The 144,179-nt window shown below is 38.8% G+C and overlaps 2 long non-coding RNA genes across 8 annotated transcripts; one reads left to right on the top strand and one right to left on the bottom strand.

Moving 5' to 3' along the window:
* The first annotated feature begins 5,539 nt into the window (after positions 1-5,539).
* On the top strand, positions 5,540-104,187 carry LOC108407677 (uncharacterized). 7 transcript variants are annotated; one of them, XR_005060708.2, is made up of 5 exons: positions 5,540-5,741; positions 16,544-16,696; positions 17,491-17,607; positions 21,596-21,806; positions 103,121-104,187. It is a non-coding gene; the product is annotated as an uncharacterized lncRNA (long non-coding RNA). The 7 variants fall into 7 exon arrangements; XR_012120511.1 differs by having other exon boundaries at positions 21,596-21,802; XR_012120509.1 differs by lacking the exon at positions 103,121-104,187 and adding an exon at positions 70,432-70,753.
* Positions 11,437-16,347, bottom strand: LOC140843261 (uncharacterized). The gene is made up of 3 exons (XR_012120872.1): positions 16,293-16,347; positions 15,396-15,428; positions 11,437-11,778 (listed from the first exon to the last, which is right to left on the bottom strand). It is a non-coding gene; the product is annotated as an uncharacterized lncRNA (long non-coding RNA).
* Positions 104,188-144,179: the final 39,992 nt, after the last annotated feature.

Below are 144,179 nucleotides of genomic sequence, written 5' to 3' on the forward strand. Positions count from 1 at the left end.
TTCAGCCCCAGGCAAGTTCACTACGGATTCAATGTGACCAAAGAAAATGACAGCAAAACGTTCTCCCGGTGAAAGGGTTATACCCAACTTTATTTCTAGGTGGCAGGTCAGTCACTAGAATCCCATTCACTCAGAGCGAGTCTGCATGCAGCAAGCCGGTCTCTGCCTCTGGGCCCCTCTGTCTGCACAGTCATCCCACACAGCCATCCTCTGGGCCTCTGTCCTTGGCGCTGCCACCACTCCAGCCTCTGCTCTGCTCTCCTGCAGCCTTGCAGCCCTGCCACTGTGTTGCACCCAGAGCACTGGGCAGAGCTCTTTATATAGAATCAACAGCCATGCAGTGCCCACAGGTGTGCAGTGAGCTAGTCAACCAGGGCCAGGTGAGAATTCTGGCCACAGGAGCTCTCATTTTATCCACAGGGTCTTGTTTACTGGGGACATTTACTGAAAACTCCTAAGCCAGTTATTTCATTCTTTGCTGTTCCCATGACATATATATTCTGTATCTCCTTTCAGTCCATTGCAATCTATTATCTATCTAAAATAATACCAAGAAATGTATCTTTAATTCTCAGCTCTAGTGAATATTTTTCTTTTCTTCTTTTAATCCATTTTTACTGTATAATAATATTTCAGAAGAGACAAGAATTGGGAATAATATGATGGCCAGCAGGTGCCTACCACTCAGCTTCATCAGACACCAACATTGTGCTGTATTTGTTTCAGAGTATCTTTAATTTAAGAAATGAAGCTTCACTGATATTAAAAGGCTCCCGGGTACCCCAATTCCAGTTTCTTTCCCTCTTTCTCCTAGAGACCATTATTGTGAATCCAGTGTTTATTACCAAACCTGTTTATACTACATATTTACATTTCCAAAAATACATTTTATTCCTTTTTGGGTTTATAAACTTAGTATACAAGTTGTAACTAGCAATTTTTTTGCCCTTCTTATTGTTTTGCAGCCTTATCCATGTTTATTTCATTTAATGACTGTAAGTTATTCTGCTGTATGAATATTTCACAATTTATTTTTCCATTTCCCTTTGATGGACATTTATGTGCTTTCTAATCCTGTGCTCTTACAAACAAGTATGTGCCTTGCTGTATAAGCCTCCTCACACCTAACTGTAAGAGTTTCTCTAGGGTTTATACCTAATGTAGAATTTCATGGTTTACCAGTGTGACCACTGTCAGCTGTTAAAGTACCCTACAAATTACTCCCATTCATGTTCCTACTGGTAGGGTAGGACGGTTCCTGCTTCTCCACACTCTCACTCGCACTTGTGATCATCAGACTTTAAAAATTTTGTGGATATGGTTGATGTGAAATTGGATCTCATCATTACTTTAATTTGCATTTCTCTCATTTTCAGTAGAGAAGGCTTTTGCTAGACACATGAAATATAAGCATGAAAGATCCATAATATATCCATACATTTGACAGCCCCAAAGTAAAGACTCTACATAACAAAAGATACCATAGAGTTAAAAGACAAGACACAGACAGGAATAATTGCTATGCAATGCGCATAACTCATATGAGATTCATATAGAATATGTCAAAGAACACCTGTAAATTTTGAAGCATGACAACCCAGTAGAAAATGCATGGATGTTATGAACAGGTGATACTCAAAATAAGAAATCTCACACATTCCTGACTCAGTAAACATTTGCTGGTTATTACATGAATAAAACAAGTGTCTAGAGCAGATCTCTGCAGATGTCAATGTCTTCACTGGGTTCCCGGGACACAGACCTTGAGACAGAGATCTGTGTGTGGAAAGTTACAGGGAAAGTGGTCTCAAGGGAGTTAGGAAGGCAGGACTGGGCAGACTGAGAAGTTGATTTGGGAGCTCTGGAGCAGGATGGCCCTTCAGAGGGGTCCTGAACTGAAGCAAGGGGCTGGGCCTTTGTGCTCTTGCATCCATCAGTTACTGCTTGTAGGCTTCCCCAGGGAGGGGAAGTAATCTTTGTGGGGCAGACGCCTTTGGTAGAGGCCACTGCTGAAGGAGAGACTCAGCTGTGAGCCATCAGTGCCTACACTCCTGGCAGCTGGGGAAATGGTGCAGGAGCTGAGTGGGGCACACCACAACATCTACGATTACAGTACAGTAAAATAAAGTATTGTGATCAGGAGTACTGGTGTTGGAGTCAGTAAACCCGGGGATGGGAATTACCACTTATCCAGCGAGGCAACCTTGGGCACATTTACTGTTGTTAATCTCAGTCATGATATTCTTTCAACAAACATCCACTGAGCACCTGAGAGTACCTTGAGATTGTTGTGAGGGTTAGGCATGAAAACTCATAGAGAGCTTGACACAGCATTTGGCATCTGTTTAATGCTTGATAAATAGTGAACTACTATTTACTATTATTAATAATACTTGTGGGCAAAAGCTTGTGCTTCTTTTGCTCCATCAGTGCAGTACAGCAAGAAGCTTTCTCAGATGAATGGATACTCATGAGGCTAGTGGAATTTGCAGCAGGCTTATTCTCTAGTCTAAGCCAGTAAGTTCCTTAGCTGTTTAATAAAACATTTCCTGGATCCATTTTTAAAACTTAACTGACTTCCCACTCAAAGCCAATTGTTATTTTTCTCTTCCTATTTTCCTATGACTGAATTCCTGTAACAAACAGGTAATCTCAGGCAAGAGAAATGATTCAAATATCCCATCTCTACCTTGACTCTATCAGGTGGCTTTGGTAAGTAACTTTGGACATTAGAAGATTCTTTCTTTGGTAGAATTGGGTAGAATCAAATTAATTTTAGAGCCAGAAGGGACTACAGACATTAAAGATTATCCAGAGCAATGGTTTTCATTTTTTTAAGCAACAGGTATCTACCTTCTCTCACCTGCAGCTCTGCCACCTGCCACCATCTTTTTAACAAATGAATCTACCCAGTGGCCCATTATTTGGGGCAAGAAAATGTAGATTAGCTCTGACTGAAGTGGGGAGGAAGAGACCGGAATTTGCCGTGTCTCCCACCTTATAATACAGCTGTCCCTGATGTATCTTGGGGTCATAGTTAAAAGACCCAAACAAACACCAGTGTACTGTAACAAACTCACTGTAAAGATGAAGAAACTGCTGCTTTTCCTCCTAGTTCACTGGCTACTGCTTCTCACCCCTTTGCTGGATCCCCTTTCTCCCAGGGGAGATCCTCAGGGCTCTGCCCGTGGAGTGCTGCTCTTCCTACAGTCATATGTTTGATGATTCTTTACAACTTCATGGCTTTCAATTCCATCTTTATGTTATTGATCCCAAACTTGTATTTCCAACTGGGACCTCTCCCCTAGACTCCAGACATATTCCCAACTGCCTTACTGACATCTTTCTTGGCTATCTAATAGCTCAAAATTAACATGCCCTACAGGGGACAACTGGCCTTCTCCTGGAAAGCCTGCTTTATCTTATTTAGTGGCAATTCTGTCCTTTCAGTTTCTCTGTCCTGAAAATCTTACGAGTGATCTTTAACTCTTCTCTTTGTCTCATGGTCCACATCTAATCCATCAGAAGACCCTGTGGTCTCTACTTTCAAAGTGTATTTCAAATCAGATCACTTCTTCGTTGCTATTAACCTGTCTCATATCATCATCTCTCATCTGGATTTTGCAATAGTATGGCCTCTTAACTAGGATGAGAACATAATTTATCATCTGAACTGGGATACTTTGAATACTTAAAGGGGAGAGGCAGTAATAATTGTACCGAGACACATTGTCCAGGATTGCTCTGGGCAAATAGGAGGTATGGTCACCCTACTTTTAATTTATTTTCCTCTCTGTACTCTTGCTACCTTGAAATCTAATCCTAATACATCAGCCAGAGTGCCCTTGTTCAACTCTAGCTTTAGGTCATATCACACTGTTCTAACCCAGTCAGTGCACTTCATCACACTCAGAGTAAAGGCCCAAATCCTGACCAGGTCCACTACCCTGTTGCCCCCCAGCAATGCTTCCTATGACTCTCCGTCTCCGGTCGGCTCTCCAAGAGCCTCTTTGCTGTTTTTCAGTCATGCCAGCCACGCTCTCACCTCAGGACCTTTGTATTTGCTATATCCTTAATTCCTTCAGTTGTCACCTAGTCATTGAGGCCAAACCTTCCCATGGAATTTTAAATTATGACCACCCTCTTCTACTTCCCATTCTCCTTTCTTTGTTTTCATTTATCTCATGCTGTATCTATAATATTTTATATAATTCAATTATGTTTATTTTCTTTCTCCAGCCAATAGACTGTAAGCTCCATGTGGACAGGGAATTTTTTTTTTGCTTGGTTTCTGCTGGACCTGCTCAGTCTAGAACAGGGCCTAGCACACAGATGGAACTCAAAAGATATTTGTTGATAACTGAGTGAAGAAGCAAGAAGCCTCAGAAGGTTAAAGAGCTTCTTTCAATCACTAGATGAGCTCATGGAAAGTCTGAATCTGAAGCTGGAGTCCTTGACTGCCATTTCAAGGGGCTTTGGTTGGGACTGTAGGGCCGCAATGTGTAGTGAGATACAGATGAACTACTAATTGTTCAGCTGAGCTCTGTGATAACTGGGCACTCTTTCCTGTTCAGATCTGGATGACATTTCTGAAATCTGGGTACTAAAAATCACATTGGACATGGATCAGAAAAATTCGTGAAGAACTAATTCTTAGTAGAAGTAATTCTCGGTCTTAAGAGCAGTGATGTAAAAACAAATGGAATCCTATTCAGAGGATGATCTGAAAAGGATATCTGCTCTAATCCTATGGAACTAGAGATTTAAAATAGCACTTTTTATGGTGACTGTCCAAGGAATCAGAATAGGTCTAAGATACTGGCTATGTTGGGGGCGAGAATGGTAGGCTGGAGGCAGGGCTCTGAATGCTTGGAAATCTGGAAATCCAGGGCTCTCTGTGGTTCTACTTTCATCCTCCTCTATTCTTTGAAAATATTAATCTTGCCTTCCTGCATATAGTGTGATGAATGAGTCAGATTGTCAACATGTGAATTGCTGCTGGTAATGTATGACTTCCTTCTATTTCTTATGTCTGAAATGTCCCCCCCCACACACTTTCCTAAGTTTCTTCCAAATAAGAAACCAAAGTTCAACTATTTTCATTAGTTTGAAATATTTCTATATTGCTTTGTATGGTATATGTTGCTTTCAAAATGTTATTAAACTCTTTTCATGAGAGTCTGTCTCACATCTCCCCAGAAGGCAGAGGCAAATAATAACTCTCATCTGTAAAATGAGAGGAATAATAATAACAAAAAGTCGGTGGGTGGGGCAGATAATCAAGTAAAAAAATATATGTACTCACATCAGTTGGGTTGCCTGTCCTGGACCCTCACTTTTGGGGTAACTTCCCCCTTCCAGGGCCCAGCCATCTCCCATCTGCATGGTTACAATGGCTGGGCTCCTGCAAGCCATAGTTGAGCAACGTGACCCAGCCTCCTTACCCCAGGTGGCTGGCAAAGGGTGCCTGGGCACCTGACCAAGAAAGCCCTTTGGACACTCAGAACTAAGACCAAGATATTCCAGTTTCAACTGGCTGTCCTTTTCAACAGAGAGGGGGCAAACACAGAAGGTTTGGGTTGGTAACATTTTTCCACCATGTGATTGAATCAGAGAGAGACCAGCTCCGCAGTTTAACAGAATAAAATAGAAACAAAAGAAAGAGAGGATTTGGTGGTGTTTCCTGGATGAGAGCATTCCATTTCCTCATTCTTGAGGCCCTGCTGCATTCCTTCACTGAGGTCAGTGAGATACCCTGGTATCCATGTAATCAATTATTATTTGCTTTATTTAGCTTGAGATGATTTCTGTTACATCTAAAAGCATGCCAGCTAACACATTATATGTAAAAATGATTTGTAAATCAGATATGGTATTATTACTGAGTAACTTATTTTTCACTGTGTTCTGTGTTCTCTTCTTATGTTTGATTCCTGGATGGCAGCAGGTATGTGTTAAGATTTCAAAGTGTATCAGCACCTTAACCTCTGCATCCATCCCCGGAGGCATCCTTTGTAACCACCAGTCACCAAATGTCATTTCCTTTGCACTGTATCAAGCTGAACTGCTGTTTCGTGGGCAGGAAAGGAATTGAGACTTTCGTGGCAGCAAGCTAAGATTGAATCATCAAAGTAAGAATGCACAGACCCTGCAAATGGCAGGTCTGACAAAAGCCTTGCAGAGCAATTTTTGGTGGAGGTCGGGGCGGGGGAGGGGGTGCTAGCGCTGGTGGGCTAGGGACCAGTGAAACAAGTGGTGCTATTTCATAGCATGCTTTCAGAATCACTCCAAGCCAAAGGTGACAGGGGTGCAGGACTGTGCCTCATGGCTAACATTCGCATGTGGTCTGTTTGGCTTTGGCTTTATAATGTGGCTCTAAGAGCCAAGATGAAGGAAGACAGACGTGCTACGTGGCTGGGTGCAGGGGTCTCTAAGCTGAACTCTTTCCCTTTAATTTCAGATAGAACTTTTAAATAGATTCTAACACAAAGGACCCATTCAAGTTTTCTACCTTTGTAGGGAAGTTGAAAACAGGCATATGCAAACATCTTGGCTGTTTGCTAGCTGTAGAGGAGGCAGTTAAGAGCACCACTGAGCCTTTCTCCACACCTCCCACGTGTAAAGTCAATAAATGAGGTTAATTACAGGCATTCATATCGGAAATAATTTTGGAGTCAGAACAATGGTGAGCAACCTTGTCCTCCAACAGGAATGTGAGGCTCTGCACGTCAAATGTCGTAGATGGCATGGCACATTGAGGAAAACCACATTTCTCTGTCATTTATTCTTATGCTAAAACTCAAGTGCCTTGCCTACCAGCTGAGCTGGATCTGGGTCCCATCACTGGAAAATGCAAGGAGGGTCTTGAACACCATCACTGTGGTTGATTTTAGAATGTGGCAGGAATGCATATGATGGAAAAATGGGTGACAAAGTAATATGACTTCAGCCATTTTCTGCTGAGAGGTGGTCTTTGGTGAAGCAACAGGGAGGTCAAGCAGAATCCTGGTCAGAGTTCAGCTGAATAACCCAGATGAGACCCACCAGAATTCCCTGACTGCAGTGTTACTCAGAGTTGTACCATCTCTACTGGGCTATGCACGGGGAACTTGCTTACCCCAAATTTACTTTTACTTCTCCCCTACACCCATTGATTTCAATAGCTTTAAAATATCCTGAAAAACAGATGGCCAAATGATTTTTATCTCCCCAGCATCCTCTGCTGTGGCATGTTCTCTTTAAAATTTTTTATTATCAATTCTTATTCTATAAGAGTTTGGTGACATTCCCATTTGGAAACATCAAACAAAAAGACTATGGCATTGCAAATCACACGCAGTTATATTGCAATTCAATGACTTACAGATATTCTAAAGCTAAAAAATACAATTATATTCTTTGGGTGATCTGTATATTAAACAAATAGCAGATGGGGACATAGTGTTAGCCATCCACATTCAGTATCATATCTCATGGCAAGTGATAATGTCTTGTATTGATTTCTTTACAAGTAATGTTTATTACACAGTGAAAGGAGCATACCCTTTAGAATTAAATTTGGGTGTGGATCCCCCACAGCAAGTATATCACTTTTGGGCAATTTAAATAACCTCTTAAAACTTCAGTTTCTTTTTACGCACCACTTTATGACAACCTACTTTACAGAGCTGTGATAAGAATAAAGTGAAATAGTAAGTATAAAGCACCTGGAGCTGCTAAGAGCCAAATGACTATTACTCCTTCCTGCCTTATCCCTACGCCCACTTTTCCTCTAGGTTACATTTGCAACTAGCACCTACTGCATTTTTCTGATGACTTTTCATGTTCCCCTCAAATTATTTAGTTTTAATCGACTTTCTTCTTGGAGGAGGCAGCACAAAACAATGGAACCAGTGGAAAATAATCCCTTAGAAATAAGTTAATCATTTCCTATTATTCTCATTGCTGAGCACACACCTGGGCATTTGGTGAACACGCAAAGTCTTTGATTGGCTGATTGTTCACTGAATGCTTTAGTTTAAAATTTCAAGTTTTACTTTGAAAGTAGCAGCCACAGTTGCCAAGCAAGGACTTAAATGTTTCTTGGAAAAATATCTCCATGTATGAAAGGTATATTGTGGTGTGTTACAGAGAACAGAATTGGGACAGAAGTTAAAAATCCTAGGTAAAGTAATTTCAGCTCAATTTGAAGAAGTATTTAACAATTAGACTTCTCCATTTGTATAGTGGCTATTTTTGTGAGGTATACTGGAAGGCAAAATGATCATAAAAACACTCACTTTCCCTGTAATGTCTCCTTACTTATGCTGTATCCTGTATGGCTGTTATTTTTTATTGATTGAAATCATAAGAGGTTTTATCTACATGTATGAGCCAGATAATGTTAGTGTACTTTAACCAGTCACTATGTACTAGCAACTTGGAACGTCAGAGTAATGTCCCATTCTGGACAAGCATTGTGAGGATCTGACTTTGTCTTTGGTGAATGTGAGGTGTAGGGGATTGTGCTCTACCTCTGCTTGTGACTCAGTCTTAGGAGGGTCAAGTGAGCATTCAGTATTTAGCTACATGTCAAATCACATAGCCAGCATCCACGAAAAGTTTTTTAAAAAAATTGTTCTGCTTACTCCTGTTGAATGTTCTTCAATACCTCCCCCAGACAATTTACTGAGAGCTCTGCTGGGTGACCATTGGGGCATCTAACACTGGTGGCAAGTGAGAGCCAGTTTTTTGTCATTCTCTGTTTGTCCATCAGATGGACTTTATGAACCCCATAGGCTCTCATCCTAGAGATGTCCTTGTCTCTAAGACTGAGAGTTAGAACGTATCTATCTATCTTGATATTGGCTATCTTGAATTGACTTTTCTATTCCTCTTTAATTTTCCACCTTGTTTAAAAGACTAGCTGAAGAAACTGATTTAATCAGTCTGATTTAGGTTGGGAGGGAAATTTGAAATCCTAGTGAATTCTGAGAGTTACGTATCTATGAAGGTAGACTTGCCTAGAACCATCCAGAAAGGTGGTAGAAGCTTTTGCTCTTGTAGGGCCTTTTATGGAGGGCCAGTGCAGTAGGTGTGAGGGTGGTCAGGTCAGTCTTATGTTCTTTTACAATTTGGGGAATCTGTGGAAATTTTTAAGGCAAGATGAAATGAATTCTGGCTTTGGAAGTGAGAAAGTTCTGGGCTAGAAGATTATACCTTGTGATTCTTCTTTTAGAGCCTCTGCTTGCTGTGGCAGCTAGAATTTTAGGGCAGTGGCTGGGTAAAATTTGTGCATTTTCTCTAGTGCTACTTTCACAAAGGGGTTTGACCAGAACTCCTACCTCTCAGTCTAATTTTTAGCTGCTTACAAGGAAGCTGTGGAAACACCTTGGATTAAATCATGGCAAATGATGTGTTTACCTCAGAACATTTTAAGTTAATGAAAAACCTGGAAAATATCAATTTGGTCATAATGCAAAGTCCAGAAAGCAGTAAATAATTCTAGCACCTTTCTGTGTCCATGAAACACAAAACGTGCTTTGTTTTCTTTTTCTATTTTAAGTCTATTTTCTGTTTCAAATCTCAGTGGGATATGTTTTCAGCTTTGAAAGGCTCATTAAATCATAGATCCTTAGATTAGGTTCTTTTCAATGAGTCTGAAAAACATAAACACCTATGAGTTCCACTAATTCATCCTGTCTTGAGTTGTCTAGGTAGACACACTCACATTCAGAGAGAGAAACCTGGTCAATGTACTGAATCACAACATGGAAGAAACATTTTAGTAATCAATATATATTTGAAGGAATTCAGACATATCACATGGGTCTCTTAATCCATGTTCATTATATACTTTCGACTTGATGATTGGCAGATTAAACACTTCATTACGTGCTTTGAAAGGTCTATAAAGAACCGTTCATGCTAAGAGTATTCCTGCTTAGGGCACATGGCTTGGGTAGGAAGTAGTGTTCAGGGGTCAACATGGTGCAATGTTGCCTTCTGAGGGTCTGCGTGCATTCATTCACCCAAAACTTACTGAGCACCTGCTGTGGGCCAAGTGCTCTGTTGGACACTATGGATACCACCATCCACCTCATGGACTTCACAGCTTTGTCTATTGCTCTCTGTCTTTAAGGGTAACTTTATAAGAGCTGTGTGAAAATGACATACAAGAGACATATGCAGTCAAGTTATGGTCCCAGCACAGTCCCAGGGTCCAGCCTAATTTCAGTTTTTCTTTTTAAGAGGGCATCTCTCATATTTATTGATCAAATAGTTGTTAACAACAATAAAGTTCTGTATAGGAGACTCAATGCACAATCATTAATCAACCCCAAGCCTAATTCTTAACAGTCTCCAATCTTCTGAAGCATAACGAACAAGTTCTTACATGATGAACAAGTTCTTACATAGTGAATAAGTTCTTACATGGTGAACAGTGCAAGGGCAGTCATATCACAGAAACTTTCAGTTTTGATCATGCATCATGAACTATAAACAATCAAGTCAGATATGATTATTCATTTGATTTTTATACTTGATTTATATGTGAATCCCACATTTCTCCCTTATTATTATTATTATTTTTTTTAATAAAATGCTGAAGTGGTAGGTAGATGCAAGATAAAGGTAGAAAACATAATTTAGTGCTGTAAGAGGGCAAATGTAGATGATCAGGTCTGTGCCTATAGCCTAAGTATTAATCCAAGCTAGACAAGGGCAACAAAATATCCATGGATACTGAAGATTTCTCTCAAAACAGGGGGAGGGTGAGGTTCTAAGCCTCACCTCTGTTGATCCCCAATTTCTCACCTGATGGCTCCCCTGTGACTGTGCCTGTCTTAGGTTGTTCTTCCCTTGAGGAATCTTACCCGTCTCTGGCTAACCAGTCATCTTCCAGGGCCATACAGGGAAATGTAAAGTTGGTAAGTGAGAGAGAAGCAATATTGTTTGAAAAGGTTAGCTTTTTACTTCTTTGCAGATTTATGCCCTGTGGCTTCTATGCCCAGCATTTGTCTTGAGGTATCTTTACCACTTGGAAGAATTATGATACTCGGTAATTTTCGATATGAGGCATGAATTCTACTAAAGGGTTGTAATTAGGAAGGAAGAAGAAAAGCTATAGAAGTAGCAGACGGAAGAAAACATGGAAAGATTGATTATTTCTTTGACATATCTTCTTGTAGAGTAACATAAGCATGTATAGGTTTTAACAAACTACTAATTAAATTGCATACACACATTAACAGAATAGGAATACAGATACATAACAAAAGCAGACCTACAATTACCAGCCATATCCAGTGAAACCAAGAAAACCAGTTAGGTACCCTAGGCATTTGTGAAAACTTATCAATGATATGATGAATATTGTCTTACTGAATTTGAATAGTTTGAGAAAAATCAGACAAATTAAAACAACACATTCCTGGGAACTGTTCACATCCCATATGTTCTTTTAACAATAGATAGTCTATACTCGCATGATTTTGGAGCACTGCAACTTGTACTTCTCCTAATTCTTGGTTGAGTTCTGACAATATAGATCCAGTCAAATTTGTTGTTTTACTGTATGCACAGGCCAACTTAGATATCTCCTTCTTCATTCCAATGGCAAGTCCAGGAACCGGTAAGATGAATGCAGCTACAACTGCAACAGTGCCAGGATCTTTGTTGAAGTTTTTTGATGATCATCTTTTGGAATGACTCTTCCAGAGGATGTTGATGTCGGAAGTTCTTCTTCATATAGTATCTTAATTCATTTTCTGGATAGCCAAATTGGGCTTTGATCCTCTGTATAAACACAAACAAACCCTTTGCCCACACTTTGATATGACCTTTATACCATTGTGAAGAACCTATTGGAGATCACCACACAGGAACTGCCTTTTTTTTTTTAAGAGAAAGAAATATTATCAGAAAAATGTACTTCCATAGCTGATCATCCGACACAAGGATATGTAAAGCATGCATTAATTGTTGATTTGCAGTTAATTTTATCCTATCAGGGAGTAACCCCCCCCTTTTTTTTCTTTTTTGTTATCATTAATCTACAATTACATGAAGAATATTATGTTTACTAGGCTCTCCCCTACACCAAGTTCCCCCCACAAACCCCATTACAGTCACTGTCCATCAGCATAACAAAATGCAACAGCAGTTTTTATGTGTTAAGGCATAAGTGCCTTAAGCAGAAATTGAGTTCAATATAGTGAAATAAAAATAGAATGTGAATTTTATGAGACCAGAAGAATAAAAAGCATTTTTTTATCCTATTGCTTACTTTGTAAAAAGGAAACAGTAATCTATTTATTCATTATTGAGTTCTTAAAACATAGCAAGGCTGTACCAAGTATCCCATGGACATACTCCCATCTCACTTCAACATCAGCCTTAGGAGCTGCGTGCTTTTATCTCAATTCTACCATTAGAAAATTGAAGCTCAAAGGGGCTAAGTAGCTTGTTCAACATCATGTAGATATTGAATGGGGGTGAAGCAGTGGACTTGAATCCTAATCTCTGACTTCAAAGCTCATGCGTTTCTACCAGTGACTATTGATTTAGCTCCTGGTGTCACAGAAGGTGTGTAGAGAAATGGAAACCCACTGCTCCTTCTGTCTGTTCCAGCCCATTAATGGCCCTGTTGTCTCCCCAAACCTGAAACTAGGGAGTCAGCTTGACCTCTTTTCTTTTTCTCTTGCCCTTACCTCTAACCCATTAGTCTTTAAATCCAGATGATTTTAATTCCTATTATTGCTTGAATTTGCTTGTAGTCATCATTTTTAAAATGAGCAATTGTAGCAATTTCCTAACAAGCATTTCTATCTCTCTTCCTATCCAGTCTTTACAATGCTGCCAGCAGCACTGAACGCCAAAGATGTGACATATCTGTTTAAAAACCCGCTGTGACTTTCTGACTGACCATTGTGATCCACACCCTCTGCTGACTCCTTCCCTCCCGCTGTGCTCCGGGGCCTTGAACTCAGTGCTGTCGGCTCGCTGTGCTGTTGCTTTCAGGCCTCTGTCTGTCCTTCTCTCTGTGACCAGAGAACCTCCTCTGCCCAGTAAATGTCCCCTCAGAGAAGCCTTCCCTGACCTTCCCAGACAAGGCAGGTCCCTGCCTCCCCCTGTTCCTCATCCATGTCCCTGTGATGACGGTCGCCTCTCTGAGCTGCAATTTAATACGTGCCTGTTTCCCCCCACCATGCAGTGAATGTTTCAAGGCAGAGAAATGTAACCTATGAGACAGACATCATGTTTAGGAGCCGTCCACATGGAGAAGAGCACCAATAACAAGCCTGTGGCAGCCACTGAGGTCCTCCCAGGAGTCCTGCCTGGGGTCACCAGCCAAGCAGCTTTCCACATGGGGATCCATAACCCTTGGGTGCCTATTTTGCTGGTGTGGTTGGCACATGTGCCGGCACGGCCCCTTTGAATTTCTGTGCCGGCATGTGCTAGTGTGGGCTTCCCACTCACCCCGTCCACTGTGCTGCCCTTCAGGCTGGCAGCAGGGACAGCTCTGCCAGATCTGGTGTCCTTCTGTACTAACTGGCAATGGTCCCTTGTCCCTGGACACAGAGGCGTCACAGGAACATGGTCTGTTTGTGCCTTTCCTGAATAATATGCCCTTCTCTCCATTTCTTTGTGCTTCATTTTTTTTTTTGGTTTGTTTTTAAAAATAACTATAAGTATGTCACATAAGTTTTCTTTGGGGTAGTTTGTGAAATGGGGCTCTTGCCATTGTAAAAGTGACGTACACCACATTAGGAGCTCAGTTTCTCTTCGAGCTGTTACATGGGCCATTGCCCTCCCTCTGCATACGGCAATCCCGGCATGTGTGCGGCCTCGTCACAGCCCCCTGCCCGTGCTAGGCATGATGGATGGATTACCACATCCTTGTCACCAAGCCTGGACACAGCCTCAGAATCTTGCTTACCCGGCATTTCAGATAGCTCCTTCTAATCATTTGGAGTTGAAGCCTGAGAGGAAATCTACTACTGTCTTTAATCCACAGGGTCAGTTTGACCTGGGTTCTCATGCTGTATGGTCCACCTAGGCCTTGTTGGAGGAAGTGGAACTCTCTTTTCCCAGGGACCACAACATGATCTTTATGATTTCTGTCTTACTCTATTAGGTCCTTGTGGATGAAGTTTAAGAACCTGAAAAATCCCTCATGTTATAGTGTTAAAAGCACATGAAACCCAGACTTACTTGCATTCCCCAGGAACAGGCTCTGTCATTTGTCCCTGAGTTCAGTACTTCTGAGTTCTGCCTGTCCTTTTCTCTGCCTAGCAAACTGGCTCTAATGTCTACCTCCTGAAGCTTGTCACATTCAACTCAAAGGCTTGTCCTGATAAATCTAGTAAAATAATGTGCATGCTGTGTAAAAAGCAGGAAAAAGAATTTGAAATGTTATAGAAATAACATATTTAGACCTTTTAGAAGTAAAGGAACAAAGATGATCACAGATCTGGTGTTATTTGTGTACTGAAACAAACAAAATAATAAAAAAAACTACTGAAGGAAATGAAAATCTAGGTTTCACTTATAATCTAACAAGATTATTCACCAAGGTCAGACAGCTAAATATTATAGTTGTTTTCACTTTATTTTTTGTTTTTGCCTTAAATTTATCCTAAATGACAAGAAAACCTATGTGTCTGTCCTTTGAGGTTGGATTATAAATAGCTGATAAGAGGATGACATTTAGCTTTAAAATAAAAGCATATTAGAGGCCTATGGAGAAAAGATGGGGGTCTATCAGGAAATACTGTATGGTAGGAAAGAGGCCGAACGGGTAGTCAGGGAGATGAGAGTTTCATCTGGTCTCTGCCTATTGCCAGCTGTGTAATGCTAGGCAGATATCTCAGTGTCTCTGAGCCTCACTCTCTGCATGTGTAAAATGGAGATCTTTACAACCCATGTGAACATATAATGCTGTCAGGCACTTCCAAAGCTTGGCATATAATCACTACTATATGTCAAGTGGACATATAACAAATGGAAATGCATTTTATTATTTAAATTGCAATTAGAAAGATTGCCCTTGGTTAAGGTAATCTCTTACTTCTCTAACAGATTTCCACCAAGAGTCCTTTAAACCAACTGAACAGCAGACTTGAACTAAAGGAGAGATTAGCTCTAAACAAACTAATCCAGGTCTGATATGACCTTAAAGTCAGTTTTGATTACATTTGCTGCAGCTGGCCTAGGTCTGCCTTGAGGCCATGAATGCTTCATTTGCTCAGTGTCCAGCCAAGAAGGGGCTGGATCCTCCAGAAGAGTCACTACTTTGGCAAAGTGTGACATGATTAACCCAGCTCCTAGCATGGGGAACCCTTTATTGGTCACAAGATTCAGCCTTTAACACTTGCTCTAGAAGCTATTGTAACTAGACCCAGGGAATTTACCTGTTGTCCTCTTCACATCTGAACCAGCATATACTGTAAAGAGAACAAGTCAGAAATGATTATCTATTGGTCCTCAAACCCAGGGAGTACTTCTTAGGGGCAAATCGAGTTCTGAGTTCAACAGTCCTCACTGCAGTTCCAAGGGAAATCAGCATTGCCATTCTTATTTTATAGGCAGAACTCCCAGGGCACCAAGGGATTAAATAATTTGTACTGGAATGAGATTCTACTAACTCCAAAGAAAACTGACCTAAAACTTAAACATGGATAAACCACATCCTTTATTTAAACAATATTTTACAGTCTATGATGAAAGAATACTTAGAGATGAAATTTCCAGATTGGCTGTTCATGAACTCACAGAAAAATTTTGCAACTTTCCATTCATTCCTCAAACATTTATTCAGTACGTACCACGTGCTAAGTACCATGATAGGTGCTTAAGATTCAAGTTCATATAGGACTATATTACCTGCCCTCAGGGAAGTCAGAAGGAGACACACATGTAAAGAAATGAAATAAAATGGTATAGACACCTTGATAGTGACCAAAGTCTGTACCCAGTTCAGTAGGGATCCAAAGAGGAGGCAAGTCCTGAAAGATCCCTCTGTTTGTTTTACCCTGGGTAGGCCTGGCAACAGAAAGAATGCTACCGAACCCTAAAACAGTTGCAAAACTTGCCAAGTTTAAAGCCACAAATAGGCAAACATAATACATGTCTAAGTGCTAAGAGTCATGAGTTTATGGGCAGAAGGAATGTTATCTTTCATGTTTAGTATCTGAATTGAGATTTTAATTATTTTTCAAATCCTGAAAAACTAGGGTTGGAAGTCTCCTACAATTCGACCTTTAAATAACAATTTATTGCTAAACGCTGTCTCATCAAGGTAGACTTACCACCGGGAGGACCCAGAGGACTGATGGTTGGACGGAGGGTGGAGTTCCAGGTGCTGCCAAAGTTAAACACAGCTTTTAACCCACTTACACACTCACTCTCCTCCTGAAATATTTTCTTGCATTGATTTTGGCAACACCCCATTTTCCTGGTTCCCTTCTAACTTACCAGCACTTCATAGTCTTATTTGCTGACTCATCATCTTCTAGGCTGGAAACTCATGCAAATTTCCCTCAACCTCCCTCCCTGTCAGGTATTTTCTACCCTGGGAATTCTTGACCACCTAATTCAGGTATTCTGTAACCTGACCTCACCTTTGAAACATCTGAGAAGCATTGAAAACATAGGTGTGCCTGAGCCCCCTGCTTACCTGATTACATCAGAATCTTGGGATGAGGGTCTTCAGGTAAGTTTAATGAGCAGCCAGGTTAAGAATCGCTAAGCTAGTTGCTTAAGTTGGAAGTCGTATTTATCTTGACTTCTCCCTTTTCATTATCCTTTCATAGTCAGCCACCTGCTGATATTTTATCTACTAAATAGCTCTTGACTTTATCTACTGTTTTCCATCATCAAAGCCACCACCCTAAACTAAGACATCACCATCTCTTGCCTCAAATAACTTTCTAACTTGTCTCTTTACCTCTATTCTTGTTCTCATTCACACCATTCACAATGCAGCCAGGGTGATTTTTAAAAACCTGATCACATCACTATCTTGCCTAAAATATTGCACTTTCGGCTTGCTCTTAGAATAAGCCCCCAGATACTTATAAAGATGTGGATATAAGGCTACCGCCTTTCTGTTTTGGTCTGAGAAGCAAACCTACCCATCTCCACTCTTCTGATAACACGTCTTCCTGATCACCACCACACAGGGTGGGCTTATGATCAGGAGGCGGTCTCAGTGACCCAAGGCCACCTGGTCACCCATGGTCCTCCCTCCTTACAATTTTGGGGCTAGAGTAGAAGCAGACTTGCCTTGGGTTCATGGTGAAGAGGTATGGATTTGGAATTCTTGGCAGACATCTTTCCTCCTCCCCAACTCACAGAGTCAAGTCCAGTACTTCTGGAAACAAGGGGGAAATCAAATAATTATCTGAGTAATGTTTTGTTTACTGTCTATCTTTCATGCTCAACTGTTAGCTCTTTGAGGGCAAGAGCCATGCCTGTTTGATTCAATGCAGTATCTTCATTTCCCAGCATATAGAAAGTCATCCTTTCTTGGTGGATGAATGACTGAAGGAAGGAATACATGCCTGGTCTTGGAGACATCCACTGAAATAAGGATCAGATCAAGGAAACAAAAGCCACTGGAAGGTTTGTGGATCCATTTTACCATATTTCACTGTGCTGACTCAGTAAAGCAGTCCTAAAGTGGAGGTATGTGTGAATGCCTAGCCACCTACCCTGCTGTAATCAGGAACTTCTTTAGTTTTTTTTGGCCAGGAGATACTCCCTTAGCATTTGTCGGCTCCTTCTCCCGAGTAAGGTAAAATTTCTGTCCCAAAGTATTGCACAATGGGATAGTCACTGTGGGCTGCTTTATTTTATAACCCAACATCAGAATGGAAAAGGAGCATATGCTTTTTATGCTCCTTAAAATGTAGTTCTGTTGAAAATAGCTATTGAGACACATCTATAAAATAAGTTGCTAAGGAATGGTTAGGGAGATGATAGAGTTATAGAAATATGCTGTTCTACCCAGAAATATTGTGCAATATGGGGATAAGTTTATTGCTTAAGAATTCAACCAAACTGTATATAATCCTCTATGATTTTTGCTTCATAATATAACTCACTGGGGTTCTTGATATTTGGATATAGCCATTTGATTCAGTGATATGAAGTGAAAATATTTTGCCATACTGTAAAAAATAAACCCTAAAAGTGTATCTGTTTTAATTACTAATAAAACACGGATCATATTTACCCCATCTTTGAACTTTACTCCATCTCCAGCCTGTGCTTCCTGGGTAGGTATTAGGGATGAGATGAGATCAGGGATGGATTAGTGTCAAGCTTGGGAGAGAGATGGTATGGAAATGTGGTCCCAAATGGTTGGTAAACTACATGGAAAAAGGATACAGTCTTAACACACTTGCTAATCTCAGAAAGGGCTACCCAACATTCTAAGCCAGGAGGATGCCCATTTTCCGAGAATTCAACTTGCATCATCTATATCTCAGTATCTCAGATTCACCTTTGAAAAGACAATTATTCTCATTTGCTTTTAATCAAGAAAACAGATGTGTTCATTTAATTGAAGTACTCATTTTTGTCTTTTCATTTGAAAATCTATAGGATGATCACCATTAGTTTGGCTTGATTCTATAACCCTATTTGATTGGGTATATATTAACCCTTGGGCAAGGTAGAGATGGGAACAAGAAGAGGATTTTTGTAGCACAATAAGATCTCATTCTCCAGAAAACACTCAGTTAAATTTCTAATAGTTTTCTCAGTAGTCCATTGTATATATTGCATTTTACTAATTACTAATCCATACAATAAAATGGATACTGGGGGAACAGGTGATTTGTTTTAGAGTCTAACTTGATTAGTTCCAATAGACTTGAAAAATTTGTGCTGTTTTCCTGATTTTTAAAAGTAAAGCTTATTCACACAGAAGAACATACTTTGTATTCAAATACAGAAATAACATTTTAAAGAGGACCATTCTTCATGATCAAGTTTGAGGTTAGGGATGAGAGTAAAACTCAGGGACTGAAGCAGATTCATGGCAAAATATTGACACATAAACTTCAAGGCCTCTCTCTTGCACGGCACGTTTCAAAGCCCTGGGAGGGCCCGAATAATATGTAGGTATAGTCATTTGCTTTTATAAAATGCATCAAAGAAAATTGTTTGAGCTTAAATTAATGAAGGCTGCTTTCTCTTTCCACTCTCACTTTTGCTTGTCACTTTTTCTCCTGTTGAGTGGCACTGGGGTGGCCCCAGGCCCTTTAGGGAACAGGCTACAGGAAAATGAGTTTGGCGTCCATTTATGTTTAGGTCAAAGGGGTCTGTTTACATTGTTTGCAGTCATGGTGTAGAAGTCACTTCCAGGCCCAATCATACTGTCCATGGCTTCAACACACCAATGTTATGACACAAAAATATAAGGCCAGAAGAGCCTGCATGGTAAAATGTGAGTGAACTGTGGGTAGTGGAGAAGAAATATGACTTGAAATATATGGAGCCAGTTGCCAGTCTGTAGAAAATTCTTCCAACCATTAGGCACACAAAATCATGAGAAAGTCATTCAGTTCTCATCAATGCCTTGTCAAAAAGAAGCTCTTTGCTGCCAGGACTATACTTGATAATGTGTGTGATACATTAGAAATATTCTGGAAATCTCTCCAAAGGGAATTTACCAGAATTACTGATTTAGGACACACACATCTTTGTGAATACACATGTTTTATGCATCCCAACATTTCCCTGAAGTTCGTGGATATATATGGGAAATATATTCATATTTCTGACTGATTTAAAATGAAGTATATCAACAACAATAATGATGTAGAATTATAAGAAGTTCACTGACTAGTTATTAAGTTCATTCAAGGAGTATTTTAGATTGATTACTGTACAGGAAAGCTTGAGATGCCCTGAAACCTTAAGCTCATATATAAAAGAAACCTCATGGAAGTTTTCCAAAATTTGACAGCAATCCTTAGAATGGATGTATATTTACCAGTAACAAATTGTGATGCTGAGTAGCAACTTTCAGCAACTTCTCTAAACTACCAATAATTTAAAACAAATTCTGATCAATGATGCTACAAGAAAGAATTATTTTCTCATTCTCTCTAAGGACTGATATTACAAAATCATTGGCATATGAAAAGATGGTCAAGAAGCATAGGTCAAAAAATTTAGGAAAATGTTCTTTAGAAGATCTGCTGAGGCAGTGAATAAAAGTTGTTATTTTTCTGGGTTTTCTGATATTTGTGTTTTTGCAACTTTTTAAACTTTGGTATTTGCTATGTGTCTTTTCCTCTTTCTAAAAAGATTGTTACCTTCGTACCATATTTTTTCCTTAACCTTCAAATATAAGACTTCGGCCCAGATGACCTGAATCCAGCCCTGGTAGGGAATATCTTTTTTATCTTTTTGAAAAGACAGCGATTTCACATATTGACAAGGTGGTTTGACACCACATGGCTGCATCAAAGTGCTAGGTCAAAACACCCTGCTTTGAACCAGGCCCATCCCAGGGCGGAGGCCGGAGCAAAGCTGGCTCAAACTTCACACTCACAAATAAAGCCTTGACATTATCTATAAGTGAGGTTATACTTACAGTGACCCGAACACACAGAACTTTAAGTAGAAGCAATTCATTGCTCACCTTTATGCATGTGACCTATGATGGGAACCCCATGACCTGGGGTGCACTTTGATTTGATATTTTAAAAAAGGTAATTATCCTATAGCTGGTACAATGATAGTGCATTGAGATTTTTTTCCCCCTGTTAAAGACATTGATTTATTAAATGTACAACATTTAAAATAGGCCACAGTTTCTGTAACCCTGCCTTGACCTTGGGAAGGTTCTGCCACACCTCTGGCCTTGGTCCTTGGGCCATGAAAGCTGTGCCAGGCTTGACTCTTTTCCTTAGTGTCTGGCACAGAGCGGTCCCTTAAATAATTAGTTTTTGTGTTCCTCCTTCCTTTCTTCTTTTTCTGGGGCACACTTTTCTTTTTTTGGTTCTGTCAATTATAAGGACTTTTATGAAAAGAAAACGTATCTAAACACATTCCAGTTGTATTACCGAATGACAGCCTTTATCAAACTCTCTAGAGTGACACAGGTCAGGTCTGTGACAACACAGCATCTAGGGAACTGTCTTCACACCTGGTAAAAATGCAGGACCTCAACTAAACTAATAACCTATGACAAACTAGAATGAAAAATATTTATCAAGATGAAGACTTATGCTTTCCTGAAAGGTGATATACTTGAACTCTAGTCCTTATTCTGAGGACAGAGTAATAGGAACTAATAATAATGCTAAATTATAAATCCTTTTTGGCATATAGGGCCCTTGCACATTCATCACCTCATGAAATACTTTTAAGAATTTTGGAGAGTAGGCGGAACCTCGGTCTTAATTTTAGAGAGAACAGTGCTGTGGGGGGGGTGGATTCGGTGACTGGCAGGAGATACTGGCCAGGGAGTGGAGAGGCCAGAACTGGGACCCAGGACCGTGCGACTCTGTGACTATCGATTTCTATGGCATTATAGTAACAGTATTCGAAGACAGCTTCTGCCTTGTTGACAGCCCCCTTCTTGTCCCCTTAGATTCTACTAAGATGGGAGCCACCGTGGAAAGAACTTGGATGTTGTACAAAATGTTATCACTTCAGGAAGTCTCTGGTGGCCCCTGGGGATAAAAACAGAAGGAAATCAGAGAAAAGCCAAGAAGGAAGTGAAAGGTCCGAAAGCAAGGAAGAGCTCGGCCTTTGGAAGGAAATGAAAGAAAGCAGGAGGGCCGTGACCCACTAGAAAGTAGGTAGGAACAAGTTACTGACGGCTGCACAAAAAGTTTTATCTGTTTACTAAACAGGTATGTAGAGTTCCATATGTGCCAGACACTGTTTTAATCCTCGTGTCAGTTCTGTGGAGTAGAGCTTTTTAATTAATCACCTTTTTCAAATGGCGAAGCTGGGGCATAGGGAGGTGAAGCAGCTGGCTGACTGGAGCTCAGGCCCCGGGCTCCCGAGTCCGCTACTCTCTGGAAGGGTGACGGGGTCCATTTGCGACAGAGCATCCAGGCAATGTCTGGAACAGTTGGATATAAAACCTGAAGTGTAGGGTTGGAGCTGGGATTGAAGATACGGATTTCTCAGTCGTGTAGGCTGCAATTGATGGCCTTGCACTGCTTTTTTGGTTTGTTTTTAGTTGAAGTATAGGTGATACACAATTTTATGTTGATTTCAAGTGTACAACACAGTAGTTCAACACAGTTACCTACATTATTAAATCCTCACCCCAACTAGTGCAGTTACTACCTGTCAACATAGGAAGATGTTACCTTCCCTGCTTTGTTTGGCCTGTTTTACACCAGCAGATTTAAGGATAATACTGTTGCCTTCTGTTCATGTACCCAATTCACATAAACTCTATGCTACAGCCCTTGGCTTTAAGGGCTTTTGGACTTCCATGGACCTCCCTGGGACCAGCTTTACTGAAATCACAGCATCCTTTCACTCATTTGTTTTATTGAAAAACAGTTTTTAATTAAAAAATCCTACTATTTGAATAGTACTACTTACCATAGCAATAATAAAATGGTACTAAAATCCTGCTATTACTAATCATGATGGCTTTAAAAGCATATACAAAATAAACCAAATGCATATATATTATATCTTTAGGAATGATACAATATAATTATCTAAAAAATCCAGTGTAATGTAATATCAAAATTTCTTTATGTAACCCTGGTTTCATTAAGTTTTGAAGAGACTCTCCCTTTCAGATTATCTTGAATTTTAGTATCATATATAAAAATGATTCCCAGATATGTTCCTGATGTTAGTGCACCAAAACGTTGTGGCAGTTTGGGTTTAAAATTTTTGTTTTACGTCACTGGCTAAAAATACCAATTAAAATTAAAAGGGAGACATTTATTTGCTCTTGCCAAGGCTCCTTGTGGTTTAGCCTTGTTGTAGAGCAGATGAATAATAATGAGCAAGAGGTGGTTCTAGCTATGAGAGGTTCACAGTCCACAGAAGCTTCAGCCGTGTAAACTATTGACCATAGTACATATGTACAGGACCCTCAGAGGCACAGATGGAACATGCTGGAATCAATGACCAGAGAGTAAAATACATGCATTTGGGTAGCTCCAAACTAATGCCCAATTCTTAATTTACATAAAATAATACTGTAGTAGTTAGTACAGTCATTTAGGATGATTATATGTTAACTTCTGCCACATCTTAGAATCACTCCTAAGTTTACAAAGCAAATATACTTGGAGCTTGAAGATCTCGATGAGGTATAATTTTGCCACCATGCTGATGTTTTTCCATTTTTCACCCTAGTTATCTGACTTGTTTGTTTAACACCTTTTCCTTTGTATTTTCTGTTGTAGTTAAGTCTTTGTCCTTTAGATTGAAATCAGACATTTCCTGTCATTCAGTTATAGTTAGGCCTTGGATGGAAAGGTTTAGGCAAATGAATGGTTTTTTTCTCTCACTCTTCTCATACTTCATCTAGTTTTATTTGTGTGGCACTTGCAGAGATGCATGGTGTTATGTAATCTACTAATTACTGTGCATGAAGAAAACTAGAAGCAGATACTGTTGAATCAGATGGAATTATAAAATCCTTTTATGGAGAGAGAGACTATTTCTTTGCCTGAGATTATGTAGGGGTTAATTCTTCTTTTTTATTAAAATGGAATTATATGCTTAAATTGTTTTCACTTTTGTCTGTCAGCATGGAGTCTTGATTATGAATGAATTTGAGCATTATGAATTTTGTGCTGGCTATTTTCCCAACGTCCTTAAATATATGCGAAAATAGGGTGTTTGCTAGTAATGACAATTTCAGATAGATTTTCTAACTTTGTCCACTAAACAGCAGATTGAATTAGCTGCCTAATTTAAATTTTGAGGTTAAAATCCTAGACTTTAATGCCTTTTCCTACTGAAAATTGTCCCAAATAAGCCTATTTTGAAATGCTTTGTCCTTTTCTGTTCCCATTCTAATCTTCTTGCCTCTTTTAAAAATGTAGCCTCTCCAACCTCCTGCTCCCCTACAGTTTAGATTAGGGACACATTTTTTTTGCTAACCTTCTGTTCTCAGATTTAATTTTTTTCTGTTTTCCAGAGAATGAGCATGCATGTTCCAGTTTGATTTTCTCCTGATGAATCTCACCTGTATTCTTTTTAGCTTTCTGTAGATTTCTTATTTTTTAAACTCTCTCTCTTTCTAGTAATATTAGCTCTGCTCATAGATTAAGGACCAATCTTTCTTCCCTCATCCCAATTATCTTACTACTCATGCACTATGATCACTAGTGAGTTCACATTAAGTGTAAATTGGTGACAAGATCAATGACCTTTGAGTTACACGTGGCTCTCAATTATTTAGGACTTTTTTTCTAAGTGATGAAAATTCTAATTTAAGCAGGCTTAGGCAAAAAAAAAAAAAGTCATTGTCTTACATATCTGAAAAAAACTAGGAGAGGAAATTTTGGGATGACAGGATACACAGGTGCAAATAGTTCAGCCAGTTTACTCTGTGAGGTGTGGCCTGGAAAATTCAGCTAATCCCTGGCAAATCTAATCCCATAGGAGTCCTTTCCTTTCTTGATATTCCAATGAAAACTCTCAGATCAGCTCTTGATTGGACTAATTTGTACCACTTGCCATCCCTGAGCCAATGATTGTCACGAAAGGCATGGAATATGCTAATTGGACAAGTCTGGGTCATGTGTCCATTCTTGGAGTCTGGGAATGGGGATCAACGCTATTAGAACTCCAAGGACTTAAGTGAGAAGCAGCAGTAGCCAAATGAAAATCAGGGTGCTAGTACAGAATGGGGAATGGATGCAGGGCAGGCAAACACAGCAGCTATCCAGTACGATCTTCTTCCCAGGCGGACTATGATCTGTTCTGGTTTCTGTATTCAGATTTTGAGCCCTACCCACCTGTATCAAGAACACTGTAGAATACAGTGTTTTTGGTAAATACCAGGAGCAAATCATGACCACACAATGGTTTGTGTAACAGAACAATGACAGGACACCAGAACAGAACTATGGTTTGGATTTCCCTACTGTTAGAAACGTAACAGAAAGTAAATATCTGCTATTTTTGTGTCTCTATGGTTACTAATAATAGCTTAGGGCACTAAGGAAAGTTCTTGGCAGAATAGGTGGTAAGAGTCTATTGCTGATCCCACATTCCTGATCCGTGATATGTGTGTGTACCCTTTGGTCTCAGAGCTTGGCTTCACTCTGGGACCCGCCTGCTGCAATCCTGGCTCATCTCTGTCACATGGAGGGCATGGTGGGTGCCTCCGACTATGTTGCCTAATGCTTGCCATGTGATTTACAAGCTGTGTGGCTTTGCTCAGGACACAACCTCACCGACCTTCAGCTAAAACCCTACTAAATTCCAACTTCATAGAGTGATTAAGGGTCTTTTGAGTTAATATGAAAGTGGCCTGGCACACAGACAGTGGTCAGTAAGTGGAGGCTGTCACTGGGAATATGTCCTGAAGGCACCAGCTTTCTGCTTGGACTTCTGACTCTGCCCTGCAAAAATTTTCCTGTCTCATTTTCTCCTTGTGTTGCCTTCACCTATTCACATTTGGTGAATGTTTTTTCTTGTGGAAAGAACACTTATCATGAGATTTAACCTCCTAAAAATTTTTCAGTGTATACTATATTATTATTGGCTATAGTTGGTAAATTCTTCATGAGCTTATTATGATTCCTATTGCTTTTATGCTCACTGTACACATAAGCATCTTAGATTATTTAATCATTTGATCCTCACAATGAGACTAGAGGTAGATAGCATTTACTGTTTTCATTCGACAGATGGGCAAACAGAACCCTAGAGAGGCTGTGCAGAAGGGGGCAACTTATCCCAAAGCTGTGGAGACAGGCCTGGAACTCAGGTCAGAATCAGTCTGTCACTGTTATTCTCATCAAGTGAGTTGTTCAGAAACTTCAGTGTGCAGGAGCATCACAGGCAGTGTGTTCAGTGTGGATCTCTAAAGTTCACCTTGAAAGGCTCTGATGTGATGAGGGCTCTAGAGTAGGTTAGAGAAATATACATTTGTAAGATCTCCGGGTGATTCTCCCACAGGTGGTCCACAAACCACAGGCCTACAGGTGGGCTTCAGATGACTGAATTCCCTTCCTGTGGTTTCTCACCTCTCCTAGCTACTTGGGTGGAAGGAGGGGGCTGTTCTGCTACCTGAAGGTTCTGGCATCTGCCCTGCTGCCAAGCACAGGGTAGCCCTTTCCTGGCTTCCTGCTCTTTCAAACAATTCCTTAACCCTGTTAACACCAAGGTAATCTCATCCCCCTGTGAACCTTTAGCATTTGAACAGATGTTGAGAATGTGTGTATTAGCTTTGTTCATGTGAGTACCTGCTGTGCGCTATCCATACAACAGGAACTCAACGAATGTTTATTGATTACTTTTGTATTGTGTAAATTTCCATTTAGTCCTCCTCAATTTGTATATTTAGTTTTCCTCAAGTAGGTTGTAAGTTGCTTAAGAGAAGGGACTGACTACGCTCTTCCATTGTCTCTGCATTACCCAAGATCTCTCCATATTTCGTAGATGCTCAGCAGACTGGTGACTCATTCAGTTATAATAGAAGATGTGTAATACATGTTTGTTGAGTTAATTAACCGTTCAAAGGTGTTGGTTCCTACTATGCTTTCATAGGTGATGAGATTTTCATGACTGGAAATCTTTTGAACATTTACACTTTGTTTTCCATGTTAAACATTCAGAAGGGAGAAAAAGAAACCCAATGTTAGCCTCAGAGGTAAAATATTTAACTACTCAACATTCCTTGTTTTGCATAAAGAAATGTTTAACCAAGATTCCTCAGGTTACAGTCAGATGGTCAAACTTTTGAAAACAAATGTGTGCACACAAATATGTAGGCAGGGTTTACCTCAAAATGCAATTGCCTATAGATATGTCTCTACTTCTATTTCTTAATAGGATCTCAATTTTTTTCTAACACTTGGATCTGCTCGAATAAATGCTTTGTCCTTTAGCATGGAAATCCACATCAAAGACAATTGTTGAGATCTCTGAAGTTCGTCAGAACACCAGCACTTAGAGGTGGCACCATAAGATAAAATGCCTAATGTATATAACATGGTGACTACAGTTGATTACAACTATAGTTGATACTGTATAATTGAAGTTTGCTAAGAGAGCAGAACTTAAATGTTCTCACCAAACACACACACACATGAAAGAGTAAATATGTGAGGTGATGGATGTGGATGTGTTACTTAATTTGATGGGGTGTATTTATATCACCAGGTATATTTATTTCAAAGCACCACATTGTATGCTTTAAATATCTTACAAGTTTATTTGTTAATTATACCTCAGTAAAGCTGAAAAAATAATAAATAAATAAATAGAAATAAGATACAAATGCCTGCCTTCAAGGAGTTTACAATCTAATTGGAGTGGCAGTAACTGTGGATAATAGATCATTGAGATTAAAGATTGTTGTTTATGTTAGGGATTTCAAGAATCTTAAAGATTATCTAGTTCTAACCTCTTACTTTTCAGATAAAGGTGTTGGAAGAATTTATACAGTGATAAGGCAAGATCACAGAGAATGTTATAGGCAGAGCCCTGATCCCTTTTGTCCTATTCATGGGCCCTTTCAAAACCACATAAAAGCTCAACTTCTCAGAAAAAAAAAGTTTACACTTCACCAGAGCATTAGCAACCTGATGGAGATGGCCAGGACTAAAAGGTTTGTCAGACTACAGGTTTACTCTTTACAATCCAATAGTGACTATCAATGGGATTGCAGCCAGGGAACTAATTAGCACGGGGATGGGTGTGTGAGTCATACAATTTCAAGTGGTGAAGGCAGAGACAAGGGTCTAGAGCAGTCCCGGCCAGTAAAAGTATAATTTGAGCCACAAACGCAAGCCATATGTATAATTTTAAAATTTCTGGTAGCCACAATAAAAAAGGTAAGAGGAAACAGGTGGTGGTAATTTTAATAATATGTTACTTAACCCAGTATCTCTAAAATATTGTTTCAACATGTAATTAATATGAAAAACAAGGTATTTTACATTTGCTTTTGTGTATTAAGTCTTTGAAGTCAATTGTGTGTTTTATACTGACAAGAAATTTCAAATGTTTAAGAGCTACAGAGGCAAATGGCTTTTGTTAGGGATGGTGCAGGTCTAGACGCTCCTCACCATTGAGAAAGATTGGGAATACTAGTAGCATAATGCCAAGTGATTTGACCTGGTCTCAGGATCTCCTAGAGAATGCTTCTCAAACTTGAATATGTCTAGAGCTCACCTGGGGATCTGACTGAAATGCAGATGTTAATTCAATAAGTCAAGAAGGTGACAGGAAGAAGTATCAGATGACATCTACAGGTGTAGTGAATTGTATTACTAGAAAGAGACCCTGATTTTAAGGAACCCAATCTTTTATAACGGGCATTTAAGCATGCCTGTTTTTTGCACTGGAGGGAGACACTATCTCTATCTCCCAAGGCTGCTCAGTAAACAAACACTCTTGAAAAGATAGTTTAGAATAATGGGCAGATAGCAACTTGCTCATAAGATATATAGAAACAAGAAAGATGTGTGTAGAACTATCTCCCGTTTTAAAGGTCAAGTTTCAGCAGCTATCCTTAGAATAAAATTTATGAGTGCTAGCTAACGTCAAATTTTCTTGTTTATTTTACCCTTTGCAACATTCTTAATTTTTTGCTAATAAAATGTTTAGTATAATTGATTCACCATTTTTTTTTGAGAGGGCATCTCTCATATTTATTGATCAAATGGTTGTTAACAACAATAAAATTCAGTATAGGGGGGTCAATGCTCAATGCACAATCATTAATCCATCTCAAGCCTAATTCTTGTCAGCCTCCAATCTTCTGAAGCATAACGAACAAGTTCTTACATGGTGAACGAATTCTTAAATAGTGAATAAATTCTAACATGGTGAACAGTACAAGGGCATTCATCACAGAAACTTTTGGTTTTGATCACACATTATGACCTATAAACAATCAGGTCAAATATGAATATTCGTTTGATTTTTGTACTTGATTTATATGTTGATCCCACATTTCTCCCTTTATTATTATTATTATTTTTATTTTTAATAAAATGCTGAAGTGGTAGGTAGATGCAAGATAAAGGTAGAAAACATAGTTTAGTGCTTTAAGAGGGCAAATGTAGATGATCAGATGATCAGGTATGTGCCTATGGACTAAGTATTAATGCAGGCTAGACAAGGGCAACAAAACATCCACGGATGCAGATTTCTCTCAAAGCAGGGGGAGAGGGGTTCTGAGCCTCACCTCTGTTGATCCCCAAATTCTCACCTGATGGTCCCCCTGCGACTGTGCCTGTCTTAGGTTGTTCCTCCCTTGAGGAATCTTACCCGTCTCTGGCTAACCAGTCATCTTCCGGGGCCATACAGGGAAATGTAAAGTTGGTAAGTGAGAGAGAAGCCATATTGTTTGAAAAGGTTAGCTTTTTACTTCTTCGCAGATTTATGCCCTGTGGCTTCTATGCCCAGCACTTGTCTTGAGGTATCTTTACCACCTGGAGGAATTATGATACTCGGTAAATTCGATATGAGGCACGAATTCTATTTAAGGGTTGTAATTAGGAAGGAAGAAGAAAAGCTATAGAGGTAGCATATGGAAGAAAACATGGGAGGATTGATTATTTCTTTGACATATCTTTTTGTAGAGTACCTTAAGTATGTATAGGTTTTAAACTACTAACTAATTTGTACACACATATTAACATAATAGGAATACGGTGACATAAACAAAGCAAATCTATAATTACCATCCATCCCCAGTGAAGCCAAGAAAACCATTTAGGCACCCTAGGCATTTGTGAAAATTTGTCTATGATATGAAGGATATTGTCCAACTGTACTTGAACAGTCTGAGAGAAATCAGACAAATTAAAGCAGCCCATTTCTGGGATCTGTTCACACCCCATATGTTCTTTTAACTGTAGATAGTCTATAGTCATAAGATTTTGGAGTGCTACAACTTGCACCCCTCCGAACTCCTGATTGAGTTCCAACAGTACAGATGCGGTCAAATTCGTTGTCTCACTGTATGCACATGCCAGACTAGACATCTCCCTCCTCATTCCTATGGCAAGTCCAGGAGATGGTGGGTTGGATGCAGCCACAACCGCAGCATCATCCGGATCCGTGTGGAGGCTTTTTGATGATCATCCCCCGGCACAAGTCCTCCAGAGAGTGCTGATGCCGGAAGCTCCTCCTCATATCGTATCTTAGTTCATTTTCTGGGTATCCAAGCTAGGCCTTGATCTTCTGCATAGAAACGAACAGACCCTTTGCCCACACTTTGACATGTCCTCTATACCACTGTGCAGAACTCATTGGAGGTCAGCACACAGTAACTGCTTTTTTTTTTTTATTAAGAGAAAGGAATATTATCAGAAAAGAGTACCTCCATAGCTGATCATCTGACACCCTTTAAGTGATCAACATTAAGGATATTTAAAGCATGCGTTGATCTTTGATTTACCAATAGTTTTATCCTATCAAGGAGTAATCCCCCTTTTCTTTCTTTCTTTCTTTCTTTTTTTTTTTTAATTTTTAATCTACACTTACATGAAGAATACTATGTTTACTATGCTCTCCCCTGTATCAGGTCCCCTCTAACAACCACATTACAGTTACTGTCCATCAGCTTAGCAAAATGTTGTAGAGTCACTACTTGTCCTCTCTGTGTTGTGCAGCCCACCCTCCCCTTTCTCCCTCCCCCCATGCATGCTAATCTTAATACCCCCCTTCTTCTCCCCCACCCCCTTATCCCTCCCTGCCCACCCATCCTCCCCAGTTCCTTTCCCTTTCGTACCTGTTAGTCCATTTTTGGGTTCTATAATTCCGCTGCTGTTTTGTTCCTTCAGTTTTTCCTTTGTTCCTATACTCCTCAGATGAGTGAAATCATTTGGTATTTCTCTTTCTCTGCTTGGCTTATTTCACTGAGCATAATACTCTCCAGCTCCATCCATGTTGCTGCAAATGGTTGGATTTTTCCACTTCTTATGGCTGAGTAGTATTCCATTGTGTATATGTACCACATCTTCTTTATCCATTCATCTACCGATGGATATTTAGGTTGCTTCCAATTCTTGGCTATTGTAAATAGTGCTGCGATAAACATAGGGGTGCATCTGTCTTTCTCAAACTTGATTGCTGCGTTCTTAGGGTAAATTCCTAGGAGTGGAATTCCTGGGTCACATGGTAGGTCTGTTTTGAGCATTTTGATGAACCTCCATACTGCTTTCCACAATGGTTGAACTAATTTACATTCCCACCAGCAGTGTAGGAGGGTTTCCCTTTCTCCACAGCCTTGCCAACATTAGTTGTTATTTGTCTTTTGGATGGCAGCTATCCTTACTGGTGTGAGGTGATACCTCATTGTAGTTTTAATTTGCATTTCTCTGATAATTAGCGATGTGGAGCATCTTTTCATGTGTCTCTTGGCCATCTGTATTTCTTTTTTAGAGAACTGTCTGTTCAGTTCATCTGCCCATTTTTTAATTGGGTTATTTGTTTTTTGTTTGTTGAGGCGTGTGAGCTCTTTATATATTCTGGACGTCAAGCCTTTATCTCATCTGTCATTTTCAAATATATTCTCCCATACTGTAGGGTTCCTTTTTGTTCTATTGATGGTGTCTTTCGCTGTACAGAAGCTTTTCAGCTTAATGTCGTCCCACTTGCTCATTTTTGCTGTTGTTTTCCTTGCCCGGGGAGATATGTTCAAGAAGCGATCACTCATGTTTATGTCTAAGAGGTTTTTGCCTATGTTTTTTTCCAAGAGTTTAATGGTTTCATGACTTACATTCAGTTCTTTGATCCATTTTGAGTTTACCTTTGTATATGGGGTTAGAGAGTGGTCCAGTTTCATTCTCCTACATGTAGCTGTCCAGTTTTGCCAGCACCATCTGTTGAAGAGACTGTCATTTTGCCATTGTATGTCCATGGCTCCTTTATCAAATATTAATTGACCATATATGTTTGGGTTAATTTCTGGAGTCTCTAATCTGTTCCACTGGTCTGTGGCTCTGTTCTTGTGCCAGTACCAAATTGTCTTGACTACTATGGCTTTGTAGTAGAGCTTGAAGTTGGGGAGTGAGATCCCCCCTACTTTATTCTTCTTTTTCAGGATTGCTTTGGCTATTCAGGGTCTTTGGTGTTTCCATATGAATTTTTGAATTATTTGTTCCAATTCATTGAAGAATGTTGCTGGTAATTTGAGAGGGATTGCATCAAATCTTTATATTACTTTAGGCAGGATGGCCATTTTGACGATATTAATTCTTCCTAGCCATGAGCACGGGATGAGTTTCCATTTATTAGTGTCCCCTTTAATTTCTCTTAAGAGTGACTTGTAGTTTTCAGAGTATAAGTCTTTCACTTCTTTGGTTAGGTTTATTCCTAGGTATTTTATTCTTTTTGATGCAATGGTGAATGGAATTGTTTTCCTGATTTCTCTTTCTATTGATTCATTGGTAGTGTATAGGAAAGCTACAGATTTCTGTGTGTTAATTTTGTATCCTGCAACTTTGCTGTATTCCGATATCAGTTCTAGTAGTTTTGGAGTGGAGTCTTTAGGGTTTTTTTATGTACAGTATCATATCATCTGCAAATAGTGACAGTTTAACTTCTTCTTTACCAATCTGGATTCCTTGTATTTCTTTGTTTTGTCTGATTGCCGTGGCTAGGACCTCCAGTACTATGTTAAATAACAGTGGGGAGAGTGGGCATCCCTGTCTGGTTCCCGATCTCAGAGGAAATGCTTTCAGCTTCTCGCTGTTCAGTATAATGCTGGCTGTGGGTTTATCATATATGGCCTTTATTATGTTGAGGTACATGCCCTCTATTCCCATTTTGCTGAGAGTTTTTATCATGAATGGATGTTGAATTTTGTCAAATGCTTTTTCAGCATCTATGGAGATGATCATGTGGTTTTTGTCTTTCTTTTTGTTGATGTGGTGGATGATGTTGATGGATTTTCGAATGTTGTACCATCCTTGCATCCCTGGGATGAATCCCACTTGGTCATGGTGTATGATCCTTTTGATATACTGTTGAATTCTGTTTGCTAATAATTTATTGAGTATTTTTGCATCTACATTCATCAGGGATATTGGTCTGTAATTTTCTTTTTTGGTGGGGTCTTTGCCTGGTTTTGGCATTAGGGTGATGTTGGCTTCATAGAATGAGTTTAGGAGTATTCCCTCTTCTTCTATTTTTTGGAACACTTCAAGGAGAATGGGTATTATGTCTTCTCTATGTGTCTGATAAAATTCCGAGGTAAATCCGTCCGTCCACGGGGTTTTGTTCTTGGGTAGTTTTTTGATTACCATTTCAATTTCTTTGCTCATAATTGGTTTGTTTCACTTTTGTGTTTCTTCCTTGGTCAATCTTGGGAGGTTGTATTTTTCTAGGAAGTTGTCCATTTCTTCTAGGTTTTCCAGCTTGTTGGCATATAGGTTTTCATAGTAGTCTTTAATAATTCTTTGTATTTCTGTGGAGTCTGTCGTGATTTTTCCATTCTCATTTCTGATTATGTTGATTTGTGTTGATTCTCTTTTTCTCTTAATAAGTTTGGCTAGAGGCTTATCTATTTTGTTTATTTTCTCAAAGAACCAGCTCTTGGTTTTGTTGATTTTTGCTATTGTTTTATTCTTCTCAATTTTGTTTATTTCTTTTCTGATCTTTATTATGTCCCTCCTTCTGCTGACTTTAGGCCTCATTTGTTCTTCTTTTTCCAGTTTTGATAATTGTGATGTTAGACTATTCATTTGGGATTGTTCTTCCTTCTTCAAGTGTGCCTGGATTGCTATATACTTTCCTCTTAAGACTGCTTTCGCTGCGTCCCACAGAAGTTGGGGCTTAGTGTTGTTGTTGTCATTTGTTTCTTTATATTCCTTGATCTCTATTTTGATTTGTTCATTGATCCATTGATTATTTAGTAGCATGTTGTTAAGCCTCCATGTGTTTGTGAGCCTTTTTTTTTTCTTTGTAGAACTTATTTCTACTTTTATACCTTTGTGGTCTGAAAAATTGGTTGGTAGAATTTCAATATTTTGGAATTTACTGAGGCTCTTTTTGTGAGCTAGTATGTGGTCTATTCTGGAGAATGTTCCATGTGCACTTGAGAAGAATGTATATCCTGTTGATTTTGGATGTAGAGTTCTATAGATGTCTATTAGGTCCATCTGTTCTAGTGTGTTGTTCAGTGCCTGTGTGTCCTTACTTATTTTCTGCCCGGTGGATCTATCCTTTGGGGTGAGTGGTGTGTTGAAGTCTCCTAAAATGAATGCATTGCCGTCTATTTCCCTCTTTAGTTCTGTTAGTATTTGCTTCACATATGCTGGTGCTCCTGTATTGGGTGCATATATATTTAGACTGGTTATATCCTCTTGTTGGACTGAGCCCTTTATCATTATGTAGTATCCTTCTTTATCTCTTGTTACTTTCTTTGTTTTGAAGTCTATTTTGTCTGATATTAGTACTGCAACCCCTGCTTTCATCTCACTGTTGTTTGCCTGAAATATGTTTTTCCATCCCTTGACTTTTAGTCTGTGCTTGTCTTTGGGTTTGAGGTAAGTTTCTAGTAAGCAGCATATAGATGGGTCTTGCTTTTTTATCCATTCTATTACTCTGTGTCATTTGATTGGTGCATTAAGTCCATTTACATTTAGGGTGACTATTGAGAGATATGTACTTATTGCCATTGCAGGCTTTAGATTCGTGGTTACCAAAGGTTCAAGGTTAGCTTCTTTAGTACCTTACTGCCTAACTTAGCTCGTTTATTGAGCTGTTATATACACTGTCTGGAGATTCTTTTCTTCTCTCCCTTCTTATTCCTCCTTCTCCATTCTTCATATGTTGTGTGTTTTGTTCTGTGCTCTTTTTAGGAGTGCTCCCATCTAGAGCAGTCCCTGTAGGATGCCCTGTAGAGGTGGTTTGTGGGAAGCAAATTCCCTCAGCTTTTGCTTGTCTAGGAATTGTTTAATCCTGCCATCATATTTAAATGATAGTCGTGCTGGATACAGTATCCTTGGTTCAAGGCCCTTCTGTTTCATTGCATTAAGTATATCATGCCATTCTCTTCTGGCCTGTAGGGTTTCTGTCGAGAAGTCTGATGTTAGCCTGATGGGTTTTCCTTTATAGGTGACCTTTTTCTCTCTAGCTGCCTTTAAAAGTCTTTCCTTGTCCTTGATCCTTGCCATTTTAATCAGTATGTGTCTTGGTGTTGTCTTCCTTGGATCCTTTCTGTTGGGGGTTCTGTGTATTTCTGTGGTCTGTTTGATTATTTCCTCCCCCAGTTTGGAGAAGTTTTCAGCAATTATTTCTTCAAAGAGACTTTCTATCCCTTTTCCTCTTTCTTCTTCTTCTGGTATCCCTATAATATGAATGTTATTCCTTTTGGCTTGGTCACATAGTTCTCTTAGTGTTGTTTCATTCCTGGAGATCCTTTTATCTCTCTCTATGTCAGCTTCTATATGTTCCTGTTCTCTGGTTTCTATTCCTTCAATGGCCTCTTGCATCTTATCAATTCTGCTTATAAATACTTCCAGGGATTGTTTCACTTCTGTGATCTCCTTCCTGACATCTGTGATCTCCCTCTGGACTTCATCCCACTGCTCTTGCATTTTTCTCTGCATCTCATCCCATTGCTCTTGCATTTTTCTCTGCATCTCTGTCAGCATGTTCATGATTTTTATTTTGAATTCTTTTTCAGGAGGACTGGTTAGGTCTGTCTCCTTCTCAGGTGTTGTCTCTGTGATCTTTGTCTGCCTGTAGTTTTGCCTTTTCATGGTGATAGAGATAGTTTGCAGAGCTGGTACAAGTGACCGCTGGAAGAGCTTCCCTTCTTGTTGGTTTGTGGCCTTCCTCTCCTGGGAGAATAGCGACCTCTAGTGGCTTGTGCTGGGCAGCTGTGCGCAGATAGGGCTTCTGCTTCCTCCCTGGTTGCTATGGGGTTTATCTCCGCTTTTGCTGTGGGCGTGGCCTGGCTGGGTCTGCTCCTCCAAAATGGTGGAGCCCTGTTGGAGAGGGAGCGGCCGGGAGGCTATTTATCTCCATAAGGGGCCTCTGTGCTCCCTGTTGCCCAGGGGGTTAGAGTGCCCAGAGATCCCCAGATTCCCTGCCTATGGTCTAAGTGTCCTGTCCTGCCCCTTTAAGACTTCCAAAAAGCACTCTCTGAACCAAATCAACAATAGCAACAATGACAGAGGGAACAGAAAAAAAAAAAAAAAAAGGAAAAAAACACGTGATTGTTTTTTGTCCTCAGACGCCGGTCCCAGGCACCCGCTCACTGGTCCTGCTGCCCTGCCTCCCTAGCACTGGGGTCCCTGTCCCTTCAAGGCTTCCAAAAAGCACCCGCCCACCAGTCCCGCAGGGAAAAACGCATGATATTCTTTGTCCTCAGGTGCCGGTCCCAGGCACCCGCTCACCAGTCCCGCCGCCCTGCCTCCCTAGCACCAGGGTCCCTGTCCCTTTAAGGCTTCCAAAAAGCACTCGCCAAAAAGAGAAAAAAAAAGGGGAAAAACGCGCGATTTCCTCCATCCTCAGGTGCCGGTCTCAGGCACCCGCCCACCGGTCCCATAGGGAAAAACGTGCGATATTCTTTGTCCTCAGGCGCCGGTCCCAGGCACCCACTCACCAGTCCCGCCACCCTGCCTCCCTAGCAATGGGGTCCCTGTCCCTTTAAGGCTTCCAAAAAGCACTCGCCAAAAAAAAAAACCGCTCCGGTTTCTTTCCACCCGCTGGGAGCCGGGGGAGGGGCGCTTGGGTCCCGCTGGGCCGGGGCTTGTATCTTACCCCCTTTGCAAGGTGCTGGGTTCTTGCAGGTGTGGATGTGGTCTGGATGTTGTCCTGTGTCCTGTGGTCTCTATTTTAGGAAGATTTTTCTTTGTTATATTTTCATAGCTCTATGTGTTTTTGGGAGGAGATTTCCACTGCTCTACTCACACCGCCATCCTGGCTTCGCCCCCTCTGATTCACCATTTTTTAAAGCAAACACATGTGTTCAGATTTTTAGTCTATGATACTGCTGTGAATTGAAGTTGCAGAGTTAATTTATAGGACTTAAGAAATAATCTTTAGGTCTTAAAATTTATAGGACTTAAATATTTATACTAAGCTTGTTTCTTACCATAACTATTTAATTGGTCTTCAATATCTGAACTTCAAACATTTCCTTTATATTTTGTTTTCTACATCAGTATTATGAATTACTGCTTTCCATTTAAAAAAAAGAATTTGACATGCAAAGAAAGATTCTGCCCTTGAGTTGTATACAAAAGTGGTTTTCTACATAAGCATTGTAATCTCTTTCTTGATGACAGAACAGAAGAGAAATTCAAATTCCAGTTAAAAATGGCATCTCCATGGATGATAGAGCTAATCTTTACGAATAAAACTGTATTAGATTAATCTCTCATTTAAAATGGTTTTCCTCAGTTGATTGGGAGTGCCTTGGAGTTTCAAATATTGGTAAAATTGTTTTTACTTCTTTTATGTATGTTTTAAACTCTCATGCAGCTTATTTCTCATAACCTTTTTGTTGTGGTCATATGTATGTGGCCTACATGTAGATGTCAGGAAATAGTTAAAAAATCATATTTAAAAAAACCCAGTTTTGTTACATTCCAGTCCCTGGGGTGATTTGTACTTTGTATTTTGCTATCCACAATGGAAGTATTTGGTATTGAGAATTAGAGTACGTACCCTGAAAAGACATTTGTATTAGAATAGAAAATCTTTCAGACAGAACTGATTTTTCTACCCACCCCCTGAAGGTATCTCTTGCCACTGTTGTTGAGGTTAAAGGCTATCTGAGAGGTCACCACAAGGCCTTTACAGATCATTCAGGCTGCAACTGTTAGTCTACTTTCCAGATTTCCATGCTATTTAATTTTGTGCACTAAGGATAGGGCTAATTTCCACATTAAACACCCAGGGCTAGAGCAGTGATTTGTCTTAGTGTCACACTGCTGAAGAATGACGAGCTGGTGGATACCCAAGCTAAGGTCTGGTCTTTTCAAGATTAATGCTTTTGACATAATATAAATTTTTCTTTAGTTATGCCCATGAAATGCTTTTTTCATGGAATGTCAGTATATGTTCCTCTAAATAAGGTTCAAATGATTCGGCAAATGCTAATTTAAATAAAATTTAGAGCATGTTTCCATGTATTTTGGATCTTAACTCTTTATTAGTTGTGTGTTTTGTAAGTATCTTTCCTCATTCTGGGCCTTGTCTTTTTGCTCTTTTACAGTATATTTTGATTAATAGACATTTTTAATTAAACTATAGAATAGTTTGTTAGTCTTTTTGTCATTATTTAAACTCTTGGGTTTGTTTTTTTTGCAATTACTCCCTATTCTCATATATTTTCTACTAGAAATTCAAGGTGCTGTTTCCTACATTTAGGTCTATAATATACCTGAAACTGATAATATAACATATCTGAAACTGATTTTGGGATATGGTGTAAGGTAAGGATCTAATCTAGTTTTTTTCACAGCACCATTTGATAGCTGATCATGAAGGACTACCTCCATCATGTGTGAAATTTCCACATGTGTGTGAATCTGTTTCTGGCCCCTCCATTGTGTTCTAGCCATATACTAATACCAATACGGTCTGTAAAAAAAAGGAAGCAATTTAAATGTTCAACAGACGAATAAATTGGGATATATTCATACAATTGAGTATTATTCAGCAGGGAGAATAAATGAACTAGAACTACATATGTTAAGCTCTCATGAATAGAATATTGAGTCTTTCCTAACAGAATGATCAAAATTATACCTAGAATATTATATCATTTTTAGAAAAGCTAAAAACATAAAAAGCAGAGCTACTCATTGTTTAGGAACATATGAAAATGTAATAAAAATATTAATAAATGCATAGAAACAAACAGTATTCAGAATTCTGTTACTTCTGAGAGATGGAAGGGATAAGATGGGGGAAGGGTACAGCATCTTCAATTGCATTTGTAATATTTCTTAAGCTGCTACGTGGTATTTGGGTTTATTTTATTATTCTTTACACCTTTCGGTGTCTAATTTTTTTCTAATGTTTTTACAAATAACAAAAGAAGATGGCTTTACTGCAATAGTTCTCAGATACTTTAATTTGCTAAAAGTCCTTGTCTTTATCCAAAAAAGGAGGCATTCTGTATTTCCCAAATTTAATTGACCATGGAAGCTTCTTTTCCCAGGAACACCTACTGGTATCTTGGGAATTAGTCTGTTTTATAGATCCCAGATTCAGAATATGTACATTAGCCCATACTGCTTATAAAGATGAGACAAATCCAAGGTCTAGTCTTTCTCCAGTGTGTCATCAAGTTACAAGAAGTGCTTTGAACCCAGCAGGATATAAAGGGAGGTGTTGTGCATGTGGTTTTTACCTTAGTGTCTTTCTTCAAGTTCTTGGATATTCCTATGGCTTTAATTTGTTGGGTATATCCTTCTCCCACTCCACCCTGTGGGGGCAGTTGGAATGTTTGTATCAGAGAAATCAACAAAGTATAATTTCCACGTGGATGGAGTGCAGCTATAACATGGACCTCCTCTTTGTTTCCAAAGAAGAATGCAAATAGCACACAGTGCAGAGAATGTCTGTTGCAGGAATAGGGACCCCCAAAGGCCACTGATCAGGAGTCAATTGTTACAGAGAATTTATTATCACCCTATTAATAGAACATTTGTATGATGGGTCAGCCTCATAGAAAACTTATGTAGAATATATCAATGTAAGTCATTGTAATGATACTTTGTTCTAATTAGTATTCTTTAATATAAAAAAATGAAGCTTATGCTTACTTTTTTTTTTTTGCAACAGGAATGCTTTATTTGGCAGACTTAATACTAAAAAAAAGAATGTATAAATAAAGCAGCTGATCTGACCTGGCAAGCTTTGATTCCAATTCAGCGTACTTTCCCTATTTATAAAGTGCAGTAAAAATGTTGGCCTTTAGAAACTGATATTCCCTGGGTGTGCAAGTGTGGTAAGGCTTTTGTTGTTATTATTGCTTTTTTAAATAACTGTAGCAAAATTCTAATAGAAAAACTCCAAATAAGAGCTAGTGGAGTATCTGTACACATATTTTAAAAAGGAACAAATTATTTTAAAATGACGTTCTAAAGGTTGTGACCACAAATGGTGAGTGCAGGTCTTGGGCAACCTAGTGTGTGTGTTACTATAATCTTGCTTGAGACTCATAAATCTTGCATTATTTGGAGTAAGTGTAGACACTCTAAAATGAATTTAGAAGCAAATGTGAATGTGTTTCTGGGCACAGGCTGGGTGGAGAGAATGCTGTGATCATGTCTCAAAAAATTCTAATCATCTGGCCTTATAATGAATGGATTAGTTCCTTGATTCTGCCAATAGAACATGAGCATATGAAAACTTTGAAGTGCGGGAGGCAACAGCAAAGAAAACAATAAACTGTGCATGTGAGACTGGCTTGATGCTTGGTGATTAAGAGATGAGGACCCTGCGGGTCAGCTCCCCATAGGTACAAACAGATGTTTGCACTGTTTCACAGCTGCTAAATATGATATAAATCCAAAGAATTTTTCTTGTTTTTATAAAGGAAAAAAATACCCAGACAGCAAATTTTTGGTCATTCAGATACTCTTACCAAATGACATCTGGTTTCTGTACTGCTTATTTAAGCAATCCTTAAAAAAAATGTTTGCCAAGGGGAGTAACTCTAAACTTTCAGTCCTTCACCATACATAACAGTACAGTTTAAATTACAGTGTAGCATGCAGAGTTTATTATAAGCAATGCCGTTCTTTATTTCTTAACTAGCCAGTTTTACTTTTAAGAAAATGGAATAGATAGTATGTAATTAGTTAAGGGAAATCTATGATGAAGTTACATTTAGAATATCTGGGATTCTTGTCCTAATGATGGCAAAGAAAATGAATTAATTGCTTCCATATGTTAAGAATGGTGGTGTGCAAAGTTAAACTATACAGTTACCTATATAAAACATCAGCAATATAGCAGGACAGTATTTTGACTTGCATCAAGGTGAGAGAACATGAAAGGCAGAAAGGAGGCAGTGACAGGTTGAAGGTCAAGATGGAAATGAATCTTAGTAAAAGACTTACCCAAATCTTTGGAGAAGAAACAGATTTTGCCATCTCTATCCATTATGCCTTCAAGTTGCTATGCAGGAATTAGCTTGTTATTATGCTCAACAGCAAGTATGCTTATATTGATTATCCTCCTCAAAGACGTCGATTTTGAAGGGTCTAATGCCCAAGTTTACAGGCTTGTTTTCTGAAATTTTTTCTACCACAAAATTTGTGATCTATGATTTGGTTGGAACTTCCATTTGGTGAGTCTCCCAGAGCTCAGCACTGAAACAGAAAATGTGATAATTCCTTAACAAATTTGACAATTAGCAGCATTCCTCCTTGTGAGTTTTACATCATTATTTGGCCTGATACTGTAATTCCAGTCTGATATGAATAAAGAGTAAGTGGTCTGACAAGTCTGGCTTTGTTGGAGATTCCTCACCTGAAGATTTGCTAGGTTGTATAGTATGCAAAAACTAATAGTGCATGGACCTTTCTTTGTCTTCTTTTAAAATCAGTTTGGGTTTTTTTGGGGCTAGGGGATACTAGGTTCTTGCTGTTATGTGATATAGGGTCGACCAGAGCTGAATTTGTAGGAAAATAACAATTTTCTTCTTGTGTTTAAGTTTGTAAAATTGGGTTGTGAATTCAGGCTTGGCATATGTAATGATCTTAGGTTTCGGCATCAATTCTAATTCACTGGTTCATTTACCATTTCTTCTTCAATCTCTAGCAGAAACGTTGCCTTCCTCCAGATGCCATGATGAGTTTTACCCTATGTCTGGCACTTCTGTTTGCTAACTTTGAGAGCCTCTCATGTCATACTTTCTCTGATATACCATCTGTGTATGAAAGTCCCAGGTGGGGGCTCGTAAAGAGGTTTCATGAAAACATGGCTGAGAAGTCCCGTATTCAGGTTGACCATCAACTGTGCACAGCCAAATCCCCCACTCTCAAGACCCTAATACCAAGTTCTCCCTATCACTAACAGCTTCCAACTGACGTCAGCAAGACTAAATATGCAAAGGAAATATGAGGCTCTTCATTCCCTGAGAACCAGGATATTTAGGTTGTGCAAATCCCTGAACCCTAAAATGGATTTAATCAGTCCAATTCACATCATAAATATCATGTTGCAAGGACACACATGTGCTGGAACAGATAGAGAGATTTTATTTTAACTTTTAAATTTGCAAAATTATGCCCTGTAGGCCATCGATTTTTCTTGGACACTCCAGGGACTTCATGCCAAGAGGAATTCTTGAGGGACCTCATGCCAAGAGGAATTCTTACTCACATTGAATAAGTCTATGGTCTTTATGGAAAAGGAAATAGCTTCCCCTCTGTTATCAAAGACACCATGTTTCACCTGCGATTGGAATCTCCTAGGGGTTCTTCCTTGCCTCCATTTCCCCAGAGTATTCCAAACAATGGTCAGCTGATCTTGTGCAGGATCTATTTCTGTTTCCTCTTTTCTCCCTCCTGTCCCTTTCTCTGTCCTCCTTTCCTCTCCTCCTTCCTCCCTCCTTCTTCCCTTCCTCCTTCTTTCTTTCCTCTCTCTCTCCCTCCCCTCTTCTAAATAGCCTGTTCATATTTAATGATTCCCCACTGAACTTCATCTAAGTTTGGGAGAATAACTGAGGCTAGTTTTTTTAAATCAAACTTTTTATTTAGAAAGAATTGTAGATTCATATGCAGTTGTAAGCACCAATACACAGACATCCCCTGTACAATTTGCCCAGTTTCTACGTTGGAAGCAAAACTATTGTACAGTATCACAACGTGGATTTTGACATTATTTCAATGGGGAGACACAGGACATTTTTATCACCACAGGAATCTCTCATTTTGCCATTTTGGAGCTATGACTCACTATCCTCTCACCTCAATTGCCTCCTTAACTAATGATAACCTTAAATTGATTTCTACAGTTTTATCCTTTTGACAATTTATATAAATGGAATTGTGCAGTGTGTAAATTTAGAGGACTAGCTTTTTTCACTTAGCATAAATCTCTGGACATTGATCCAAGTTATTTCGTGTATTAGTAGTCTGTTGCTTTTTATTGCTGAATAATATTCCATGGTATGGATGTACCATAGTTTGTCTAACCATTCACCTGATGAAAGTTACCTGGGCTGTTTCCAGTTTTTGGCCATTATGAGTAAAGCTGCTATTAGCATTTGTGTATAGGTTTTTGTGTGAACATGTTTTCACTTCTCTGGGTAAATGCCCAGAAGTATAATTACCAAGTCATATGGTGGTTGCATGTTTAGTTTTTTAAGAAACTGCCAAGCTGTTTTGCAGAGTAGTTGTACCATTGTCCATTCCCATCAGCAAATGCAACAATTGTCTGCAATTGGTGTTGTCACTACTTCTCATTTTAGCCGTTCTGATAGATGTGTAATCTTATTATGGTTTTCATTTGTGTTTCCTTAATGGCTAATGAAGTTGAATACATTTTCATGTGCTTATTTGCCATCTGTATATTCTCTTCAATAAAATATCTTAATATCTTATGACCATTTTGTAATTGGATTTTTTTGACTCATGAATTTTGAGAGTTCTTTAGATTTTTTAGAAGCTAATCCTTTGTTGCTATGTGATCTGCAAATAGTCTCCCAGTTTGCAGCTTGTCTTTTTCTTCTTTTAACTCAAGCAGAGCAAGAGTTTTTGTTTTTGATGATGTTCAATTTATCTATTTTTCCTTTCAGAGATTATGCTTTTGGTGTCAAGTGTAAGAACTCTGCATAGCCCTATGTTCTGAAGATTTTTCCCATTTTTTCTAAAAGTTAAAAAATTTGTGGAGTTATAGTTTATATAGCTTATAAGTTATACATAAGTTATACATAAGCTTATACATAATTTATATGTATATTTTATCACTGTATGCATACCTTACATAACTTACATAGTCTATAGCTGTTGATATTTTGCAAGTTCAAATAAAGTGTAGAAACATCAGCACACTTTACATTGCTTTATCTTATGCCAGTTATAATGTAATTACCTTAAATATTTCCTCTTATAAAGTTACAACCACATAAGCCATTGTTACAATTTTTGCTTTCATCATCAAACAATTTAGAAAGCTCAAGAGGAAAAGGAAAGTCAATTACATTTATCCATATTTTTGCTTACTATGTTCTTTAGGGTTTCAAGTTTCCTATTTTTTAATCATTTCTTTTTAGTTTAAAGAATTTTCTTCAGGCATTGGTTTAGGTTAGGTGTGCTGGTGACAGATTCTCACAGTTTTCTTTCGTCTGAGAATGTCTTTATTTCTGACCCAGTAACGATCCCTCTTACAAACCACTAGCGTTTATTGATGGGAACAAATTACTCTAGTAGGCAAGTTCCCAGTCTCAGTGCCTACAAAAGCTACTTGCCTACTTGCTTCAGATCAGTTAAACTTGTAGTGAGTAAGCACTAGTAACCTGTAGTTCTGATTATGGAACTGAGGTGACAGATGGCTGGGACACATTTGTGGCTTTATGTAGATTCATACTTTTTATGTAACTGCTCAAGAATGCGTTTTACTTTAGTTCCTACATAGAAAGAATTAGAACAGAGGGTGAGCTACTGGAAAATGAAACCCTGAGCCCCACCATTTGTCATGATTTATTTGAGGCTATGCCTTTTCAGATGATAGTTGATTGCGAATTAAAGGCCTTCCTGACAAATTGATTCTCTTTTCTTTAAAGCCAGTTCTTTCTTTCCTATAGATAGTAAGGTCTGTCTATCTTTCATTCTGGAATTGAATTGCTGGAAATATGAACTTTCAAATATAATCAGAAGATACTCAAAAGGAATGAGTGGTGGTACCATAAATGTTTTTAAGAATAAATTCACATTTATGATACTCTGTAGCAGTCATTATATTAGTTTCCTTACATACATAACTCATTTAACTCTCAAAAAAGACTCCTGAAGTTCTCACAGCTATTAAGAGATGAACTCTAGGTTTGAATCTGGATCTGTGTCACTCAAATAAACATACTTTTTTCCTCCCACCCTCTGGTACCATCTCCAGCATTTTGCCCATTTGCTTGCAAAAGGTTATCTCCCCCATACCCTTTTTTTGGTGATTAACTATCTTCCATAACTTCCAATGCTACTACTGGAGTTGGGGATCCCAAATTTATAACTTCTGGACTAAATTCTAGACCTATTCAAAATGTCTGTGCAAGTACCAATGGCAGCTGAACTCACTATGTCCCAAATCAAACTGTGACTTCCACCCATGAAAAAGCAATCTCTTCTATTACTCCTAATAATGGAGCCACCATCTTTTCTGTCAGCAGTTCAAATGCTTTTTCTCCTCCCTTCCTGTGTCTATCTTTCCTTCTTTCAATAGTCTCTGAAGTTTATCATTTTTTCAGAGCCTAACATTCATATTGCTGCTATAGCATCCTACCAAGTCCACAGCTATATCTTCTCTCCTTGCATCTTATCTGAGACATTGATGCCAGATGTATCCTAATGTTTGCAAGTGATCTTACTATGCTTCTGCACTACAGATTTCAGTAGCTCCCCTCTGCCTATTGATTTATGTACAAAATCCTCAGTCTGCCTTCAAGCCTCACCGTAAAATGATGTCTGTTTATTTTTTCAGCCCAATCTCCAGCTACATTCTTACTGAACAATTCACATTCCATATACTCTGTGGTTTCTGCTTGACCCCTTCTCAATGCTATTCCATATTATTTACTTTTCAACAATGAATCCTATATATCCTTTAAAGCCCATCTCAAATGGAGCCTCTTTAAAAAAGCTTTTTCTGATTCCCCTAATGGAGGTCATCTTTCACTCCTTCAAAGACAATTCCTATTCAGCTTGCCTTTTATTTTAATTGTGGGACAGTCAGGAAGGCAAAAATAATGTCATTCTTTTTCATCGACTCTGCAGTACTAGATAATGTCTATTCCTAATAGGTCTTCAATATTTGCAGATCAGAGTTTTTTAAACAAATATTCAAGGATCAGGGGCCCTAGCACCAGGGGTCTAAACTGTTGGGTTCTGACTGACAAAGTGTACTCTTATTGAATCCTCCCCTATATCTTGATTCCTCTGCATAAAACATGTTACTGATGTGACAAAAAGGATATTAAGCACCCACCGAATGCTCTTCGTTCACTTGCCATCAAGATGAATCTTAAAGGTTGGGGAGGCTTCCCTACCAAAGCTAGTTTTCCTAGCATAAGCCAGTTACAGATAAAATTCCACAAGGATGTTCCTTAGTGGGATAATAGGCAAGCAATATTCTTTGAAATGTGATGGAATATATATATATATATATATCGACTGTGGGCATACTTGCTTTGGTAAAGGATGAAATATTTCTGAAAGAAAAATCCCATTAAAAAACTAAGTATTCCTGCTGTTTATAATAATGAAAGCTGTTAAAATAATTAAGTACTACCTTTGACTTTGTTTTTTAAGCTAGATGTGTTCCTTTAGATTTGGGAACTTTTCATCTGAAATAGGAGTATAAGGTTGGCTTATGACATTCTTATAGCGGTCTCTGTGGGCTCTACGGGGAGGAGCTGCGGACGTGGGAGCACGTGGGCCCAGTGCGCTCTGAGTTCTGGTGTGTAATTTTCAACTCACAGAACTATTTTTCTTGGAGAAGACAAGATGGATTTAGGATCTCTATAATATAGTAATTATACCCAATAAATAAAATAAAAACAACATCATGTAACTTGGACTTGGGAGTCTAAAACTGCAGAAAGATGCCAAGGAAGACCGTCATGGTGAAAAATCAGGGTGGCCAGCCATTCACTGTTGAGCCTGGAGATGAGAGTGTAATGAGTACAACTAATTCCCAGCTGTGGAAACAACAAATGATACCTTTTTGGCCAGCATACATTAAACACCAACATCCCAGTAATAAATTCTACAGGGTAGATTTAACCTTCACTAATATTCTTTTGTTCTCTGTTTTTTTCCCTTCCCTAAATATACCTTCCTTTCCCTTTATTAAGATTTACTGCTACTATTTCCATGTTAGAAGAGAAGGTTGTAAAATACACAGTTAAGAGAACAGTTGAGAGTCAGGCAAACCTGTTTTAAACTTGGCTCCACAATGTCCTGCGTCCCTTAAGCAAATAACCTAGTGAGGTTAGGTCCTAGTTTACTCAGATGTAAAGTGGGGAAAATAATCACGTAGCTCTCATAGTAGTGGGGGATTACATGAAATAATACATAGAACTTGGTATAGAGTAAGGACTCAATAAGTGACAGCTGCTGTTATTATTACTCTTAGTTGTTACTTATCTTTATATTTGTAATTGTAAGTAGTTTGGAATTAAAAGTCATTGGATTGGATCCTTCACACCTAAGGATCTACCTACTTGGTGTAGTTGCAGAGTTCCTGAAACTAGAAAGAATGAACGCACCCACCCACCCAGATGCATGCAAATTTAGCATACATAGTGGGTGGCAGAGGCCACATATGAGCCTCATTGAATGGAGGCTCATTCACCTAACCCACATTGCCTGGTGCCTAACATGTGCTAGACATTGTGTTGGTACAGGGACCCATGCCCCGGTTTGTTCACAGTCCATTTTGCAACCGAAATTCATTCATTTGAATGGTTCTCAATTTGTTTTTCTCAGATGACTATGGATGAATATATATAAGGTATCTGCTCACTCAGAATATCAATAAACTATTCTACATATATATGGTGTTGCTTGGATTAGGAGATTGAATTTAGAGTTCCCTGCTGGGCTTGTATCTTTGCAGGCAGGAAAGCTTCAGGGGTGAAGCCCAGGAACATGGTGGCCACTGTGAACAGGCCTGGCCCCTTGCCAGGAATAGGCCCGTTGTTCTCCTGCTGACCTCCTAGAAATGTGTGGTCCCACACCAGAGTTCCCATGCTTGCATCCTCTGGGGACACAGAGGCATGGCTGGCGTGGATGAGGTGTCCTGCTCTCTACATGTGTTCAGTGTCTCATATTGCAGAGAGAAAGGAGCTGGTGAAGCGTCATTAGCCTGTGTGCATATGAACAGCCAGCTGTAGCTTCACTGCAGTAAAGTGTTAATCTCCTTCTTCTGTTTTCATCTTACTAACCCACTGCATAAGGTACCACAAAATAAATTTATTAATTAAACATCCCACTCTCTAACTCTAAAGGAAGGCACTTAGAAAATGGAAAAATGTTCATTTGCAGCAGGGAAAAAAAAAGCCAGAGAATAATTTGAATCTTGAAACTTCTGCAGTTGGAACAACAATAAAAAGAGCAGAGATGACTATAAAATAGTCTGTTCTTGGCATTGCTTAATTGGCCTATTTGCTTTTCTGTCTCTGAAGCTGTCTTTAGTGACACCTACTGATAAGAGCCAATCAGAACCATGGCTGAATTCCTTCGGGCTGGACCTGCCAGCAAACTGCTCAGCCCTCCAGATGTTGCTGCTTTGTGAGAAATGAGAACTCAATAAACCAGGCTCACCCTTCCTCCTGGGGTGAATGCAAAGACAGGCAGATATGGAAAATCACTGCTCAGCACCATGAACAATGTACTCAAATGAGGGGTTGGGCCAGTTCTTATTTGTCTTGGTGGAACAGACGGCCATGGAGCCTAATGCAAGAATTTTGGCTGGCAACAGTTCAAAATGTGACTATACATTGAAATTGCTCAACAAAACAAGGCCTTTTCACTAGGGTTTAAACAAATAGGTGGAGGAACTTATGGACAGGGTTTAAATATGTATCACACGTGATTTTATTATGCTGAGCATTTCTCCACCTTTTGTGTTTTTCAGATTCCTTTCTTCTGTGTTACATAACAAATTAGAAAGATGCTGGAGTGAACAGCTTCATGGCACATCCTGTCAGTGAATAATCTTCAGTGAGCACTTGCAGTTCTGGGACTAGAACAAAATGAGCTAAAGCGAATTCGTTCTTGTCCTTCGGTCCAGAGTGTCCCAATCTTTCTTAGTACAGGACACACTTACGACCTTGCTGTAAAACAATAAGAAAATATATCACTATTCTTTTTCCTGTGCCTGTCCCTTGGCCAGCCATCTGTCCATCGAACTGTCCACTAGCATCTACATAACATGCACGCATACACTCCATAGACACCCAAATGCAAGGCCAACCTCAACATATAGAGGGACACCATTTCTCTCATGATAAAATCCCCAAACAAGCCTTTTGGCTTCCTTTAATATAAGTGTAATGGATATTAATAAATTAGATGTTTACTTATGGTACTTGATTTATTAATTTAATCTCACATATACTTATGATCACATCTTATATATACAGATATATTTTTTAGAACCAATTTTTTTGTGCTCACATCTGACATAGTAATTTCTGTTTGAAGCCTTCACATTGAGTCTTAGAGCCTGCCAAGCTGATCACTAGAGCTGTGTTTTGAGTGACCTAATACAGTTTTCTTGAGCCTGTTGCCATCACTTCTATTTCATTTTTTGAGTCTGAGTGTGTAACACTGCACTGCAAATTTTATCCCAGCCACATGTACCCATTTGCATAGTATTAGAGTTTTTCTTAATCACCTTGTGGGCTCCGTAATAGAACCAACGAAGTGAGCCTTGAAAGTCTCCGTAACATGACATCCAACATGTCAAACTGTCAAATATCCAGGAATAATGACTAAATCTATGGTTATTTTTTTTTCCTTCTAAAAATCTGCTCATCAGATGACTTCTACAAGCTTCCAAAACTAGCACTGGTTGAGGCCATTTCAGCCTAATAAACTCCATCCAGTGGTTTTGCTATTCAGAATAAAGTAATAGAGAAAGCATCCCCATGGTATAAGATACTTGGCAAATAATGTGAGGCAGCTCTTTTGTTTTTTTTTAAATTTGGTATCATTAACCTACAATTACATGAGGAACATTATGTTTACTAGACTCCCTCCTTCACCAAGTCCCCTCCGCAAACCCCATTACAGTCACTGTCCATCAGCATAGTAAGGTGCTGTAGAATCACTACTTGTCTTCTCTGTGTTGCACAGCCCTCCCCATGCCCACCCCCACATTACACATGCTAATCGTAATGCCCCCTTTCTTCTCTCCCCCCCACCCCCATTATCCTCCCTTCCCACCCATCCTCCCTAGTCCCTTTCCCTTTGGTAACTGTTAGTCCATTCTTGGATTCTGTGATTCTGATGCTGTTTTGTTCCTTCAGTTTTTTCTTTGTTCTTATACTCCACATATGAGTGAAATCATTTAGTTCTTGTCTTTCTCTCCCTGGCTTATTTTACTGAGCATAATACCCTCTAGCTCCATCCATGTTGTTGCAAATGGTAGGATTTGTTTTCTTCTTATGGATGAATAATATTCCATTGTGTATATGTACCACATCTTCTTTATCCATTCATCTACTGATGGACACTTAGGTTACTTCCATTTCTTGACTGTTGTAAATAGTGCTGCGATAAACATAGGGGTGCATATGTCTTTTTCAAACTGGGCTGCTGCATTCTTAGGGTAAATTCCTAGAAGTGGAATTCCTGGGTCAAATGGTATTTCTATTTTGAGCTTTTTGAGGAACCTCTGTACTGCTTTCCACAATGGTTGAACTAATTTACATTCCCACCAGCAGTGTAGGAGAGTTCCGCTTTCTCCACAACCTCGCCAACATTTGTTGTTGCTTGTCTTTTGGATGGTGGTGATCCTTACTGGTGTGAGGTGATATCTCATTGTGGTTTTAATTTGCATTTCTTTGATGACTAGCAATGTGGAGCATCTTTTCATGTGTCTGTTAACCATCTGAATTTCTTCTTTAGAGAACTGTCTATTCAGCTCCTCTGCCCATTTTTTAATTGGATTATTTGCTTTTTGTTTGTTGAGGTGCACAAGCTCTTTATATATTTGGATGTCAACCCTTTATCAGATCTGTCATTTATGAATATATTCTCCCATACTGTAGGATGCCTTTTCTTTCTATTGGTGGTGTCCTTGGCTGTTCAGAAGCTTTTCAGCTTGATATAGTCCCACTTGTTCATTTTTGCTTTTGTTTCCCTTGCCTAGGGAGATAAGTTCATGAAGAAGTTTCTCATGTTTATGTCCAAGAGATTTTTGCTTATGTTTTTTTCTAAGAGTTTTATGGTTTCATGACTTACATTCAGGTCTTTGATCCATTTCAAATTTGCTTTTTGTACGGGGTTAGGCAATGATCCTGTTTCATTCTCTTACATGTAGCTGTCCAGTTTTACTAACACCAGCTGTTGAAGAGGATGTTATTTCCCCATTGTACATCCATGGCTCCTTTATCATATATTAATCGACCATATATGTTTGGGTTAATGTCTGGACTCTCTATTCTGTTCCACTGGTCTGTAGGTCTGTTCTTGTGCCAGTACCAAACTCTCTTGATTACTGTGACTTTGTAGTATAGCTTGAAGTTGGGAAGCCAGATGTCCCCTGCTTTATTCTTCCTTCTCAGGATTGCTTTGCTTTGGCTATTCAGGGTCATCGGTGGTTCCATATGAATTTTAAAACTATTTGTTCCAGTTCATTGAAGAATGTTGTTGGTATTTTGATAGGCTTTGCTTTGAATCTGTAGACTGCTTTAGGCAGGATGGCCATTTGACAATATTAATTCTTCCTAGCCAAGAGCATGGAATGAGTTTCCATTTGTTAACATCTTCTTTAATTTCTCTTAAGAGTGTCTTATAGTTTTCAGTGTATAGGTCTTTCACTTCCTTGGTTAGGTTTATTCCTGGGTATTTTATTCTTTTTGATGCAATGGTGAATGGAATTGTTTTCCTGATTTCTCTTTGTATTATTTCATCATTAGTGTATAGGAAAGCAACAGATTTCTGTGTATTAATTTTGTATCCTGCAACTTTGCTGAATTCCGATATTAGTTCTAGTAGTTTTGGAGTGGAGTCTTTAGGGTTTTTTATGTACAATATCATGTCATCTGCAAATAGTGACAGTTTGACTTCCTCTTTACCAATCTGGATGCCTTGTATTTCTTTGTTTTGTCTGATTGCCATGAGTAGGACCTCCAGTACTATGTTGAATAACAGTGGGGTGAGTGGGCATCCCTGTCTCGTTCCTGATCTCAGAGGAAAAGCTTTCAGCTTCTCACTGTTCAGTATGATATTGGCTGTGAGTTTGTCATATATGGCGTTTATTATGTTGAGGTACTTGCCCTCTATACCCATTTTGTTGAGAGTTTTTATCATGAATGGATGTTGAGTTTTGTTGAATGTTTTTCAGCATCTATGCAAATGATCATGTGGTTTCTGTCCTTCTTTTTGTTGATGTGGTGAATGATGTTGATGGATTTTCGAATGATGTACCATCCTTGCATCCCTGAGATGAATCCCACTTGATCGTGGTGTATGATCCTCTTGATGTATTTTTTAATTTGATTAGCTAATATTTTGTTGAGCATTTTTGCAGCTATGTTCATCAGGGATATTGGTCTGTAATTCTCTTTTTTGGTGGGGTCTTTGCCTGGTTTAGTATTAGAGTGATGCTGGCTTCATAGAATGAGTTTGGGAGTAATCCCTCCTCTTCTATTTCTGGGAAAACTTTAAGGAGAATTGGTATTATGTCTTCTCTATATGTCTAATAAAATTAAGCAGTGATACCAACTTTACATTTCCCTGTATGGCCCCGGAAGATGACTGGTTAGCCAGAGACGGGTAAGATTCCTCAAGGGAGGAACAACCTAAGACAGGCACAGTCGCAGGGGGGCCATCAGGTGAGAATTTGGGGATCAACAGAGGTGAGGCTCAGAACCTCACCCCCCCTGCTTTGAGAGAAATCTTCTGCATCCGTGGATGTCTTGCTGCCCTTGTCTAGCCTGGATTAATACTTAGTCCATAGGCACACACCTGATCATCTGATCATCTACATTTGCCTTCTTACAGCACTAAACTATGTTTTCTACCTTTATCTTGCATCTACCTACCACTTCAGCATTTTATTAAAAATAAAAATAATAATAATAATAGAAATGTGGGATCAACATATAAATCAAGTACAAAAATCAAACGAATATTCATATTTGACCTGATTGTTTATAGGTCATATTGCATGATCAAAACCGAAAGTTTCTGTGATGACTGCCCTTGTACTGTTCACCATGTAAGAATTTATTCACTATGTAAGAATTCGTTCACCATGTAAGAACTTGTTCGTTATGCTTCAGAAGATTGGAGACTGACGAGAATTAGACTTGAGATGGATTAATGATTGTACATTGAGCGTTGACCCCCCTATACTGAATTTTATTGTTGTTAACAACCATTTGATCAATAAATATGAGAGATGCCCTCTCAAAAAAAAAAAAAAAAATTAAGCAGTGAATCCATCTGGACCAGGGGTTTTGTTCTTGGGTAGTTTTTTGATTACCGATTCCATTTCTTTGCTAGTAATTGGTGTGTTTAGATTTTCTGTTTCTTCCTCGGTCAGTCTTGGAAGGTTGAATTTTTCTAGGAAGTTGTCCATTTCTTCTAGGTTTTCCAGCTTGTTAGCATATAGATTTTCATAGTATTCTCTAATAATTTTTTGTATTTCTGTGGGGTCCTTCATGATTTTTCCTTTCTCATTTCTGGTTCTATTGATGTGTATATTCTCTTTTTCTCTTAATAACTCTGGCTAGGGGCTTATCTATTTTGTTTATTTTTTCAAAGAACCAGCTCTTGGTTTCATTGATTTTTTTCTATTGTTTTATTCTTCTCAATTTTATTTATTTCTTCTCTGATCTTTATTATGTCCCTCCTTCTGCTGACTTTGGGCCTCATGTGTTTTTCTTTTTTCAATTTCAATAATTGTGACTTTAGACTATTCATTTGGAATTGTTCTTCCTTCTTTAAATAGGCCTGGATTACTATATACTTTCCTCTTAGAACTGCCTGCACTGTGTCCCACAGAAGTTGGGGCTTTATGCTGTCATTGTCATATGTCTCCATATATTGCTTGGTCTCACTTTTAATTTGTTCATTGATCCATTGATTATTTAGAAGCATGTTGTTAAGCCTCCATGTGTTTGTGAGCCTTTTTGTTTTCTTTGTACAATTCATTTCTAGTTTTGTGCCTTTGTGGTCTGAAAAGTTGATTGGTAGAATTTCAATCTTTTTGAATTTACTGAGTCTCTTTTTGTGGCCTAGTATGTGGTCTATTCTGGAAAATATTCCATGTGCACTTGAGAAGAATGTGTATCCTACTACTTTTGGGTGTAGAGTTCTGTAGATGCCTGTTAAGTCCATATGTTCTAGTGTGTTGTTCAGTGCCTCTTTGTGCTTACTTATTTTCTCTCTGGTGGATCTGTCCTTTGGAGTGAGTGGTGTGTTGAATCACCTAGAATGAATGCATTGCATTCTATTTCCTCCTTTAATTCTGTTAGTATTTGTTTCACATATGTTGGTGCCCCTGTATTGGGTGCATATATATTTATAATGGTTATATCCTCTTGTTGGACTGACCCCTTTATCATTATGTAATGTCCTTCTTTATCTCTTGTTACTTTCTTTGTTTTGAAGTCTATTTTGTCTGATACAAGTACTGAAACACCTGCTTTTTTCTCCCTATTGTTTGCATGAAATATCTTTTTCCATCCCTTGACTTTTAGTCTGTGCATGTCTTTGGGTTTGAGGTGAGTCTCTTGTAAGCAGCATATAGATGGGTCTTTCTTTTTTATCCATTCTATTAGTCTTTGTCTTTTGATTGGTGCATTCAGTCCATTTACATTTAGGGTGATTATTGAAAAATATGTACTTATTGCCATGGCAGGCTTTAGATTCGTGGTTACCAAAAGGTTCCAGGGTAGCTTCTTTACTATCTAGCCATCTACCTTAACTCTCTCATTAAGCTATTATAAACTCAGTCTGATGTTTCTTTATTTCTCTCTCTTCTTATTCCTCCTCTTCCATTCTTTATATGTTAGGTGTTTTATTCTTTACTCTTTTGTGTTTCCTTTGACTGCTTCTGTGAGTAGTTGATTTTATTTATTTCCTTTTAGTTCATATTTGGTTGTTCTGCTTTCTTTGGTGTGATTTTATTTTCTCTGTTGTCGTCTGTTTAGCCTTAGGAGTGCTCCATCCAGAGCAGTCCCTTTAAAATATCCTGTAGAGGTGGTTTATGGGAGGCAAATTCCCTCAACTTTTGTTTGTCTGGGAATTGTTTAATGTCTCTTTCATATTTAAATGATGATCGTGGTGGATACAGTATTCTGGTTCAAGGCCCTTCTGTTTCATTGCATTAAATATATCATGCCATTCTCTTCTGGCCTGTAAGGTTTCTGTTGAAAAGTCTGATGATAGCCTGATGGGTTTTCCTTTGTAGGTAACCTTTTTTCTCTCTCTGGCTTTCCTTTAATACTCTGTCCTTGCCTTTGATTTTTGCCATTTTAATTATTATATGTCTTGGTGTTGTCCTCCTTGGTTCCCTTCTGTTGGGAGTTCTGTGTGCATCCATGGTCTGAGAGACTATTTCCTCCCCCAGCTTGGGGAAGTTTTCAGCAATTATTTCTTCAAAGACACTTACTGTCCCTTTTTCTCTCTCTTCTTCTTCTGGTACTCCTATAAAGCGGATATTGTTCCGTTTGGATTGGTCACACATTTCTCTTAATATTCTTTCATTCCTAGAGATCCTTTTATCTCTCTCTGCCTCAGCTTCTCTGTATTCCTGTCTCTGATTTGTATTCTATTAATGGCCTCTTGCACCTCATCCAGTCTGCTCTTAAGTCCTTCCAGAGACTGTTTTATTTCTGTAGTCTCCCTCCCTACTTGCTCCTTTAGCTCTTGCATATTTCTCTGCAGATCCATCAGCATGGTTATGACCTTTATTTTGAATTCTTTTTCAGGAATATTGGTTAAATCTATCTCCCTAGGCCCTCTCTCAGGGGTTGTCTGGGTAATTCTGCACTGGGCCAAATTCTTCTGCCTCTTCATGGCGATAGAGGTAGCTGTAGGTAGGTACCATGTGTGTCAGCTGGGAAAACAATGTCCTTTCCTGTTTGCTGTTTGCCTTGCCCTTTTTCACTGCCTATTCAGTTACCCGCACTCCTGGAATAGCCTCTGGATTAATCCCATAAGTTGCCATGGGCGGGGTCACCATCAGGGTAGCCTAGAGCCCTGCAGGGAGTGGCAGGTGCACTGGGTGTGCTCTCCTGTGAGAATGGTGCCCCTTTGCGACTTGCCCCAGTTTCTTCTGCCTGCACCCGGCAGCTGCGCGTTGGCAGCGAACTTTGGGTCTGGCCCAAGAAGCTTCACACTGGGAGGAGATTCTGGGCTGTTACTGGGGGCATGGCTGCTCCCAGGCTGTTCCGCTGGCACTGCGGGAACGTGCGGCCGCTCTCCAGCTGCTCAACTGCTGCTGCTCTCCAGCTGCTCAACTGCTGCTCCCAGGCCATTTGGCTGCTGCCGCCCCCGGCTCACATGACCATTCCCTGCCACGGTACTGTGCTGCTGTGTCGGGGGCCGTGCCAGCTGGAGGAATGATCAGCAGGCTGCTTATCGCCACAAGGGGCTTCAGGGCTGTGCTACCACCCAGGGGGTAGGGCCTCTGGAGTTCCCTGGGATTCCCAGCTGCTGGGCTGAGTGTGCTGGGATGATTCCATCCAGCTTTGAGGTCTCTGTCCCTTTAATACTTTCAAAAAGCACTCGCTTTTCTTTTGTCCCAGGGGAGCTGGTTGTGGGGACCCACTCGCAGATTTTGCTTTTTCATTTCTCTAACATCCAGTGCACCGTGCACTGTGTGCCTGTGCTCCCGGTGCAGATTACTAGAGCTGGTTGTTTAGCAGTCCTGGGCTTTCACTCCTTCCCTGCTCTGACTCCTTTCCTCCCACCGGGGAGCTGGGGTTGGGGGAGCTCTCAGGACCTGCCAGGCTGCGGCTTGTATCTTACCCCCTTCATGAGATGCTGAGTTCTCACAGATGTGGATATAGCCTAGGTGTTGAACTGTATCCACTGGTCTCTCTTTTAAGAATAGTTGTATTTGCTGTATTTTCAACAATATATATGGTTTGGGGAGGAGATTGCCACTGCCCTACTCATGCCTCCATCTTGGGTCCTCTCCGAGGCAGCTCTTTTTAGCGAGAAAATATTTTAGGGGAACTGCGTAATAATCAGGCATATTCAGTATATTGAGATATTACTTACCTTGTGCCATCTCTTCTTCCTGTTGTGCCTACTATCACATCCACACCCCAGTTCCCCACTCACAAGTTGGTGGAGGAATTATTACTCTGTAAGGATGACTTCATGCCCCACAGAGTTAGGAGATAGTGGTGAAGAACACAAATCAGTGCATCAGATGTTTGTTGCCTAGGGGATCAGAGCCTCCTCAGATGATTTCACAACAGGACAGATGTAGAGCACAACAGACAAGCAAGTGTGTGACAATGGTGGTGTGCTTGCTGATCTACACCGCCGACATTTAGGTGGACTGCTGAGTGATGGGCTTCTGGTTTCAGGTGACTGAATGTCTGAGAAAGTTGTTGGAATGAGGGAAAAACATCTCCTTTTTGGTTTAACCCTGGAGGACTTGGTGAAGGAAGAGGGATTTTGCTTTGAGATGTTAGATTGGGTAAACTGTTGTAGAGTAAGTAACTAGGAGGCAGTATTTGAGAATGGTTAGGGAAAAGCTCAAATGGGCTAATATGGTAGCCGGTTAAAACAAAGCAGAGGCTCTCACAAGAAGGAGAGAGCTGGTGACTTCACGTTGGTAGCTGGTAGACATTTCAAACTAATGGACAGGGAAGTGGGAACATTTGCTGGCTCAAAGAAGGGGAAGTGAATTTATAATGATAGGTAAGAAGAAAGATGGCTATTGTAATAAAATGTCATGTTGGTTCAAGGTGAGTGCTGAAGGCCAGGGGAGAGGAGAGAACTGTCATCCATCTTGGAAAGAGATGATGAGACAGGATGTCAAGGATTCAGACTAATATTTTCACCTAAGGTTCTGACTTGGGGAAAAGGGTAGCAGGCAAGGATATGAGTGGCATTTATGTTCCAAAATTAGGTTGTACTTTTCACATACTCGTGTGACTGGGCTCATTCAAATTGCTTCTATTTATTTGTAAATACTTTGGAAATCAGATGCTCAAGTCCTAGAATGTAGTCAGGCATTGGCTGTTAACCATTTTATTAGTCATAAGCACTGAGGATGTACTTGATACATGTTTGTTAAGCCCAATTGTATGCGTGGCTCTATACAATAAACAAACAGATCCAACTATCATATATGTAAATCAAATATTGGTATTGCTGATTAGTGTGTTTAGGTAACTTCCTGTTCCTTGCACCTGGGTTTTCCACATCTGTGACCACTATTACTACCAACAAGGAGAGCAAGACCCAGAGCAGTTGGGCATCTCACCAAGGTTTACACCCCTAGTGTGCGAACAGGGAAGTGGAACACAGATCACTCCAAAGTCCTTCTCCCACCTCACCCTAAATTGCTTCTGTAATTTATATATATATATACACAGAGTTGACTTTTTGAAATAGGACTCAATTAATTATTATGAACTTTTACAGATGAGGAATTATAAGAAGTAGAAACATTTATTTCTAGTTGCACATATTTTATATTATTCTTATTTTATGTAACAATGTTGTCTATTTTCAGAGATTCAGTTTGATGAAAAGAAAAACCCCAGGTTATTACCTAATATGGACCTGATTTTTTATCCTGTCCCTCTATCATTGTCTAGATTTGTAACATTGGGAAAATACTTAACCTCCAAGCTTGTACCTGTAAAATGGACATAATGATACTCATCTTTTAGGAATAATGATATTCATCATCCAAAAAAAAGAAAACAGACCAGTTGAAAGGTGAAACAAAAAAACCAATTGACAGGAATTGTTGGGTTTGGCTAGAGAGGGAATAGGAGCATGGAATAATCAGATTCCCAGATTTTGAACTTGTATGATTAGGAAAATGTTTATACCACCAGCACAAATATTGAGAGACCAGAAGGGGAAGGAGGAATTGACATATTGAGATGCGAAAAATATATATAGATGGAACTGTCCATTATGCAGATGAAAATGACCATCGAGCTTTGTAAAAGTGTCAGAATTATGTGTTTATCAGTGTAGAGCTGAGGGTTACGTGGAGTAGATGAGATTTCTAAAGTGTGAAGTGAAAAAAGAAAACAAGAACAAAATTTTGGAGAACACACTGATTTAGAGACAGAGATGAAAGTGGAGCTAGAGAAGGAGACAGAGGAACAATGGTTGGAGTAGTAAAGAACCAGAATAAGGAGTACCATGGAGGCAAAAGAGGGCCTGGATTTAAGGCGTTTAAGTCATCTATGTCATGTGACAGAAGGGTTAAGGAAAGTCTAGGTAGGGTGCTGGATATTAAAGCCATTAAGGGCAGTAGACTTGAATAAGATGAAGAGGAAAAACGCATCCAGATAATAACTGCAGTTAGGAGGTTGAGAACATATTGGAAGATTAGTAGAAATTTGAAACTCATGAATAGGATGGCAAAAGTGGACAGGGTGTATTTCAATAGGGTTTGCTGAATGAATGTGGGGCAAAATCAAGGTCTGAAGCTCTAGAAAGGGAGGTGGGGACAGCTGGAACAGACTACAGATAGAAGCAGCTAATCTGTGCACTGTGGAAGAAATGTCAGCTAGAGAAATCAGCATGACATAGAGGAAACAGCATTAGAAAAGTGGACAGCCGGTGGAGCAGGAACTCCACATGATGCTATGCCCAAGTTTGGTAGATACCTGGATATGGAGGAACTGGCAAGGGGAAGTATCTGACTGAGCCTCAGAGAACTGATAGCAGAGGAGGAGGTGGCAGTGCAAGATCACCCAGGAGCAGGTGTGGATAACAGGTGATGGGGTCGTCCATCACTGGCAAACCAGCTGAGGGCATGCATTTGGGAAAGAGTGACAGTGTGACTTGTTCTGATATAATGGTCAGAAATTTGAGACAGCTATACTCTGCAGGTTTACCTCTCCAGCTATTAAGCCTTTCTGTAAACGTTGTTCTCCCAGTTTCAGGGCACAGGATGCAGGAGGGAACAGTTGTCATATACAGTGCTACAGATTTTTGCTTTTACTGGGCATAGGACTTAAAATGGTTCTCAAAGAACTTTTGCTGGATGACAGATTAGAGGGTTCTTTGAATAACTTACTTTCTGGGATTTTGTCTGTGGGATTAAAAATATGATTGCAGATGGTCTGGCAAAATGTGGAGACAGACTGGATAGAAAGAATGTAGAAAATAGGCAGGTGTGTGATTATTTTAAGGACTGAGAAGTTAGAGGATATCATTGAAAGGAATAGGTATGGTTAAGGAATTTGGAGACAGAAAGAGGGAAAGATAATTAGGAATTTGTGTGGGGGGGGCATTTCCTTTTTGACTCTAGAACATGATGTTCTATAACAGTTTTCATAATTTGAATATCACCTTCACAATTTTTATCCCTTATCTGTGTGCCATCTGCACTCTTATTTACTTAATATTTCTTTGATAAATCATTAAAAAAATCATAAGTAGTTCTTTTTTTTTTTGAGAGGGCATCTCTCATATTTATTGATCAAATGGTTGTTAACAACAATAAAATTCTGTATAGGGGGGTCAATGCTCAATGCACAATCATTAATCCATCTCAAGCCTAACTCTCATCAGTCTCCAATCTTCTGAAGCATAACGAACAAGTTCTTACATGGTGAACGAATTCTTACATAGTGAATAAGTTCTTACATGGTGAACAGTACAAGGGCATTCATCACAGAAACTTTCGGTTTTGATCACGCATTATGAACTATAAACAATCAGGTCAAATATGAATATTCGTTTGATTTTTATACTTGATTTATATGTGGATCCCACATTTCCCCTTTATTATTATTATTATTTTTATTTTTAATAAAATGCTGAAGTGGTAGGTAGATGCAAGATAAAGGTAGAAAACATAGTTTAGTGTTGTAAGAGAGCAATTGTAGATGATCATGTGTGTGCCTGTAGACTATGTGCTAATCCAAGCTAGACAAGGGCAATAAAACATCCACGAATGCAGAAGATTTCTCTCAAAACAGGGGGGGTGAGGTTCTGAGCCTCACCTCTGTTGATCCCCAATTTCTCACTTGATGGCCCGCCTGTGACTGTGCCTGTCTTAGGTTGTTCCTCCCTTGAGGAATCTTACCCGTCTCTGGCTAACCAGTCATCTTCCGGGGCCATACAGGGAAATGTAAAGTTGGTAAGTGAGAGAGAAGCCATATTGTTTGAAAAGGTTAGCTTTTTACTTCTTTGCAGATTTATGCCCTGTGGCTTCTATGCCCAGCACTTGTCTCGAGGTATCTTTACCACCTGGAGGTATTATCATACCCGGTAAATTCGATATGAGGCACGAATTCTATTTAAGGGTTGTAATTAGGAAGGAAGAAGAAAAGCTATAGAGGTAGCATATGGAAGAAAATATGGGAGGATAGATTGTTTCTTTGACATTTCTTCTTGTAGAGTACCTTAAGTATGTATAGGCTTTAAACTACTAACTAACTTGCGCACACATATTAACATAATAGGAATATGGTGACATAAACAAAGCAAATTTATAATTACCAGCCATCTCCAGTGAAGCCAAGAAAACCATTTAGGCACCCTAGGCATTTGTGAAAATTTGTCTATGATATGATGGATATTGTCCAACTGTATTTGAACAGTCTGAGAGAAATCAGACAAATTAAAGCAACCCATTTCTGGGATCTGTTCACATCCCATATGTTCTTTTAACTGTAGATAGTCTATAGTCATAAGATTTTGGAGTGCTACAACTTGCACCCCTCCCAACTCCTGGTTGAGTTCCAACAGTACAGATCCGGTCAAATTCATTGTCTCACTGTATGCACATGCCAGCCTAGACATCTCCCTCCTCATTCCTATGGCAAGTCCAGGAAATGGTGGGGTGGACGCAGCCACAACCGCAGCATCACCCGGATCCCTGTGGAGGCTTTTTGATGATCATCCTCCGGCACGAGTCCTCCAGAGAGTGCTGATGCCGGAAGCTCCTCCTCATATTGTATCTTAGTTCATTTTCTGGGTATCCAAGCTAGGCCTTGATCTTCTGCATAGAAACAAACAGACCCTTTGCCCACACTTTGACATGTCCTCTACACCACTGTGTAGAACTCATTGGAGGTCAGCACATAGGAGGTGCTTTTTTTTTTTTTTTATTAAGAGTAAGGCATATTATCAGAAAAGAGTACCTCCATAGCTGATCATCTGACACCCTTTAAGTGATCAAAATTAAGGATATTTAAAGCATGCGTTAATCTTTGATTTACCAATAGTTTTATCCTATCAAGGAGTAATCCCCCTTTTCTTTCTTTCTTTTTTTTTTTAATCTTTAATCTACACTTACATGAAGAATACTATGTTTACTATGCTCTCCCCTATATCAGGTCCCCCCTAAAAACCACATTACGGTTACTGTCCATCAGCATAGCAAAATGTTGTAGAATCACTACTTGTCCTCTCTGTGTTGTATAGCTCTCCCTCCCCTTTCTCCCTCCACCCCATGCACGCTAATTTTAATACCCCCCTTCTTCTTCTCCCCCCTTATCCCTCCCTGCCCACCCTTCCTCCCCAGTTCCTTTCCCTTTGGTACCTGTTAGTCCATTTTTGGGTTCTGTAATTCTGCTGCTGTTTTGTTCCTTCAGTTTTTCCTTTGTTCTTATACTCCTCAGATGAGTGAAATCATTTGGTATTTCTCTTTCTCCGCTTGGCTTATTTCACTGAGCATAATACTCTCCAGCTCCATCCATGTTGCTGCAAATGGTTGGATTTTTCCACTTCTTATGGCTGAGTAGTATTCCATTGTGTATATGTACCACATCTTCTTTATCCATTCATCTACCGATGGACATTTAGGTTGCTTCCAATTCTTGGCTATTGTAAATAGTGCTGCAATAAACATAGGGGTGCATCTGTCTTTCTCAAACTTGATTGCTGCGTTCTTAGGGTAAATTCCTAGGAGTGGAATTCCTGGGTCAAATGGTAGGTCTGTTTTGAGCATTTTGATGAACCTCCATACTGCTTTCCACAATGGTTGAACTAATTTACATTCCCACCAGCAGTGTAGGAGGGTACCCCTTTCTCCACAGCCTCGCCAACATTTGTTGTTGTTTGTCTTTTGGATGGCAGCTATCCTTACTGGTGTGAGGTGATACCTCATTGTAGTTTTAATTTGCATTTCTCTGATAATTAGCGATGTGGAGCATCTTTTCATGTGTCTGTTGACCATCTGTATTTCTTTTTTAGAGAACTGTCTGTTCAGTTCCTCTGCCCATTTTTTAATTGGGTTATTTGTTTTTTGTTTGTTGAGGTGTGTGAGCTCTTTATATATTCTGGACGTCAAGCCTTTATCGGATCTGTCATTTTCAAATATATTCTCCCATACTGTAGGGCTCCTTTTTGTTCTATTGATGGTGTCTTTCGCTGTACAGAAGCTTTTCAGCTTAATGTAGTCCCACTTGCTCATTTTTGCTGTTGTTTTCCTTGCCTGGGGAGACATGTTCAAGAAGAGGCCACTCATGTTTATGTCTAAGAGGTTTTTGCCTATGTTTTTTTCCAAGAGTTTAATGGTTTCATGACTTACATTCAGGTCTTTGATCCATTTTGAGTTTACCTTTGTATATGGGGTTAGAGAGTGGTCCAGTTTCATTCTCCTACATGTAGCTGTCCAGTTTTGCCAGCACCATCTGTTGAAGAGACTGTCATTTTGCCATTGTATGTCCATGGCTCCTTTATCAAATATTAATTGACCATATATGTTTGGGTTAATTTCTGGAGTCTCTAATCTGTTCCACTGGTCTGTGGCTCTGTTCTTGTGCCAGTACCAAATTGTCTTGATTACTATGGCTTTGTAGTAGAGCTTGAAGTTGGGGAGTGAGACCCCCCCTACTTTATTCTTCCTTCTCAGGATTGCTTTAGCTATTTGGGGTCTTTGGTGTTTCCATATGAATTTTTGAATTATTTGTTCCAATTCATTGAAGAATGTTGCTGGTAATTTGAGAGGGATTGCATCAAATCTGTACATTGCTTTGGGCAGCATGGTCATTTTGATGATATAAATTCTTCCTAGCCATGAGCATGGGATGAGTTTCCATTTATTAGTGTCCCCTTTAGTTTCTCTTAAGAGTGACTTGTAATTTTCAGTGTATAGGTCTTTTACTTCTTTGGTTAGGTTCATTCCTAGGTATTTTATTCTTTTTGATGCAATGGTGAATGGAATTGTTTTCCTGATTTCTCTTTCTATTGGTTCATTGTTAGTGTATAGGAAAGATACAGATTTCTGTGTGTTAATTTTGTATCCTGCAACTTTGCTGTATTCCGATATCAGTTCTAGTAGTTTTGGAGTGAAGTCTTTAGGGTTTTTTATGTACAGTATCATATCATCTGCAAATAGTGACAGTTTAACTTCTTCTTTACCAATCTGGATTCCTTGTATTTCTTTGTTTTGTCTGATTGCCATGGCTAGGACCTCCAGTACTATGTTAAATAACAGTGGGGAGAGTGGGCATCCCTGTCTGGTTCCCGATCTCAGAGGAAATGCTTTCAGCTTCTCACTGTTCAGTATAATGCTGGCTGTGGGTTTCTCATATATGGCCTTTATTATGTTGAAGTACTTGCCCTCTGTACGTATTTTGCTGAGAGTTTTTATCATGAATGGATGTTGAATTTTGTCAAATGCTTTTTCAGCATCTATGGAGATGATCATGTGGTTTTTGTCTTTCTTTTTGTTGATGTGGTGGATGATGTTGAGGGATTTTTGAATGTTTTACCATCCTTGGATCCCTGGGATGAATCCCACTTGTTCATGGTATATGATCCTTTTGATATACTGTTGAATTCTGTTTGCTAATAATTTATTGAGTATTTTTGTATCTACATTCATCAGGGATATTGGTCTGTAATTTTCTTTTTTGGTGGGGTCTTTGCTTGGTTTTGGTATTAGGGTGATGTTGGCTTCATAGAATGAGTTTGGGAGTATTCCCGCTTCTTGTATTTTGTGGAACACTTTAAGGAGAATGGGTATTATGTCTTCTCTGTGTGTCTGATAAAATTCCGAGGTAAATCCGTCCGGCCCCGGGGTTTTGTTCTTGGGTAGTTTTTTGATTAACGTTTCAATTTCTTTGCTCGTAATTGGTTTATTTAACTTTTGTGTTTCTTCCTTGGTCAGTCTTGAGAGGTTGTATTTTTCTAGGAAGTTGTCCATTTCTTCTAGGTTTTCCAGCTTGTTGGCATATAAGTTTTCATAGTAGTCTTTAATAATACTTTGTATTTCTGTGGAGTCTGTTGTGATTTTTCCATTCTCATTTCTGATTATGTTGATTTGTGTTGATTCTCTTTTTCTCTTAATAAGTTTGGCTAGAGGCTTATCTACTTTGTTTATTTTCTCAAAGAACCAGCTCTTGGTTTCGTTGATTTTTGCTATTGTTTTATTCTTCTCAACTTTGTTTATTTCTTCTCTGATCTTTATTATGTCCCTCCTTCTGCTGACTTTAGGCCTCATTTGTTCTTCTTTTTCCAGTTTCGATAATTGTAATGTTAGACTATTCATTTGGGATTGTTCTTCCTTCTTCAAGTGTGCCTGGATTGCTATATACTTTCCTCTTAAGACTGCTTTCGCTGCGTCCCACAGAAGTTGGGGCTTAGTGTTGTTGTTGTCATTTGTTTCTTTATATTCCTTGATCTCTATTTTGATTTGTTCATTGATCCATTGATTATTTAGTAGCATGTTGTTAAGCCTCCATGTGTTTGTGAGCCTTTTTTTTTTCTTTGTAGAACTTATTTCTACTTTTATACCTTTGTGGTCTGAAAAATTGGTTGGTAGAATTTCAATATTTTGGAATTTACTGAGGCTCTTTTTGTGAGCTAGTATGAGGTCTATTCTGGAGAATATTCATGTGCACTTGAGAAGAATGTATATCCTGTTGCTTTTGGATGTAAAATTCTATAGATGTCTGTTAGGTCCATTTGTTCTAGTGTGTTGTTCAATGCCTTGGTGTCCTTACTTATTTTCTGCCCAGTGGATCTATCCTTTGGGGTGAGTGGTGTGTTGAAGTCTCCTACAATGAATGCATTGCCATCTATTTCCCTCTTTAGTTCTGTTAGTATTTGTTTCACAAATGCTGGTGCTCCTGTGTTGGGTGCATATATATTTAGAATGGTTATATCCTCTTCTTGGACTGAGCCCTTTATCGTTATGTAGTGTCCTTCTTTATCTCTTGTTACTTTCTTTGTTTTGAAGTCTATTTTGTCCGATATTAGTACTGCAACCCCTGCTTTCTTCTCACTGTTGTTTGCCTGAAATATGTTTTTCCATCCCTTGACTTTTAGTCTGTGCTTGTCTTTGGGTTTGAGGTGAGTTTCTAGTAAGCAGCATATAGATGGGTCTTGATTTTTTTATCCATTCTATTACTCCGTCTCATTTGATTGGTGCATTAAGTCCATTTACATTTAGGGTGACTATTGAGAGATATGTACTTATTGCCATTGCAGGCTTTAGATTCGTGGTTACCAAAGGTTCAAGGTTAGCTTCTTTAGTACCTTACTGCCTAACTTAGCTCGTTTATTGAGCTGTTATATACACTGTCTGGAGATTCTTTTCTTCTCTCCCTTCTTATTCCTCCTTCTCCATTCTTCATATGTTGTGTGTTTTGTTCTGTGCTCTTTTTAGGAGTGCTCCCATCTAGAGCAGTCCCTGTAGGATGCCCTGTAGAGGTGGTTTGTGGGAAGCAAATTCCCTCAGCTTTTGCTTGTCTAGGAATTGTTTAATCCTGCCATCATATTTAAATGATAGTCGTGCTGGATACAGTATCCTTGGTTCAAGGCCCTTCTGTTTCATTGCATTAAGTATATCATGCCATTCTCTTCTGGCCTGTAGGGTTTCTGTCGAGAAGTCTGATGTTAGCCTGATGGGTTTTCCTTTATAGGTGACCTTTTTCTCTCTAGCTGCCTTTAAAAGTCTTTCCTTGTCCTTGATCCTTGCCATTTTAATCAGTATGTGTCTTGGTGTTGTCTTCCTTGGATCCTTTCTGTTGGGGGTTCTGTGTATTTCTGTGGTCTGTTTGATTATTTCCTCCCCCAGTTTGGAGAAGTTTTCAGCAATTATTTCTTCAAAGAGACTTTCTATCCCTTTTCCTCTTTCTTCTTCTTCTGGTATCCCTATAATACGAATGTTATTCCTTTTGGCTTGGTCACATAGTTCTCTTAGTGTTGTTTCATTCCTGGAGATCCTTTTATCTCTCTCTATGTCAGCTTCTATACGTTCCTGTTCTCTGGTTTCTATTCCTTCAATGGCCTCTTGCATCTTATCAATTCTGCTTATAAATACTTCCAGGGATTGTTTCACTTCTGTGATCTCCTTCCTGACATCTGTGATCTCCCTCTGGACTTCATCCCACTGCTCTTGCATTTTTCTCTGCATCTCATCCCATTGCTCTTGCATTTTTCTCTGCATCTCTGTCAGCATGTTCATGATTTTTATTTTGAATTCTTTTTCAGGAGGACTGGTTAGGTCTGTCTCCTTCTCAGGTGTTGTCTCTGTGATCTTTGTCTGCCTGTAGTTTTGCCTTTTCATGGTGATAGAGATAGTTTGCAGAGCTGGTACAAGTGACCGCTGGAAGAGCTTCCCTTCTTGTTGGTTTGTGGCCTTCCTCTCCTGGGAGAATAGCGACCTCTAGTGGCTTGTACTGGGCAGCTGTGCGCAGACAGGGCTTGTGCTTCCTCCCCGGTTGCTATGGGGTTTATCTCCGCTTTTGCTGTGGGCGTGGCCTGGCTGGGTCTGCTCCTCCAAAATGGTGGAGCCCTGTTGGAGAGGGAGCGGCCGGGAGGCTATTTATCTCCATAAGGGGCCTCTGTGCTCCCTGTTGCCCAGGGGGTTAGAGTGCCCAGAGATCCCCAGATTCCCTGCCTATGGTCTAAGTGTCCTGTCCTGCCCCTTTAAGACTTCCAAAAAGCACTCTCTGAACCAAATCAACAACAGCAACAATGACAGAGGGAACAGAAAAAAAAAAAAAAAAAGGAAAAAAACACGTGATTGTTTTTTGTCCTCAGACGCCGGTCCCAGGCACCCGCTCACTGGTCCTGCTTCCCTGCCTCCCTAGCACTGGGGTCCCTGTCCCTTCAAGGCTTCCAAAAAGCACCCTCTTCGCGAGGTGCTGGGTTCTTGCAGGTGTGGATGTGGTCTGGATGTTGTCCTGTGTCCTCTGGTCTCTATTTTAGGAAGAGTTTTCTTTGTTATATTTTCATAGATCTATGTGGTTTTGGGAGGAGATTTCCACTGCTATCCTCACACTGCCATCCTGGCTCCACCCCCCCTACGTAATTCTTAAGGAGCAACATTGATGGAATTTTGAATTTGATGGATGATTTACATGTTTTCTTAAAATTCATGGATATAAACATAGGAATATTAAAGGTATTTGTATATGACCTTTGGAAAATAGTGTCTTATCAAGATGGGGAGAGAAGTTTGAGATACTCCTTTAGACCTGAGTGACAGTCAAACATCTTTAAAGAGGACTAAATAGGCTCAGGATAAAAGGAAGGGGTCTATAAATGATCTTTGCATGGATTTCTAAGGCTATAATCAGGAAGAAATGGGTTCTTGGAATGTGAAGTGATCCAAAGATCTCCATGGGTAAGGGGTGTGTTGGAGGCCATGGTCAACTTTATCTGCAGACATCTGTGGGAATGGTTTTAGAAGAATGATATGAAAACAGAAACCAGATCATAGTAAACCAAGAGGATTACACAAGTAACCAAACAGTAGAATTAGACTACCCATCCTGAGTGGTGAGCTTTGAAGATGAGTTTGCAAGGGTAGAAATATTTGACCTACATTATTATTGTAAGGCTTGAATAAAATAATACACAAAATTCTTAGCACAGTGCCTGGTACATAATGATGAGTAAATGCTCAGTGATGAAAATGAGGATGATGATGATGTTCAAGTTGGAGCCTTTAAGAAACACATAGACATGAGGATATTTTCTAGGTCCAAAGTGAAAGAGCTGGGAACGTTGCTGCCAGGGAGGGGTACAGGACTAGGAGGCAAGCTCCCTTTTAGGGAGAAGGGAAGTGACTCACATCTAGAGCAGTAATGGAGGTCAGTATCTCTGGAGTTATGAAGATACAGGCATCATTCTTTTCCAAAGCTGCAAGGAAGAAGAGGGCAAGGTGGGGTAAGGAAACTGCTGAAATGGTAGCAGGAAGCAGCCTGGGGAGGTGGTGCCTCCCACAAACCCCTCTGAGGGAGCTTGGACTGAGATAGGATGAGGGTTCAGTGAAGAAGGAATGGAGCTCATGCACACTGAAGACCATGGACATATTCTTTAGGGAACAGTACTAGCTAGTGTCTTAAAATTCTGCACTTGACTCAGATTTGGCAGTTTGAAACTAGGCTCATATGTTGAGACTTTGGAAAACAAGGATCATAATTTCAAATGTAAGGCTATTTGAGAAGTCACTAAAAACATGCACATTTAAGGGTAGGTGTATATTTTGGCCCCAATCTCAAGGAATTTATGGTTTTAACTTTCAGAAAATACTCAATAGCCTTGATGCAATTAGTAGTGCATGTATCTGATGGGGCTGGAAATCTGGGATATAAACCCCAGAATCACCAGCTCCCAAATGCAATAACTCTCCAGAATCTGAGAAGTCTTTACATCACTGGACAAATGCCAACTGGTCCTGTGCTCTGTGTAGTCTGGGTGAGAGTTCCCAGTTGCTGTGTTAGGTTTCCCAAGTGTCCAAAACTCCCTGAGAGTCAAACCCTGGGGATGGGTTCCTTCAAGGTCAGTTGCTACATTTCATTCCAAAGATTTTCTTGTTCTTGAAAAGGACCAGGCAAAGGGCGTGGCCTCCAATCTGGAGCATCTTTTCCTTTGGCCCAGGCACCCATCACCCCATCCTTCTGATTCCTGCTCTGTAATCACAAAGACAAGAATGATGGATCCCCTTTTGGAACACAATGCAGTTTGCTTGGAAAAGCATCCACTTTAGACAAACAATAAAGGCAGCCCGAGTGGGGCCTTGGCTGCTCTCCTGGGGTTCCGCTCATGCATATGCCTCTGGTGCTTGGCAGCAAAAGTTTTCCGGTTGCACAAAACAGCAGACAACCCTTTGGGAATATCCATCCCCTGTCCTTGTTGTTCAAAACATAAGTCGGAATTTAAGTTATTAGCTCAACAAGATGCAAATTTGACACTCTAGATCTCAATTTCTATGTATTATAAAGAAGGATTTTTTAACTCTGCTAATCTCCAGGGGGAAGAAGGTTGGAGGAGATGATGGAACAGATGTTGTGGAAACACAGTTCTATTTTGTTGAAAGATCTATCAACTCAGCCATGCAGCCTGTACTGATCCTCTCTGTTGGAAATCATCCTTCTTCCCCTCTGAACTCCTGCTACACTTTGCTTCTTTTTATAGAGAATTGATCAGAGTCCATTAATTACTCAGATGGATGTCTTAATTTCCCTTCTAGACTGTAGTTTTAATGTTGGCACATACTACATCTTATTCAACTTTGTTTCCCTCACAGTTTAATGTATATTTTTATAATCAATCCACTCCCATGTAACCTCCTAACTTGGTAGACATATTCAAGTTTGAAAAAAAAGTTTTATTCAAACATTTACTGAACATCTAGCATGTGTTGGTTCCTGAAAATAAACTAATAGTTTTGATCATTGTTTTAAGTACTCTATGCTTTTTTCATCCTGTCATGAAGTGATAAATATTATTGTCTTTTATAAGTGAAGAAACAGAGGCATAGAGAACATAAGCAATTTTCTAAAGATCATACAACCTGTAACCAACTGATTCCAACACACTCAGGGCCAGAGTTTAGGTTCTTAACAGCTAGGCCACAGTGACCCTGGTTGCTGTCTCCTGAAACAGGATTAGGTAGGTAAAGATGAAAAACGTCTGGCCCTTAAGGCAAGCATTTCATGTTCTGGTAGAAAAGGCAGACCTGTAGACACGTCGCCAGGACACAGAGAGACTGGGTGTGGTGATGGTACTGTGTGGATGGGCTGCGAGCCCAGGGGAAGGGCTGCCCCCAGGTTACAGGGATCCTTGTAAGGCTCACATTGGACATGGCATTCCTTCCCCCGACAGGACTTGTCTTAATATCAAAAATAGCTCTCTTTGTAGCAAGGATAAGATTTTTAAAGTCCATCTTCTTATTCACTCCCTCCCTTTATTGTAAAAGAGGAAAGTGAAATAAAGAACTTAGGTGCTTCATTCAGCATACGTGGGGATCTAGTTGCCCATCCAAGACAGGACAGAAAAGACTATCAAAATCTTTTCACAAACCTAAATTTTCCTGAAGGTTTATTTGGAAGTAAAAGCAGTCAGAAAAAAAATGAAAGTAAAGGAGATGTAAGAAATGATCATGCCCTCAAAAGGCCATTTTGAGATTCAGAAAAATCTGTGAAAAAATAAAATCTTCTACAACCCCAAATGCTGCACTTATGTGTCTTACTTTGAATAGGATAAAAATGAGACTTTTCCCTTTTCTCCCATATTCCTCTCCCATCCCCCGCCCCATCTGCCAAATTTCTACATGTTTCACGTTTCTAATAAGAGGTCTGTGGAACTATTAGGCTTGGTGGTCCATGCTCTGGACCCCAGATATGGTATAGTTTTCCAAGAGAATGTAAATGCAAGTGCTTACTGTATTGTCATGAGTTTACCTCAAGCTTGTACTGTCTATTTCAGTTAAAATAGGTACTATTTGGCCAGGCAGAATATTGTAATATCCGGTTAACTCTCTAGTGATTTAAATTATAACCATTTAGGTAAATGTCCTTGACCTCCCATACTCCAGGTTAATTTTGACCTCTGCTTTGCTTTTCTGTTATTTCCCCTTCATTTCCATCCATTTAATTCTTTGCTCCTTACAACACCCAGTAGGAACGCCACCTCTCCTGTGCAGTGTATCTGAGCCAGAGCATCAAAGTGAGTTCCATGGAACACGATTCCTTGAGGAGCTTCCCTGAAGCTGGGTTCCATAGTCAAAGGAGGAGAAGTGCCACACACTAGCTCTTATGGGATTTCCAGAATTTACAGTCTGTATCTCAAAATCTAACATTCATTTATTGTGTATGTAACAGATGATTAAATATTTACCATGGACCAAGGATACACACTGCTGGACACTGGAGTTATTATTTCCTTATCATAAGTAAGTCTTGGCTGTTTACCCAGAGTTTATACTTTAGGAAAGTAAGGACTTGTCTTATTAAAGTGTTCTACTATTATCAATATAGAGTACAGTACTGTGGAAATGATAGAGTCTTGATAAATGATGGTTTGTTGGTTAAGTAAATAAATGTGGGTTACCTTTTTCCAATGAAAATTGCTTTATCCTATTGAAAACTGCTCTTCAGGAGAGCATACCTTTGACCCCACTTTGTGGATTTCTAGTAACAAAACCCTTCACAAAAAGTATGAAATGCATTTGCATATTGTGACTGGCTCAAATGGCAATGTCCAACATAAGAAAGATACCGATTTTCTGAATTTGGAGTACCTACCAACCAGAATAAACTGTAGACAACCAGGGAAAATGCCACAGTTAGTCTCATATCAATCTCCCCTACAGAAATGCACCCTTGGCACTTGATTGTCTAGTCGAAATCACATGTGACCGAGTTGAGTTCATGAACTGAATTTGGGTTAACCTCATTAAATTCCTAAATAGAGGGGAATACTTCTCATCTGACCAGCCTTGACTAAAAGGCATCTCATGGTGAAGACAGTGCGAAAGACAATGCAGAATGAACCCTGCTGTTTGCCCATCCCTGAGATAGCTGCCTAGGAATCAGATCAGCACCCGTGATTAATGCCGTCTGTCCAGCACATTCCTTGTTTGCGGGCTGGGTGTCAGGACAGAAGGACTTATTATGCCATAAGATGTCCACGAACAAACTCCAGGGGCAGATGTGGTAAAGGCAGGACTGAAAACACTTGGTGAGAGGATCCCAGGTATTTTTTAAGGGCCTTGTCAAATGGTAAAGAAAGAAACAAAAGGCTTTTATGATTGTTCTCCCTTTCCTTTAGTGGAATGTCAGTTATGTTACTGGAGTTAATGCTACCAAAATCTGAATGCTTGAGTGCAGCTCCATCTTTAAGTATTTGTCAGGGGAAAAAAAAGAAAAAGGTTATTTGAGGCTTGGCAAAAACTTCACATCCAGGGTATAAGAGAGTAAACCATTGCTGAGTCACATTACAGAGAAGCTGAAAGGACCTATGAAGACCTTTCCAGCTGTTGTCATAAACTGGGATTTGAACCATTGAAGAATTACTCCAGAAACTTGACTCAGTGCACAACTGGAATTTCGCATTTGCCTTTCCACTGCCTTTCTCAGGGTGTCACCAAGGATAAATGGTTCTCTACTATGTGAGGATGGACCTGGGGTGTCCTACTGCTGTGGAGTGGAGAACTAAGAGCAATAATGACTCCAAACCTCCAGAAAGTGGGCGAGGCGGAGGGAGAGACTTTCTGGAGTGGAGTTTGTCCAGCTGCAGAGCACGCTGCTAACAGAGCTGGGGGAGGTGTGAGCTGCTGGCTCAGCGGGACTCACGACTGCGTGAACCTCATGACTGGTCCCCATCCCTGAAATGCTCTGTGTTCTCCTCAGCTGTACAGATGCTCTGTCGCAGATAATTCCAGTCCTTGGTAAACCGTCCTGACTGCCAGCCCTGAAGGCAGAGAAGAGGAAGCAATGACAAGTGTGGTTGTTTCCCCTGTGTTGGTCTCTGTCCTGCACATGATAAATCCGTGCATGGGGAACAGGAAGCAGGTCCATGCTGCCATGCAGTTTTCCCCAAGGCATGGCCCTTGAACCACCTGCACTGGAGTCACCTGACATGTCGCTAAAATGCATGTTTCCGGGCCTTGTGGCAACCTGCAGGACCAGGATCTCTGGGAGGGAGCCTGGGAATGTGCACTTTAGAAGCCCCATGGCCCTCCCACACACACAAGGGATTTTCATACAATCTGAATTTCTGACTTCGAGTTGAATTCCTTGTTCCCCTTATAGTTGCAATTGTTTAATGCTTCTTGAAGATGAGGCAATGGGGGAGGAAGGAGGAAAGGGACAGAGACTAGACCCATCCGAATGTGATTCTGTACTCAGTGTGGGGCCTAGAGAGTAACTGCACAGCAGAGATTACACACTAGTGGCTTACTCGTATATTTTATTTGGACTACATAGCACTTAAGGTCTTTGCACATCAGAATGGCTCTATAGGTGTGTGTCCTTTGCAGTGGGCCACAGCCCATCACTGCCTGCACCCCATTGCCTCTGAGGACTCAACTCCTGGGGAAGGTGGCAGATTTAACGTTAAATGGCCTCTTATCTCCCTGTTTTTAAATCATGAAATACAGATGTGTTCATAAAAGTGGCCCTTGAGAATAAAAAGGTGTTTTTCTTTTATTTTCTTTAAGCCCAAGTTACCTTTATTTTCCCAACTTGCTGGAAGTACAGAGAAATGCCCCCAGCAGAGTGTTGTAGTGAAGTGTATGACTCAGTAAATAATTTTTACATGAACAAAAGAGTAATGTGATATAGCTGACTTCTTTTAGGGCTGTTTGATTCCTCTCACCCCATGAGCCCTTCCAAACAGCACTTTCCCCACCCCAAAACAGTGGAAGTAGATTTCTAGGATCTGGATCCTTCATTCACCTGTTTTGGGTGGGACAGGTGCAGTGCAGATTTTTCTCCATCTTTCTTTCAAATTCTCTGTGAAATAAAGACACAGCTTTCAAGTCTGTCCAAGAGGCCCTTATATACTGCTCATTCCTGAATTTTTATATTATGTGGCCAATCTGTTTGTTTGTGTGTTTGTCAAGTTAATGGAAACTGTAGTCCATTAGACCTTGAGATGAGTCTACTAAATATTTTCAGATGTTTTTTATTTCCTCAGCCCAGAGCTGGATTTGAACCAGAGCTCAGGGGTGAAAGGGCAATGTGTAATATACTGAGACATGAAGTTCGACATATGAAATAAAATAATGTAATGTTTTTAATATTTAAGATGAAAAAAGCAGTAATAAAACATTGTGGAGGGAGGAAAACATGAATACCTGTATATTTTAATTTTAAATGCCTGCAGATGTTGAATTTTAATCAGAGCATGTCAGATTCTGACTCTGACAAATGCAAAAATGTGAGATCTGTTTTCTTGAATTGCTTCCACATTTCATGCTTCAGATTTTTATTACATATAGCACTGCATCATCATATATTTATGTAAAGTGCCAGCATCCATTGACTTAGCATGTGCATGATGGTTAACATATAAAACAGTATATGCAGCAAAGGAAGGCCCCCTTTTCTTTCTCTCCCACGCGCAGATTCTCTCTGTGACCTTGTGGTAGGGAAGGCATGTAACCTTTTTATGCTTCAGGTTCCCTAATCTCAAAATAGGAACCACCACTCTTGCTTCTTTCTAAGCTCCATGGGTAGAGAGACGCTTATTTGAAATAGTACTTGTTCTCTACATTTGCTATACACCACAGCAATACCACATGCATGCATGTGTGCATATATATTTACTTAGATTGAAAGAGAAAAAGAAAACTAATGAAAATGAAACATGTATTAAAATCTCAAGTAAAGATACTTGTATATTATGTGCATTTATGAGATAGTTTCAATTTCTCTATTTTTTGCATCCTATTTTCTAAGCGGTGTGAAAGCTGGTGACTGTAACTTTCATGCTGTAATTCTACTACTGAAAACAATGGATTAATATTTGCATAACGTAGTTCAAAGAAATATCTACAAGTCTCCGTTGTATTTTTCTCTGAATGTTTTGCATGTTATAGGAAGGAGATGTTATGTTTTATGTTATAAAGAAGGAGAAGCAGCTGAACGGGGTGAAGATCTTCGATAAAAAGCCAGTCCTTGTCTTGCTTCTTGCCAGTAGGATTTTTTAGGCTAAATAACTCTATGTTCTTGGTTCTTTAAAACCTTTTCTCTTCTGATCTCTTTTCACTTTGTGGTTCTCCATCTGCCTTCTAAAGGAATCTGTGTTGAGTTGTAGGAAACAGCCAGGAGACCTTTGAGAACAGCGAAGTTGAGTATTAAACATTGAATTATCTGTGACATAGCCCCTTTCATGTTATTCTCCAATGTTCAGAGAACTCTGCTATACAGAAAATATTTAGGGAGAAAGACAAAGGATGGCTTTGTCATGTCTAGAACGTACAACACATTCAAACAACAGGATAGTCCATCTGCTGAGCTAAGTTAGTGGAAACGGGACTCTTAGCCAGCCACAAAGGGGAAAATTACCAGAGTCTTTATCTAACCATCCCCTCTACTAAATTACCAATAAAGATGTATATTTTAATATACAACATATGTGTAATTTTCGTTTTAAGCAACTGCGTTTATCTGACTCTTCAAGAATATTTTACTATATTTCAATGGAGTCTTTTCATCAGTGATTCTTCTCAAGACTATTTGAGGAGAAAAGTGGTCAGGGTGAGAAATGAATCACACATCGCAAGAGCTCTGTGTGCTTCACTAAAGGGAAAAAGGAGGATCAGGCCAGGTCTTTGGAGTCTCAGGTGCTCCCAGAAGGACCCCTGCAGCTGCAGGGTAGACGTGGGAGTCACACTGGTCCCTTCTGCTGGACAACAGGGCTGCAGAATGATGACATAGATGGAGGAGTGTCTCATGAGAGACTGAGAAGCGTTGTTGTAGCTGTTGTGAGTGGAAGAGTAAGAGATAATTATGCATCCAAACAGGAGTTTCAGAAAATTACTTAGGAAGCACTATGTGAAACCTCCAGCCTCAGCATCTTAAGAAAACCTGCAGCAAAGGCTCATGCTATTCTTCAAGAGTTGGTTATGCTTCTGTTTTCTGATTGCTGAGTGGGTGTATCTATCTAGCACATCTGTGGCATGGATACCTCAAGGTTCAGCTCCTGTCTTCATCAAGCCTCCTCGATTCTTTGGATATAAATTAATTTCTCCTTTATCTCTGTTCCCTTAATTTTCTGCATCTCCATTCTTGTGCTTCTCAGGAAAAGAGAAGCTCCGGGTTGAAAAGTACTTTAGAGGTAATGACTCTAACCTTTCAGCCCCCACCTAATGATCTCTTCTTCATCTGTTCCTCTGATATGGACTCTCCAGTCACTGAAACAGAGTGGACATGACATACATTAAAAATGTAAGAGCTATTACAGAAAAGCCACATCTTCATGAAAATGGAGAACAAAGAATTCCCCTCTTAGCTGGCCCCTAAGCAACCTGGGTCTATCTTTTCACAAATCCTTGGTCAGCTCACACTACTTTTCTCCAAGGGGAGAAATTCAATCCAAATTTTCATCACTTTTTTCGGAATTTCTATTCCCATCCCCACTGCCATATTGTTCCTTCAGGAGTTTGAATAAATAATTTTATTCAAATTTTATGAGGATCATTATTGCTGTCTAGCCACATCATTTTACAGATGAAAAAAACCTGAGGTTTAAAGGAATTACGTCGCTGGCACGATCACATGGCTGTTTTAGCACAAACAGAAAGTATCTTCTACCTTAAGGACCAATTTTCCTACCATATGTCTGGATTTCATATCACAATTACTGAAATTCTATTACATGAATTAGTGTGCTTAAAAGCAAATACCAGGACATCCTCTTCCAGCCAAGATAAAATATGAGGGACTAGATTTACTATCTTCTCTGAGGCAAAAACTGAACACAAAGTGTGAGAATGCAACATCATATGCTTGGGTTCCTTCTTAAATCACTCACAGCTGTCACCATATTTGTTCTAGTGTGAGTGATAATTACACCATCTTTTTCTCAACTGATTGTTTCATTCTATAAATATTTCTTTAATCAGATTCACTAGGTTTGCTGTGTGACACCCAGAAGTCTCTTGGTAGCCAAGTAAAGCAGAAGGGGAATTGAATCCATCATTAATCTCTGGGTATGTCAAACGTAAAAAAGACTTCTGGTCCTGTCTGCATGTCCCAGAGCTGATATACAAAACTACACAGAAGGGTCACGTCTAATAATGTTATCTTTTTGTGCATAGTAGAAGTACAGTACAGAAAACTTTTCCCCAATAACTTGTTTTTTAGAAATAACTCTATTTCTTAGTATGCATAACTTAATAAAATCTCAATACTCTGTTACCTTCAACTCCTGAAAATGGTTAGTAGAGCACAGAGCAATTGGTTGTTTTTTAGAGAAGATTCTCTTCTTTGCTGGGTGCCTGTGGCTCTTTATTGAACAGAAGCAATGCAGTTGGAGGTATACCTGGTGGCTTTATTTGAGGATACTACTTGGTGTGCCTCCGTGCTGAGAGTCACCATCAGGCCCAAAGGCATCCAGCCGGCTCTCTGCATATGGAGAGAGCCTAAGTGAAGGTAGTTTTTACTGTTTTGTAGTAAATTCTGTAAAATATTCTAATTTAATTTCTGACTTCTTTGTAAGAAATTGTTCCTAATATGTAGCATTTGTCCTTAAGTCAATACTATTGTAATAATGTATTTTAGTGTTATCATTTTTATAACCCTACATGATAGTAGTTCTATTATTTGATATTTCCAAAATTTGTTTCAGTTCACACATATATTTAACCCTTCTTGAATGTAAGGCCTCCCATCTAGGAGTACTCTCATATCTTCCAATTAAGGGATGTTGGTATCAAACTTCCTCAGTTTTAATTTTTTAATATACACTTATTTTATTCTCATTTTGAAAGATAATTTCACTGGAAATAAAATCCTAAATTGAGAGTTATTATTTCAGTACTTTGCATATATTGAATCTATATTCCATTATTGTTGTTGAGAAGTCATCTGTCTATTTATTATTCCTTTGAAAGAACTGTTTTCTCTGGCTTAAGACAGTCTATATGATATATCTATTATTAACGCATATGCCCATAACAATATAGCCTCAGCATATACCCAGCAACAAAAAACAAAACTGCAGAGAGATATCAATCAGCAATTGTAGCTGGAGGTTTTAATATATACTGCTCAGGAAATGATAAAGGCAGCTTGAAAAATAAGTGTATCTTTTTGAAGACCAGAAAAATGGAACTAGTAAGTGTGAGCTACTATATGTAGATATATCTGGAATTCTACCCAATAAACAGAGAATATGACTTGTTTTCAAGCATACATGCAGTATTTATAAAAATATACTTTGTATTAAATCATTGAAATGCTTTAATAAGTATCATACAGATTATGTTCTCTAAATATACTGCAGTACAGTTAGAAACTAGCAACAAAAGCCTAGATTGAAGCCCTTAGATTTCAAAATGAAATATCTAAAAACTAAATAACTCTCTGGAATGTGGAATGTAGTCTCTTTTCTTGCTTGTAGTTTATCCTTTTCTCACAAGATTTGTCATCCTGCATGGTCTAGCTTAGAGGAAAGGGCCAATGCTACTGTCATTGGCATGAGGCTGTCTGAGTGACAGATGGTAAAAATTAGGATAACAATTCTTCACAGTTTGCTTGGGACAGTGCTGGTTTATCTATATGTATTTTCCCAGAACAATTTCTAATAGATCCTATTTTTCCTCACAAAAATGTCCTTCTTTGGTCATCATAGTTAAAGCTGATTTCTTTTTTTGATCCTTTTGCTAGCTTTTCGGATTTCCCATCATTGAAGACCACATGCAATTCTATTTGGGATGGTTATTTGCAACTGCTTCCATAGCTTCCAGGAATCCAATTGCCTATCTTCAGCTTATTGGTGCTCAGTCCCTCTGTCCCTTTAGATACTTTTATTTGAAAGGATCCAAGACATCCCTCTGTGAGCCTGCTCTCCTCTGTGATTCACCTCTGGTCCAGGAGAAATGCTCATTGATCTTTTTCTCCAGCAAACTGTAGAACTATACACGAATCGCAGGGCCGCTACCTCCATCCCATACCTCCATACCCCTCTCAGCAAGTGTTGGTTACTAGTCCTCTGTGTCTCCCAAAGCTAAAGAGTGTGTTCAGATTTCTGTGAGTGAGCCCATGAATGTCCATCCTCACCAGACTGGAGGTGAAGGAGGTGGCACTTCCTAACTCTTCTGCTTTGGGGGAGGGAGTTGGAAGCACAGCGACAGCTCTCTACAGTAGTATTGACCTGACACCTCTTTTACTATCTTGACCCCCTCATATTCTCAATGTGAGTGAGGGGTCTTTGGGTAAGTGACCTAGAATTGTGAACATCACCATTTCATTTCTAAAGTCAGAAATTATGGAGGCCTGTTCCATATTCACCCTAAATCTATCCCTATCAATGCCTCAATCAAAACTGATCCATCAAGATTATCATTTTAGCAGCCTATAAACTACAGTACATTTTTCATGGAAAAAAGAATACTTGTTTTAACAAAACAGTATCATCCCACACATACTGTATGGTTTACTTTTTACAGTTAATAATATTTCCCAAACAAATACACAAGTCAATACATGCTTCTTTCACCCACAAAGAAGTACATAATCTCATTTTTCTAGAACATTAGTTTGAGTAACTCGATCAATTAAAAAGTAACATGTATGTTTTTCTCTTTAGCAAGGACTCTTCTGATACTCAAGGAAGCCACACAGGAGAACTACATGTAGGTCTATGTCTGTGGCACCTTTCACACAGAGGATGCTTTGAAAAACAGCATCTCATTTCCATTACTGAGGTGGTGGTGTTGGTGATGGTGGTTCCTATTTTTCGAAGCACCCAGAGGAGCCAGCTGCTCTGTTCGGATTTCCCCAGCTGTTGGCTTAGTACTATGCTGAAATCATCTGGGGTTGGACAGGGGAGAGGTTTTGGGGAAGGAAGAGGGCAGGGGGAATCCACAGCAACAGCACATAGCTTTGTCACTGCTAGACTATTTGATATTTTTACTTCAGAATAAAACCACACCTGTTTCTAAAGAAGAAAACGGAGATTTAATGAACAAAATCTTGACCTGATAAACCACCTCATGGAATTTTTTAAATGATTTTCTTGCAAAATTGTTCTCTCTCATCACCATCATTCAGTGTGTGGACATGGGGTTTTAAAGGAATGCATATCAGGTTTCATATTCTAAAACCAAGTTAGAGAGGTGTGCTTTGGAAATTGCAAAATAAAGACTTAAAATTGATGCCAAATCAACCATGGACAAGCAATATATTTAGTTACATTTAGTTACATTAGATCATCTTGCCCACCCCACCCTATCTTGCACACACCCCAAATACACTTACAATCTGTTTCCTCATTCTGTCGTATTTCCTAGCAACCATTTTTTGTTCCAAAACCATGTGTAAAAGCCACCCTCCATGATAAAAAGCCCAACTTTTACACAATTATTTTATTTGCTCATTTTACAATACTATTTATGGATGCCACTCAGGAATGACTTGTAGAGTTTTCTTTCTCTTGGCTCATTATATCTAGAAATAAAAGTTTGTCTATTCTCAACTTTCTTGTTAACTTCCATCTCTCAATTCCCCTCATGAGACTTTTGTCTCACATCCTGTATTTCTTTCTAAAGCCAGGTTTGCCCCACCTTCAGAGGCTCTCTGAAGGCCTTTCTCTCAAGCTGAGTTTGCTTATGTAACATTTATGTGTGTGAGCTGGTGAATTATGCAGTTATGAATTAACCCAGTGTTTTCACCAAAAGCTACTTTGATCTACCTCCAGTCACCCTCCTTGTGTGCTGGCTCTGTATAAGAGACCACAACAAACGGCAAAGAGAAGGGACCAATTTGGGACTATATCCCTCCCTATACAGCTACCAGATGGCCAGCAGAGCATCCTGACCATTTGAAAAGAGATGCATTCAAGTTCAACTTTTAATGGCAATCTTTTCAGGGTGTCCTTAGCTTAAACTTTATTTCCATAGATTAGCCAGAAGTATCTTCCTGCTTAATGTGCCCATGAGTTGTGTTTAGCTCAAATTCCTTAGGCAGCTTCATTTTTTTAATGTATCAAAAATAATTTAGTTTGATCTACACATAAAGGTGGTTTAGGAATCAAAAGTATGGAGTATATGGAATGCTAGTAATAAGTCCTTTTACCTTAGGCCTGTGCGGTTGTTGCATTTTATAATTACATTTGTGCAAATTACTGGTTCTGCCTGGTTTTTTTTTGAAAAAAATTGTGAAGCTATGACCAGTTACCTTTCCTTATACAAGATTCTAATTCTTGTTAAAAGTGAGTCCCTTGTGATACTAGTTCCTCATGATACTCAGAGGCATTATATTGACAAGTGGGTCTGTTGGTCACTTCAACTGTAAGTTGAAAACACTTTTAAAATAAATTAAATAGGTTGGTATTCAAGATGATGGCATGAGAGATGAGACAGAGAACTCTTCCCAAAACTATATATAATATGAAAATATAGTTAATACAACTAATTCTAAAAGAATAACAGGCAAAAAGGCTGCACCAGATGCATACACCTGCTGAAGAGAGCAGACCTCACGAAACAGAGTAATGTACCAAAGCCTTGAACTGGCAGGACCCAAGCCCTTCCCCTACCCCAGCTCACTAGTGGGAGGAAGAAAAAACGGAGCGGGGAAGGGGTGGAAGCATAGGACTGCTGAACACCCATCCCTGGAGATCTGTTTTGGGAGCACAAACCTACATTGCATGGTACTCTGGAGATTAATGGGGTTGGAAAGCTAAGACAGGTGGAATACTTGGAAAGACTGAAATTCCAGCTGTTTGTGGAGGACAGAGATCCACATCAAGCTGCTCTGGGACAACGGAAAGGAGGGGGCAGTCTGAGAGGCTTCCTAGCAGTGAGAGGGCTGCTGAAGGAGCGGGGATTGCATGGAGCTTGCTCCTTGGGAGAAGGGATAAGTGGACAAGGTTGTCTGGGTGCACGCTGCCCAGCAGGTTGGGATCTTTCAGGAGCTTCAGGCATTCCATCCCTCTGGCTTGCTAAACAGCTCCAAGGACTTCCACTATGATACACAGCCTGCTGTGAGTTCCTCCTGGCCTGCCGGCACTGGCTCACAAACTGGCAGTCTCTGCCCAGGCATCAGGCCAGCCAGAGGGAGCCAGAGGGAGGCCCTGTCTATAGCAGCTACAGACACCAAGTGCAGAGGCTTACACCTGTGTGCTCGGCCTACTGGTTCTGACAGTGGAGAGAGGCACTAGAGCTGAGAAGCAAGAAACAGCTCTTTCCTCCCCCCAGGCACCAGCGTAACTCCCCTGAAACCCAGGGGCTGAGCAGCTCCAGAGACTAGAGCTTCTGGACACTAGAGGGCAGCACATACAAATATGAAACATCAAAGGAACATGGTTCAAACAAAAATCTCATGAACACCAGAAAAAGGGAAAATGAAACTGAACTCACCAATCTTCCTGAAAGAGAGTTCAAAATAAAAATCATAAACATGCTGATGGAGGTACAGAAAAATATTCAAGAACACAGGGACAAATTCAGGATGGAGATTCAATTATTAAGAAATTCCATATCTAAAATGAAACATGCAATGGAGGGATTTAAAAGCAGATAAGATGTAGTAGAAGAGACAGTAAATAGAATCGAAATTAGAGAAGAGCAATACAAAGAAGCTGAAGCACAGAGAGAAAAAAGAATCTCTAAGAATGAAAGAATATTGAGAGAACTGTGTGACCAAACCAAATGGAACAATATCCCATTATAGGGGTACCAGAAGAAGAAAAGAGAGAAAAAGGGATAGAAAGTGTCATTGAGGAGGTAATTGCTGAAAAATTCCTCAATCTAGGGAAGGAGATAGTCTCTAAGGCCATGGAGGTGCACAGATCTCTCAATACAAGAGACCCAAGGAAGACAACACCAAGACATATAATAATTAAATTGGCAAAGACCAAGGATAAGGACAGACTTTTAAAAGCAGCTAGAGAGACTAAAAAGATCACATACAAAGGAAAACCCATCAGGCTATCATCAGATTTCTCAACAGAAACCTTACAGGCCAGAAGGGAGTGGCATGATATATTTAATGCAATGAAGCAGAAGTGCCTGGAACCAAGAGTACTTTATCTGGAAAGATTATCATTTAAATTTGAAGAAGGGATAAAACAATTTTCAGATAAGCAAAAGCTGAGAGAATTTACCTCCCACAAACCACCTCTACAGTGCATTTTGGAGGAGCTGCTATAGATGGAAGTATTCCTAAGGCTAAATAGATGTCACCAGGGGAAATTAAACCACAGTAAAGAAAGTAAAACATTTAAGTACTAAGCAGATGCAAGATTAAATCAACTACCCCCAAAGCCAGTCAAGGGATAGACAGAGAGTACATAATATGATATCTAATATATAAGGAATGGAAAAGGAACTAAAAGGAGGGGGGGAAAAACCTGTAGAATGTACTTGTAATAGCATGCAAAGTGTGTTAAGTTAGACTCTCAGATGGTAAGGCAATTAACCTTGAACCTTTGGTAACCACAAATCTAAAGCCTGCAATGGCAATAAGTACATATCTATCAATAATCACCCTAAATGTAAATCATCTGAATGCACCAATCAAAAGATATAGAGTTACTGAATAGATAAAAAAAACAAGACCCATCTATATGCTGCCTACAAGAGACTCACTTCAAACCCAAAGACAAACACAGACTGAAAGTTAAGGGATGGAAAATGATACTTCATGCAACTAATAGGGAGAAAAAAGCAGGAGTTGGAGTACTTGTATCAGACAAAATGGACTTCAAACAAAGAAAGTAACAAGAGACAAAGAAAGGAAGGACATTACATAATGATAAAGGGGTCAATCCAAAAAGAGGATATAACTATTATAAATATCTATGCACCAACACAGGATCACCTACATACGTGAAACAAATACTAACAGAATTAAAGGGGGAAATAGAATGCAATGCATTCATTTTAGGAGACCTCAACACACCACTTACTCCAAAGGACAGATCAACCAGACAGAAATAAGTAAGGACACAGAGGCACTGAACAACATATTAGAGGAGATGCAACTAATGGCTATCTACAGAACACTCCATCCAAAAGCAACAGAATACACATCCTTCTCAAGTGCACATGGAACATTTTCAAGAATAGATCACATACAAGGCCACAAAAAGAGCCTCAGTAAATTCAAAAAGATTGCAATTGTACCAATCAGCTTTTCAGACCACAAAGGTATGAAACTAGAACTAAATTACACAAAGAAAATGAAAAATCCCACAAACACATGGAGGCTGAATAACATGCTCCTAAATAATCAATGGATCAATGACCAAATAAAAACAAATATCAAGTAATATATGGAGACAAATGAAAACAACAATTCAACACCACAAAAATCAGTGGGATGCAGTGAAGGCTGTGCTAAGAGGGAAGTATATTGCAATATAGGCCTACCTCAGGAAAGAAGAACAATCCCATATGAACAGTCTAAACTCACAATTATTGAAACTAGAAAAATAAGAACAAAGGAGGCCCAGAGTCAGTAGAAGGAGGAACATAATAAAGATTAGAGCAAAAATAAATAAAATTGAGAAGAATTAAACAATAGAAAGAATCAATGAAAGCAGGAGCTGGTTCTTCAAGAAAATAAACAAAATAAATAAACCCTAGCCAGACTTACCAAGAAAAAAGAGAATCTACACACATCAACAGAATCAGAAATGAGAAAGGAAAAATCATGACGGACACCACAGAAATACAAAGAATTATGAGAGAATACTATGAAAAATTATATGCTAACAAACTAGATAACCTAGAAGAAATGGACAACTTTCTAGAAAAATACAACCTTCCAAGGCTGACCCAGGAAGAAACAGAGAATATGAATAGACCAATTACCAGCAAGGAAATTGAATTGGTAATCAAAAAACTACCTAAGAACAAAATTCCTGGACCAGATGACTTTACTGCTGAATTTTATCATTTAGTGAAGACCTAATACCTGTCTTCCTTAAAATTTTCCAAAAAGTATAAGAGGAGGGAATACTCCCAAACTCATTCTATGAGGCCAGCATTACTCTAATACCAAAACCAGGCAAAGACACCACAAAAAAAGAAAATTACAGACCAATATCCCTGATGAACATACATGCAAAAATACTCAACAAAATATTAGCAAACTGAATTCAAAAATACATCAAGATCATCCATCATGATCAAGTAGGATTTATTCCAGGGATGCAAGGATGATACTACATGCGAAAACCCATCAACATCATCCACCACATCAACAAAAAGAAGGACAAAAACCACATGATCATCTCCATAGATGCTGAAAAAGCATTTGAAAAAATCCAACATCCATTCATGATAAAAACTCTCAACAAAATACGTATAGAGGGCAAGTACTTCAACATAATAAAGGCCATATATGACAAACCCACAGCCAACATCATACTTAACAGTGAGAAGCTGAAAACCTTTCCTTTAAGATCAGGAACAAGACAAGGATACCCACTCTCCCCACTTTTATTCAACATAGTTCTGGAGGTCCTAGTCACAGCAATCAGACAACACAAAGAAATAAAAGGCATCCAGATTGGCAAGGAAGAAGTTAAACTGTCCCTGTCTACAGATGACATTATATTATATATAAAAAAACCCTAAAGAATCCACTCCCAAACTACTAGATCTAATATCTTAATTCAGCAAAGTTGCAGGATACAAAATTAATACACAGAAATCTGTTGCCTTCCTAAACACTAACAATGAACTAGCAGAGAGAGAAATCAGGAAAACAATTCCATTCACAATTGCACCAAAAAGAATAAAATACCCAGGAATAAACCTAAGTAAGTAAGTGAAAGACCAATACTCTGAAAACTACAAGACACTCATGAAGAAATTAAAGAAGATACCAATAAATGGAAGCACATCCCGTGCTTATGGACAGGAAGAATTAATATTGTCAAAATGGCCATCCTGACTAAAGCAATCTACAGATTCACTGCAATCCCTATCAAAACACCAACAGCATTCTTCAACTCACTGGAAGTAATAGTTCTAAAATTCATATGGAACCACAAAAGACCCCCAATAGCCAAAATAATCCTGAGAAGGAAGAATAAAGCAGGGGGAATTACACTTACTGACTTCAAGCTCTACTACAAAGCCACAGTAATCAAGACAATTTGGTACTGGCACAAGAACAGACCCATAGACCAGTGGAACAGAATAGAGAGTTCAGATATTAGCCCAAGCATATATGGTTAATTAATATAGGATAGAGGAGACAAGGATATACAATGGGGAAATGACAGCCTCTTCAACAGCTGGTACTGGCAAAACTGGACAGCTACATGCCGGAGAATGAAACTGCATTATTATCTAACCCCTTACACAAAAGTAAACTCAAAATGGATCAAAGACCTGAATGGAAGTCATAAAACCATAAAACTCTTAGAAGAAAACATAGGCAAAACTCTCTTGAATTCTTCAACATGAGCAACTTTTTCCTGAATGCATCTCCTCAGGCAAGGGAAACAAAATAAAAAATGAACAAGTTGGACTACATCATGCTAAAAAGCTTCTGTACAGCAAAGGACACCATCAGCAAAACAAAAAGGCATCCTACAGTATGGGAGAATATATTTGTAAGTGACATATCTGACAAGGGGTTAACATCCAAAATATATAAAGAACTCACATGCCTCAACACCTAAAAAGCAAATAACCCTATTAAAAAATGGGCAGAGGATATAAACAGACTGTTCTCCAAAGAAGAAATTCAGATGGCCAACAGGCACATGAAAAGATGTTCCACATTGCTAATTATCAGGGTATGCAAATTAAAACCACAATGAGATATCACCTCACATCAGCTAAGATGGCCAACATCCAAAAGACAAACAACAACAAATTTTGGCAAGGATGTGGAAAAGGGGAACCCTCCTGTGGAATGCAAATTAGTTCAAACTTTGTGAAAAGCAGTATGGAGGTTCACCAAAAAACTAAAATTAGAAATACCATTTGATCCAGGAATTCCACTCCTAGGAATTTACCCTAAGAATGCAGCAGCCCAGTTTGAAAAAGACATATGCACCCCTATGTTTATTGCAGCACTATTTACAATAGCCAAGAAAGGGAAGCAACCTAAGTGTCCATCAGTAGATGAATGGATAAAGAAGATGTGATAGATATACATAATGGAATATTATTCAGCTATAAGAAGAAAACAAATCCTACCATTTGCAACAACATGGATGGAACTAGAAGATATTATGCTCAGTGAAATAAGCCAGGTGGAGAAAGACAGGTATGAAATGATTTCACTTATCTGTGGAGTATAAGAACAAAGCAAAAACTGAAGGAACAAAACAGCAGCAGACTCACAGAACCTAAGAATGGACTAACAGTTACCAAAGCGAAAGGGACTGGGGAGGGTGGGTGAGAAGGGAGGGATAAGGAGAATAAAGGGCATTACGATTAGCACACATAATGTAGTGGTGGAGGGGGTCACCGGGAAGGCAGTATAACACAGAGAAGACAAGTAGTGACTCTATAGCATCTTACTATGCTGAAGGACAGTGACTGTAATGGGGTGTGTGGTGGGTACTTGATAATGGGGGAAATCTAATAACCACAATGTTGCTCTTATGATCTAATATTAATGATACCAAAATAAAAATATAAAATAAATTCAACAGGTTTAAAAAAATGTCTTAAATACTAATATTATTGGATTGTGCTGGTTGGTGTCTGTGGGGATGATGGGGAAAATGTGCAGCAGTCTTCAATTTCATATAACTTTTTTCTCCCAAGAGCCTTCTGGGGCTTAGCATGCCACCGAGCATCCTTTGGGAAACACTGCCCTGTGCTGTGCTCATGGGTACCAAAAGTACAAGAATAAATATGCGAGAATCTCTATACCTTAATGATATGAGGGCATTTGTGAAAGTCCTTGTTACTAACTTTTATATTTTGTATATCCTTTTTTTAAGAATTCAAACTTCAAGGTCTTTATCATCGTTCCTCTCTATATGTTCGGGTGTGCATTATAGGTATTCCTTTTAAAACATGGAGTAGGTAAACAGTTTCATTTCCCAGAGACGGGCTCTCCGTTCCTCTCAATGGAGTGCAAGCTGTTCCCAGCCTCTATGGAGCTCTAAAGCAGCAGTGGGTGTCAGTCTCCCCCATGATTTAGCTCTCTTGCCTGGCAATTCGGATTCACTAGATTAGGGGTGGGGCTTAGGCATATGTATTTTACACAGCACCTACAGGTACTTGTATGTGAGCTCCCATCAGTTTAGATATTGGATGAATTATGTTAAATTAATTGGGTCCTCTTAATCCCATGAAAGCTATTCTTTATACTTCCTTGATGTCACAGATAAATTTCTATAAAAATGCAACACAATGCTATTTATTTAGAAATAGTTATACTCTTTTAGACACTTTAGTGGGGAGGTAATTTTTCATGTCTTAATATTTCTCTTCCCTTCTCAATATTCCTCTGCTCCTTTCTGGATCAGTCCACCTTCTCCTGACGCTGTGTGTGTGTGTGCGGTGTACGCCTGCCTTTGTCTGCCGCGTGCAAGTGGCGTCTCCATGAGCTCAGCTGGGCTCCTCTCAGTGCCCTGCAGTTTACACAGGTGTCCGGCTCTGGGGGCCAGTGCGGTCTGTTTCCTCCATCCCACACAGACTTCTCTGGTCTGTTTCCTCCATCCCTCACAGGCCTCTCTGGCATGCATGGTCTCCTCTAGCCCATGCATTCTGTCTGTCTTTCCCCTATCCCACAAGGACAGGAATGCCAAAGGCCAGGCCACACAGATGGTTTGGAGCCCTGATAATGGGTGTGCTCATGAGGAGCAATGTCCCTAGGAGAGTCCATGGCACCTCCTACAGTAAGAGCAGGCTTCCTGCCACCCAGCCCTGTCGGCGCTTCTCCATCTCTCCCTTTGCCCCCTCTAACACTTGCCTCATTTCCAAACGTCCTCCTTCATTTTGTTACATTTGCATTTTCCTCCTCATCCCCCTCCCCCTCCTTCTTCTCCTTCTTCTTCAATCTGTCCCTCTCTTCTTTTTAATTCAAGGGGTTGTCCTCTGTGATGGAGAAGTTCAAACCATTCAACTTCTCCAGCACAGAACTAAGGATGAAATGTGCAGTGGGATGAAATCTCTGTTCCTCTCCACAGAGTCTAGAGGCCGTCAGGTCTGATGAGCCCCTTCCCATATCCAATGCATCATTTGTATACAAATAACCGAAATCTCAGCACGGCTCTTTTCAATAATTGACTGCAGACAAAGCACAAATATGAATGTGTGCTCTCGAGCACTAGCTTTCACACCAGGAAACCGAATATCCAGGGAAGAGAGAAAAAAAACAACCTCTAAAAGTATTTCTAGATAAGGATGGAGTTACTGGAACCCCCAAAAGACTTTTATTTGGGGGGAGCACTATGTGAATGAGACGATATGCTTCACGGAGGGGTTCGTTCTGGGGTAATGAGCTACGTTTGCTTTGCACAAACTATCACACAGAGAAATCTAACAGAACTGACCTCGACCTCTGTTATCTCAACATGTCCAAATTCTGACTCTTCCTCAAAGCTCTATTTAAATAGACCCTCTTCCATCCTCTGCTGACCTAGACCCCCACCACTCCACTCTCCTGGTACCCTATATTTGCCTGTCTTCAGCTGTCATTGCTGTCACCTCTATTTCTACATAATAGATGGGGGCAACTTATTTCTTCAACTATATAAGAATACTTTGAGGGCAGAATCTGTGTCACACTCGTCTTTCTCTTCCCCCAGTGCAACTAACACAGTGTGTTCTAAGAAATAGCAACCCTGTAGTTTCCTGTTGAATAAACTCAAATAAATTGAATGAACAAGGTATGAGTGGCTTTGGAATTCTTATGAAATTCTTGCTTTAGAAACAATTGGGAATTCCAGATCTGAGAAAAGATAAATATAAAGGGAACAGGTAAGATGTCATCACATCTATGTTAAGAGCTTCACAGAGCCTGAAATTGGTTAGGAAAGGAAGATCTCTCAATGGAAATGATAAATACCTAAGGAGAAAAATGGCTAACTATAGCCCATCTAAAGGAATGTTAACATGTCCACCCCCCCAAGGTAAATTCTCTCCTTTCCCTCTTTTCTAAAGATTATTCCCCCCATGCCTGGCATTTTGGCATATATGACTTAAGTGCCTAGTAAGTTGGATTAAATAACTGCATTTTAGATATTTTTCCAGGTAAAGTTTTCACCTTTGGAGGGGTTGTCAAATTTGCAGCTTTGTGAAATTCCAACTCTTAGTTAAATAATACCTTCAAGGTTGCAAAATGTTGCTATTTGCCAGTTCTAAAATTTAATGTTCCACTTTCCTCACTTGACTTTTATTTGCTTAGGATTTCAGATGAAGCCTTCCTTTGTGTATGCTTAGTCTGGAGGGCAGATCAAGGAGGACTTCCTAACTCTGTCAGGATACTGGCAAGCGTTTTGTTAAGACAACAGGCCCTCAAAGACTTCTCCGCCTCTTGGAATTCTGTTGAGTGCAGCATACGCCTTAAGAGTAACGCAATAGGCATATTCTTAGCAATTACAGATAATATTTTTATTTAAACACTTACCTCTTTCACTGACTGAAACAGTATTGACGATGGCTTCCAGATATTTGCTTGTTCTGCAAGGGTTTCACCTGTATAATTTGCAGTTCTGATGAATTATTTCAAGGCTAAAATGTCCAACTTCAACTAACATTTCCAATGCATGAACTTCTAGAAAGAACCTTTCATGTCAAATGCTTTGAAAGCTTTCCCATGTATGCTTATCTGAGAGCAGTGCACCCAGGTAGAGAGTTTTTGAAGAACAATGTACAAGAAAAACCACAGGAAGTTGAAAAGGTTAGAACAGGTCACATACCCAGTTTTACCATCTCACTTTTACCAGCCCCTTGGACAGTTGTTAGAGTTTGCCTGGTCTCCAGCAGAAGGCAAGGATTCTCAGCACTCATCCCATTCCTACTGAATCGGAATATCTGGTGGTGAGCCCAACAAACTGCATCTTAACAAGACTGCCAGGTGACTCCGATGCATGCTCAAATAGGAGGGCAACTGGTGTAGAAGACAAGAGCACTTACTACTACAGATTTTGAGTTCTGTGGGCAGAGCCATGCAGGAACCATTTTAATGAACGTTGGAAGCCTGTTTCATGGGTCCCAAGCCACCCAGCTGTGGTTTTTCTCTGAGATTTACCACTTTGCTGGAGTTGCACAAGTTAGGAGTTTATATTGCAAGCACATTGTCTTGCCAATGGGTTTCAGCCCTGGGCAAGTTCGCTATGGATTCAATGTGACCAAAGAAACTGACAGCAAAATGTTCTTGGGGTGAAAGGGTTATACCCAACTTTATTTCCAGGTGGCAGGTCAGTCACTAAAATCCCGTTCACTCAGAGTGAGTCTGTATGCAGCAAGCCAGTCTCTGCCTCTGGGCCCCTCTGTTCGCACAGTCATCCCGCACAGCCGTCCTCTGGGCCTCTGTCCTCGGCGCTGCCACCACTCCAGCCTCTGCTCTGCTCTCCTGCACCCTTGCAGCCCTGCCACCGTGTCGCCCCAGAGGACTGGGCAGAACTCTTTTTGTAGAGTCAACAACCATATATTACCCACAGATGTGCAGTGAACTAGTCAACCAGGGGCCAGGTGAGAATCCTGGCCACAGGAACTCTCATTTTATCCACACACATACAGTGGAAGATGCCTATGTACACTTATGACAGAATGAGAGTAAAACACCATTATGAAAATGGTTTTGATCTTGAAGATCTTCTGAAAGGGTACTAGGGATCCTCCGGTTTTTCTTGGACCACACTTTGAGAATCATTGTTTTGTAGAAAGACTATTTATATCCAGGGGTATTCACCACTGTTCAGGCAGAATCATTTAGACAATTACTCTCAGTGTAATTTCTAATAGTTTCATATGTATTTGTGTTCTTTTACTTTAGATCATGTTACTCCTCTTTTAAATTAAAAAATTATTTTTATTGAAGTATAGTTGAGATACAATATTATATTGGTTTCAGTGTACAACATAGTGATTTTACAATTACATTATGAAATGCTCACCACAATAAGTGTATTATCATCTGTCATCATACAAAGATATTACAATATTATCGACTCTATTTCCTATGTGTGCTTTCATTCCTGTGATTAACATTTCATAATTGGATGTTTATAGGTCTTTATCCCCTCACCTATTTCACCTATCCCTCCATGCCCCTCCCTTATGGCCACCACCAACCTATTTATGAATCTATTTATGAATCTATTTTTGTTTTGTTTATTTGCTTGTTTTGCTTTTTATATTCCACATATTAGTGAAATCATATGTATTTGTCTTTCTCCGCCTGGCTTATTTCACTGAGCATAATACCCTCTAGCTCCATCCATGTTGTTGCAAATGGTAGGATTTCTTTTCTTCTTATGGCTGAATAATACTCCATTGTGTATATGAACCACAGCTACTTTATCCGTTCATCTACTTATAGACACTTAGGTTGTTTCCATATCTTTGTTATTGTAAATAATGCTGCTATAAATGTAGGAGTGCATATATTTTTCTGAGTTAGTAATTTTTTTTCTTCAGGTAAATTCCCAGAAGTGGAATTACTGGATCATATGGTATTTCTATTTTTATAAACTACTTTTATGTGCATATATGCTCACCATAGTGTCTGATTTTAGGGCAAAACACTATACCTTTGATAGTTACAGAAAGACAGAAAAAAAAGTAAATAATTATGGTCAGATTGATATTTCTTCAGTATATCTCTTTGTAAAAAAGAAAAAGTGGGAAATTTGGGTCATTTTCTGGTCATATTATAGGCAAAATTAACACAGAAGTTTTATTCACAAAAAACATATTTTGTTTAAAAAATAGAATTCTAAAAATATACATTTTTGTATTACAGTCATTCAAATTCTTAAAATATGTTATCATTAAATAGGCTGAATTTTTCCTGTTTTTTTTTTTAGCTTAATGTTTCTTTTTAGTACCAGAATATTCAGGTTTGAATCTGAATTCCAGCCTTAATTGGCTGTGTGAAATTGAATAGGTTTGTACATTCTGATTTAGTTTCCTTATCTATAAAATATGGAAAATTACAATAATTACCTCTTTCATAGGATTCTTGTGATGCTGGAATGAGATAATGCTTTTAAGCACATTCTCTGCACATGGCAGATGCTCAATAAATATTTGTTGGACAAACAATTGTTGAAAGAACTCTAAGTAAATAGTGTTCATTTTATTAATTACTCGTTTTAAACTTGATTAACACTGGCTGCATCACAAAATCACTTTTGGAAGATTGGCTCTGTGTCTTTTTTTTCTAGTTCACCATCTACTATTACATTTGCTTCAATTACTTTCTATATACTTTTCTAAGTGTTTCACATCTGGGCCTTGGAATGTGCATATGATGTGTTTTTCAGGTAAAAACATCAATTATCAGAGCAATGTGTGCACCACCCTTTGCTCCCTGAACTTATATTCTTTTCTGAGTCCCCAAATTAAGTAAACATATTGTGATATTATTACAGCTTCCTCTGAGTTATTGCTTTCTTATATTAATAATAATCTTTTGGGGATTGTGACCCAGGCTTTTCACAAAGCACTCATTTGGGGGATGTTTGGGTACTAAGGTTGCCGTAAAATGTTTCCAGTCTGTGTCTTCACTTTAGAAATGAAAATTAGCTAACAGACTGTCATGAGACCTTTCCCCCTTCTCCAACTGTTCTCACTCTCTCCACACCTGACATTAGGCACATGTGCCTGAGAATGACCCGTGGTTTCTTCCCTGACTCACTGTTAATCATTATAAAGAATAGCTCCCTCAGTTCATAAATTTGAAGTAAACTCAGTTTCCCACACAGTCTGTCAAATGATTATCAGCAAGCTGTTCAGGTTGATTCATAAGCTTTTAAACTGCTATTTTGGGGGGAGAGTTTTGGAGTGTATTGACAAACAAATTTGTATGTTCTAGGTTTGTTCACACAAGGCCTTCTCTATCCTCCAGAAAATGTAAGTTGACCCTTTGCAGGCATCTTGTTCACAAACTAAATATTTAAAATCCGAGTCCATTAAGTAAGTGCAGTTTATCTACATCTCATGTTGTAATGGGAGTATGAATTTGGAATACTCTAGCTCAGTAAAAAGTCAGTATCGCCTCCTAAGAATCTATTGTAAACCAAGATCACTTAGCTGGAGATTGCTATAAACATATACAAATCCACTAAACAAGGGATATTAAATCACAGGGAGTTGAATAATTTTTAAAATACATACCATCCTTGCTCTGTGAGGCAAAAATCATTTACCCAGACATTCCTTGACTATTCCTGCATATTTATTTTACTGTAAGAACTTTTGGGTTATGTTATAAATTTTTTAAAAATCTGTGATTTTATTGTAACTACACATCTTGACATTTGTCCAGTCTTCCCTTATGAAGAGTTTTTCACACAGATTGTTTTTGCCTGTGGGAATGGGATTGTATGTGTTTTTGTGAGTTTCTTCTGTAATATTTTTAATTGATTTATTTTATCTTTGAAATAAAACACAAATCATACTGACCACGGTAAGAAGTGATGCAACTTAATCTGGGAAAAAATTCAATTTCCTTTCCCCTTTAAAAATTTTTACTATAATATCTCACATGCCCTTGGAAATAAAAGTATGTAAGTTCAAATGGTAAGAAACATGTTCTACTACCCTTAGGCTTACTTCTAGAGATGCTCTTTTTTGTTCTTTAGCATCAATTTTGTTGAGGTAAAATTTACATGTAATAACATTCACCAACCTTAAGTGTACAATTTGCTTAGTGTTGATGAATGCCTATAGTCATACAAATGCTTGTGTAATTAAGATGTTGAACATTTCCATCACCCCCAACCAATTCCCCCCTCCATTCCCATCCCTGGCAACCATGCTTCTTCTGCTTTCTGTCACTTTTACGTTTATGTTCTAAAATTTCATATAAATGGAATTACATAGGGTGTAGTCTTTTGTGACTGGCTTCTTTTGTTTGGTATAATGATTTTGAGAATCATCTGTGCTGCTGCATGTATCAGTAATTCCACTTCTTTTTGTTGAGTATTCCAGTGTATAGATATGCCACAGTTTATCTGTTCACTAGTTGATGGACATTTGCATTATTTCCAGTGTTTGACTCTTATGAATAAACCTGCTATAAACATTCTTATACAAGTCTTTTTGTGGACGTATGTTTTAATTTCTCATGGGCATTGGATTTTTGGGTTTTATGATAAGTGAACGCTCAACTTTTAAAGAAACTGCAAAGATTTTTTCCAGAGTGGCTATGCATTTGACACTCAAACTAGGAATATATGGGAACTTTCCCACATCTTTGCTAACACCTGGTACTTTTATACATTCTAGGATTTGTAGTAGTATCTGATGGTTTTAATTTGCATTTTCCTAGTGACAAATGATGTTGATCATCCTTTCACGTGCCTGTTTGTCATCTGTGTATTATCTGTGGTGGAGTTTATCTCACCCAATACTTTGAAACTGTCAAATATCAAATGTTTTTGTCAGGCATATTTTTATTAGGTTGTCTTCTTGTTATTGAATCATAAGAGTTATCTGTATATTCTGGATATGTCTGCTAGCAGACACATATTTCACCAGTATTTTTTCTTAGTCTGTGGTTTGTCTTTTCATTTCCTTAACATTGTTTTTCAAAGAGCAGAAATCTTTAATTTCGAGGACTATTTACAATTTTTCTTTTATGGATTGTGTTTTTTTATGTTGTATCAAAGAACTCTTTGCTTGAAGATCACAAAACTTTTCTCCTGTTTTCTTCTGGAAGTTGTATAGTTTTAGCTCTTACCTTTAGGTTTATTATTCGTTTAAATTAATTTCTGTGTTTGGTGATAAGGATCAAAGTTGCTTTACATATAATTATCTGATATTTCATCACTACTTTTTAAAAGACTATCATTTGCCTATTAAATAGCCTAAACTCTTGTTGAAAATCAGTTGACTTTATGCATGGGCTTCTAAATATCTGGGCTCTCTTTTGTTTCATGTATGTATGTTTATCTTTGTGCCAGTACCACACCGTATTGATCACTGTAATTTTTATCTCCATAAGTTCTTTTGAGTCTTTTCTGTATCTCCTGTTTTCCTTGATGTCATATGAGCCCTATTACACTTTGCAGGGATTCCACATGATGCCCATGTATTACAAGGTCCTTCCTCTCTAGCTTGCAGAACTGAACTTACTCTCATTTCTGTGTGAACCCCAGGAATTGTTCTGCCTTATTGCCTTCCAGTAGTTCTTTCCTCTGCCATACATCTGGAAAATAAGCACTCTGCCTGTTCTTCTAAATATTTCCATAAACCTAAATAATTATCAACCACTATCTCTTGAGATAGAATATTATTTGTTGGTTAAAAAACACTAGATCAGCTGCAGGTCCCTGCTTTTTGTCCTCTTCTGCAGAGACAATTATTTTATTTTATTTCATGGTTACCTCTAACCTCTCGTAATTTAAATAATGTACCTTTGTTTCTTGACTTACCAACATTAGACATGATCCCTTGACTCCTTGCTATGATAGATATGGATTTGAGTCATTTATACTAATTCCATCTTCCTCTTCTCTTCTGATAATGGACTTACATCACAATTCTTAATTCCTTCACTTTACTTCAGTCTGTTTCTTGTTCCATCTATTATTAACAGTATCTCTTGACTCCCGCATTTTAGGAAAAGGAAGTTATCACCCTTCTCCTTCCCTCCAAACCCCTTCCATATTCCACCTAGTAACTTCTTTCCACTATACTTTGAAATTGTCAAGGCTGATACTTGCACTCTGCTCTGTCAGGATAATTGTCTTCTGTGCTTTATTGAAAACTCCAAATTTCTGGTAAGTTACTATTACGTCAGAATTGTTCACTATAGAACCAGTATTATGGGATTATTACATTTTGTTCTTGGAGACTTTCCAGTGACTTGGTCTGATGCTTTTCAAATGAGAATATTCCTAGAATCACATGTCATTTTTCTTTAAAGATGGTCTTTTTTATTTCTCTTTGGAAGTTCCCTGGATATTGTCTTTAACCTTTTTTTTTTGAGAATGTGCAAAGACATGCCTAGGTGTAGATCTTTCTTGTTTTATCTTCCTCAGAACTGGGTGAATCCTCTTATATTGATGACACGTTGCCCTTTTAGCTCTGAGAAACTTACTAATATTATTTCCTTTATAAATGCCTCTTCTTTGAGTTCCTTGTTCTCCTTTTCTGGATTTTCTATATATCCGGTTTAAACTCTACATATCTAATCTCCCACTCACCCTACATTTTCTGCATGTCATCTTTTTGTTTTGCTTCTGGAGATTTATTTGACTTTATCTTTTAACTTTAAATATTTTATTTCAGCAATCACCTCCTAAATCTTAAAAGGTCTTAATTTTTCTCCTGTCATTATTTTTTATTTTAAGGATAAAGTTGTTTTGACTCCCTTTGAGAATGCTAATTAAAGTTAGGTTTCCCTTATTTACCTAGATTTCTCTATTTGTCCAGGTTTCATATATTTTTCTTGTTCTTGGCCTTTATTTTTGATGTTGCTGATTTTCCTCCAGCTTTTGGTGATACTTGGTTGTCCATGTATATCTACGAATGAGGTTAGAAAGGGTGACTGAGTGCTCTGTGGCCACAGATGGGTCTTTACCTTAGTGTAAGTGAGGGTCACTGGTCATGATTCTGGAGAACCTGGACATGGGTTTGCATTATACTTTCAACCAATATACTTAAACTTATACTTCTTGGCTTCTATATGGGAACAGATGCAGCAATAGCCCATGTTCTTCTTTCAATTTCCCAAACTTTATCATTTATATCTTCAATTTTACATTGTCAAAATTTGATCTGTAGCCACATTTAATTTCTGAGTGATTTCTTATCAGCTTACTCTATAATTTGAACCTGATTCTTGTTGTTTATATGTAATATTATGACAATATTCATGCTGTTTATATATAATATGATGTAAACATTGCTTGCCATGGAGCCTTGGAGTATGCTAGTAATTTTTATTTCCCTCTCTGTGGGTCCAAAGTTATGCTCATCTCACAAAACAGCAAATAGCCAAGTCCAAAGTCTGACCTTTTCTTGCATTTCATTGAATGTTCACAATTAGTTCACATTTTAGTTTGCTTCATAATTGGACTGGCACTTTCTTACAGTTGTACTTTTCCTTGAATTTCTACTTCCCATTCTTTTTTCTTTTGGGAGAAGAAACATATGCTTTCTTCATTATTCACTAATATTATCCAGGTCTTTATTATTCTGCCTTTCATTTGGAGTCCATTTCTCCTTTCTTCTTGACAGTAAATGCTTTGGAACTGTGAAAGATTTTGTTTTGCATTTACAAATGCTTCTGCTGTAAAATCTATTTTATTGGCAAAATGTCTCCTAAGAAAATCTTAAAAACCATTTTCTAATTTGCAAGAGAACTATAGCTTATATACTAGTTAGTTATAGTAAGATGCAGTTGGTGGGCTAATTATCACAAGATTGGTGAGTAAATTCAATTTTTAAGGACAAAACATTTCATCAAGGGCAGTTTCCAATAACAAACATACATAAACCTAAGGTCACAGGCCATTGGAGATGATTATTTGAAAATCATTGGAAACTATTTCTCTCCTGGTAAACAGACTAGACAAAAACTAAATTCCTTGATGACAAGACATAAATAAGTATAAATTAAATTATACAGAAACTTTACCCACTTGGCTATGGCTCTTTGTTCTTCTATGTAAATTTTCAACCTTCTCCTTCATCTTTAAAACAAAGGGTTGTGTCAACAGTCTTTTTTGCTTTCATGGTTCTAGTTTAAATACCATTTTGCCTCATGACATACGGTTTCATCGGTAATTTTAAACAAGGCTGAATCAAAATATTTGGGGTTTATAATTTCCTGTTTATTTGGAGCCAACTGTTCTAATTTAGAATAATTGCTTTCAAAGTCTGTTGTCCAACAGTCATTCTGGATTTCTCTTTATTGGTCTCCCTGGATTTCAAGCTATCTTCTTTCTTGTTAACTCTCAGTTTACTGGATAATGTTCTCATGTAACTCCTTTCTTCCCTGTGTTCTCATATATCTGCAAATATATTTATTTTGCCCTCATTCATATGGATAACTAGACTTCACGTAGATTTTTAGGTTAAAAACAAGAGTTTTGGCATTTTTATTTGCTTATGCATTGTTAATAATTCTGGTTTTATTTCACCTTGGCCAGAAAATGTGATATATAGTTTCTCCTTTTAGGAATTGAGGTTTTTCTTTTTCACATGCTATAAGGTCAACTTTTTTGTAAATGTTATCTGGACATATGACAAGGAAGTTAAAGTACTGAGCTTGATAAATATTTATTATAGTATGCTTTGAAATTATATAATTCAGATTGCTTATATTCTTATTCATTTTCCCTGTTTGATCCATCAAGAATTGTGTTAATTAGACACACATATTATTATTTTTTTCTTATGTATTACTTAGCATATTAATACTAGTGACATATTCCTACTGAGAAATGTGCTCTTTGTTAATACAAAATGACCTAATCTGCCCTCTTAAAAGTGTTTTGAGTCGAATTTTACTTCATCTAATGTAAACAGTGAGATCTGTTATTTTTTAGTTTGCAGTAGTGGTGTGTATCTTTGTTCATCAAATTACTTTAAAGATTTCTCAAACTGCTGTGTATACTTCTCTTTAGATTTATACACTCTAAAGTTGGAATTTTGTCCCATTCTGTGTGTTATTTTTTTAAATGATAGCTTAACCATTATTGTCATAACTATATTTGTTCTTACTTCTATTACCTTATTTTATACTTATTTTTCCTGTCCTCTTGATTTTTCCTTTGTTGCCAGTATTTTGCCATACCAGCTTCATTTATTTTTAATGATTTAAAGTGTTATGTTCAATTTAGTTCATCTAGAATTCAGCTTTGACATTCAAGATTCAACACACAATTGTTTATATGTATAAATAATGTACATATATACTATATATATATACATATATATTTATACTGAGAAAAATATCTACTTTTATTTGCTTTAAATTTCATTTATCCCATCTCTTGGTTTTATTGAATTTATGATCTAAATCATTTGATGTTTATCATTGTTAAAATATTGCTTTTAGCATGACATATCAGTTAAATTGGTTTTACACATAAATATTTTTGTTTTCTAGGTCACTAGAAGTCATTTAGTATCTATATTTTCTGATTCTTGTCTTTGGTTCATTTTTTGTATAAATTTAAAGGAAAAACTATACCTTGTGAACAGCATAATTGTAAATTTGTATATATCTGATGGTCTCTTTAGGTTACTAAATATAATTCTTGGGTCAGAGCCCCTTTTCAAATGTTGGCACTTCATGGTCTTCTGGTGTTTAATATCAAGGAAAAAGTCTAATTTTTTATAGATAAGTTTTTTTCTATGTCAATGATGTTAGCATTGTTTATTTTTCCCTTCAAATTTATAATTTTCACCAAAGTCTGTTTATTTTCTTTTCATTAAATGATTCATGGTGAGGTATTTTAATTTGTATAATTAGGCCTTTCTCATTTCAGTAAAATTTTTTTCTTGTATATTTTTGATTAAGCAATGTATTCCATTTGTCTTGTTATATACTGGTCATATCTCCTTTGTCAGTTTTCCTATATGTAATTTTCATTCTTGTTGACTTAATCTCCATTTCCTATTCTTTCCATTCAGAGTTTCTTAGTCCTGTCCTCTATCTTCAGATTTTACTTTTACAGGGTTAATTCTGATTTTACAGCCTTTGTGTTCATTTTAAAGCTAATAAGAAAGTAATTTTTGTTTACATTGAAAGTCTTCTATTTGTCAGGAAGCTTTAAAGGTATTTTTCCGTGCCTCGTAAACCTCTGCTTTTTCCTTCTTGTCCGTTGTCTTCTCATCTTGGTCTGTTTCACAGATCTCTCATGTTCCTGGATATCTTTGAGAATATAAAGCTGATTCCATTTAAAGTTAAAAAAAATGTGTTATTTGTAGTTGATTATTTCTAAATCTTAGCTCTTCAAAACATCTATTTTATATTATTGTTATTGTTTTGAAGTTAGTAATTCTAAGATAGGATGCTATCCAAAATTAGAATTTGCCCCCAAAAGAGGATTGCTAAGGTTTTGATTCCCTCACTATTATTGGGATGCTTTTTTGATTCTTCTCTCATATTTTAAAGCTGAGGTTCTGGTATATGTGAGTTTATATGACCAGTTCTATGACTCAGTAGATTTAAGGGAGTGAGAGAGAGTTAGAATCAGGGATTGACCCAAGATGTGTGGTTTCTTCACCATACTTGGTGAAACCTGCTATGTCAGGGGCCAACTCGATATCTAGATTGGCCTGACCTCCATTTCAATTACAAGTAGAGCTTTTTTTGCCTTCTTCTGGATACTTACGCCTTCCAGATTGGGAAAGGTTGAGCCTGGGGGAAGAGACTCTGCCTTTAAATGTGTTTTGGAAAGTCTGCTCTTGCCCTTGGACCTCCTCACAGTGTTGTTTTGGACAGGCTTTGACTGCTAGGGATAAAGGGAGTTCCAATTGAAGATTTCCTAATCTGTCCTGTAACTGAGTTATCATGTTATTCATCAAAATCAGGATACATACAGAACGAAAGAAGGCTCCATCGCAATTAAGTTGGAAGGATCAGAACAAATCCAGGCTATTTCAGTCAGCTTGGACATTTGACCTGCCCTATGTATGACCTACCGCTCTTTAGCAACTACCCATTCAAATTAGGGAGTATTAGTGGGCTATATGAAGTTATTCTCTACAACTAATAGATATCAACCCAATAATTCTAATAACCATAATAATGGTGGTAGTAACAAATATCTACTTACTGAGAGTTTACTATTATGATAATCTATTTCAAGGTTCCACAAGGAAAATTCATGTCTACATAAAGATTTTAACCCTTTTCTTCTCAATTTCCCAGGAATCTTCCACCACTGGTCCCCAGTCTTTGAGGTTCATTGGCATCCTTGGAGGAGAAAGACGTCTGAGGCTACTGGTTATCTTTTCCATACCTCTTGTCCCCTCTGCACCTCACCTCCACTCTGCACAGATGTCCTTTGGTCATTTCACAGGTGTGTCTTTTGTTCTCAATTCATTGATAAACTCTTTGAGAGGAAGAAACTTGCTTCCTAAGTCTTTGGCATTCCTCATAGCTTCCAATTTGGGGCCCTCCCACCACCCCCTGTCCCATGCTCAGTTTTTCTTGAATGGTGTCTATAATTCTTCAGGTGGGTGTAAGTTTTCTCAGGACATTTCTCAGTAACCTTCCTCATCATGCTTGTCATTATAATTTAGCTTCTGATCTAGTGCTGCTGTTACAGTTGGATTTTTTCAAATTTTAATTTCACATTTCATTTCAAGAAGTAAATTAAACAGATATGTTGGTTATATATTTTGCCTTCTTTCTTTTTCACCAGAGTGAATTCTAAGTATCATAAGGCAAACTCTAAATCAGATACATCAGTGTTTATGATGTCATAATTTTCTATAATAGGAATCAATCTTGAATAGCTGAATTACAAGCTGAGAAGAGCTATTAGCAATACATTAATTTGGTGAATGCCTAGATCTATCTCCCTTGTCTTGTTTTTTTAATTGTGCAATTATTATTTGACTGATTATTAAATTACATTGGATTGATTAGTTTCTACTTGAAAAGGAAGTTTAAAGTTTTTAATATTTCCTTATGTGAGGAAAGGTGTGGTACATGTTATTTGTATTACCTTAAAGATGGAAAATGGGAAGCAGATTTTAAAAGGCTTAATAAGCCTTGATCTTTGTAACTGATTTTTACCTGGAAACTAGAGAAAAGCCCACCATTCCCAGTTCAGCACACCATTTCAGACTTTATCCATTGAGTTTCACCTCCATTTGTTGCCAGATGAACTGATCAAAACTGGTCTGATTGTGTATTATTATATTTCTTTACCAAAAGAAAGGATAACAATAAAAAGAAGGTAATCACTTCTCTTATAGATAATAAATTCCTCGAGGATAATAAATGAATCTTGAAATTCTTTGTATTGTTTCTTCCACTTACTTAGCACCTAGCACAATTCCTTGAGCATGACCCACACTTACTGTGAATTTGCTAACTTTATCTGAATTTCAGTTATTCATTTTAGCAGGCTTGGGACATACTGTTGTAAGATCACAGAAGAAACTCCTCTTCTCAAGAGCTTCCCTTAGTTCAGGTTCTGCTCAGGTTCAGCTTTGTCTTTTTTTTACAAAATCATCATATTTAATTTTAGGATTTTCTCTGATAAAAATAGAAAAATGAAGTTATCTGGTTACTTTCAAGAGCATGTCTTTCTTGTTAGCTATATAACTTTCTGAACCTAGTTTTCTGAAATGGCATATTGATAATGGAATATTATCCACAGTATTTTGTTCAGCCAATACTTCTATCACAAATCTCTCACCTAAAATCACTATCCTGTTTGGACCTCCATTTCTCCTTATGTAAAATTACCAATGAAGGACGTGGGAAGATCAACTGCAAAGGCTGATGATCCATTGCTTGATAGGTTTCATATTGTGAAGGTCTTAGAACTGCATTTCCATGTGAAGACAACATCAATTCTGTTCTTTCTAACATCTGGGACATTGTAGGTGCCAGGTAAAGAGCAAAGTGTGTGGACTTTCTAGGGTAATTTTAACATTTCCAGAGAAAAAATGAAATATACAGATAATCAGTTTGGACATAGCACCTATAGTCTTAAATCTTGAATTGGATTAGGCTTCTAGACTTCTAAGGAGTAAGTTTTTCTCTGAATCTGGGGCAAGTGGCACCATCACTTAGATATACTTATGTAATATTCCGTCCTTGAGGAAACATCTCACCAGAAAGTGGCAAAATACTAATTCATACATGTGTACTTAAGCAATTTCCACTATGGGTTTTAAAATTCCTGGACAAATCAGGATGAGGTATTATTGTTTTATTGTGGCAGCATAAAAACAATGCAAAAATATTGTTTCTACATTGCATATCATATTTCTATAAACCAGTATCAATATTTTAATGTGAAAAGTCTTCAAATACACATTCAACAGTGTATTATTAGGGAAGAAGCATATGTTGTAGAATCAGAAAACTGCCTTTAAGTGTGACATCAGTGGAATCAGGGGAAAGGCTTGATCTCCATCAGTTTCTTCTCCTATTTACAAAAAGGATTAATAATGTCTAGCTCACAAGATGGTTATAAAGAAAAAAATGAAATAATGTATGATTTAAAAACAACATTGCCACAGTAGGGCAGATATGGGCATTTATTATGTTATTATTGTGTTCCTCCTTTGCCCTTTAAAGGACCTATATTTCATCCCTCTTTATTGTTTTAGACCGTATGTACTACCACTGTGACTTAGCAACAAACTCAAGAAATCATTACTTATAAGGTTGATTATAAGGTCTTTGAGATTTGAAATCCTCTCATCCTTGACATACAGATAGTGACAAGTGTATGAATAAAATGTGCCCATCAGCAGACTCGGAGACTCCAAGAGTGAACTAGTGGTTACCAAAGGGGAGGGGTGTGGGAGGACGGGTGGAGAGGGAGGGAGAAGAGGGTATTATGTCTAGTACACATGGTGTGGAGGATCACGCGGAGAACAGTGTATCACAGAGAAGGGACATAGTGGATCTCTGGCAACTTGCTGCACTGTGGACAGTGACTGCATTGGGGTATGGGCGGGAACTTGATTATATGGGTAAATGTAGTAACCACATTGTTTTTTCATGTGAAACCTTCATAAGAGTGTATATCAATCATACCTTAATAAAAAATTTTTAAAAAATGTACCCATGACTGTGACATGTCTCACATCAGATCCATCCTCCTTTGCTTTTCTCATGGTATTTTGCAAGACTATAAATGCTCCAAGGGCAAAATTGTGCTTGAAGTCCATCAGATACAGGACACAGGGAATGTAACCCAGGACCTTGGTCTTGTATCCTCTTATTTGTTTTCCTCACAATTGCACTGACTGGGGTTTTTAATAAAAGATATAAGGATCTTTGTACTTTGCTTTAGAGAGCTGACTCCCTAGGGAAAAGCCATTTGTGTGTCCTGACAATTGAAGTTGGGCAGAGTTGATTCCAGACTGCATTTCTACAAGCTATTGACTAGCTGGGAATCAGGATCTAGGTTTTTCCCTAGTTTCCTCTCATTTTTAGTCTCCTTAATGTTTTATAGCTTTTGCCTATTTAAAAATTGTTACTATATTTTCAACAAGTATCTACTGTGGAGAATCTATTTCTATACACTGTAAGGTAAGCCTGATTTTCTGTGGCATGACTATTAAAAATAAGAGATTACTAGTACACTTCAACTCAGTCTCTAACTCATAATGGTTCTTTCGCACACATAGTGCACTTATGGCACATAGTAGGCACTCAAAAATACATGGGTGACAAAAAGCAAATAACCCAATTAAAAAATGGGCAGAGGATATGAACAGATACTTCTCCAAAGAAGAAATTCAGATGGCCAACAGGCACCTGGAAAGATGCTCCACATCACTAATTATCAGGGAAATGCAAGTTAAAACCACAATGAGATATCACCTCACACCAGTTAGGACGGCCAACATTGAAAAGACAAGGAACAACAAATGCTGGCGAGATTGCGGATAAAGGGGAACCCTCCTAAACTGCTGGTGGGAATGTAAATTAGTTCAACCATTGTGGAAAGAAATAAGGAGGTTCCTCAAAAAACTAAAAATAGAAATACCATTTGATCCAGGAATTCAGTCCTAGGAATTTACCCAGAGAAAACAAGATCCCAGATTCAAAAAGACATATGCACCCCTATGTTTATCGCAGTACTATTTACAATAGCCAAGAAAGGGAAGCAACCTAAGTGTCCATCAGTAGATGAATGGATAAAGAAGATGTGGTACATATACACAATGGAATATTATTCAGCCATAAGAAGAAAACAAATCCTACCATTTGCAACAACATGGATGGAGCTAGAGGGTATTATGCTCAGTGAAATAAGCCAGGCAGAGAAAGACAAGTGCCAGATGATTTCACTCATTTGTGGAGAATAACAACAAAGCAAAACTGAAGGAACAAAACAGAAGCAGACTCACAGAACCCAAGAATGGACTAACAGTTACCAAAGGGAAAGGGACTGGGGAGGATGGGTGAGGATGGAGGGAGAAGGGGATTAAGGGCATTATAATCAGCACACATTATATAGGTAGGTCACAGGGAAGGCAGTACAGCATGGAGAAGACAGTAATAACTCTACAGCATCTTACTATGCTGATGGACAGTGACTACAATGGGGTTGTGGGGGTGGGGACTTGATAATATGGGTGAATGCTGAAACCACAATGTTGCTCATATGAAACCTTCATAAGATTGTATATCAATGATACCTTAATTTAAAAAAACATTTCACTGTTTTAAAAAATGTTTTGCTGCAGAATATCAGAATGGAATATTATTTTTTTAACATAAAAAAATACATAGGTGAGTAAGGCGTGAAGTTAATTTTCAAGTTTTGGGTGAGTAGTTGCTGTTTTACATTCTCCTTCTGCAGAACATCTCCCCAGGAAATCAGTATCTGGGCTTTCTTTGCTTGTTTGTACTTGTGCAGGAAATACTGCGTCCTGCTCACATACTCATTGCCCCAGTGCCCTATCATATGCAGTCCACCCAGCAGAAGGGATTGCAGTCCAGCCTCCAGAAAAAATGTCCAAGGGAGCACTGTTTGCGTGTGTTCTGAAGATGGAAATAATTATCATAAAAGACGTAAGAAGGATTATGTCAGGAATTCTCTCCAGATCTGCACATTTAGCAAGCCATCCTGTTTTGCATTATAGAATCACATTATGTTCCACAGTTCCTCTGTGGCTGTTTGGTGTTGGTCATGGATTTGTGAGCAATTGGGGTCAAAGTAGGCAATGTTTACAAACACAGGAGGAATGTCAGCAAGAGATGGCCAAATCAAAATAGGATCTTTATAATTCTCTAAGTGGCTAGTCATTTGACTTATAAACAGAAAGCATGGTTTCTGGCTATGCAAGGTGTTCTCTGCACTCAGAGCTTTAAAGAATGTAACCAAATCAAATCATTCATCTGTACTTCAAGTGCTGGCAAGCCAGTCCTTTCCTAAAGTCAGGGTTTCTACCTAATACCTGGTATACTTTTCTATGGACTAAACCTTAAAAAGAACCACGGGAGCCTGAATTCATGAGGAATTAAGCACATTGAAATAACTGCAAGCCATGTGAATTGGGCTAGTAGGTGTTTTTACACAGCGTCAGCCTTGAGATCCAGTGATCAATAAAGAGCAGACAATGGTATTCAGAAGCAGATAGCAGACCTTGATAATTCCATTCCTTTCAAGTGGGTGTCAAACTCAGGTAGAGCACACTGCTGAGTTTCTCTAGCTGTCTTCATATAAGTCACTTCTTAGGATTCTGATTTGGAAGTTTTGTGGCAATTACCACTTGCCAATGTGAGCAGGTTTAGAAGGCATGAGACAGAGCAGTGGTCTTGTTCTGAGTGAGGGATGGAGTTAAGTGCCTTTCATCTTACAATGGGCCAAAGAGTAGTTTGGGGATGAATCTATGGTACTGTAGGGCTTTGTGGCCATGCTATTGAGTCTACCCTCAAAGAGGCAGGATGCCCTTTACAACAGTTTTACTAAGACCACTTCTGGGGTTTCAGATCCAAGTTTTATTTTGGAACCTGAAAGGGGGGGCCCAAGGTGGGATCTCAATTACATTGTATGCTTCCTGTCTCTCTTCCAAAAGGGAAAAAAGTGCAATGCTTTTGGCATTAAAGAACTGAATTTAGAGTAACATGACTGTAATTCAACCTCTATAGCACCACAGAAAAGTTAAACTAAGATTCCCCGTGGGCAGAAGACTGACATAGATGTGACCCTGGACAAAAAGTTCCTGGAGCAATTCACATCTTGAACAGACCTGTGTCCATTAAAGGTGAGACATATCTAATCTGGAGTCTAAGTTTTATGTCTTGGAACTTGGGAGTGAGTGTCCCACAGCAGGATGCATTTGGTTGAACAACTGGCTCCACCTCAAGATGCTTCCTTAAATGCTGTGTTGGTGTTGTATATTAGCTTTTAAACCTATTTCTGTTTCTGACAACTGCCACTAATGGGGGTGCAGAGGGAGAGAAGCACAGTACTGAAAAGAAAGAACATAGCAGCTGTATCCTGGATAAGGGTGGATTCAATCTGAAGACTGTAGCAGTTATATTTCATTCTTCTCCATGTGGATTTCAGTATCACTTTGATTTAAGCCAAAAGAAAAAAAAATCAAAGAATGAAATAAAATTACTGCACGCAAAAGTTTCCAATCTGGGGAAGGAAGAGACCAGATCAGCATGTGCTTCACAAAGGCATCCCTGGACAGGCAGAGATGTGATAAGATTCAAGTCAAAGAGATCATCAAGAGTACACTAGTGACTTAGGAAACAGTTTTATTTTACGGGGTCTTTGGGAGAGAACCCATAGAGAAATGATCAGCAAGACCTCAGGAGTGAGGAAGGGTTAGTGCAGTGTGACTTTACTCTTAGAGTTCTCATTTCTGTGACTTTTCTCTCAGAAGTTCGTACAACTCGGGATAGCTGCACTCTCACAGCCGTGTCCCAGCCTCTTGGTGCAGATCAGGAGGGAGAAGGCGCTCCTCGTGCCCACTGTGTAGCAGGGGATAAGGCTGCGGCCGCTCACACTGGAGGCCAGAAGGTTCCTTCATTCCTGACTCAAAAGCCCTGAATATTTAAATACAAAAATTGTTGGAAATCCCAAAAAAATTTTCTCCAAAGACTTCTTGGTGTTGGCAACAGACCTTGGAAACTCTACCCAGTGGGGGACCTGGTGATGAGTCTTGCTGGAGTATAGTCTGTGTGAAGCAGGATTCTTGGAAAGAGGCACAGATGGGAAATAAGAGATGGACAGAGTGGTGTTAAAACCACTGCTGAGTCATACATTTAAGTTGACATTTCAGATATTTTCAGTGGTTTAGGGCTTGGAAAAATGTTTGGTATTTGCAAAAAAAGAAAGAAAAATTTATTGTACTCTATACTGGATCCTGAAAGTGTCTGTATTATATTTCACTAATCCAAGTACCTGAAATAACTGTGGTGGGTGAAGCTTGCACTCTGAAATCCCCAAGAAGCTATATTTGAGAATTTTTCTCTTCCTGGTTATTACAACTAATTTTCCCATCAAATCCTAGAGGACTGCTGTGAACACTCTAACACTCTAAAGGCAGAAATGGATTTTAACTCATTCACGCTGGTGCTAATCTCCTCAGTGATTTATGAGGTCTTTAAAGCTTTAGTTCTCTGTCTGTTTGGAGTCTTCCTTAGTAGTAAGCTGACAGTTTAAATTAGTGTTTAGACATGGCTTTCATAATGTCAGTTTTGTTTTGTCTCAACAGCGTCTAGGAATTCCTTCCATTGTACCTCAAGTGAGTCATGGCAATAAATGACTCTCCTTCTCTTTTGTTCTTAATCAAGGACGAATAGAATGAACCACATTAAGTTTGTAAAAGAGCAACTTTAATTAGTTCTCAGCTGTAGCCAGAGATGCTTGTCTTTGTCTTGTCTCTTTAGCACATAAATATAGGACACGAAGCATTCAGGTGAACAAAAACTGGTTTCCTGCAACGCTTCCTTTGGTTCCCTTCCAGAAGCATGAAGGGCAATCACAGTAGCAACATTGTAAAGCTTTCTCCTCCAGCTGGCAAGGGAGAGACCCCAAGTAGCTTCCAAGAATTTAGGATGCCTTTTTGGAAGTGAATGCATCATCACCAAACGAAAGAAGGTCTCCTGGAAGGGGTTTCCCTGCTCACCCTCAGGCCCTCCTGTCCTTCGGGAAGGGAGCCAAGGTACAGACAAGGCTACAATACCTTCCCTGCCAAGCCGCCAAGCTACAGCCTCCTGACTTTTGAATAGAAGGGTAAACCCCAGATCCTTGGGGGTCCAAGTTTGTTTACTCTCCACAACGTTGGACTTCCTAAGGAAAATGGTGAAAGAAAGTATAAAATTCCATTAAAAAAAACCCTCAAGTATTCTTGGACATCAAACAACTCTTACAACACAGCCCTTTGATGAGTTCAGCGTAAATGAATCAGAAACATATGGACAGTGTTTATACTCAAATGCACATGCAGTTAAAATTTCTGAGAGAAATTACTTTAGTGAGCTATGTTTGGGTCATTTCCAGCATCCAAGAATTTGGAAAATCACTTCTCATGAGTAAAGATGTGGAAGAAATGGATGAGCACCCCGTGAACTGAGAAACGGGCACGTTCAGCAGACTTGCTGTGCCGTGTATCATAAACACAGTAGCAGAGGGCACAGATCTTGGGACAGCTCCAGGCCATGAAGTATTGGGGCTACTGGTGTGGTAACAGTTTCTGTATCTCATTACCAGCTGTCAGTACCTGTGCGATAAAGGCCCACACTTAGCAAACATGGCCCACCAACCTCCTCGGATTAGTACAGTCTTTGGACACTTTTGCAAATCACACTTTGTGCTCCGGCCGTTGGAACCCACTGGTTATGGTCACACACATGGTTTCGGGCTATATCAAAGGAAAGTATATGAAAAGTAAAAAATTAAAATACTGATATGGATATAATGTAGTCCGAAAGGCCTCAACATTTCTTATTCCTAGAAGGACTAAAAAAGTATTAAATTTTTGAATTATTTTGTTTTAAACCAAATGTATGTCACCTTTTATTGAGGAAGAAGAAGGAACAAGGACAGAGGCTACTGTATCTTGATACATCAGATTTCTTTATTTGGGGGCCTGTTCTCAGGGCCCAGGTTTGGCTCCCTGATTATTGCTATAGTGGCCCTTACAGTGATAAGATGCTGGCTGTGAGAGTGGAAGAAACCTTTTCTTGTCTCTTGATGTCCAGTCACAGAGTGGCACCAATTGTGTTCTTTTTGATCAGTTTGTAAGAATGCTAAATATCTGCTATGTGTGAATGACACAACACAAGATGCTGGGGGTAATACAAAAAATGTAAATAGCACAAGACCTCTCTTTGCCTTCCAAGAAGTTAAAACTGGATTGAATTGAAGTTACAAATTGTGCAAAATGAAATAATAGCACTAGAGATGTCACTATTTCATTGCTAAACTAGTGACATAAGCCATTATTTCATGAGTGAGGGATTTAAGGTGGACCTAAAGAGTGTGGGATAATGCAAAGATCATGAGATTCTTGAACACTACTGGAAATGTAACAAAACAGAGAACATTCTAGTTGCTGGATCTCTTCTAGGAAGAGGACTGTATGTGGTTGAAATGCCTTGATAAGCCATTTAGCTTGAGGAGAGGGAGAGTTAAGAATCCCAGCTCTGCCATGAACTAATTGCGTGATTCGGTCCAAACGAATTGTTCTTTTCTGACATTGTTCATCACTAGAATGGTATTGATTGTAAGATAGGCATTAGTCATTCAGTAGCTCCTTCAGTGGTTATGCTTGGCAGGCACCCCGAAGAGAAGTGAACTCTAGAGCGGTACCAGGTACGTGGTGGGGCAGGTGGCGGCAGCAGGGTTGTTGGGACTTGAATGGGTAGAGGAAGGTAAGTTGATATCAAACTACATAATTTTAATTTTCTTTCATGGAATTATTTGCATACCTTTACCCTGAAAATGTTGAAAAGCAAATGTTAGACAAATGTCTTTCCGTTCATATACTGTAAACTCTTAAATTGTTTTCTTTTCTTTTCTCTCTGTCTTCTCTCTCCTCTCTCACACCTTGGTCTGGAATGGGAGAAATACGTGGTGCTGCTAATTGTAACAGCTTTGTTTTCACTGACAAGCATTGTTCTTCTCTTCTCAAAATACGCTTGGTAGAACAGAGCTTTATAGGAGGCCTGCCTACTCCTCTGATTGCTGCTCTGCTTGCTCGTATGACTCAGCACGACCTTGGGAATTACATCTCTCTATGTGTTAATGTCTTCATCTGTGAAGTAGGCTAATAATACTGGTTAGCCCATAAAGCATTCAGGGAATCTCATGAAAGATTCAAAGTCATATTATTAGATGCTCATGAAGCCTATTGCTCATGGTCCTGTTGCCCTATAGCTGTTTGTGGATTTTTTTTTATCTTAATAAGCTTTTATACTTTATTAGTTTGATCATTCTGAAACATTCTCTGCCTTGCATTACTGAAGGGATTGGGCACAGCCTAAAAAACAATTACACCTCTGGAAAGCAGGAAAGAGACGTGGGAAGGGATAAGGAAATCATGCATCCTCTGAGGATGCGATATTTCTTATATGTTAAAAGAAGAAAAGGTCTACCATCCCATGGGGCCACCATGATCTAAACACACCAGTAAAACCAAATATCTGAATGTCTAGAGAGCCTATAGATCAATCATATTCATTTTGATCTGTTTGGAACCAATCCAAAAGCTTGTCATAAGTATGCCAGATTTAAGTATGACTGTCAAAGACCTAGCCCATCTTTGGATGGTTTCATGCCAAATAAATCAAAATATCAAGATCTCAGGATATTTAACTTCTAGAGACAGAAGATTTCTTTATGCAGGGAAAGAACTGAAGTGAGAACAGAAGAACATGGACTGGAACCCTGTCACAACACTATCCAGAGAGTTGGACACACCCCAAGTTCAGGACACATCCTCAGGGAGAAAATGTTTGTCAAAGTAAAGATCTGTGAAGATGCAGATGTTAGTTGTGGCTTCACCTGCACCCTCCTTCTATCCCTCTTGACATAGAAAGTTTGCCCACTGTTCCCAGGACCACAGAAACAACACTCAACATGGATACCAGCCTCCTTTCCCTTTCTCTTAGCTGCTTCTCTAGGGGATACCAAAAAACTGTGTAAAGACCACTTGGAAAGATGCCAAGTTACAAGTCTCACCTGAACGCCCGCATGTCTCTGGCACGACTGCGAGGACCCATTTCTCTGCAGTCTGAGACCCCCAGCACTGTGGGGATGGGAGGGTGAGAAGAGGAGGTGATGGCTTCCCTTCCCCATCTTCCTGATGGAGACCCTAGAGGGTGGAGATGGGGTCCATTCACCTGTAATCCCAGCAGCTGTTACCACTTAGGTACTTGATAAGTGGGAATCAAGTGAGTAAAGCCTTGACTCTGAGGGAAGGTATAAAGCCAAGTTAAATAGAAGAGAAAGCTAAGAAAGGGGCATCACCATGCACCTCAGATGAGATGATCTGGGCTTCAAGCAGTCAAGATGTCAGTCTCCACAAGCTATCACAATCTCATGAGAGAAAAAAAACGCCATCTTGTTTTTTTGTTCCCATAGGTCATTGTCCCTTATTAAGAGGAAATATGAAGAGAAGAGGGGCATGTCAGTTAAAAACATGTGTGATTTAATTTCATTTTAATGCCATTAAAAAAAAATCTATCTCTTGAAATGCATGCTGTGGTGGAAAGACGCCTGAGTGGGACTCTGCACACAGGCCACGTGGCCCTCAGGGGTCACCTGGTCTCTCAGGGGCACCGCTCGCTCTTTCAGAAAATGAGAGGTGGGATGAGTTCCATTTCTCAGATTTTACGTTTCTACCAGTTTGGTTAAGAGTTAATCATTTGTCCCATCATAATTTCTACAACTTATTTTCATTAACATAGAGAGTGGACATCACAGTTGACGTATCTTCTTTTTAAATCTCATACGTGTTTTTTATATGCCTGGGGATATACTAATGCAAACAGAAGGAGCAAGTTTGAAGGATCACATCAACATTTGCATTTCTAACTTAAATTCTTCTCTGATATGAATGTCCATACACTGAAAAATTTAAGTCAGAAAACAGCCAATTTTTCAACAATGTAAAATGAACATTTTCAAGTATACAGAAGAGTGAAAAGAACTCAAGTTTTAAAATATTTTCTTTTTGTTTCTGATGGCTTTTCATCTCAGCATCTTAAAGAATGATTGAAACACTAAGGGTACAATTAATCTTTATCTTGCTCTAGCTGATACCTAACGGCTAATTAGTTTAAAAGTGGTTCAATAAAGTATGTTTTATCTTAATACATGAAATTGTATTGTTATCAAAACCAGTGGCCACTTATGGACAATAAACTTAATTGCTCTCCCTGTGTGTCTCCCTGAACCTTTCTTTCATGAGTTTCCATGGAGGAATTAGTAGAATCTTGGCAGTTACACTGCCTTAAACTTCAGCAACAGGGTTTATAAGTTCCAGTAAATAAGCAACGATGGGAGAGTATTTCTGAAATATTGGGATGGGTGGGTCAGAGTGACGCCAAATGTTTTTTCTTTTCATTGCAGCACACATTTCTTTTCTACACTTATTTAATGTAAGTTGTAGGTATTTGACATTAGCTGAAACGGTTACCTCAGTAAGTCAAGGAACTTCTCATCATTTGCTCCTGTAATCCTTTTTGTTCTAGTCTGAGAACAAAAATGGAGCATTAGCAGTCATAGATAGATTCCCCCTCTTGCCCCACAGTAGGCATGGATATGATTCCATCTAACATGAGAAGTGGCGCATTTGACAAAACTTCTCCTAGTCAAATTAAATATGTTTATAACTCCCATCCTGCCAGACTGGGGTATACAGTCTATAGTTATTGGGGGCCCCATGTGTCATGGAGAAGTCTCAGGAGTTGTATGTGGTCCCCAATATTTGGGAAGAGCCAGCAGATACACTCACTGCCCAAGCCTGTGTGGTCGCATAAAATAGGGCAGCTCTCCTAGGCATCTGGCAAGCCCTGGAGCCCGGGGCTTGGGGTCCAGCCTTCCCACGTACACTGAGGTGGTCTCAAGCTCTTGATATTCTCAGAACTACAACCTCCCCTCTATCCCTTTCCTCAACAAAATAGAAATTAAGTTAAATGAATTAGTCTGCCACAACTATGGTGGTGAGGCCACCCTTGCAGTGCCTGCTAAGGACCCCCCCCCATCCTCTCAACAGAGGTCTTGGGAGCCTTCCAGCCCCGGTGCTGCCAGGATCACAGTGTCTTCACGGCTACTGCCACTGAAGCTTCAGAGCCACTGTGGGCCAAGCGAGAGCCTCCCACTTCCCAAACCGTCAAAGAGGCTGGTTTCCGCTTTCCCTGGCAGTGTTCCCATGGCCAGTTCTCAAAGAGAACACTGAAGGGCAAGCCTGGATGACAAGCGGGTGAGTGTTCTTGTTACCCCATCCCCTCTGACAGCCTAGGCACTGTTGCCAGGGCAACCTCGTGCATCTGCCCCTTCGTCCCCTGAGGAAGAGCTCTTTTCCAGAAGCCTCCAGGTCTTCTCACGGTTCAGGCCCCAGTGGGCCTGCCCCACAGCGGACCAGGCCTGCGTGGGCTTGTTTGCATTCCTGTGGTAATCGCAACTGGTGTCGGTAGGGAGGGACACCCAATCCATACACCTTTAATAGCTGGAATTAACTAATAATATGTTCTTATGATTGCTGGTATATTTTCACCATTTTCAGATATGTTGGTCTTGTCTCAGATATGTTTTGTTAGAGTCTAACAAAGAAATAGTACAATGGCAAAAAAATTTTTATAACTCTCATTTTAATTATTCCCAGACCCTTTTTTTTTTCACAACTGAATGGCTGATTCAATGTAAATGTCCAGAAGGGTGGGACCATTTATAACCATAGAAACAAATACAGGACTTTTACCCTAAGCTACAATAGATGGATAAACAAACATTGGGACTAGACAGCGGATCCCTACAGCCTGTGTAGCTTGTCTTTGTGGGGTCCCCCAGACAGAGCTCCAAAGCCCTCCCTCAGCCAGCAGACTGGCTCCTTCGTCAGGCCGTCATAGTATTTGGAATTTTTTGAACATTTTATAGACCATATTAAATAGATGGGCTAATGTCAAAATCAATTATTTTTAAACCTCAGTCTTGAGAGGTGAAACATTATTTATTACAGTAACTATGAAACAGATGTTGTAATATATGTCCTAATTCAATTTTAAAAATCAGTTAAATCATTTTATGAGATTTTCTCAAGAACACTAAGGTAAAATTTGATGTGTCTGGTTCAAAACAAAACTTCACGCAACATGTTTCAGAGTACATTTGGGCTAGCAAATATTAAAGATTTAGATCCAAAAGAGAAATGGCAAAGTAAAACATATGTTTGGGGAAAATGCTTTTCTCCTTTCTAAGCAGATGTTCCAGAAAGACAAAACCAGACAAAACCTGGGCCGCATGTCCTGGGGCAGCACAGGAACCAGCCTTTAGAGGGCGACACACTCTGGAGGTGGCAGAGCTCCTGGGAGAGTGCCTGGCACACACGGGCATCGCTGCGACAGACACCAGGAGATCTGGCATGAACAGAGAGTTGGTGAGAAACAGTGCCTGCGAGGGGCGATTACCAGCCTGGCTTTGGACAGAACAGTGAAGTAAAGGATTAGGTATGAAGGCTAGTGATTTCTTTTCAATATATGTCACTTCCTGCCTTCTCTTTTCTTAAATTGTCTTCACAGACATTAGCTGATCTACAGAGGTTGAGGATTAGCGAACTGTCCACTTTGCAGTTCAAAAGTCAGCATAATCTCATTGAGTTCTAAGGAAGCTCATTTTGTTTCCACTTGAGTGGAAGAAAAAGAATATACGTATGTTTCAAATGGAATACGACAATGTTTTAAGCTAAGGCTATGAAAACACACACACGAAATGTTTACAGAAAAGTAGATAAATAGTCAAAAGCTTCTAAAGTCTTTTCTACTATTATATCTGCCATTTCCTTGCTTAATTACAGGTGATTCCATCCTGGTTTGCAAAATATGTTTCTGAAAAGTTATGTATATCTACAGACTTACATGTTTTAAAGAGGAATCTGTAAAAGATCACAAATTTACAGTGAAACCTGACCATTTACTTAGAGCTAATTTTTGTTGATGTATTTATAACATTTCATGCTTCTGATCTTTGATCAACTTGAGTTAAATAAACTACTAATAAATTTGGAGGTTAATATTTTCTGCTTTGTATTACCTAATAATTATTTTCTTTGTTTCAATGTAAGGAAGTTTATCAGAACTATTCTTCTTATTACTAGTGGCAACATTTTTATAAAACTATAATGGAAACAAATATTTTTAATCACACAAATTGCTCTGGGGACAAATAAAGTGATGATGCCAAAATCAAACTGTTGTCTGGCAGGCAGTTATGAAAACGATGTCTTGAAACATTAGGTCATTAAGCTGGTGCAGTAAAGTCTAAATCTGGTGTGTAAAAATCAGTTGAGGAGTCAATATATAATATTTTAGAGTGCTGGTTTTGTGAAAGTAACCTTATCAAATTGGGAGAATATCAGCATGTTTAGAAAACCTATCTCTTGCACTTCTATCTATCTTTGGAAATTAGTATTTGTACAGATGAGAAACTAATAATGAGACCCACTAGGCAGCATAGCTAAAAAAAACACCACTTCATAAAGAAAGTCTGTTGTTTAAATAGTAACATTAAGGGACCTTTAATGATGCCTCCATTTTCTATTGAGGTTTAGCAATATGATGTTCTTATTAATTAAATCCCTAGTTAGAAGTTTGAATTTCCATATACGCTACTTACCTTGCCAATTCCCACTCCCTTTTATTTTAAAGTCAACAAACATTTATTGAGCTCCTATTTCTCTACGCATTGGGTAAATAGATAATTAGACTGCCACCACAGTACCCTGCTCTTCCCTCAAGGAGCTTCCCAAGGTTGCCAATTTCAGAGGTTTTGAATACCACAGATATGCTCAATGGAAAAATCATATTGAATCAATTTAGTTGTTGGTAATTCAGAAGATACTTCCATATCTTTCAGAAATCAGGGTCATGTTACGAGCACCATTTTTCATGGTATAATCAAAGCCTCGACATTCTAGTTAATTGCTTTCAATGTGGTACTCTGCAGCTAAGAGTGTATTGCTTGTTTCACACTGCATTTTGTAACTGAGAGTATCAGAGAACAGTGAACACTTGATAACAATGACTTTTGTGAGCTATTTTAGGGAAAAAGAAAGATATCTTTCCTCTGGTATAAACAGGTAACACCATCTGTTACATTCATTCCCTAGAATTTATTGAATGCTTACTGTCCAAAGCTTGAAAACCACTTTGTTAAGTGACCCTCTTGTTTCCATAAAAGTAACCATAGTTTGTTTCATACCAGGATACTCTGTTCCTTATATTACAGAAGCTACTGTAAGAATAACAAATTACCATTGACTGAGCACCTGCTTTGTCTAGGCATTTTTCTAGCATATTACATAAATTATCCCTACTCTATACAACAGCATTACAAAGTAGGTTTTGTTATTCTCTTTCATAAAAATACATCCAGAGAGGTCATGTCAAGCTTCCTTCCAGTCTCTCCAATATTAAGCAATATAGTCAGAATTTGAAGTCAGGCTGGTCTGGTTGTAAAATTGTTCATTGCAATTTTAAAAACAATGTGTGTGTTGTCTTATTTAGATTAAGCTTTACCTTCAAGAAGTGCCTCTTTTCCTAGCAAGGCTGCAATGCAGAGAAGTGATATAAAATGAGTAGGGCTCAGAGAACTGAGTGAGGGCTTCCCTCAAAAGAGCCTATGGCTGCAGGAAGGAACGCTGGCCAAGAAAGGAAGTCTGGTAGGGACTGTAGAAGGGAAACGAGATAGTGTAAGTGGTAGACAGTGAATCCTTTCCCTGGGCAACATGAGTGTGCCAGAGGACACTAAGCCAGGAGGGTAACTGGTTCTGGAACTTGTTCAAGACTTCCCACAAGTCAGAACTTGAAAAGATGGCAGCCTAAGGCATCAAAGGTAGGACGGGGACTGGCATAAAGTGAAGGCTTTAAACTGGGGAGGAGCAGAAAGAGTAACTGTGAAGTTCCAGCATAGATGTTGCTGGTTCATATCTACTTTTTTTTTCCTTCAAGAGCATGCAATTTTTTTATTACTATTGTGTAAATGTTATAGGATACAGGAAAAATGATTTTAATATGGCATTTGGGATTAAAAGTTCATTTAATCCGACTTTATGGAAAAGATGCTTGCCCCATTTGCTGATATTCCCGGGAATACTGGGAAAGAGGCAGGACAAGCCACCAAGCAGCCTTCTATGAACCACATTCATTACACATCACTAATAAGTATTTACTACTAATGACTGGTTTATTACACATCACTAATTGTTTACTAAATACTGACTCTACATTATTAATACATATTTGTTAACTACTAATTTACTGCACATTGCTAATTAGATTTACATCTGTTGCCAAGATGTCATCTGAAGCCGCATGGTCCTTGAAGGTAAACTTGGATTAAACTGCTAATTTGAAAGCCTCTGAGAATCCAGAGCATAACTCCTGAACCCCAGGTGCTATCTATAAATACCACAAGAATTTATTTTTTCATGACTTTTCTGTTTCCATGCTGGTGTCAGTGAAGTGTGTAATCTTGCACAAAGAATTAAAACTGGCACAATTTTTGTCCACTTGGCTAAAATCAAGTAAAACTATCTTTGGGATTATTTTAACTAAATATATAGCAAGTGTGTCCATGACAAAATATATCTAAAGTTACAACAATGAACCAGGGGATAAGAAAAATTTAGTTCATAAGGTGTACGTGTGAAGTTATGATAAATGGCAAGAGAATTTTAGCATAGCCATGGAATAGAAGAAGGAGAAATTATAAATCTTGATTTCAGGTATTAGCTGGCTAGGTTATATGACAGTATATGGGATTAGTGAAGCAGACCCACCTATAGAAATTTCAGGAATCCAGAAAAGAGTTTGAGTGGAAAGGTAGTATATCTCAGAAATAACTATATACCTAGGAAACAGAAAGGGCCTTCAGTTAGAAAACATCTTTATTCATCTAATCCCACAAGAAATTTAAAATGGCAAAACAGGAAATGTGGGCACAACCTTGTTAGGATATAATTTATAACCACATTATATGGGGTCACACATGATCTAATACATGTTTTAGAATTCATCGGAGATTATTTTACAGTGTGGAGGAGAAGGACCCAATAGGCAGACACTCTTCCAGAGGTTATATTGGAAGACAGAAAGGAGAGGGGCAACCTTTTGGAAAATAACCAGAAACAAATGAAATATAGAATTCTGAGCAAAGGAGAGCTAAAAATCAGCAAACCAATGAAACTACAGCTTGTTTCACATACTTGTAATCATATTCCATGCTTGTTCTTCCACTGATTTAATTGGTGTTCAGAGTTCCTGTTAGAAACATGTACTGAAGACACTTGTTTTCCCAGTCACAAAAGGAAATAAGCAATGGAGTGGATGGTTTGAAATCCTGAAATGAGAAGAGAGGCTGAGATTTGTCTAATTTTGAGGTTCAACTTCATTTATTATGTACTTAAACATTTTTTAAATACAGTAAAGTTAATAAATCTCAAATGACAGCTTGATAAACTTATACCTATATCCTTCAAACTGAAGAACTTTATTGTAGGAAGGTCTGCTGGAAATGAATCCCAGGTTTTGCTTTTAATTTGCCTTCATTTTTGAAAGATGTTTTCTCTGGGTAGTGAATTATGGGCTGGAGGCTTTTTTTCTTTTTGCTCTTTAAATATGTCATTTCATTATGCTCTGTGTCTATGGTTTTTGCTGAGAAATCATCTTAATTCTTATTGTTGCCCCTCCAAAGATAATGTGTCTCTTCCCCAAGGAACTTTTAAAATTTTCTCTGTATCTTTTGTTCTCAGCAGTTTGACTATCATGTGGCTAATCATGATTTTCTGTGTATTTGCCTGACTGGGGTTCTCTGAGATAGAGGTTAATTACTAAGCATTATCTCTTCAAATAATGCTGCTGCATTTTTCTTTCTTTTCTCCTGAAATTCAAATTACGTGTACATCAGATTGTTCTACTGTATCCTACATGCCTCTTTCACTCTGTCCCATCATTTCTATCCTTTTCTTTCTGACCTTGAGTTTGAATGATTCTTATTGCCCTTTTTCTGATGTTTCTTGACTGCTTTAAACTTCATGCACTAAATTTTTAATTTCAGATATTGTATTTTTCAGTTCTAGATACATCAGATTTTATAGATTCTAAATCTCTGCTAAAATTATTAAGTTTTTTAACCATTTGTCCGTATTTTCTGATATTTTAACATATTTATTATAATTCTTCTAGGTCTTGTCTGTTAATTTTAACATTTGAATCATCTGAAAGTCTGTGTCCTATTGATTTTTTTGGTCTTGATCACTGTACTTAAGCTTCTTCACATGTCCTGCTTGTTTACTGTTTTAAAACTTTATGCCAGACTTTGTATGTAAATTAATTGTAGAGATTGAGGTTTATATTATTTTTTCCTCAGAAGGGGCCTTTTTTTCCCCTAGATCCAATTGAAAAGTGAGTTGGGATAGACCTGAGTTGTAGCTTTAATGAAATTCAATCTACCTTTGGTTTCAAATGTCTCAAGACATTTGTGATTGAAATCCTATTCCTCAATCTGTAGGTAGTTCTATAGACCTATAGGTAGGTCTCTATACCATCTCCTTGCCCAAAAGACGTAGTCAGTGTGCTGGCCAGAAGTTTTGAACTATGTTCTCCAGCCTTCTGATTCATGATCTGATAAATATTATAAATGTCTTGAGGAGAAGACAAGCCCCACGTTTAATAAAGTCCCTTTTCTTCACATAGTACTGCTATGACAATTGTCAAATATTGTCAGATATTGCTAGACAAAGAGTGATCATAGTTGCCTTTAGACACTTTCTAGCCTCCCACAGAGATTTGGATTCAGTAAATGAACTCTGGGGGGAAATGGCCACCATGTTTTAGAGTTTTTGACGTTTCCAATGTATTATAATCGTCCTGCACAACCACCAAAAGCCTTGTTGGTTTCTCTTCTCCCCTCAAGTCCAGCCTTCAGTCCTCATCCACAACTTGCAAATACCCCTAAATAAGAAAGTGGCTGGCAAAGGCCAGCTTGCCTCGGACAGGCTTGCTACTTTCTGGCTTAGTTCATTCGGTCCCTTTTGTACCACCTCTCCAATGTTTTAAAAATATATATATATACATATACATGCAAATTATATATCTAATATAAATCATAAATAAAAATAAAAAATAAAAATAAATCTGTATAAATTATACACACACAACTGATTCTCTGTTGAGGTAGTTGTGTTCTATGAAGTCACCACAAACACTGAATGAGCAAATACTGAATCTCTACCCTCTAGGGGAATGACAGGATTAAATTATTTAATATATATATAATTATAATATACTATGTAATATAATAATATATAAATATATCTTAGATTATTTCATATATATATGATTCATTAGCATTGAACTCACAGCCAATAGTACTATAATTCGTGCCTCAATGAAGCTAATCTAATACATCTACTTTCTCCATAAGACATCATCTCACAGCTTTCTTGTGCTTAGGAACACCAACCAGCACTTCAGCACTACACTTGGGAGCCATTCTAAACAACAAAATCACCAAGAAAAAGCTCAAAAATAGAAAAAGCATGGCCTTAAATGGGCCATGAAAAGCACCCTTGTTTATAGCATGAGAGCTAAACCAAGAAGCATTGCCCTTTTTGACCTCAGCTGGGAATGTGTGTGGTGTACCACCCAAATTTTTTGCTGTTCTGTGCATGTACATGTCACAAGTGACCACAAAAGTACTGTGCAGTTTGATTTTTAGCATTAAAAATAAATTTTAGCAGATAGATGAATTCTCAAATAAGGAATCTGTGAATAATGAGGGCCAACTTATATTTATATAAATATACTTATATTGTATGCAATTTTAATGTATATAGATATATTTTAAATTATGTATAAAATCTATTTATAGAGGTATATATGTTTTAAAATATATTAAATGACATGCATGTGCATATATTTTTTTTCTCCAAACTACCTCTCTTAGCTGTTACAGTGGAAGGGGGGTTCTATTGTTTCCTACTCTTAGAAACAGAAGCCCTCAGTCACCATTTTAAAATATTTTTAAATTTCCTGATAGTATTATTTTCTGCTCAAACCATTTACTGCTAAAGCCCTTAGGAACTAGCTGCAAGATTTAGGTTTGGTCAGAAGCAGATAACAATTTATGATACTTTGAATTATTTCTTCTGACTGTGCGCATCACCTCACCTGTCCAGTTCCATTCTGACTCAGTTAAATTTTGTGTTCTCACTGGCCCACTTTTAGCAATGCTGATGATATCTTCATATCTGTTGGTAGACAGTTATTAAAGTGGATAACATCAGCATGAATCTTCCTGTAATTTGTAAGGACATTCCATGGTGGCTGTTGGGGAGTTTCTTATAAAATACTGATCTCTAAACTAGATAGTAAATCACCCTGGGAGGAGCGAGCGCCTCCCACCGTGGGAGCAGGACTGAGGTCCTCACATCTGGTTCGCTGAGGGAAACAGAGAGCAAGCTCCTGGGCAGACGGGAAACACATGGAAGTGAGAACAGCCTGGGAGTCTGGAGGGGTCTGACAGCACCTGGGCAGACAAGAGCGAAGGGGCTGGGGAAGAAAGCTTTCAAAGCTTTTAAAGTTAGTGTCCATCTCAAGTTTACCTCCTTCCTGTATTCCTGGATCTGTGCAGGTTTGCAGAGAAGCACGGGAATGAGGGTGAAGGCAAGGGAAACAGAGATTCTACTGCAGGAGTTGCAGGCAAAGCGAATAAGAAAAATCCTCACTGGAAGAAGGCACAGAAGCAGGTTTTGTGAACACAGCTGAAAGAGGATCCCCAGGTAGAGGGGACTCAGTGAAGGGTTAATGACAGGGTCAATGGCAGGCGACTTGCAGGCCAGAGGACAGAGAGAGTTTTTTTCTTTCCTTGTGACATTATTAGTGGCCTTGGGAGAAGGGCCTCCCAGAGCTAGAGGCCTAGATGACTGTCACCACATATAAGCTCCAATTGTAATGCTTTTTGAGGCAGTTTCCTATTAATAAATCCCCTTTATTCAGCTCTGTTAAAGTATGAAGACTTGGACCATTCAACGGGCCCTCTTTTTCTTTCTTTCTTTCAGACTTGCTGAGTAGGAATGTATGCAAATGAAGAGTTAACATACTCTCTCTTTTCGTAAAGAGACCCAGGGTGCTTTCACCAAGTATTGCTCTTGTACCCTGAAAAAGGGCATCTGCTGCCCCACTGGAATGCTCCTCTCAATGGCTCCTTTTTGAGTGTCCTTATAAGGCAGAGTAGACAGGAGAGGAGAATCATTTCAAGATGCAGAGATGGCTATGTGCCCACAGCTAGAGGGAAAAAGTTTTCCCTTAATCAGATGAAAAAATAATAACAGTCTATCATAATATATGTAACCTGTTTACAAACACTGCAAATTATTATATATATATCTATGATTTGTGAGGATAATACATGCAAGCCTCCTTTAGATAAACCTTATGACTTGAAACATGCATTCAGGCTGCCTTCAGGAAGAAAATAAAGGTCTATAGATAAAACCCAAAGTGTGCTGCTGTTCAGTACTTTTTGGGAGTTGTTGAGATGAAAATTCCACAATATTACTTAAAAATGTTGTGGTAGTTCTGAACACAGTGAACCCAGTCAGTGGGGGGTCAAAAATATTCAGTATGCCAAAAGAAGTGAAAACAGGTATCTGCACAAAAACTTCTACATGGATGTTCAGAGCAGCATTACTCAAAATAGCTAGGAAATGAAACAATGTAATGCCCATCAACTGATGAGTGGATAAACAAATGTGACGCAGCCATAGAATGGAATACTATTCAGCTGTAAAAAAAAAAACAACAGGCTGCTGATTCATGCTACAACATGAAAAACTTTGACAGTGTTATGATAAGTGAAAGAAGCTACTCACAAAAGACCACATATTATGTGATTCCATCATGGGAAATGTTCCATATAGGAACAACTATAGGTCTAGAAAATAGATTAATTGTTGCTGGGAGCTGGGGCAAGGTGGGAGAGGGAATGGGGAGCCACATCAATGGGCACAAGCTTTCTTTCTGGGGCAATGAAAATGTTCCAGAATTGATTGTGGTAATGGTTATACAACTCTGTAAATATAGTACAGACTGTTGAATTTTGTAATTTTACTTGGTAAATTCTATGATATATGCAAAAAAATAAAAAGCTGTTTAAAAAAAACAAAGAAATATCTATCCCATAGGCCCAAGAAGGACTGATGGCAAGCCATGGAATTTGTGAATCTTCAATCCAGAAAAGACCTTAGAGGCCATCTACTCTGACCTCCCATATACCTCAGTGCTCTGAAGAAAATCACAGGCTGTGCGGATGGATGCTACAAGGTTCATTCTCTTTTTGGGTCCCCAGTGCCACCTACCCATTATTCTATCTTTCCCGTCACCCGCAATTACGCTGCCCCTTTGTGGCAGTCTACACAAGACACTCACACAACCTTCCTTCCCCTTACTCTGAGCCGTTCATTGCTTACTTCACTGAAAAACATGTTGTCACCAGCCATATTGATCTTACTGGCTAGTCCTTACTCTACATCCCTACGCATTTCCTCTTACCTCTGTGAGGGAATCCTTTCTGTCCAGGATTAAAGGCCATTGTCTTTCTTGACCTCCCATCTCTTCTGATCTCCTCCACTTCCTATCTCATTTCTCCCACCACCTCATTCCCTAGACATTTCAAACCCCTGATAAGGCACGCTGTCCCTATGGCCGTGCCTTTTGCATAAGCAACCACCCCTTCCCTTATCCTGACTGTCCTCCTGATGGACCACCACTTACTGAATAGCAGGATCCACCAAAAACTCCTACTTATCCCTCAAATCTGATCAAGCATCACCTTACCCCCCAAATTTTCTCTGACTCCATTTTCAGTCTCTGCCCATCCCCAGCATAGCATCCATTTTTCTCCCTCTACTACTTAGAATTTGTTCCTTTGCATGTTTCTTAATTGCATATATTAAACCAAATTGTCATTATTGGTTTGCTTGCGTGTCAGTGTCTTTAAAAGTGAGCTCTTGGGAGGAAGAAGCCCTGGGCTTTGGTCCCTGTGTCTCCCAGCATATACCTGACACGCGCACAACAGACGCGCCTGTTGAAACAGTGCAGGAATCTCCATGACATCACCCTAATTGATGGCTATTTAGTCCTAACTGGAATGTTTTCAGTTACAGGGCACTCACTCCCTTTTGAGGCAACCCACTGCATGTTTGGAATATTGTAATAACCAGGAAAGCCCAAATAGTCTTCTCTCCAATGTTCACTCATGGATCCTGGCTGCACCTTCTAGAACATAAAGTTGGAACTGTTCCCTCTTTAACACAATAGCTCTATCAAGTGGTTGCCTATCACTCTCATACACCTTTCTATTCCCTCTGCCAACTCCAGCCACACACACAGTGAAGACATTTTTGTCCTTTTCAGGCTAAATATCCCCACTTCCTGAAGGCATTTTCATTTAAATGGTGTCTGGACCTCCCATTGTCCTACTTTGCCTCTGTGGGATTCTTTCTGGTTGGTCAATTTCTTTATCAAAATGGCTCCTGGAATGATTCTGGTGCCTGGATATGGTCCAAAGAGGGAGAAAAGAGCAGGCCCACAAGTAGAAGTTCATTCAGTCAGGATCTATGTTCCTGCTCATGCAACCCAGATCTTTTTGAAACATGTCCCGCCATTATAGTGGACTACAACTCTCAGGCTTTTTCAGGTAATTTGTAACAGGATCCAGCTTCCCCTCCAATACCAACTTAATTGGAAGGGTTCACCTGGAATGTTGATAAGGTCAAGTAAGACAAATGAAGACACCCCTAGTGCACTGGATTCCCAGGTTAGAGGCTGGAAAGGAACAACTCAGAAGAGAAGAAGGCAGAGGGGAAGGAGGATGGGAATGGGGGTGCTGATGTTCCTGCAATCATTTTATCAACTCACTAAAACTCCATTACACAGCACCTTTCTCTGCAGGCAAGGATCACGGCTGCGGGATTCGCCTGTGTCTCTGCTTCTAGGACAGTGCCTGGCACATTATAGACACTTAGTAAGCATTTGTGAATGAGTGGATACAATTAATGGGCTATTTTATGTACAGGCCCCAGGAATACTGAAGCCTGGCAGTGTATTACTCACCAAGTGGAAAAAGAGAACCTGTAAGTATATGTTGTGCTAGGTATGTGTGAACTCAAAAGCAGAGGTACTTGGTCATGGCAATGATTTTTATATAGTGCTCTTAGGACAGGTTCTCAGGGATTGTGGGAGGTCAAGTGAGCTGGCTCTTAAGCCTTCATCTCACCATGGACCAAAAACAGCTCTACTTTGAGCTGTTTTTCATACTGGGTTTTCATACAAGTTTTCTTCTGCAGATATGGTGCTTTGGTTTAAAATCACGTTAGTATTACAGGTTTTGGTGATATTAGAGATTAAGATTTAGATTAACATTACAGTAAAAAAATCACAATGCCTATCTCTTCCACAAGTGAGCATAGGTATCTTGTAAGGACAGGAAACTCAGTGCTTTACTAGACAGTCTTCTGGGGCAGGTCTCCCTGCCAAAGAAACAAAAAGGACAAGAAGTAAAATGATTTTTTTTCTGAGCTGTACTGTAAGACTTCTGGACAGACATGGGCTAGGTCATGGGCTAGATGAGACCCTCTTCTAGAAAGACAGAGTCTCTTCTCCATAGAAAGTTTTCACTCTTCACACTCAAGAAATACCTGGTCCCATGCAGATATTTCCAATCTATTGCCTGACCTTCCTTTGCTTTGCCTCCATTAGCTGGCTTCCTTCCCTAAATCTCTTTCTAAAACCCACTTCCTCACTACCTGCATCAAGTGGGAAATCATTTTAAGATGCTCAAATGCCTGTGAACCCATAACCATAACCAGGTGCAAAAGCACGGTGGTGAAGCAGGAGAACATTTTGACACAAGATGCTTCTTTAAGACTTGCTGAGAAAGTAAATGAAAGAAGCATTCTCCCAGCCTCCTCCCCCACGAAGAGGAGGCACAGGTGGAGTTCTTGAGCGCAAAGTTGAAAGAGGCTCTGTCATATAAATACCATCTTACTTCATATATCATCAGAGACCCTTTCTCTCCTACTAATACAAGTCCTTGGTTAGGCAAGACAGAGAATGAGAACGGTGTGGCTCTCCTGGTATTTCAGTGGGTAAGTTATCTTGCAAGTTAGACCCAGTGTCTATGCAAGGAAGAGGAAAAAAAAATGCATCTTCCAGATGTACCAGAACCCCTTTATTTAGGAAAAGTCTTAAATTCCTGACTTTCAGGCCTCCCCAAATGATCACAAGCTTAAAAGAAAACATTTTTAAAGATACTAATTCATGATTTGAGTTTTTCTGCACAGTGGCAAGTCCGTGGCATATAGTGTTCTGCTCCAAGTCAAAGGTATATCTTCTCAAATGAAAATTTGCTCGAGCACATCTCAGGCCCAAATGACCCAAACGTACAAAACATGAGCTTCAAATGGCACCAGGGTAAATACTGAATGTTTTCATAGTCTTTGTCCAAAATAAACATTTGAAAAATCCCAGAGGTTTTAGTTTCCTGAAGTAAAGAAAAATCATATTTCCAGCTGTCATTGGAAAATATCACACAAAATCCCACGTTTTTATCTTCCCAAATATTTTTCCAATTACTAAATACTTAAAGGACTATTTTCACTTGTTTTTTATGTTGGTGAGCTGTTCACACAGAAAGCAATTACGTCAGAAGTCCTAAGGTATTAACACAGATCATATAAAGCTGCAGAAGAGGCTTCCTTACTTTACTGGTTTTGGGGTGAAGTAAGAGTCTGATATAACTGCCCATGTGGTCAGTAATGTACCAAAGTGCAATCTTTTGTCTTCACTATTGAGAATGTTTTATAAACACATGGTGATCAGCATATGCTGGCTTTCAGAAATATTAACTGCAAAATTGGCAGCAAGCTTCAGCATTTGCAAAAATTCGTATGTTCATTAAATTATTTTATTTGTGTGTGAGTGTTTATCTATATTTGATAGCAGTCTCTGTGTCTTTTCTTCTCAAGATTTTTGGGTTTCTTTAGAATTTTGACTAACTAATCCAGTGTCTTTGATGAAATTCATGTTTGTAAGTCAAGGTTTCCTAACATTTCCTGAGGTTTGCAAGGGCTATGCTAGTTGAGATTTAAAACAGTTTTCATAGTTCAGCAGTTTTTCACAATTTGTAAAACACACAAGAGCTATGGCATATTATTGTCTTTTAGTGACTAGAATGATGTGTATATTTAAGAGATGTAATCCAGACAATCTTTCAGGATTTGATGCTATGAAGTCATAGAACTGGAAAAGACCTGGAGAGTTATCTAGTCCCAGTATTTGCCCTTGGATCCTTTAGGACCACCCCAGAGAAATGAAAATGTACTCTATTTTTAAAGCTCTCTCCTAGAGATATGCCTCCTTGAACAACAATTTGATTACCAGAAGACAGATTAGAGAGATTGACAGATGGCAGATAGATAAACAGATTTTTAAATTTCATATTTCTTGACACTGAGAGCTAATTTCAAAAAACCCCCTCTCAGAGCGCATGGTGCTGCGGTTTCCATTTTATGGGTGAAGACACTGAGACACAGGAGTTAAGTAGCCTCCCACAAGCCTCACTGGAGACATGAGTCACAGCTGAAAGTGAGAACACACAGCCACAGCCTTCATTCCTGAGCTGTTTCCTCAACTCTACATTTTTCTTTAATACTTCAGAAAGCAAAAGCACAGACAACCACATCTGAGTGCCCAAACAATGTTAATCAGCTGAGGACAAGCCAACAGCTACTGCAGAAAGACTTGAACCACCTACAGAGCCATGCATTTTGTGCTCACATAAGATACCAAGCTCTCACTTGGCTTATTAATTTCACCAAAGCAAAAATGAAGGGCAGTTATAGAGGTAAAGGATATACTTTGCATTGCTTTCATTGCAAATATTAACAAGTGAAACGGAGCCACCACTAAAAAACAAATTCTTTAGCTGATCTGCGACAAGCAGTTCCTGTGAAACTGGCTGGCTCTATGACTATTGTTCCCATATCGGTACCCCTGGACAGTTTTAATTAATCCCAGAAACAGTACAGGAAACATCCTTTAATTATTCCTCTTAGGTTTAGCTTACTAAAAACAAAGTAAACTGCAAGCCTTTGAACTTGAGTGTTATCTTTGTCCTTTGGCTTGCTGGGGTTTCATGTTATCAGACATGATAATTTGTTTTCAATGATACCCTTGATGAAATTAATGGAGTTTTAGACTTGCATGCATTTCCTTTTGCTGATACTTTCACTCTTGGCAAGGTCTTATCTGGGCAGTTAGTCCTGTTCTCGTCTGGTTCTGTCTGCTGAGATTCAATAGCTCAGGATTGTTGTTGTTTTAAACAAAGATGTTTACTTTTGTTATTAATGTAATATTCAGTTCACTTCCCCTTTTTATCTTCCCATAATGCACAGACCAGCTCCCTTTTTTTGATGGAGATGATGATTTTGGACTTCACTGCTAAGTTTCCTTAGAAACACCCTATCAGACCTTTCCAAATATAACATCATCAGAGGGGGGAAGGCCATTTCAGACACTCCTATCTGTACAACTTGGCTTGAATTCAATTGATTAAATCCAACTTCTAGGCCCTAAACATTCCTTTCATTTTTGTCAACTGTATTAATTTCTTTTTTTCAAACACCAAAGTAATATATGCTTTTTGGAAAAGAACTTAAAAATGAAAATAAGATCTTCCCTATCTGCACCCTGACATCACCCAGTTTTAGATCATGCTATGTATTAACTATCCTTTTTGAATTGTTTTTGCACATATAAGCATATTTACCATATAGAAAACAGATAGATTAGACAAATGATAGATTTTATACTAGAAATCACACTGTATTGACTATATTCATTGTTCTGCAATTTGCTCTTTTCACATATCAATTTGTCTTGGACATCTTCCCAAATAGGCATTTTACTTAATTAGTGCCTTATTGATAGAGATTAAGTTCTTCCCAGTATATGTGCTACTATAAAACAATATGGGTTTGTTTAAGGGTAAGGAGTAAGCTGTTAATCCATCTTTAATATTTCCCAAGAGTATGTTTATTGTTTATTGAATAATCCATTTTTTCCATGATGAATTGAAAGGGAATCTTCACCATTTAACAAGTGATGGGTATTTCTCCGAAGGAACTATTGTTTGAACTACCAGCCACTGTTTACTGTTAAGCTGTGGTGGCCCCATGGCCTACACATGAGCTCCTGTAACTACGGCAATAGCTGTATTGGGAATCTGTTATTTTTAGTGCCCAATACCTTTCAAAAATTTTGACAGTTTGCTGTTTGCCTCATTGTGAGACCTGCTTGCCCCAGGCAGAAAGCCTGTATTTTCCAGACTCCTCTTCAGATGGGAAGCAGACGTGGAGGCTAGATTTCATCAATCAAAAGCAACACAGAGTTGGAGGCAGCAGAAAGCAACATGAGGCAAGAGCCCTATGACCAGGAGTTTGAATGCTGGGCCAGTTTGCTGGCAGAAGTACCTGGAATTTCCACAGGGGACTGTGGAGAGCCATGGGCAGCAGTGCAGTCCTGCCTGTTGTCCCCAGCTACACTGTCCCCGTCTATACAACATCCTGCCTGGTTCTCTGGCCCTCTTGGAGTTGCTGTGAAGTTGCCTGATAGTTTCTAGAAATTTCTTTTTGCTTAAATTAGCCACGGGAATTCTGTTCTGAATGAATTGGGAAGTATTAAGGGAAATGATTGATAATATATACTCTCAGGAAATGAGAATCTGGGGTTGGCTAAGTAGTTAAACATATATGATTTTTACATATATATGTATATATTTCACGTATATACCTATATATCATATCATACCTATATTTCATATCATACACATACACACACACATACAGGTAAAACTGCCCAAATTCCTCTCAGCTGTCACCCAGGTCAGGGAACAGAACTTCACCAATACCCTGAAACACCCACCTCTGTGCCCCTGTCTCTTCCCCAAAGGTAGTCCATCTCTTGATCTCTAATTAAACAAAGATAGGTTTGCCTTTTAAAACTTTAAATAAATGAACACACTGCACTCTATCATGATTAGCTTCTTTCCCTTAACATTATGTTAGAGAGATGCATCCATGCCGTGTGCACCTGTGCTCCCTGTCATTCTCTATGGCATTCTTTCATGTGCACACACAAACACATCTCAGTTATCTTCTATCTGCTATGCCACTGGTAGATGTTTGGGTTGTTTTCAGTTTCTGGCTATTATAAATAATGCTATTTATGAGCATTTTGTGCATATATTTTGGGGCAAAATTATACTTCTTTCCTGTGGATATAAGTATGTATGGAAATGGTTGCTAGTGCATAGAGTACGCTTGTATTTAGCATTAGGAGAATACCAAAGAGTTTTGCCAAAGTGGTCATACCAATTTACATTTTATCAGAAGTGTGTAAGAGTTCTAATTATGCCCCATTTTTCTGACACTATTAAAGTTATCAGTCTTTAAAATTTTAGTCATTCTATGGTACATAGTAAAAATTCATTGGGCATTTCTCTGCTGTCTAATGAGGTAAAGCATCTTACATTGATTAGATATCCATCTATTTTCTTTTTGGAAATGTCCGAGTTTCTTGCCCATTTCACTCCCTAGTCGTCTCTTTCTCTTACCAACTAGTAAGACACAAACCCTTTGTTGGTCATATTTGGTGCAGATATTTTCCTCTTTTGAGAATTGTGTTTTCCCTCCCTTAATGGTGTCTCTTGATAAGTAGCTTCTTGATTTTAATGTAATCCAATTTGCAGTTGGGTTTTAAGGAAGTGAGGATCTGGTCGATGTGATACGGTGAGACATTGGCAGTCCATGACAAGCAGGGGTGAAATGGCTTTTTAAATTTCAGCAATGACCATATAGAGAAGAGCAAAGCTTGGACAAACTGAGTAGCTGCTGACACTGAAAATTCTGAAGGTCATGAAGAACACCACGGGTAGAATGGCTACTGCCCAACCACATCAGAGGCTTACATAAAAGAAAGGAACTCAAGATTTTAAGTCTTCGGCTAAAATCTCTGTCAAAAAGTCAGAAACATTCTATTGTGCCCTGAGAGAATTTTTTGTCTCTTGTATTCAAAGGACCATTCTAGCCATAAATCAAATACCATCTGTTCACATAAATTGATGAATTATACTGCAGATTGAATTCAAAGAAATCATATGAATTCATTAATTCATAACCAGACAAAATTGTGGGATTTATTGGGAAAGAACTGGGCCCTGAAATGAAATCAGAGTGTTTGAGAGGATTTAAATGATTTAATGAAGTAACCCAACCCCCTAAACACCTAAATCGCACTGAAACTGCCTTGCCAGCATCAACAGCTCCAAATATTATATCTGATGAGGCTTATTTGCTTAAAAACCCATGACAAAGTCATCTAGGATAGTCACTTTGCAAAGGGAAAAGGGCCAGATTTCCTTACGACCGACTCCTTTCATTGCCATCAACCCAGTATTGAGAGTTAGATATCAGATAGCCCCAGGAGAAGAAAGCTTATACACCAAAATCATTGCAAGTATTCTTTTAAAAAGACTCTTACCATGTTAATTCATAGAGCACGGCTCCCCTCAGCCCAGAGCCTCAGTGTGAAACCCTGTCATAGTTTTCCACTAGAAAAATAGGCTTGGCAGCCTTATGAGGTCTTGCCTGGCCCAGCCTCTGCCTGCATCTGCAGCCTCAATTTGTACCACTCCTGTCCTTGGTTTTTTAGCTCTAGTCACCTTGTCCTTTACACAGGCAGCTCCCCTTGAATCTCTCCTTGCATCTGGTAAATTTCACTCTTCTTTCAAATATCGGTGTCCTCAGCATAACCATTCCTTACTCCCTTACTCTAGCTCAGGTTCCTTGGTGGTGTATTCTCATTGAACCAAGTCCCTTGCCTTTGCAGCATTTATTTCTGCATGCAATTAAACTCTAGCTTTTTGTGCTATTTGATTAATGTCTATTTCCCACAAAAGATTCTAACTTCTGTTAGAGAGCAGAGCCTGTGTGTCGTTGCTCATCGTCATCATCTTCAGTGCTCAGCATGCTGCTGGGAACATAGGAAACACTCAGTAAATGCTTATTGGCTGAATGAATAAAGAAACAAATCTTGTTTACTCTTGAAAATGGAGCTAATGACTACTTCTTGGCACTTTGCAAAGTCTGAGAGAACTGACAGCTCTTTGAAAAGTGGGCAATGCAAGAGGAGCCTATGAAGACCGAAGGGCCATTAGAGGAGTAACAAGGCAAACATAACGTACGGTGGAAGCCTTGGAAGCACACATGAGGAAGCAGAGCTCAACAGGTAAGGTGAGCGACCCAGGGCTTCCTCGGAAAGGGCTGTGCGACTTGTATGGGAGGTACTTGGAAATAAGGTGCATGCCTACACAGAAATCTATAGCCTTCCTGTTGGAATCTCTGTGCTGAGTATTTACTTGGATTTAAGTAAGAAGAAAAAGCCACACTAGTGATATTACTATGAAAGTACACCAAAACTACCTTAGTAGTATGGACAATACTGATTATGTTTTTATACTAATCTAAAAACTGTTAGAGAGTTGGAGTAAAATAGAGATGAAGGCTTCAGCAAGCCAGACATCTGCTTTCCATTCAGTTTAGCTCCAGGTATAGCAAATATATTCTTGACCCATTTTGCAAACAATTTCATTTTTGGAACATAGAGTAGAGGATGAATGGAATTACTCTTCAGTTTGACTACGGTCTGAATTTTTTAGTACAAAACTACAAGTGAATCCAGTTAGAGCCTGATTCTACTGCTTAATGGATCTTACAATTCATTCAGATTTTAAAAGAACAAATCAAAATGGTATTTTATGAGGCTTATGCCTTACAAAAAAGACACCGTAATTATTTATTTTATCCCCACCATAATTCTGTAAGATAAAAATTAGCTTTCCCACTTTAAAGGTAAGGAAATTCCAAATCAAGAGATGAAATAAGTAACCATTGATCACAGAGCTTGTCAGGGATAGAGTGTTTGAGAAGCAGCAGATGGAAGAGTATATGTAGGAATTCACCAGACGAGTGAGAAGATGTGTACTCAAGGTCAAGATGAATAAAATTAATAGTTTTACTACTAGCAATCAAATGATAACTTATACTAATTTTATAGCTTCATCAAGGATATTCTTAAGGTGTTTCAGGATAAACTATGAGAATTATTCAACACTGAAAATTTCAGCAACCTTTGTGTTTTTGGCCAACCATTCACATAAAAGAATATGTTTGGCAATGAGTTGATGCTGACATTGGTTGAATATAAGCAAAACCACAACTTTAATCTCATCATTAGATTCACCCAATTGTTAAGAAAAATATTATTCTGTATACAGTGTTTTCACCTAATCTTCCTGTTTGCAACTAAATCTTTAATTTCACCCATATTGCTGAAAATGGCAGTGCAGTGCTTCCTTTTACTAACTTCATGCAGCAGGCGCCCAGCAAGGTGAACTGCAAAGCTTTATTAGTATCTCAGCTTTTGTGGGCTCCTCCTGCCAACATTACATGATAACTTAGCCTTTAAAATGCCAGAGTGGATTTTTGGTTTCTAGTTAGAAAAGCTGCAAATGAAGTATATTATTAATGTATGTAAACACAGACAGCTTTTGTCATATTTTTATTAATTATTTACAGATGTACTTGGGTAGATTCATTCCTCCTGTGAATCTGGAGAGCTTCATAATAAGTCAGTTTCATCTTTTTCAACATCTTGAGACATAGACAGTATAGCCTTGGGTACAGAAAGTGAGTCTTCTAATTTCCCTTATTTAATTCAACAGTCTATCACTAAATATAAATACATTTATGATAATATCTTTTATTTAAAAATTTAAAAAAAGATAATGTCTTTTATTTAAAAATAATATATATATTATACTATATAACTGTAAAATAACAATTTTATATAAGATTTTCAAATTTAGGAAAATTTCACAGATAATTCAAAAGCATTATTACAAACCAAGACCACAAAGTTCCCTTATTCTTGATGTGTTTCCACATCTGAGGAAAACTTGAGGATTTCGAAACAGTGATTTATTGAGTGATAATGAGGTTACAGAGATTATAGCAGGAGAAGCCAAAGAAGCCAAAAAACACAGTAGAAACTTTGAGAAAAAACTAAAATCTCTGAAAATGCACATACTTATACCTAGAACCCACTACTTCAGAAAATTCTAGAGAACTCAAGACTCTAAATGCTGTGCATTCATGGGAGAATGAGAGTGAAAAAAAGCAAATAATGTGTAACAGTGATTTTAAGAAAATAGTTTTGGCCTTGTGAAGCCCTAAAGAGTCTTGGGGACTCAGACCATGCTTTGAGAACCATCTCTCACACTCTTGATTTCTGAGCTTCCCATTGATTTGGGGCAAAATTTTAGAATATCTTGGAATTCCTGACACTGTCAGGAATTCTTGCAGTGACTTTTGATAAAGGCAAGCACTCTCTAAAGGTGGTTTTGTGAGAAACCAAGGAAACAAACTGCCTAATGAGTCTTAGGAGAGGATTTGGGATGGTCAGAATAGTGGTTCAAAAGAACTATTAAATTATCCTCCAAAAATACCACTATTCTCCTTCAGGCTTCAGAGAGGAGCCGATCATCAGAATTTTCAAGGGAGCATGTGGCATACAGGTATCACATGCTATTAATTAAGGGCAGATACTGGGGTTTTGTGGTCCAGGCAGCAGCTGTCCTATCCATCAAGACACTTGTGAGACAGGGTTCGCTTGGTGCCTGTCAGCCAAGGAAGTCACTAATACATCTACTGTGGATGCAGCAAGCTAGGAAAAATGAAGATACAGTAAATTAGTTAAAACAAGTATTTTGGAAGATAACAAAGGGTAGTAAGCCACCTAAAGTATCAAAACACAGAAAAATGGAAGTTAAATAGGGTAGGAGATTATGGAATAAAAGTTAAGTAGATCAAAAGAAAAATTAAGTGGCTAGCCCTGTTAAGTCCCCAAGCTCAACACGTCTCATGGAGGCACTCAGTATTTCCTTTGAGCTAAACTTATGGATGCTGCAATTTTCATGGTTTCTGCTAATAGGTTTTAAAAATTGTACAGGAATGTATTTAAAAGGGAATAGCCTCTCCTGATTCATTTTGAGCCCTACCACTCCCTTCCTGTTACCTTACATACTTTTCCCTACTTGCTTACTTGCTAGCCCCTGGCATTCCTGGGCTGTAGTAATCAGGAAAGCTCTGTACACTTTCCCCAAGGGCTCACCTCATCTAGTGTGTGCTTGGTATGCAGAAGACTTAAGGAAAATATTATTTAAAATGTAAATTCCTAGGGTAGAATTGGGTGTTTTTGTTTTTGTTTTTGTATATTTATTTATTAGCCAGCACATCTGCCTGCCATTCTTCTGCAGGTGGTCAATGAACCACAATTTTGAGAAACACAAGTATCCTTTGTGTACATCTCTTAATTGAACCTCTGCTTATAGATAACTTTAAGGCCTTCAAAATACTATCCCCTTCAATAGCAAACACATGCAAGATCTGATCCCTAAGCCACACACTGTCTCTTCTGAATCCTCATTCTGAATGATGCTGCCATTTTGTCGAACCTCAACATCAGTCTCAGTTTTTGGTGATAGCTATATCTCTGCTTCAGCATTTTTAGATAGTGGTTTTTATTTGACCCAGGTCAATAGGGATTAATGCTTAAACAAATTTCTTATACTTTCAACTTTTGTGACATCCTAAGTAAGCCATAATTGTTGTCAAAAACTTTAAAAAATAGCAAGGAAAATTTTAGTTCCATACAGCAAAAGGTCCACCTTGATTCAGCATGCTGGATTTTCCCCATTGAATATATTGGGCATAATTCAGAGTATACATGCATTCCAGAGTGTACTAGATAAAAATAAGAAATTCACATCTCTAAGAAGGACATGGCCACATTTTCTATCATCAGTTGCAGGATGGTTTGTTTTCAAAAATTAAATATTGATAGTTTGTTTCAAATTTTTTTTTGCTGGCTGGAAGACTTTTCTTTGCTGGGAAAGATAGAGTTAGATTAGGATGAATTCCTGATGGTTACTGAGGTCATGAAGTTTAGAACATCCAGGTCTAGGTCTAGAGTGCCGAGGGGCCAGGATGCTGCCATTGTCTTTCTCCTCCCCCAGTGATTCAACAGCATCACAGTTGCTAGAAATATCTCCTATAGGCTAAGCTATCAGGTGTGGATTTTTCAACTGCTTTTGGGAGATATGCCAGAGCACAATATAAAAGAGTGAGTGATTTTTGGTCATCTTCTCAAGTAGAATGATTTGGTAGTTTTCCTATCTCCCTTCATAATTAACACCCTCTTTTAACCAAAAATAAAAGGACTTTTGATGAGGTTGGGTCACATAACATAAATTCATAAAAAGACTAAAATAATTAAGGTGGGAATGCTATGTTTTCAAGCAACACGGTGAAGCAGTACTAGTATTTTTGTTCTTTTCACAAATTCCTGTAGTTGCATACTGCAGCTGTTTAGGCTGAGGTTGGTCCAGAGGAATTTCACAGTAATAAACCTCCATCTTGCTGAGGGTTCACACGTCCCCGGCTCACCCACTGCTGTGGTCCACCAAGCAGTGTGGTACAGTGCAGAGAAATGCTGTCTGTTAGGCAGCATGCTCAGGCAACACAGGGGCCAGCACAAATCGCCAATTCACTTTCACTTACTGGTGAAGATTTGTTGGAAAGTTGTAGAAATTGGATGAATATTAAAAAGGAGGGATGCTGGAGACCTGGGGGGGAGGTGGTGAGAGGCAGCGGTTGGGTCCCGTAGCGTGGGAGGCATGAGTGAAGGCTACAACACAGGAGGGGACAATGAGTCCAGGGAAACATGAGAAACGTCTGCTCTGCAAGGAGAAGGTGGCTCAGAGGACCAAAGGCACTTTCTAAAAATATGCAGGCTGATGAGTAACGCTCACCACATTTCACTAAAATTTTTACAGAGCTGTCCAAATGTTTCAACACCTGCTTCACATGAGGCAAAATCCTCTTGTAAACAACAGTGAGTCATTAGCTAAGGCCTGTGAGAAAGGTGCTCTTGGGTATATGCACATTTTCTCCATGTTCTCTTTGATGGACGGGAACTGAAAATATAGCATAACCTTCTTTGCCCCAGAAATGTCTGCTGAAAAGAGGAAAATTCTAGGGGAAAAAAAACCGGGACAGTATTATATACCTGAGCACATAAATAAATCCATCCCTTATGTATTTATGTAGGTGGAAAACATGATAATTACATTTCCAAATGGTTTTTGAAACCCCCACAAATGTATACTTAAAAAGTCATAGCAATGGATGGAGACTGGATGGCTCATTAGTTGTGAGATAAAGAGGCATTCCCTTTGGATCGCCTATTCCAAGAAGGAGAGGCCAGGAGCAATTTGATTGGATAGCAAAAAAAAAAAAAAATTCTGAATTTTGTGAATTCACAAAACCTTTTGTGAAGAGGTGAGATCACAAAACCCACACTGCAGTTTTTAGGATCATTATTCATTTGTTCATTTTTTCAGTCAATATTTATTGAGTGTCTATTATATGACAGGTACATTTCTACGATAAGAGCTGGAAATGCTAAGAGGAATAAAACAGTGTGTCCTCAAAAAGCCCATCATATAAGTAAAGAGACAGGTGAACCTAAATTATAGTCATGAAGGCTATAAGGAGAATTTATAGGTAACTATGGAAACACACAGAGAGTGCTTTTTACAGAGAGAACATAAACTGGGATAATAATGCCTTATATTTTAACAGCTCTAAATGATTTGGCCAAAAAAACCAGTTTGGTTGAGAGTGTGCTACCTTTGCCCAACTCTTTAATGAAAATGACAACTTAGATAAAGAGGAACAAACTTCCAATTATAAAACAAATAAGTCACAGCAAAGAAAAGCTCACAGAGGGAATATAGACAATAATCCTGTGATATCTTTATATGGTGACAGTTGGTAACTATACTCATCAGAGCGAGCATTTTGTAATGAATATAATTGTCAAATCACCATGTTGAACACCCGAAATCAATGTAATATTATAATATCAACTATACTTCAATAAAAAGACAAGCTTGTGAAAAGAAGAATATTCACCAGTTTTAAAAATAGTAACAGTGCTGTGTTAAGGAGTCATTTTGCATCCTTTATGACTGTTTAACATTTTTGCCCATTTTCAAGACCTTTTAAAATTATACCATCTCAATTTCTTTTTCATTTTAGCCAACTCCTCTAAAAGGTAAGTCTCACGAGGTCAGGCACCATGTCCTTTTTGTTCAAAATTTCATCTCTAATACTACTGCAGCACCTGACACATAGGTAGGTTTTCACTATGCATTGGTGAAGAAAGGAATGAATGGCTTTAGTCAGCACAACTTGTAAACGTGAAAATATAAACTGCTTTCATGGGCAGCAGTGCGAGCTCACATCCTCTGGCGTGTGTCACCGGCACACATCTTCACTTCCACCTGAGGCGTTTGGGATGCAGCACCTGTGGAATCTTTGTCAGATGCCCCAGAAATTCAGTTCCAAGCCCCACACAGCCCATCTTCAGGACACGAAAGCATCTGATGTCTCCATTCATCCCATGAATACATGAATCTGCACTGTACTGCTTTTTACGGACATCTCTAATGAGAGATGTTTATGGTAACATTAATGGGCTCCAGGGAAGGGAACTGTATGTTTGGAGGACAAGAATGGGAGGGAAGTTGTTTTTGTTTTTTGTTTTTTACTGTAATACTCTTTTGAATAGTTAGAATGTTGTACTAGGTGGTTCTATCCCATTAAAAATAATGAATTTTTTAAAAACATGCTTATTCTAGTGCTGTGAACTTTTGCAAAATTTGTCTTATCTTTTAGGGAATTCCATCAGGTAATCTACTGAGATCATTTCAATCTAATATAACTTTCTTTAACAGTACTTTTTTGTTCAAAATAATATAATATAATCATCTAGAAGAGGCTTTGAAATGATTTGAACATAATATAATTTTCTCCTTTCTGACTGATAATTTTAGGGGAAAATTCACCTTACATTTGACCTCTATGGTATATGAAATACATATTTACCTATCTGTGGCCTATGCAATCATTAGTCACAGCACATGCAAATACCCTGACTTGACTATTGGAAGCGTTGAACCACATCGTAAAAGGCATTTACCATTGTAATAATGAAAACAGTAGGATAATAGGGCCTACTGACCAATTTTTAATCAATTCTCTAGTTCCTTAAGACAAATTCATGAACATGGCAAAGAGGCGCCATGTCAGAAGTCTCTTATTTCCTTCATTGTATACCACAGCTCAGATATTCAAAATCAATATGGAATGGAGGCATTCGAAAGGTTATGGAAGCTTTATCAAGCCGTATTTTTCTTTTGACAGTGATTTTTCCTTCCTAAAAATATTTTAGGGTTCAGCTAATAAATTAGATGACTTACTGCGACTCCCATATTTTAAAAATACACAGTTCACCAAGAAATAACAGGGTACACATGACCAGCTCAACAAGATATTCTCCTCATGATTACATGCTCTCTGCTATTTCAGGGCTTTCTCCCTTATAATTCACATAGGGAATCTGTTTGATAATATAATGTGCCAACTTCCTAACCAAATTTCGCTCTCACAGCTAGACAAAGTGTGTGATGCTCTTTTTGGGTTTGAAAGTCAATGACATTCAGATATACTTGCCTATTGACAGAGGAAGCTTTAGTTACAGATGAATTGCTGTGTCCAATTACAATTTTTAAAGAAAAATAGAAGGAAAATGAAAAGTCACCTTAAAATGTGATTCAGACAAAGAATAATAAACAGTGCCATTATCCTTCCTTTAAAGAAACATACAAATGTGTTCAATATGCCTCTATTAGCACAATAGTCTCAGATTTCAAATATACTTTCTAGTTTTACGGGGCAAATGCCAAGCTCTCAATGAATTTGTCCCCAAGAATCATATTTCTGTGTGTCTTTACTCCAGCGTGTCTTCAGAAAACATCAACAGATTTCAAACCCCACTAATCCCATGGAAAATTACTCAGGGCAAAGCCATTACTGAAGCTCTCAAGGAAGCAAAGCTCACCAGTTCTGTACCAAAGCCCCCTCCTCTATGTTTATCTTAGAGAAGCAGCTGTTCCAATAGGCATGCCATTCTACACATGGGAAGGAAGTGGTGATTGTAGTTCCAATATTCCCAAAGTACTGCTGGGGGATTTACAGATACCCTCATGCATATGGCACCATACACTGATTTTTTAAATGTGATAAATCTGATGTGATGGAGTATTTGAAATTTCATGTACTAGTAATTCCAGTATACAAGGATGGTTTACTATCCATGTATGTAGCCTTGGGAATTGAGCTTGGAGACTTGGAAAAATAAGTAAGCCCATAGTGACTGGAGTGTGAGAGAGCACATCATAAATGAGCCTTAGAAATCATGTTAAGAATTTTGAATTTTATCTAAAGTCAACAGAAAGCCTTAAATGACAGATTCGGGTTTTAGAATTTCCCAGGATCCAGTGAGGAGATATTAGGAGTTACTCAACAATGCTTCCAGACATTGAATTGAGTTGGTTAGTGTAGGCAAGTCCTTAACCCTCACTACTTGTTAAATTTGCATTCCACGTAAACTGATCACAGATCAGCTGAGTGAAAATAAAGAGATATCCTCAGCATCTCTCCCATATCACAGAGACCCTACAGATGCCAACACTAACAAGTCTGTTAGTACTTCTGTTTTAATTTATTATTTTTGTGGTTAATAAACCATGTGATACATTGTGCTCCAAACTGACAATTTTTTGAAATTGAAAAGAGTTTCTTGATTTAAAGAAAAAAAATTCCATTTGGGCTGAACTTAAATCTCAAGAGGTTAGACTTCTATAAAATGCAATTGGCTGCAGCGTATTTCACAGAGGGTGTTTAATAAAACTCATTGACATCATACATTTTATGTGGCCTTTAATGTAGCAATTCCCTGC

This window comes from Manis javanica, chromosome 8 (genome assembly GCF_040802235.1).
Source record: "Manis javanica isolate MJ-LG chromosome 8, MJ_LKY, whole genome shotgun sequence".
Lineage (NCBI taxonomy): Eukaryota > Metazoa > Chordata > Mammalia > Pholidota > Manidae > Manis > Manis javanica.